At 40.4% G+C, this 144,179-nt stretch overlaps 1 long non-coding RNA gene across 1 annotated transcript; it reads left to right on the top strand.

Annotated features, from left to right (window-relative positions):
- The first annotated feature begins 36,803 nt into the window (after positions 1-36,803).
- On the top strand, positions 36,804-128,330 carry LOC138818280 (uncharacterized). The gene is made up of 6 exons (XR_011369034.1): positions 36,804-36,975; positions 105,236-105,375; positions 107,110-107,290; positions 126,832-127,038; positions 127,462-127,568; positions 128,309-128,330. It is a non-coding gene; the product is annotated as an uncharacterized lncRNA (long non-coding RNA).
- Positions 128,331-144,179: the final 15,849 nt, after the last annotated feature.

Below are 144,179 nucleotides of genomic sequence, written 5' to 3'. Positions count from 1 at the left end.
CATGGATTTCCTGTGCAGGCTGCTTTGAAACATGGTCCTCAGATTTCAGCCACCTGATTCAGCTGTAAGTTGAGCTTTGGCTTAAGTGGCAGAACTGGGCAAATATTTTCTGGGATTGCACCTAAACCCTTAGTTCAAGCCTCAGGACATGCACAGAAGAAAGAAAGAAGAGTAGAAGTAACCAAGGAAGAGTGAGTGACAAAGTCTTAAATAAATCAAGCATTTGTGGCTGATACATGTTTTACTAGTTATTCAAGTGGCTTATAGCTGAGGATGATGGTTCATGGTCAGCTCTGGCAGAAGAGTCCACGAAAATCTTGTCTGTAATTAATCTTCCCCCCACCAAAAAGGGCCCAAAAGTTATGGTATGTCTCATGTAATAGAGGATAACCTTGAATAAAAACTTCTGAGACAGAATATGAGCCCCAATTTGTAGGCCCAGGAACAGCACACACATGTAAAAAATGAAAAGTAAACAACAGTAGGTAGAGGTAAGCATATATTAAAGTTTTAAAATGACACAAGGGTTGTTGGTCCTGTGTATAATCCTAACTACATAAGAAACTGACATCTGAGGATTGTGGTATCAAGTCAACATGGGCAGGAATGTGCTTGAGATGCTTATCCCAGCTAACTAGCACAAAGCCCTGAACTGCAACTGAGGTGGTAAAGCAGCAGCTTTTAGTTAAAAAGCTAAGAAATAATTCCCAGAGCCAGAGGTCAAGCTGCATGACCCCTAAAAATTACAAAAAAACAATAAATAAAAAGGACAGTGGAAGAAGAGAAACTGAAATATGAGGATCACAGTTTAAAGTTAACACAAGCAAGAAAATCCATGAGATTTTCTCTGTGTGTTTGCATCTGTGTGCCATCTTGCGGCTTGTGTGTGCCATCCTTGAACTTGTGCTGCTTTGTTCAAGGATAGAGCTCTACCATTCCCAGCTAATCAGTGGTTAATTGGAGGTCATTGTCTCATGGACTTTCCTTCCCAGGCTGGCTTGATTTATGCTAGGCTTTTTCTCAGACTCTTATCTCCAATTAATTGTCAAAAAAAAAGAAAAGAAACTGGGAATGGAGTTATGGCACAAGTGGCAGAACTGGGCAATCAGTTTCTGGGACAGCAACCAGGCCCTGAGTTCAATCCCCAGGACAATCACAGAAGAATTAAAGAAAAGAGGGGAGAAGTGCAGAAGGAAGATCCAATGACAGAGGTTTAAATAAATCAAGCATTGGTTGCTCACTGATGATCTATCAGCTACTCAGATGGATGAAATCTTAGGATCACAGTTGAAGGCAAGCCCAGGTAGGAGAATCTATGAGACTCTCATGTCTCATTTGTCTCCAAAAATATGCCACTAGCTGTGCTCTGGCACATATGGTAGAGTTCTAGCCTTAAACAGAAAGCTCTGGGACAGCACACATGCCCTGGTGCTTATGGCCTAGCACAGACACTTACAAAAATAAAGAAAAAAGTGCACAAATTATAAAAGATGGGAGAAAGTGAAAGTATTGGTTTCAAAGTGAGCCATGGGTTGTTGGTTTATGTGTATATTCATAGCTACTCAGAAAGATGAAATATGTGGATCACAGCTCAAAGCCAACCTGGACAGAAAAGTCATTGAAATTCTTTTCCCCCACTACCCAGCAAAAGGTGGAAATGAAGGTGTGAGAGTAGTTATAAACTACTGAAATTTGGTGAAAAACCTGGGAAACAGTTCCCTGGTCCATAATTCAGCCCAAAGTCGACCAAAGACAAAACTGAGAGAAGAAATGACCATTTGAGATTTAAAAATAAGCCTGGGGCTAGTGGTTCCTGCTTATTATTTTAACTATTCAGAAAGCTGAAGTCTGAAGATACATTTTAAGTCCAGTCCAAACAGGAAAGTCCATGGAGCTTTTATACTGTGAATGCCAAACTGTGGCTTTAATTTGTGTAGCAGCTCTATCACTCCTAGAGGCTTTGTAGTTAGTTGATGAGAAGAGTCTCATGCACTTTCCTGTCCAGGATGGCTTCAACTTCAATCCTCAGATTTCAGCCTCCTGTGTCTTGCTGGGCTTTACATGAGATTCTTATTTCCAATTAATCACCAAAAGGATGAAAAATAAAACCTGGTGATTGAGCTGTGGCTCCAATGGCAGAAATGAGAAAATAATTTCTGGGACAGCATTCAGACCTTGATATTAACTTCAGGACCAACACACAAAAAGGAATAAAATAAATAAATGTAGAGAAGTTAGAAGAGCCAATTTCAGAGTTTAAAATGATCCAAGCATAGGTGGCACACACCTATGATGGTAGCCACTCAGGAGGCTAAAATGTGAGGATCACAGTAGAAAACCAGCCCAGGTAGGAGAATTCATTGACTCAACTCTAAGTAGCTACTTAAAACAAAACAAAAACTAATAGCCACAAGTTGTGCGGTGGCTCATGCCTTGGTGTGCTAATCTTGAATAAAATCTTCTGGAACTGTACATGGGCTGATTTTTAGACCTAGGACCAGCATACACAAGGAAATAAAAATTACAAATAAAAAAGTGAAAGAATGGCTGGAGTGCTTGCCTATCATGTTTGAATCCCTGGGTTTGTTTCCTCAGTACCTCATAAATAAAAAAGGCTGGAAGTGGCATTGTGGTCAAGTAGTAGAGTTCTCACCTAGAGTATCAGAAGTTCAGGGGCAGTGTCCAATGCCTGAGTTCAAGCCCCAGGATTAGTAAAAAGAAGAAAAATTGAGAAAATCCAATTACAATTTCAAAATGAGCCATGAGTGAATTTTTGGTCAATATGTGTAATCCTATGACTCAGAACGCTGAAATCTGAAAGTTGTTCATAGCCAGCGTGGACAGCGAAGTACATAAGTCTGCAACTAACCAGCAAAAAACGCCAGAAATCAAGCTGTGGTTGTAGTTGTAAAGCACCAGCCTTAAACAAAAAACCTATTGAAACAATGCCCTGGCTCAGAGATCCAGCCTCAGGATCACAATAATAAAATTAAATGGTTGGAAGTAAAGAACCCAAGACTGTTGGCTCAGGTCTGTAATTCTAGAAATGCAGGAGGCTGAAATATAAGATCCTGTGTAAAGGCAAACCCAATGAAAAAATTCCAGGAGACTGTTTTGTGTGTGGTGGCCACAGTAGGGATAGGTTTTTGTTGATTGATTAGAGATAAGAATTTCATGGATTTTCTTGCTGAGGCTGCTTTCAAACCATGATGGACAGATTTCAGCCTCCTGAATAAGGCCAGGCCTTGCATGAGTTCAAGCTCCAGGAACAACACACACAAAAACAACGAAATAAATGAAAAGAAGGGTAGAAGAGATGAAGTAACAGAGGTTTCGCTGAGCCAATCATTGGTGGCTCATATTTGTAATTCTAGATACTAAGGCTGAAATTTGAGGATACTGTTTAAAGCTCAGCTCAGGTGTTCATAAGATGTGTGTGTGTGTGTGTGTGTGTGTGTGTGTGTGTGTGTGTGTGTGTGTGTGTGTGTGTGTGTGTGTGTGTGTGTGTGTGTGCCAGTCCTGGTGCTTGAACTCGCACTATTTTGCTCAATGATTGACTACTCTCAGATTTTAGTGGTTAATTGGAGAAAAGAGTGTCATGGACTTTCCTCAATTTTCAGCCTCCTGATTCTGGCCTAACTCTACATGATTCTTACATTTACATGATTCTTACATTTAATTCTACAATTAACCTCCCCCTAAAAGCCAAATATTATGTTTGGTCCCATATATGCTGTGAGACAACATCTGACCTTCAATTTCTACTCCCAGGACAAGCAAAAATGAAAAAAAAAAGAAAAAAAGGTAGTAGCAAGCACATATTAAAGTTTTAAAATGACCCAAATGTTGCTGGTCATATGTGTAATCCTTACTACACAAGAGGCTGACAACTGAGGATTGCAGAGACAAGTCAACCTAGGAAGGAACGTGCTTGAGATTCTTATCCCTAGCTAAACAGCACAAATCCTTGAGCTGTAAAAATCCTTGAGTGTAAAAGCTACGATATAGGCCCCAGAGTCAGAGGTCAACCCACAGGACCAATAAAATTTTCAAAGGAGAGAGGATGGTAAGAGGCTGAAATCTGAGAATCATGGTTCAAAGCTAGCCCACGCAAGAAATTCCATGACACTTTCTCTGTGTGTGCATCTGTGTGCTATCTTGTGTCTTGAACTTATGCTGTTTTGTTCAAGAATAGAACTCTACACCTCCCAGGTTCCAGTGATTAATTGGAGCTAAGATTCTCATGGGCTTTCCTGCCCTGGTTGGCTTTGAATCATGATCCTCAGATTTCAGCCAATTGATACATGATGGGCTTTGCATAAGTTTCATCTCCTATTAACTACCAACAATTAAAACAAAAACCAAAAACTAGAGTTGAGCTGTGACCCAAGATGCAAACTGGGCAATCACTTTCTAGTACAGCACCCACTTTCTAGTTCAAGCACCAAGACAAAACCATTATAACCACAGGCTATACTTTGGCTCATGTGATAAGCCACTAGTCGAAGAAAAAGCTCTGGCATTGTATCCAGGCCCTGATTTGTAGCCCCAGGACTAGAACATACTCAAAAATAAAAAGCAAGGAAATTTTTAAAAAGTGGAAAAAACATATTAATATTTTTAAATGACCAATGGGTTTGTGGTTCATGTGTATAATTGGAGCACCTCAGGAAGCTGAAATCTGAGGATAATGGTTTGAAGCCAGACTGCCCAGAAAAGTACATTAGAAACTTATGTCCAATAAACAAAAAAAGCTACAAGTGGAGCTGTGGTTGAAGTTGTAAAACATGATACTTGAGTCAAAAAGCTAGGAAACAGAAGGGCATTGCTGGCTCTATCCTGTAATCTTAGCTACTCAGGAGGCTGAGATATGAAGATCATGGTTCAAAGCCAGCCTGGTCAGGAAAGTTCATGAGACTCTTAGCTCCAATTAACCACCAGCCATAAAACCTGAAGTTGCTCTGTGGGTGAACTGGTATAGCATTTGCCTTAAGCTGAAGTGTACAAAGACAGCACCCATGCCGAGAGTTCAACCCCTACCCCCCTTCAAAACTACTAAGAAACAGCAATGTGTCCCAAAGATCAGGTCTACTGGACAAAATAAAATTATTGAATTTGAAAGCAAGAAATAGCTGGTTAAAAATATTAAAATAAGCCAGGCACCAGTGGCTCATGCCTGTAATCCTAGCTACTCAGGAGGCTGAGGTCTGAGCATCACAGTTCCAAGCCAGCCTGGGCAGGAAAGTCTGTGAGACTCTTATCTCTAATAAACCACCAGAAAACTGAAAGTGGTTCTATGGCTCAAGCTGTAGAGTTCTTGCCTTGAGGGGAAGAGCACGAGGACAGCACCTAAGCCCAGAGTTTAAGCCCCATGAAAAACAACAACAAAAAATTAAAATAAGTCAGCAGTTGTTTGCTCATGCCTGTGAGTCCCAACTACCCAGGAGGCTGAAATCTAAGGGCTGCAGTTCAAAGCCAGCCCAAGCAAGAAAGTCCATGAGACTTGTTTGTGTAATTACCAGTACTATGGCTTGAACTTTCCCTGTTTTACTCAAGGCTAAAGTTCAGACTGACTGGCTTCAAACCAAGATCCTCAGGTTTCAGCCTCCTTAGTTGTGCTGGGCTTTACCTGATAATTTTCAAAAGAATGAAGCTGGAAGTTGAGCTGTGGCTCAATTGGCAGTCCCTACATGCAGAAAAAAACATAAAAACTGTGAAAAATAAATAGTTGCAATATAGAAAAAATCAAAAACAATGTTTAATATGATACAAAGGAAAACTATGTTTCTTTTTAAATGTAGCAAACAAGAACATAGTACAAAGCTTCAAAATGACATACTAAGAGTAAGGTAAAATGGAAATTTTTTTTAAATTCATGTAAATATTAAATACAAGCTGACATGACCAAAATATAATGTGATCAGAAACTTATCTCTCACTTGTAATTGCTTACAAATAATTGTCCCTCCAGTTTCAGCAGCTACAGTGGGGATTTAGACATGACCTCTCTATGCAGACTAGACTGTGTAAGGGTCTTCTTGTTTTAGCCTCTTGAATTAGAACTGCAGGCATTGCGATCATTTTAATATAGGAGGTTTCCTTTAAAACTCAGAAATAATGTTCAAATAATGGATTATCTGTAAAGCATGACTAAACATCAGAGAGCCACCAGAGATCCTCTGAGGAATACAATCAAAAGTAGAAAAGCATCTACCACTCAAGGTAGGAAACAGAAGGAAGATTTAGCATTTTGGATGTGCTGGGGGTTGAACGCTTGGCCTCATGCTTGCTAGGCAAGTATAAAATTCAGTGACATTAATTATATCCACACTGCTTTGTAACCATTACCTCTTTTGTGAACTATGTTTTCAATGCTGATGCAATCCACACAATCACTGAGTAACAATCACCCCAATGACCTGTCCCAGAAATTTTAATCTTCCATTTTCTCTTATGAAATGGTTTAGCCAATATGTTTCACATAAATAGTTGATTCTTTTTTGTGTCCATCCGTGACAGACATATATTAATTGCAGCCTTTTTGTGGATAAGTCATAATCCATTTATGCATACCTCATATTTTATAAACCTGTTCATCTGATAGACACTCCAGGTATTTCCAACTTCTATTGTGAAATTTGCTGTTATCATTGGCATATGAGCTATTAGTTTTTTCTCTTCAGTTGTTTTGGTTATGCAATGAGCAAGGGAATTGCTCGGTAATGAGGTAATGCTCTGTTATGTTAGAAGACTGTGTCAAATTCTACCATAATTGATATATCACTTTTCATCAGCACAAAAATGTACAAAAGGTCAATAAAATATACAAGAATATTTCAAATCTTCCACAGCTGTGCCCTAAAGTATCATTTATTTTACTTTTTACTTGTTTTTATTTAGGCCATTCAGGCCAGGAACTATGTAGCATTGTCTAGAGCTGACACAGTGTGCCACTGACACACCCTCCAAAAACATGTAATCTGGTAGTCATTTTTATTCTACAGATAAATTTTAATGATTATATGCATTTTTATTCTTTTAAAATAAGGTTTTGAATTTTAAAATGACATATAGTGTAACACCTCTGTGCATTTTCTATTTATTTATTTATTTATTTTGGTCGGTCGTGGGGCTTGAATTCTGGACTTGGGTGCTGTCCCTGCACTCTTCATCTCAAGGCGAGCGCTCTCCTGCTTGAGCCACAGCCACTTCCGGTTTTCTGAGTGGTTTATTGGAGATAGGAGTCTCACGGACTTTCCTGCTGGGCTGGCTATGAACCGTGATCCTCAGAGCACAGCCTCCTGAGTAGCTAAGATTACAGGCATGAGCCACCTGTTCCTGGCCACCTTCTTTTTAATAAGAAAAATTATATTTACAAATCATATACAAAGACAAAAAAGGCTTCTGATCAGGAAAACACATTACAATCACAGTCTAATTCTGACCCAAGAAAATAAACACAATACAAAAAATAATACTTTAAGAGCTCATCTAAAGTAAAATGAAGAGCAATGGCTGGGGACAGGAGTCAAGGGGTAGAGTACTTGCTTGCCCAGCACCAGCCTCTTAATCAAAACCACAGTACTGCCAAGGGATAAAATAAAGTATTAAAACTTAAGGAAACATGCAGATAATAGTATGATGGATAACATAGAGGTACACACCTGTAATCCCAACATTTGGGAGACTAGGCAATAGAATTATGAAGTTAAGATCAGACTTGGCTACATGAGACTGCATCTTAAAGAATAACATAGAATAAAAAAAAACTATATTTGTAATAACTAGGGTGTAGCTCAAGTGTAAGTCAAGTAGTTTTGTACGTGCAAAGAACTGATACAATGCCCAAGAATTACATGCTTTGATAACTACAACGTTCAGTTTTCACTGCAAGATGCCCCTTGGCTGGAATCTCTCCTGAGGAAACCTACGGCAGTTGATTCACCTGTCTTCTTGGCTGGACTAAGGGTGTTGCTGGGCAAACAGTGTTTTGATCTTAATTCTAGGATCCCACTTACAACTTTTTTTTAGTAGATTACCTAGAAATATCTCCCATCTCAGTAAGAGGGCCTTCTGGCTTTCAAGTGAAGTTATCTTTGATATCAATTAGGGCTCTCCTCCCCTTTGTCTGGAACTGCTCTGGTCCTGGGTGACATTGAGCAGCTTGTTCTGAGAAGAGTGGTAACTATTTTGCTAGTCACCTCTATCAACTGCCATCTGCTCCTCAAATTAGTCTTTAGTATGAGCCTGCTCGAGGGTAGAACCAGCCTGGGCTGGATTTGAACCATGATCCTCATATCTCAGCCACCTGAATAGCTAGGATTAAAGATGTGAGCCACTTACACCCAGCCATCATTTCTTTCTTCCAGGAAAATTTAGGGGGGTGGAAAAGCACAGCAGCACATACATTCAATAGCAAATGCCCCAGGGTGAACTAGATGCTCAGAACAAACCACTGACCTTCATATTGCCTTCGGTATCCAACAGGATGTTGTTGGACTTAAGGTCTCAGTGTGTGATTCTGTTCTGGTGTGGGTAGTGAACAGCACTTACAATTTGTGTGAAAAGCTTCTTGGTTTCATCCTCATATAGGCAGCAGGATATTCAGATCCACCCCAGGAGGTATCCCCTACCAGCAAGTTCCATGATGAGATACACATACTCTTCCTTCTCCATCCCCTGGTACAAACTGATGATGTGCTGTGCCAAACCGTATTAAAAATGTCCATCTCATTCTTTATCTGATGACTGGAGAACTCTCCCTTCAGGAGTATTTTAACTGCCACTTCCATGTGTGTGAGGCAAGGATGGGCCAGCTTCACTTGCCATTGGTACCATGGTCGATGAGCTCTTTCATCTGGTATTGTTTGATTATCTCCTCCTTCCAGGATCTGGAGGATTATTCTTTGTATTCGCTGTATTCTTCCATCCTTCTGAAATGATGGCAGGTAGCAAGTCTACCTAAAATTAACTAAATAAAATAATTAAAACCCCAGAAAAAGTAAAACGAAATACCAAAATCCAAATGACAACCCGCCCCCCCCCAGCCAAAAAAAATCATGAATTTAGCTTTGAGTCAATCCAGTGGGTCACCAATCAAGAGTTCCTAGAGATGTTAACATAGGTTGGAGCACATTGGCTTCCTATAAACTCTGCATGACCTCTCAAATGGAGCTATCACAGCCCGGCATTGTGACATCATAGAGGAAATGGACCAATCAGAGTCTGGACCAGTGAGGTCAGAGAAAAAGTGGACCAATCATAGCTTGCCAGCATTGATACTTTATCCCATAGGTTTCAAAGACTGCTGCTAAGGACTCCATGTGGGCTCTAGGTTGCTCTGTTCATTATTATGCCTTTCCTGAAACTACTAGGAGAGTGGTAAAAGTCCTCTGACTTCTAGAGGACCTCTGAGTCTCATAAATTGCTTCTATGGAGACACTATCCAAAAGCCTTCATTCTTGATGGACACATTATCCAATATCTTGTTCCAGCAATGACATGGCAAAAAGGCCTCCGTTCTTCTCAAGGACAGCTGTCATACAACTTGCTCCTGAGGGGACAAGTTTCAGGCTGGCTTTGAGCCACAATCTTCACAATTCACCTTCCTGAGTAGTTAGGATTATATACCTGATGCATCGTTAGATACTTAGCTCATCTCTCAAAGTTGAAGGAAGTATATATATATTTGTTAGAAAGGTTGGCATTAGATATGTCCTTTTAGCACCCTAAATTTGTTGCCTTTGCTATCCAATAGTTAATCTAGTGTCTGATAAGAAATTTGTCATAATATCACTGAAGATCACTTGTGTGTGATGAGTTCTGTTTCTGTGCTTTGGGTGGTTTTCTGTCTTTGACTGTTTAATTAGAATGTGTGTTAGTGTGGACCTGTGTAATTATGTTAATTGACTTCTTTAAGCTGCTAGAATCCTGCATAGAAGGGTTCATGCTTTCAATCAAATTTGGGAAGGTTTTGGTCATTATTCCTTCAAATATTATGTATTTCTTTTTTTCTCCCTGTATATATATACGTTGTATATATGTATACATTGTGCATTATACATTATACATACATTACATATTCACATTGTATATTTGAATATCCATATATATACCTATATATTTATATTACCAATACATTTATATACATATATTTTTTTCATATAACACTTTTGTGATTGTTTATGGTAGGAAATCTAGATTGATTCCAGCTACTCCATCAGAGTTAGAGTTAGAAGTTTTCCTTTTTATTTCTTGGTGAAAATATGCATTTCTTGGCAAGGATATTGAAACCAGTACAAATCAGAGCTAGCCTAGAGTTCTCTCTCTGTCTCTCTGTCTCTGTGTCTCTCTGTCTCTCTCACTGTCTCTCTCTCTGTCTCTCTGTCTCTCTCTCTCTGATTTGCTGCCTCCGTCAGGTCTCTGTGCACAGGGCCATTGTTTACCAAGTTTTTCTAGTGTGTCCTGGGCTCTTCTAGTTTGTGCACTGTCATGTTCTGCTTTAAAGGCCACCATGCCTGCACCTGGAAGAGGAGCTGCTCCAAATAAGTCTGCAGGATGTGTATATCTCTTTCTTGAGCCCCCATAGATACTGGGGTGGCCTTAGTAGGTGCCCATATGCTGACTGTGGGCGACTCAAGCACAGCCTCTTTTTTTACCCAAGGCAGAGGTCTGCGTTGGATCCTGGGGGCACTGCCTTGTTGGTGACTGTGCTAGGAGCAAGGCAGAGGGCTGCAGAAGCCTCACTGTGGCCTGACTTCTGGGGCCCAATAGATGCCAAAGTCTTCTCTCGGTTCTTTTCAGAATATGTAGGCAAGTTCAGAAAGCAGAAGCTGAGCTCAGGGGGCCCCTAAACACAGGGTGGGCAATGGAGCTGGAAGAAGCAGGGCTGTCCAGGTTGGCAGGGGACAGGTGATGAGCCTATATTAGTAATCTGCCAGCTTCCAAATGAAAAGTTAGTCTTGCTTGCTACCCAGAAATATCCCCCAGAGAGTCCCATGATGGTGACTGGTAAAATCCCAAAGACCAAAGTAGATATACCAGGAGCACTTGGTGCTCTTCGTGGGCAATTCAATGCTGGCACTGGCAGGGGGAGCTGCAGGTTCCCTAATACTGCAGGTCCAGGGAAGCCAGAGCCCAAGCAGACACCAGGATTGGCCACTAGACAGGCTGGAAGGTGAAACCTTGTTGGATGGCTTTGCAGTCTTCAACGTGGGACACCTGAAGGCACAAGAAGCATCTTAGCATCTACTCAAACAGCAGCTTTCCCAACTTGGACATGAGTGTTCAGCTTACCAGAGGATGCTGTGGTCAGTTTGGGTCTGGAAGGAGTGGCAGGCCTGCTGCTGGAGGGAGCAGATACCCCTTTCAAGGCTTCTGGGTGAAGGGGAGCCCCTGGAAATGGGCACATGGGAAGGCTGGTCTGTCTTCCCCAAAGAGAACACTTCCAGCTTGTTTGACTGTTTGCTTGGGTAGGGGGTCATCACTTGGGATAGTGATATTAGGAGACATTGTTCATGAGATTATACCCAAATTAATCAAACCCCTGAGGGAGCAAAAGGGTAAGCATTGCTGAACTGCCCGTAGCAGCTGGGGTTGAGGTCTTGACTGCTTCTGTCTTGAATGACCCTGAGGTTTTGTCACCAGAGGACAAGTGACTGGATGCTTGCATGCAGCCCAATAATTTTAGGAAATTTATCAGAGATCCCTACTTGGCTTGCATGTCACTCAGCAGGACTAATACTGGGTGGGGAGTTTGGGCTGTAAAGCTGGCCATCACAGCTTGATCTTTTTGAAGGACTGAGGACACCTTCTGGCAGCTGTTGGAAATTTATGAGGTCTGGGTACATTATGTGAGTAGATGTGGTACTCTGAGCTTCAACCTTGGGTTGTTATGGGGCTGAGCCCTCCCTCCCTACTGTCCTGGTGCTCTCAGGAAGTGGGTTGGTGTCTAACAGGTAGTAAAGGGCAGTGTTTTTACCCTCTGAGACTCACTGTGAAGGACTACTGTTGGCAGGGAGGATTGTGTCATGTGGAGGTCTATGTGTTCTTTGAGTAAGGAAATCTATACACCTCAGAGCACATCTTGGCTTTCTCTCTGAACATTTGGTTTCTTTGGAATACTAGTTTCTGAAAGGCCTAAGAGTTCGAAGGCTTCAGAGGCTTTCTTGATTTCCAGGTATGTCCAGGGCTTGTCCTTTTTCATCTTATACAGCTCTACCTTCCTCTCTTCGTCATGGTCTACTGAGCCTTTGGCTCTGGCATAAATGAGAAAAGACAGGCAGGACTGTCTTGTTGCTAAGCAAAAGCAGACAAGGCTGTCTTGTTGCATACTTTCATTTTATTCTCCAGTGTTGTAAATAAAACCATCAGATTGGACTTCAGGTGCTGCCCAGGATCAGTGCTCCATCCCTTTTCCCTACTCTTACCTCACAGCTTTTCCATTTAAATTTATTTTCATTTTCAATTTTTGTATTGGTGATTGAATCTAAGGCTTCAATTAGCTGAGCACTGTGATGTGAACCTATAAACTTTGTTTTTGGGGGAGGATGAGACTGCAAAAATTGTGTTTTCATGTCAACCCAGGCAGAATTCTGTGAGACCTCATCTGAACAGAAGAAGCTGTGCATAGTAGTGTTCACCTCTCATCCCAGCAGTGATGGGAGAGGAAAGTAGGAGGACTGAAATCCAGTTGCACACCTGAGCAGGAAATGAGACCCTGTCTCAAAAACAGAGCAAAAAATATAGAGCTGTGGCTCAATATTAGAGTGTGTATCTAGAAAACATGAGGCCCTGAGTTCAAACCTCAGTACCATAAAAAAGAAGAGAACCAGTTATTTCTGAAAAGCTTATTAAAAGCAGTCTTTTTTAAAAAATGTGTTTTGATATTCAGGCTTGAACTCTGGGCATTGACATTTTCCCTTTGCAAAATTTTCACATAAGACTAAACTTCGTTTTTTTGTGATACAGGTCGAAACAGTGTAACAATAAGTTGTACAAAACACTAAGTTGAAAATGAACTTTACAACTTTGGTGGGGGTGGAGGTTGGGGAGGGTAGTTGTGGATGTGAGAGCAAAGTAATGGTAGGGGGAAAACAAAGGAGGAAGCAACAATGATCTATAGGAAATGCACTCAGTACCTTGCTCATATAACTGTAACTCCTATGTCAAGCATTTTTACAGTAAAAAGCATATTTAAAAAAACTTAACTTTCTGATGGAGGCATAGAATTCCATTGTGTATATATACCACATTTTCTTGATCCATTCATCTACTGAGGGGCTTCTGGGTTGGTTCCATATCTTAGCTATGGTAAATAATGCTGCAATAAACATAGTTGTGCTGGTAGCTTTAGTGTGGTCTTGTTTGTAGACATTTGGGTAAATGCCCAAAAGTGGGATTGCTGGATCATAGCGGAGATCTATGTGAAGTCTTTTGAGGAACCTCCATACTGCTTTCCAAAGTGGTTGAACAAGTTTACATTCCCACCAACAATGAAGTAAGGTTCCTTTCTGTCCACATCCCCTCCAGCATCTGTTGTTGTTAGAGTTCTTGATTTTTGCTGTTCTAACTATATGTTTCTAACGCATTTATAAGATTATTTCTTTGTTGCTTTGTATGTCCCTCCCCCACAGTGTAACTCCCGCTTTCACTATATTTGATGTCAGTATAACATGTGGAGGAGATGGGGACAAACAAGTAGTTTAAGGATTCAGGTGGACCTGTTGCAACAATGAGAAGTACAAAATGTCATGTCAAAACCAGCTTTACAATGTCGATGGGGGGGAGGGGGGTATAATTGGGTGGGGGGAGGGGGGAGGCTGGGAAGGGAGGTGAAGGGTAAACAAAGGAGGAGGCTGCAATGCTTGGTAAGAAATGTATGCATTATCCTGCCCATGTAATTGTAGCCCCTCTGTACAGTATGTTCTCAAATAAAATAAAATAATATTAAAAAAAACTTAACTTATACTATTGAGCCACAGCTCCACTTCTAGCTTTGTGTGTGTGTTTGTGTGTGTGTGTGTGTGTGTGTGTGTGTGTGTGTGTGTGTGTGTGTGTGTGTGTGCCAGTATTAGACTTGAACTCCAAGATTGGGCACTGTCCTTGAGCTCTTTTGTTCAAGGATAGTATTGTACCGCTTGGCTCACCACTCTCCTACTGGCTTTTTGTGGTGAATGAGATAAAAGTTTTGTGGACTCTTCTTGCCCCAGAAGGGTTTGAACCGAGATTCTCTGCTCTCTAATTCCTAAATGACTAGGGTTATGGGTGTGAATCATCAGTATATGGTAGGAGAAGGGTTCTTAAGCAGAAATAATGTGGATTGCTGGCCTTCTGCAATTTGGTGGCATGCTTTCTTTTTTAGAAAGGAACTCCTTTACTGGGAGGGCAGCAATTACTCTAGAAGCTAGGAAGGCAGAGGAAATGCAATCCCCTATCTCCAGAGACAGGACCTTTGGCATGATGGTTGTAAGAACATCATGTTCTTTATCAGAGTAGATATCTATACTAGCCTGAAGTTAACACTGTTTTCTTCATCAGCTTTGTCTTGGTTGCATTAAATAAGAAAATTACTTGATAACTCTCACCAAAATTTATCAGATAGAGGGGGAAATGAAGCTTTAAAGTGAGGCATTAGACACTACACGACTATACCGGAAGGGGCAAGGAGAAATGAGAGTTCATAAATACTGATTTTTATTTAAATAAAATAGGGAGAAAACATGAATATATGTCAGTACTGGACAAGTGTGCTCAAAGCTTTCTAATAAACTAGCATTAAGGAAGTATTTTTATGATGCAGGACTGCTCATACTACCTGTGTAGTTTCTCTAATTCCTTCACTGTCCTCCCAAGCGAAGACACTGGCCCTCCAGCTCAGAGCAGAGGATCTAAGACAATATCTATCTACTACTGGGCAGTGGAAGACCAGTCAAACAGCTGGTGAAGTGGGACAAGATGCTCTGCTCCTGTTTCCATCAAATTCTAGACTTTGCTGTATAGAATTCATAGATCAGGGGGAATGCTTGAGAATACCGCTGGACCTACGTGTGTGTGTGTGTGTGTGTGTGTGTGTGTGTGTGTGTGTGTGTGTGTGTGTGTGTGTGTGTGTGGTGTGTGTGTGTATGATAGTACTCATATGCCAGCATGGGGCTTCTTTTTGGGTCTCACAGGTAGAGTTAACTCCTTCTCCAAGTCTGTTGAAAAGATTTGTCTGTCACTGACTGATATGCAGCAGAGGAGGAAATGATCCCTGAATTCTCCACTGGTAGAACAGATGGGTCCTTCTATGTGGTCTGATTTATACTAATGCTAGTGCTAATACTAACCCATGACTGGGAATATCAGCTGGCACTTTTTGTGCATTTTGGCACTAGTTTTTTTTCACATGGGTTAAGCAAAAATTCTCATCAGAATATCGTGACATAGTGTTAAGTATAACATGCTGTATACACACCCCCATATTTGGCAGCAGTCTTCATTATGTAAAGTGTACCATGAACTGTAGAGAAGTTCAATGAATGCTTCTCATGAACAAGATCCTTGGAGCACCTTGGAGCCAGCACCTTGGAGGAGGGACTCACAGGAGCTTGGCTAACAAGTTGGAGACACGATGATGTAGATCCTGTGCCATTGTTGGCTACCTGCCTGATCTGGAGGGACCAGGGATTTGCTACCCTAGCACTGTCCCCCATGGCCTGGCCTGGCCTGGCCTGGCCCCACCCCAACCCCACCTAATCTTTGGCACAGGAAGAACAGTTTTGTCCTTTTGGCCACACATTCATCTGACACATAAGGTTGCTCCATAGAATTTCCAGAGGACACCAGGAAGATATTTAGAAGATACATTAACTGGGGTCAAAAGGGCAAAGACTTACTGTAGGTCTCACATTCGGTTAATAGTGGGGTTTATTGACTACCTGATCTATCCCCGAGGCAGTGGAGCCTCTGATCTAGGATTCTCACAATGCTCACTTAGAAAAATAATCTAGTAGATTCAAAAACACAGAAACAATTTTAAAAATCTATATGTAATATTATTTTTTATTCTTGAATTACTAAAACGCATGCAGAATCTGTCAATTCAAGAAGCACAAAATGGCAGATGGTGTGAGCTTGGCCCCTGACCCTCTACTGTGGCTCTCTTGCTCCAACCTGGTGTGACCACTGCTACTAGTTAGTTATGAATTCCTGCATCTAAACTAAATGTTCACAAAAGGAGACATTGTCCACAGCTACCAAAGGTCCACCAAACTGCAAGCTTAGAACAAGGCCAAATTTCCTTTCACACTATAGAGATTCAAACTTCTACACTCAGGTTCACAGCTCTGAGCTAAGTCTGTGCTGGAACCACATGACTGAAAGTGATAGCTTATAATTCACCAAGGAAGAAGTCTTCAATAGCTGGAAGTCTGCCCTCTGCCTTTCCCAATAGGTCACAGTATTAGATATAAGAACTAAGCAGTTACACAAGCCTTTCAGAGATTACTAGACATTAGGGTTTTACTTTTGTAATGCCAAGTTTTGCTTCAGATCAAATATTGGGCCTGCACAACAGCAGCAGCTCAAGTGGAAGTGATGTCCAGAACTTGTGTAAATGTCTCAGACCATTTGAATTTTTTTTTACTGAATTGTCTTTTTTCCTACAATCCACACCTGTGGCCTAATGGGGGCTTTCTTACAGCTAGCTGACAGAAGACACAACACTGGATCTAGTTTACACCTAGTTCTGCAGACTTGTTCTGGAATATGGATGGCTGCTGCAGTCTTAGATTTACAAGTCCCCTTTCTATTCCCCTCTTTTTCCCCACACTCTTTGTCCTTCAGTGAACAATTCAAATGTAATTTGTTGAAAAAGAATCTTGGAAAATTGTCTTAACATTAAACAGTAGTGTCCACCTTTCAAGTCTGCCAATATTGTTAACACAGCTGGAGAATAAGCAAGATAAAAAGTAAATGCACATACAAATGCATACACCGACACCAAAACCTACAACACATAGACACACACATACACAGAGACACACAAAAAAACCACAGGACATATAAGCCTTGTTCTGTTAATAATTTAAACAGACAAAAATATGTGATGCAGTTAGGTAATCCCTAGGGTGGGTGCACATATGTGAGCGTGCATTTGCGCGTGCGCGCGCGAACACACACACACACACACACACACACACACACACACACACACACACACACACACACACACACTGCCAATCCTGGAGCTTGAACACAGGACATGTGTGATGTCCCTGAGATTTTGTAATGAAAGCTATCACTTTACACATTTGTACCACAGCTCTACTTTGGCTTTTTGGTGGCCAATTGGAGATAAGAAACACATGGACTTTTCTGTCCAAGTTGACTTCAAACCACAATACTCACATGTCAGCCTCCAGACTGGTTGAACAATTTATATTCTTACTAACAGTGATAGAATTCCCTTTTGGCCACATCCATGACATCATTTGTTGCTAATCATTTAAAAAAATTTATTAGCCTTCCTTACTGGGGTGAGGTGGAATTACAGTATTGTTTTGGTTTGCTTTACCTTTATGTTCAGATTTTTTGAACATTTCTTCATGTATTTTTGGCCTTTCTTACTTCTTCTGAGAAGTTTTATTTTAGGTCATTACTCCATTTAGTAATTGGGGTGTTATTTGAGGGTTTCTTTGGAGCCAATTTTTTGTGCTCTATGTATATTTTTTCTATTAGGCCCTTGTCTGATGCAAGCTCATAAAATTCTTCTCCCATTCTATGGGTTTTCTATTTAGCTTGTTATGTCCTTTACCAGGTAGACAAGTTTAAGTTTCATGCAATCCTATTTATCTAGTCTTTCTTTGATTTGTCGTAATTCTGGATCTTTACTTAGAAAGTTTGGACCTGTGTTCTAGGAGCCATGGTGTTTCGCCTGCCACTTCTTGTAATCATTTCATGGTGTCTGGCCTTATATTGATGGCTTGGGATATGTGGACAGCATTAATTTGATCTGCCTACTCTTCCTTGGTTCAAAGAGACTGCAAAGTGGTACCCTTTCTTAGTAAGTTGAGGTGGTTCCTGGTGGTTTGGAAGGAGGATGGCTTCCCAGAAGCGTGAATATGGAAATCATAAGTGGTAAGCTAAGGCATTATTATTTTAATTACATATTTATTTGTAAGTACATTGAATCCTGATCAATGACACTTTTCTCATTATCTCCCCCATCCCTGAAACTCAATTTCTTCCCCTCAATTTTCCTGGTTTCATTGGATGTGCATTGACAAATATGACTTCTTTCACTTACTCCTACTTTTGAATTTTCAGTTTCTTCATATTAATTTTCTTGTACTATTAGTTTTTTCCAAAGAATTACACAATTTAAAGTCTTTCTTACATATGCTGTACTTTGTGCAATATGTTTATGTATATATGCACAAAACCTTGTATGTGTTTACTTGTATATTTAAAAAGTAGACCTATCTTCCACATGTGAGAGAAAACATGCATCCTGATTTCACAAAAATTTTTCCAGGTCTATTCACTACTTTACAAATGATGTAAAAATCTAATTGAAGAGCAAAAGTCCTCTGTGTATATATACCAAATTTTCTTAATCTATTCATTTGTTGAAGGCATTTGTGCTATATCTATACCTTGACAATGAACTGTTATATGGGTGGCCTTCCTTTACCCTGATTTGTAGTCTTTTGGGTAAATGCCCAACACTGGTAGTTTTAGACCACAAGGTAGTCCTAGTTTGTTTGTTTTTTTAGTGTGGTTCAACAAGTTCACATTCCCACCAGCCCTGTTTGATGTTCCTTTGCCTGCACATCTGTGACAGCATCTATTGTATTTTTCTTGTGTGTATTGTTGGTAATGATCATTCTAAATTGAGATGGAATCTCAAGTGTTTTGATTTGCATTTCCTTTATGGCCAGAGAGTTTAAAGATTTCTTTATATGATTACTGGCCAATTTTATGTTTTCTGAGAAGTCTCTACTTATCTTGTTTGCCCATTTGTTAATTGGGTTGTTAATTCTTTGCTAGTATAATTTATTGAGCTCTTTGTATATCCTGATGTATAGCTGGTAAAGATCTCTCCTTCCTTGGGCTTTTATTAGCTTGCTAATGGTGTCCTTTGCCATGCAGAAACTTCTTAGTTTGGCACAATCCCATTTGTTAATTCTCTCTTTGAGTCCAGGCATTATTGATAGGGAACTCTATATTCCTGTTCAGCAGGAGCCTAGGATAGCAAGGCTTATACTCTTGGAACACTCCTTTTTAGATTTCAATCCTAGTGATGGACAGGTATGGTTGCCCTCATTTTACAGGGAGCAAGTTCAAAACCTAACATTTCCCTGATTCTTTAAGCCACATATCTAGTCAAATGACAGTATAGAAAATAGATTATTGTATAGTCTCAAGATAGGTTATCCAAGTGGCCTTCTTTTTTCACATTTCTTCCTTACCTCTGTACGTCTGGTGTACAATATGATGGTTACTGACCACATGGAGTTCCTAAGCACTGTAACTTGCAGTTTGTTGTATTGGTTTTGCTGTAAAGACAATGAGAACCCTGGAGTTGGAACACTACATAAAAAGCAATTGGAGGAGCTACTTTTATGTTTGCTTTTCCAGTCCTGGGGCTTAAACTCAGGGCTTGGACACTGTACCTGGGGGTCTTTTGCTCAAGGCTAACCAGCACTCTACCACTTAAGCCACAGCATTACTTCCAGTTTTCTGTTTAAGTGGCACTGAGGAATCAAACTCAGGCCTTCATAAATGTTAGGCAAGCACACTACCTCTAAGCCACATTCCAATCCCTTGGGTTATCTTTTAAATGCCAATTTTATCATGAGTTTCCTACTGTCTTGCTCATTCTGGCTTTGTACTGTGATCCTCAGATCTCAGCTTCCTGAATACCTAGGATTACAAGCATGAGTTACTGGGGGCAAAAGGTGATTTTTAACCTACTTTTAATTTTACTCATTGATGGAAGAGCTGATTAGGTAACACGAAGTAAGGAGAAAGGCAGAGGCAAAAGCAAAAGTAGTGGATACTAGAAAAGGAAAGAAAAGTAGTACAAAAATTGGCAAAATGAAGTAAAAGTTGCAATTTAGTTAACAGCAGAAGACCAATGTTCCTTTTTTATTTTACAAACATACATTGGTTACATACTGGTACATTCTATTAACAGTAGTAGAATGGGGGACACACTTAAGCTCTCAGCATCCTTATTTACATTTTATTATGAGGCCAACGCAGGAACAGTCTCATTTCAGGGAGGGAAAGAGAAAGTCAGGGTTCATAGAAATAACAAGTATTCAGAAAATTAAACTTCGGGACATAAGATGGTAGCATACTTAAATAAAAACTATCATTAAGAAAAAGATAAGGAGGCTGGGAATGTGGATTAGTGAGTGTTTGCCTATCATGCAAGAAGCCCTGGGTTCGATTCCTCAGTAGCACATACACAGAAAAAGCCAGAATTGATGCACTTTCTCAAGTAGAAGAGTGCTCGAGACAGTGCCCAGGCCTTGAGTTCAACCCCAGAACTGGCAAAGAGATAGCTAGCTTGCTACATTGGTAGGTAGGTAGGTAGATAGATAGATAGATAGATAGATAGATAGATAGATAGATAGATAGATAGATAGATAGATAGATAGATAGATAGATAGATAGATAGATAGATAGATAGATAGATAGATAGATAGATAGATGATAGATAGATAGATAGATAGAGATAGATAGATAGATAGATAGATAGATAGATAGATAGATAGATAGATAGATAGATAGATAGATAGATAGATAGATAGATAGATAGATAGATAGATAGATAGATAGATAGATAGATAGATAGATAGATAGATAGATAGATAGATAGATAGATAGATAGATAGATAGATAGATAGATAGATAGAAAGATGATAGATGAATCTGGTCTTGTATGTCAGGAGGAAATAAGTCATGAGTCCTTCTGCAGTGTGCCAGGCCACCAGCATCACCTTCACACAACCACAGAGCAGGAAGACTGTCTCTGTCCCACTTCTCAAGCAGCTGAAGGCCCTAGAGCCAAGAGGGCCAAGACAGGTTCTAACTCAGGTGATTGGAGACAGTAGAGAAAGGGCCCTGCCTCTTCTTGGACTGGAGATTTGCATTAATGATGTGGAAAATGAAGGAAGGAGAATGGACTGGCAGAGGTAGAAGGGCCTTCAGATGGAGAGTCAAAAACCCACCCCCTAAGAACAGAGAGCAGGGTTTTTCTACTCTTTTTCTCCCTGCTCCCTCACTGAACTGGCTCTCTATTGTTAACCTAAAGATAGCCTGAGACTCCCTTCACCTGAGGGAGGAAGGTTAATTAGTCATTGTTTGTAGAAGCTGAGAAAAGCCTGACCCTAACAAATGTTTGAGGTTTCCCCCCATTGCTGGCTTTGCCTAGAATGAATGAAGTGGATTTGCAGCTCACTTCCCTGTTGAGTGTGTACATTTTGCCTCCTAATTCTGCAGGCCTTGGTCTCTTCACCTAGCCTGGCTTTTGCAACTATTTGCTGTCCTTCAAATACAGTGTTAAAATGGGAAACACAGGAAGCTCTTGAACATCTGACCTTTCAGAAGTGGAAATCAGAGTGTCATAGACTTTCCAGCTCTGGCTGGATTCACCCTGTGAGCCTCAGACCTCAGCCTCCTGAGCTAGGGTGGCGGGCGTGAGCTACTGGTGCTCTGCTAGGTTCACAATTGTAATGATACTGACAATACAAGTCAACTCCTTATCACAAAGGGCTTAGGGAGCATTTAAGCCTTTCAACATTGGACCTTTCAGAACCCTGTAGGACACAAGGTTATAATGGTAGACTCTGAGAGGCTGGGCATATGGATCTGCTACACTTGAACCTTGAGCTCTGACTCCAATTCTGGTGTACATTAGCATTCATTTTCCAGAAAATGTTCTTATAATTAGCAAATAGGAAAAATACTTTGATTAACCCTCACTCTTTTTCCAGTTGAGTGTCTCAAACTGAAGCCTGGGCACTGTTCCTGAGCCCTTCAGCTGAAGGTAAACACTCTACCACTTGAGCCACAGGACCACATGGAGTCTTTTGGTCATTCAGTGGAGGTAAGAGTTTGACAGGCTTTCCTTCCCTAGGCTGTCTTTGAACTGTGGTCTTCAGATCTCAGCCTCCTGAGAAGCTCGGGTTCTAGGTGTCAGCCAATGGCATCTGGCCTATTGTTTTTTGCCAGTCCTGGGGCTTGAATTAGGGCCTTGGTACTGTCTCTGAGCTTCTTTTTCTCAAGCCTTAATGCTCTACCACTTGAGCCACTCCACAGTTCCTGTCTTTTACTGAGTATGTGGCACTGAGGATTCAAACCCTGGCATTCATGCATGCTGAGGAAGCTTTCTACCACTAAGCCACATTCTCAGCCCCACCCTTACAATTTTATCCCTCAACTTGCCTATCCTCAAGAAAAGGCTTCTGAGTATAAATCATCTAAAGAAATCCCTATAGAAAGTTGTCCAAAGATAAATAAGACAAAGCTCATACTTGGGAGAGACTAAACATGTGAAGACTGTGACAAATGCCTCCATTTAATTATGTATCATGTTTCAACAGTTAATAAAATATTAATGAAAAATGAATCAATGTCCTAAATTATTGCTTATGATTTTAAAATATATGTACAATGCATAATAAATATTATGTGTATAATAATACTAAATACAATATACAATAAAATGAATAAAATAAAAATAAAATAAATACAAAATTAGTAATAATCATAATGTATAAAAAACATGCATATGTACATATATATCATATATTACACATGTATATAAATATTTTTTCCATTGCAGGGCCTTAATACAGGCCCTGGTAACTCTAGCTTGAATTTCTTTTCCTCAGGTACGGTGAGCTTCCCCTTCACAAATGGTGTAAAAGAGACACCCGGACGGTGAGCTCAAATCCCATCAATGGCAGAAATACAGGCCTCAGTTCCAAGACAGTGACTTAAATTTTGTAATGGAAGCAGTTATGTTTATTCAGTTCCACGCTGAATATTAAAAAATGTCAGTATAGAATTTTGTACAACTATTCAGACATCCGTCCCTTACCCCAAAAGCGCTTCTTTGAGCACTACATTACTTTTGTAAGTTTTTTTTGTAGAAATGTTGTACAGAGGGGTTACATTTACATGAGCAAAGTAATGAGTACATTTCCTATTGAGCATTGTTGCCTTCCCCTTTGCTCTCCCCCTACCATCCCTCCCTTTCCATCTCCACATCTACCTCTCCCTGCTGAGCTCATTGACTTAATTAATTTTTCGCTTGTCATGGGGTTTGAACTCAAGTAGTGGCAACTCTGCACCTTCCCTCACATTGTTTCGGATTTATCAAGACCCTGAGTTCAAATCCCAGGCTCGGCGGGGCTGGGGAGGTGGGTCAGTGGTAGAGCGCTTGCCTTGCATGCATGAGGCCCTGGGTTCGATTCCCCAGCACCACATAAGCAAAAAGAAAAAAGCCGGAAGTGGTGCTGTGGCTCAAGTGGTAGAGCGCTAGAGTTCAGGCCCCACGACCGGACCCCCCCAAAAAAAATCCCAGGCTCGGAAGAAAAACTGGCAGAAACTCCAAACCCAGGATCTTTATTTTTTTTAATTTAGTAAATTAATTAATTAATTTTGCCAACCATAGGGCCTGAGCTCAGGTCGTAGCAACTCTGCCTCAGCTGCGATCTCCGTAGACTGGGGTGCAGCCTCTGGACCCATAGCAGATCCTGGGATCCTAAGCCCAGAGGGCTTGGAGGAAGAAAAAAAAGCGGGACAGCACAAAAAATGGTGAGCTTTAGAGGGCTGGGGAGTTTTACGATTTTTTTCTTTGCACGGTGACCATCCTGGGTCTGTATGACACGGTTGCAAAGTGGACCTGACCTCCCATTGCTGATGGCTGGCAGACTATCAGGGAAGCCATAAGCCAACAATGTCAACATAGGCCCTGGGTTCAAATTCTGGTCCTGACAACTACCAATGGCAGGAGATCACAAGAGACTCATACCTATGCATAAGAATACTGATTGAAAGAGTAGTTCGTGCATTTGTCTAGTCTAAAAGTAGATGCAATAATCCTAGGATGCTGATTGACCTTAATTAATAGTTTATTAAGCATGAAAAGAATAATATTTCAATGGCGATATAATCAATACCGAAGAGTTGGTAGGAAGGTAGTAGATGTCATTCAATCATAGACATTTCTGGCACTTTTTACCAACATATATTTATTTGTATACCACCGTCTGCCTATCTCAGCACATAGGAACCAACTGACAGCTTCATTGGCTAGAGGCTGCTGTGCTCACACTCACCCATTCATGAATTGGGCCTTCTAGGCCCTGAGTTCAGATCCCAGCACTGCCAAAAATTTAATCTTGGATTAAGAGACCGAGTGTGACACATGATTTCCTTTTGTGGGAGAGTCCTGGGTGTCAGGCATGATGGAGAACACATCTACAAATCTAGTTGCTATGTGACAGGATGTAAACAAAGTAATAAATGGTATAGGTGCCATCAAGTCAATAAAATAAACAATTTATAAATGAATAAAACAAGAAATAAAATGAATAACCACACCAAACACGATATGGACTGAACATCTGTATGGAAGTATAAATCGTACCACACCAAACATGATATGTACTGAATATCAGTATAGAAGTATAAATCCTACCTTTAAAATGTATATAAGAAGTAGGTTTTCCACGCCTGAGGCTTGAATTCAGCCCCTCTATGTGTAGGCAATGGCGGGAAATCCTGAGAAATTGTTTCTGGACCAGAAAGAGTCATGGAATACGATTGAGCTCATCCTTGAATGAGTATTTCATGCAGGATGTGAGTAGAAAATGATAGGCAGAACTCATGTGGTATTGATTATTTGTAAAGAAGTGTCGATTAAGCATGACAATAATCATCACATTCACGAAATGGAAGCATCTGGAAAGATCCAAGAATCAGTAGACACATGGTAGATTTTCCATCAGAGGTCACCGTCTCCCCTGCTCGATACAAATATGTACTTATTTGCATACTACCTTCAGCTTATGAATGGATGATGGCTGTGTGCTGACCCCTCACCCCCACACCTGGGGGCTCCATCTCAGGTCCTGGGAATGGCTTTGCTCCTTAGTGATTCACAGGCTGGTGTGCTCACATGGACCCATTTGCCAATTGGGCCTGCTAAGCCCCAAGTTCAGATCCCAGCACTGCCAAAAGATTCATCCTGATGTCAGAAGCCAATTGTTGCACCTGTTTTCCTTTCCTGTGCAAGTCCTGGTTCTCAGCTGGGATGGAGAATGCATGGGACACCCTGTGGCCATGAGAATAGATTGTCATCCATGTCAGCCCAGTTATATCTGTCATCATATACTCAAGAAAATATGCAATACATCAATGAATAGCCTTCAAAATAGAATAACTACATGAAATGCACAATGCAGTGTCGCTACCACCTCGACCAGCAAGGAAGACGCGACACCGGACTCTTCTCTCTGCAGTTTATTCAGAACCTTTGAGTAATCTTCTGACCCCAACCCGGGGGAGAATTCCCCATAGCCTTAAGTACCCACTGGGTAGCCAACCCTGATACGCCACGTGGGAACCACCAATAGGTTCAGGTGCGCAGAAACAAGCCAGATTCTTTGCCTTAGCCATATAAGGTGTTGTTTACCACGAGAGCACTCGCCATCGGGAAGGCGGAGGGCGGAAGCCGGCGCCATCTTCCAGGTGCAGCCTCTGGCAGCTCTCTACAGTTCCCCCTTTTTTGTTTAAAGAACACAGATGAGAACAGAGGTCTGATCCCGGTTGTACAATGCAAGGATTGCATACAAGCCTTCTCCCAGAGGGTACCTTCTCTAGGGATGACTCAGCCTGTCCATTGATTCGTTTTTCACAAGGACGGGAAAAGGCGAATCGAACCCGTGTGCAATCAAACATGCTCTCCTCAAGGGCAAAACTCATGCCTCTCGACTGCAGTACTTTGGCTTTGCAATCTGTGTTCATTGTTTTAGGGTGGCAAGCCACGCTTGGGGGGACTGACCTGCTCCACTGACTGTAAAGGCTTGGGTAATCATGGCTGCACTGCGATGCTGAGAACCTCTAATTTGGCAAATGCACCACAGTCATACCAAGGAGGCTAACACCAGAAGGCCTGTCAGGGCTCCTAAACCCTCCCATTCCTTAAGATGATTCATAGCAGTGGAGATCCATGAAGATAACCCTTCCGCCATTCCGGCATCCACTCAGGTCGAGTTCACCATGACGATGGCAACCCTGAGCTGTTCCATCAGGCTGTCGAACTCCCCAGTTCAATTACCTAAAAGATAACTAGACAACTGTTTAGACAAATTTGCAGCGTTTTTTAAATAGGTTTTTTCCTGGGCCTGAACTCTGGGCCTGGGCGTTGTCCCTCAGCTCTTCAGCTCAAGGCCAGCGCTCTACCACTTGAGCTACAGCGCCACTTCTGGCTTTTTTCTCTTCTTTTTGCTTATATGGTACTGGGGAATCGAACCCAGGGCCTCATGAATGCAGAGGAAGTGCTCTACCACTGAGCCACCTTCCCAGCCCCTCTCCTTAAGATGATTGGGTCATAGCATTAGGAGCATCCTCAGGCACAGGCACCCAACGAGGCATGCGGGTAACTAAAGCATATTTAAACTTTGAGGCATTCCAGCATTGGTTTACTGCACGAGGTAAGTTCTTCCATACTCACAATGAACAAAAATGGGGGATACACGCACACAGAGGTAGGCCTGTGAGTAATAGATGATTTAGGTTTAACACTTTGGCCGCCGCAACCCGTAGCAGTTGCCACAACACCAGTCACGGTACCAGAACCCGAAGAGGCTGTAATCAAGGAAACAGTTATGTATCATGTCGTATGGGCATCGGTCTCGGGAACACAGACAGGGTTCCCCATCTCGGTACTGGTCTTCCCGGTTGCACCATCGCAAGGATGAGCAGGAGGACCATCACCCCCCGCATCTCGTGCCTCTTCACACTGGGCTTTTCTAGTGAGGCGTTCAGGCACCCACACCGGATCTTGTTGGTCCTGAGGAAAAACACAAACAGAGCCTCGTGCCCATGTCAGTACGGGATCGGGCCCACGCCAGAGCCCTGTCAAGACATCCTTCCATTTTACCATACCTTTTGCTGGGCCATAAGGTTCATTATGTCTATCTGCTGCGGATTGACTCTGAGCATCCAAATTTAAAAAATTAATAGTAAATAAAGCAAGAGAAAGTCTTTCCTTTGGGGTACGGCCATGGCCAATTCCCCCCTTTTGTTTTTGTAGGCACTCTTTTATCGTGCGGTGAGCACATTCCACAATGCCTTGGCCTTGGGGATTGTAGGGCAAACCATGTATAAGTTGCACCTCCATTTGATGACAAAAGGAGGCAAACTGTTGTCCTGTGTACACAGGTCCATTGTCAGTCTTAAGTTGATAAGGTTTTCCCCAGGCTGCCCAGGCCTCCAAACAATGGGCAATAACATTGCGTGCCTTTTCTCCAGCTTAGGGCGTGGCATGTATAACACCTGAACAGGTGTCCACAGACACATGTACATATTTTTGGTGTCCAAACTCAGAGATGTGAGTTACATCCATCTGCCAAACTTTTAGCGGGAGCAAACCCCGGGGATTAACCCCAACACTAGGCGGATGCTGATAAATTACACATCAAGGACAGTCTAATATCACCTGTCTCACATCGGCTCGAGAAATTTGAAATTTTTGTTGTAGTGCTTTTGCATTAACATGAAATGTTTTATGAAAGGTTTTGGCTCTGTCTAAGACAGAGCTAATAAATACCCATTCTTGTCTGGTCCATTGATCCACTACATCATTTCCTTTGCCCAGGGGTCCTGGCAGGCCCGTATGAGCCCGAATATGCAAGGGATAAAAGCATGATTTTCTCTGCCAAATCAACTGTTGTAATTGTTGAAACAATGGACCAACCGGACTGGAACTCTTAATAGGTCCGGCAACCTCTAAAACCTTGAGAGCATTAATAACATAAGCAGAATCAGATATTAAATTAAAAGAAAACGGGCATGCTTCAAAAACTTTTTGTTTTTTTTTTTTTTTTTTTGTCGGTCATGGGGCTTGAACTCTGGGCCTGGGCGCTGTCCCTCAGCTCTCCAGCTCAAGGCGAGCGCTCTACCACTTGAGCTACAGCGCCACTTCCGGTTTTCTGGTGGTTTATTGGAGATAGGAGTCTCACGGTCTTTCCTGCCCGGGCTGGCTTTGAACCGCGATCCTCAGATCTCAGCCTCCTGAGTAGCTAGGATTACAGGCGTGAGCCACCAGCGCCCGGCTTCAAAAACTTTTATAACAATTTTCAACTCTACCATCTGAGGAGCACCGGGCTGAAACTGGTGTTGTACCGGTCGTTGTGCCTCAACCATGTATACACCACATCCCGTTCTTGAGCCATCAGTAAATACATTAGGGGCACTTACAATAGGTTGAGAAGTCGTTACCTTAGGAAAGATAATTGGGTGTTCCTTGAAAAACCCCAAAAGGGGATGTTTTGGAAAGTGGTTGTCTATTTGTCCAGTAAAGCTACATTGTAAAATAGCCCAATCATCTATAGTAGCACACAAAGTTTGAACTTGATGGCTGGTGTAAGGAACTATAATGGTAGACGGGGCAATTCCAAAATACTGTAAGCATTGTTGAATTCCAGAGAGTGCAACACCAGCCACAGCAGTAGGGTAATATTCAATGGACTTGGCCAGTGATATTTTCGGGTGAATCCAAAACAACGGGCCTTCTTGCCACAACAACCCAGTAGGTTGAGACAAGGTAGGGAGTATGCACAGGGTAATACTCTTGTCTTCCTGTATTCTCTGTAAGCAGGCATTTTGTAATCTCTCTTCTATCTTATGTAAAGTCTCTCTTGCCTCTTTGGTTAACTGTCTAGGAGAATCCAAAGCAGAGTCTCCTTGTAATATAGCATAAAGGGGTCTCAACTCATAATTTGGTAGCTTTAAATAGCTTCTAACCCAATTAATATCTCCTAACAATTTTTGAAAATCATTTAAGGTTTTTAGATTATCTTTTCTCAACTCTACCTTTTGTGGAGTAACGCAATTTTTACATATTTTCGCTCCTAAGTAATCTATAACCTGGTCCTGCTGTACCTTTTCAGGAGCTATAAACAGTCCTCTGTACTTTAGCATCTCAATCAAATCCACATACGCCTTTTCCAGCATATGTTTACTCTTTGCTGTTAGTAAAATATCATCCATATAATGAATGCATCTTAATTTGGGATATTTTTGTCTAAGAGGGGCAAGAGTTTCATCCACATAAAGTTGGCACATAGTAGGACTATTGGCCATCCCCTGAGGCAAAACTACCCACTCATATCTTTTATCTGGCTCCTCATGATTGCAGGAGGGAATAGTAAAAACAAACCTCACACTGTCTTGATCATGTAGGGGAATGGAAAAAAAACAATCCTTTATATCAATCACAATAATGGGCCAAAAGGCCGGCAGGGAAGAAAGCAAAGGTAGGCCTCGTTGTACGGGGCCCATAATTTGCATCTGGTTATTGATGGCTCATAAATCGTGTAACAAACGCCATTTTCCAGACTTCTTTTTAATAACAAAAATGGGTGTATTCCACGGGGATACTGATGGTTTAATGTGTCCTTGGGTTAACTGTTCCTGTACTAATGTCCTGGCAGCAGTTAATTTTTCAGAGGAAAGTGGCCACTGAGGCACCCACACCGGCTCCTCCATTTTCCAGGATATGGGGATCCCTCCCCCAGTGGCCCCTAGGAAAAACCCAAGCCCTGCCTGTGGTTTCTCTGGTACACTTTAATAGGCTCCTTGTTCCCTCGTAGAAATTTACCTAGTCCAAAACTGGGGTGATAACCCATACGCACCATCATGTCCTGTGATGCAGGGGAATAGTCATTACTTAATTTAAATCCCATTTCTTTCATAAGGTCTCTGCCCCATAAGGAAACCAGGAGCTCTAACACATAAGGCTGTATTATACCGGAATGTCCTTCTTCATCACTCCAGTGCAGCTGTCTCGCACTCATGTCAGGGGCCTTAGCATATCCCAGACCTTGTAAGGTTTGGGAGGACGCTTGTACAGGCCATCCTGATGGCCAATCTTTTCTGGCAATAATGCTCCTGTATGCCCCAGTATCCAAAAGGCCCAAAACTTTCTTATTATCAACATTGAGTTCAAGAACTGGTCTTTGGTCCAAATCAAGAGACAGGAATGTTAAGTCTGTTCCCGTGGATCCAAAACCCCCTTTTCCTCTTAGCTTGGGCTGAGCCGCAAAATGGTCATGTAAACTGGGTAAAATCAAAAGCTGAGCAATTCTATCTCCTGGGGAGATGGCTAAAATTCCTTTAGGAGATTCAACCATAATCTTTACAATTCCAGTATAGTTTGGGTCAATCACACCAGGATGCACCTTAAGGCCCCGCAGAATTGTGGATGACATGACCTCCCTATCAACAATCCCACCGTGCCAGGCTCAAGGGGTCCTTGGAAGTCTGTGTCAACTAACTGGACCCCCATTCGGGGAGTTAATACGAGTCTGGTGGTGGCACGGAGGTCCAGTCCTGCTGAGCCCGCAGTGGCTCTCCGCGGTCCTTGGGGTGGCAGAGGGTCGGCCACTGTTCTGGGTAGTAGCTCCTGTCCTGGTTCTTGACTGCCCCATATATTTGCGGGCCCTGAGGGCGGGGGCCCTGCTGCCCGTTTTTTGAATGGGCCTGCGTTAAGGTTCGACCGTTGATGTCTTTCACAGATCGGCATTCAACTGCCCAGTGCTTCCCCCTTTTACATCTAGGGTACAGCCCAGGCTGCTTAGGCTGTTGTCCCTTTCCTGTTTCTATCACACTTCCTCTTTCAGGGCAATTAGGCTTTATGTGTCCCATCTTGCCACATCTAAAGCACGCACCTGAGCCTCCCCCTTTCTTCTGGGTTAATTGCACCACAGCAGCAGCTAATCCAGCATTAGTTAGTGGTCTGCCCAGCTCTCTGCAAACTTTCATCCATGCTTCTAGTCCCCTATTCTTATATGGGGTTATGGCGGCTCTGCATTCCTTAGTGCACTGCTTGTAAACAAGCTGTTTAATTAATGGCATGGCTGCGTCTGGGTCACCAAAAATTCTGCCAGCGGCCTCGACCATATGGGCAACAAAGTCCGAAAACGGCTCCATAGAGCCCTGCAGGATTTTGGTGAGATTGCCACTCACCTCGCCTTTATTTGGTAAGGCCTTCCATGCCTTTATGCCAATTTTATTGATTTGTTCATAAACTTGAACCGGGTAGCCTATCTGCTGATTGGCGAATCTCCCCTGTCCAAGCAGCATATCTCTGTCCCAAGCTGGGTTTCCCCCAGCCTGATTGGCCGCAACCTCTTCACTAGCAAATTCAATCAAAAAGGCCTTCCAATCTAAATACTGACCTGGGCTCAAACAAGCTCGTGCGAGCCCACTCCAATCACCGGGTGTCATGCAATGTCTGTTTAGGGCCTCCACCTGGGCTACAGTAAAGGAGGCTGTGATTCCGTATGTCCGCACAGACTCAGCTAAAGATTTATAACCTTAAAATCTAAGGGTTCATGATACCGCTGTCCCTGTGGATCCTGAAATATTGGGCAGGCTAGATGTAACTCGGTTCTGACCGCTTTCCACACGCCTGGGCTGAAAGAACAGCCGGGGCTGCCACTTCCGGGGTCCTCCGCATAGAGCGGAGGGGCCAAAGGTGTGGGGCGGTGCACGGAGGGCGTGCATTCGTCTTTATCTGGGTCCTCTCTCTCCTTCCCTTTCCTCCTCTTTCTTATCTTTGTTTTTTCTATTTGTTCTATGAGTGATTGTAGTTCCTCTGAGTCTGTAGACTCAGAGGTCTCTAGTTCGGCAAAATCGGGGTATAACCCCCCCCCATCTCCTCCTTTTCGCTGTCTGCCCTTTCCGATCTTTCTTCCTGCAGCATTTCTAGGGCGGCCTGACCATTCTCTACCGCCTCACTGCAACGCTAGTCCTCGAGACAGCCTCTTATCAGTTTCCATATTGGTCTCACTCCGCTCTTAAGCATTCCTTCTTCAGAGGCAAAATCTAGGTCCCTCCCTAGTTTCTCCCAAGAGGCCACCGTGAGGCTTCCGGAGACAGCGAACCACGGGGCAACGATGTCACATTCATTCAAAAATCTCTCTAAAGTATTCTTTTTTATTTTTAACTTTTTTGAGTGCAGTAGCTCATTGAGAGCCAAAAGAATTGGGTGCGAAGAAGAAGCGCCCATGTTTTAAACATTTAAAGCTGGTAAACAAACTTTTACTTTCACTTTTGGCTACTCTATTGACTAGCCCCGGGTTCTCGCTCTTTCCCTATCTTACAGAGAAGAGCAAAAATCCCCCCCGCTCCTGTCGCGGATTCCCCTTTTACCTGGGAACTTACCAGTGCACCACCCTGACGGCAGAGAGTTCTGAGTCCTCGTTGGGGTTATGGCTGAGTCCCTGTACGGGCCACCACGTGTCGCTACCGCCTCGACCAGCAAGGAAGACGCGACACCGGACTCTTCTCTCTGCAGTTTATTCAGAACCTTTGAGTAATCTTCTGACCCCAACCCCTGGGAGAATTCCCCACAGCCTTAAGTACCCGCTGGGTAGCCAACCCTGATACGCCACGTGGGAACCACCAATAGGTTCAGGTGCGCGGAAGCAAGCCAGATTCTTTGCCTTAGCCATATAAGGAGTTGTTTACCAAGAGAGCACTCGCCATCGGGAAGGCGGAGGGCGGAAGCCGGCGCCATCTTCCAGGTGCGGCCTCTAGCAGCTCTCTACAATGCAGTCCACACACGGATGTGAAAAGGCATCCCATGTTTCAATGATGCATTGAGGACTATTGTGGCCACCCTGGGGATCAATCTCTGTTCCTCGGAATGGCCCAGCTCCTTAGTGGCTCACAGGCTGATGTACTCACGTGGACCCATTGGGCAGTTGGGGCTCCTAAGTCCTGAGTTCTTATTCCAGCACTGCCAACAATTCACCCTGATGTGAGAAGCCAGTAGTTGCACCTGTTTTACTGTGCTGTGCAAGCCTAGGTCTCAGCTAGGATGACGAATGCATAGGCAACTCTAAACTCAGGGGAATAGGCTATCATCTAGGTCACCACAGTTATATCTGTCATCCTATACTCAACAAAATACACAATACATTAATGAATAAGACACAAAATAAAGAGAATGACTATACTTTACTCAAGTTGCTGCCCACCCATATATGGAAATATAGATCCTCTGTTTAAAATTTGAATTTATGACTATATTGGCCGCCACCAGGGCTTGATCTCAGGTCCTGGGAACAGCCTAGCTCCTTAGTGGCTCACAGGCTGGTGCGTTCACCATGACCCATTCAACAATTGGGCCTGCTAGGCCTTGAGTTCAAATCCCAGCACTGCCAAAAGAATCACCTTGATGTGAGAAGCCAATCGACCCACCTGTTTTACTGTCCTGTGAAAGTCCTGGTCTCAGCAAAGATGGAGAATGCTATATAGGCAACTCTATAGCCATGGAAATAGGTTGTCATTCATGCCAGTACAGTTATATTGGTCACCATGCTCAATAAAATACACAATATATCCATGAATAAGACACCAAATAAAAAGAATAACTACACTGAATGCAAGATGCATACCATATCTGTAGGTAAAGAGCGATCCTATGTTTAAAAAAGGTGGGCTTGTTATTTTGTCCAGTGCTAAGGATTCAAATTAGGCCCTGGACCAGGCCTGACATTGTAGTCTTCAAAGATGGTGAGCTTCCTCTTCCCTCACAGTACAACAGAGCTACCCAGACCTCAGTTCAAATCCCAGCACTGACAAAAGTTTCATTCTGTTGTCAGAAGCCAGTCGTTGCACATGTTTTCCTGTCCTGTGAAGGTCCCGGGTCTCAACTAGGATGGAGAATGCATAGGCAACCCTATAACCATGGGAACAGATTTTCATCCATGTCAGCAGTTGTACCTGTCACCATACTCTGTAAAACACAAAATACCTCCATGAATTAAACACAAAATAAGGAGAAGTGCACCGAATGCAAGATGCTGTGCACACATGTGTGTAAATATAAATCCTATGTTTAAATAATGAATTTATGACTATCATGGCCCACCCTGGGGACCAATGTCAGATCCTGGGAATGGCCTAACTGCTTAGTTGCTCACAGGCTGGTGTGTTCACCTTGAACTGTTTGCCAATTGCTCCTGCTATGCCCTGAGTTCAGATCCCAGCACTACCAACAATTGGATCATGCAGTAAGAAGCCGAATGTGAAACTTTGTTCCCTTTTCTCTGGGAGTCCTGGGTGTCAGGCATGACAGAGAACATGTCTACAAATCTAGATGCCATGTGATAAGATGTCATCAATGTAATAAATGGAATGGGTGTCATAATAGTAAAAATCAATGGTAAATAAATGAATAAAACAAATACAAGGAACAACCACACCAAACGTGTATGGACTGAACATCCATAGGTAAGTACAAATACAGTCTTTACAATGTATATAAATAGTATGTTTTCCAGGGCTGGGGCTTGAATTCAAGTCTAGAGTTCAGGCCTGACTTTCTTATCTTCAAGTACTGGGAGCTTCCCCTTCTTCCACAATGCTGTAAATTTACCCAGAACCTGAGTTCAAATCCAAAGCCTGACCGAATAAATGAGGTGAATTTGCTCTGCAGGGGGCTTGAACTCAGGTTGTGACAACTCTGCCTCAGCTTTGATCATCCTATGCTGGAGTGTAGCCACTGGACCCACAGTTGATCCTGGGATCCTAGACCCCCAGGCCTTGTGTGAAAAAAAATTCACAGAAAAAATGCGGCAAGATGGTCTTTTTACATTTTCTTCCTTTGCACGGTGACCCTCCTGGGTCTGAATGACACTGCTGCAAAGGGTACTTCACCTTGCATTGCTGAAGATTGGTGGACTATTGGGGAAGCCATAGGCCCACGCAGCAATGTAGGCCCTGATTTCGAAACCCCGTCCTGAAACCAACCAGTGGCAGGAGATACTGAGACTCGTTCCCATCCATAGGAATAACAATGGAATGCTATCAATGTCACCGTTGAATGAGTTGATCGTGAATGATGCGCAGGAGACTGAGCATGATTTCAGGAGACTGATTTTATTTAGTATTTATGAAGCCTTAAAAGAATAGTATTACTTACAGGAATGCGATAATTTCAGGACACTGATTGATTTACTTATTAGTTTGTTAAGGATGAAAACAATCACATTAATTACATGGAGGCATAATAAATACCTAAGAATTGGTAGGAATGTAGTCTATATAACAGTATAATAGATAGACATCTCTAGCACTCTATAAAGATATATATTTATTAGCATACTACCATCTGCGTGTCAATCTGTTCTTGTTTTGTCAACACCTGGGGCTCGATCTCAGGTGCTGGGAACTGTGTGTCAGCTCATTTTGCCCCAGAATGGCATGCAGACACTCACCCATCCCTGAACTTGGCCTTGCAGGCTGTGAATTCAGATGCCAGCACTCCCAAAAATGAATTGTGGAGTAAGAAGCTGATGGTGACACAGGTTTTCCTTTTCTGTGAAAGTCCTGGATGTCAGGTATGAAGTGAAAAACATATGCAGACCTATATCCTATGTAATCAATGTAATCACTCTTCTATGTCTCATAATAGGCAATAAAATAAACAGTCAAGACATGAATAAAACAAAAAGTAAGGTGAATAACTACACTGAACGCAATATGTAGTCAACATATGTATATAAAGATAAATCATATATTTAACATATACACAAATTTCAGGCCTAAGGAACAGACTTGAATTTCTTGACTTCAAGGAGGCAAGTTTCCCCTTTCCACACTGTGCAACAGTGTTACCCAGACCATGAGTTCAAATCCCAGGCCTGGCAGAAAAAATGGCACCTTTATGCTATGTGACGCCCAGTTCTTAGGTATTCCATTATGCCTCCATTTAATGAATGTAATAGTTTAAATGCATCATAAAGTATTAATTAAAATTGATCAGTGTTCTATAATATAATTGTGTGTAATTTTACCCTAGAATCATTCAAGAACTGCCCATTTAATCATGACATACATCACATTCCATTGGTAATCATATGAATAGGAATGAGTTTCTTAGGATCTCCTGCCATTTGGAAGTTGGATTCAAACTGTGGGCTACAGCTCCCACCTCTTCAACCCGACGGTAGGGAACTCAACGGTCTGTCCAAGAACATCAGAAAGACCAATGATTAGTCAGGCTCCAGTGGCTCTCAGCAGTACTCCTTGATACTTACAAGGCTGTGATAGGAGGATCATGGTCAAAGTCATCCTAGGCAGGAAAGTCGTTGAGACCCCTGTCCAATTACAAGTGCCAACAAAGCCAGAAGTAGAGCCGTATGGCTCCAGTGGTAGAGGGCTAGCCTTGAGCAAAAGCAGCTCATGGACTGTGTCCAGATCCTGAGTTCAAGGACCGGGACTGGCAACATACAGACATACACAACAATCTGTGCAGCCATCTGGCTAAAGCAGATCATCCTCTTTTCCCCAACTGGATTGGACAGAGTTTCCTGGGAAAGGAGCTGCTGTTATCTTGACTCCATCCATTTGCCTGCATCACAGGATTCCGGCCACACCCCTATTCCGGAATGGTTCTTTTTGACCAACGGGATACAAGAATGGTGGGCACGCCCACATTCCATGTTGCCTGGTAGCACCTGGATACTCTCTGCTGGTTGACACCACTAGCAACAGTTGAAGAAGGTAGAGGTGGCTGAGTGGTGATCAAGAGACTCGAGGCCTAGGAGGAGAGGCCTTGCTCAGCCCCACCACATGCTTGGCCGGGCCCCAGCCCCCTCCCCTCTTTCCCTCTGGAGCAGCGTTTCAAACCTGGTGCTGCTGGCTCGGACATGAGGTGCCTCTTGGAGTCCTCAGGTAATGGTGCATCACCACCCGGTTTGCAGCCCTGACCTGGTCCTGACCCCCCTCTTCTCTGCTCCAGGCCTGAGTGTCCACCAAGGCTCTGCCATCATTGCTCGCCCCACCTGGGGCAGCCACCAACAGCTTCTCCTAGCAGCACATGTGAGTGGCTGCCTCACAGGACCTCACCCTGCGACCCCATTCCCCCCCCACAGACCTATACCTGCGCCTCCCCCATGTCCAACAGTCCAGCCAGGACTCTGCCACAAATGCACCCCAGGGGTGAAGGTGTGTGTTGGCCCGACGATCCCACCCCCATCGCTAGTGGCCAGTGTCCCAGGAAACAGGGAGATACAGGGTTGAATGAGGAGTGGGCACTACAGAGCTCCTGGCCTGGAGCTGTGGGAGCCACACAGCAGCACATCTGCACCCTTTCTCTCCCCGGTGGGAACCTGGTGGGCTTTAGTCTGAGTTGGGGAGAAGCATGTCCACACCTGCCTTCTGGAGTCTTTTCCTATTTTCTGGGGGTGGGGGTGTTGAATGCAGAAGATAGGCCCCGCTTGCTGTGTGAGCCCTTGTCTTCTGTGCTCAGTCACCCTTTCACCTGAAGAGGGTCTCAGAAAAGCCCGGTAGGGAGGTGAGGTTGCTGGGGGGTCATAGCAAAAGGTGAATATCTGGGAGCAGTACCCTCCCCCCACACATACACCCAGCCTGTCTTCCCCTCCTCCAGCTGGCAACAGTTCTTATGGAGTGATCACATTTCCCAGCTCTGCCATCTTCTGCTGGTACTCCTGGTCCATCTGGTCTCCAACAAACTCAGGAGAGGCACTGCTCTGAGTCTGTGTGTGTGTGTGTGTGTGTGTGTGTGTGTGTGTGTGTGTGTGTGTGTGTGTGTGTGTGTGTGTTTGTGTGTGTGTGACAGAAAGAAAGAAAAAACAGAGACACAGAGACAGAGACAGAGAGAGAAGGAGAGACAGAGAGACACAGAGACACAGAGAGAAAGACACAGAGAAAGACAGAGAGAGATCATCTTTCTCCTTGTATAGACTGACTGTGCTCAGGTGAGTGATCAGTTGGTAAATTGCAGGTGCTGCATGGACGAGTCTTCTGTCATCGGTCTGGATGGATGTGTGTGTGTGTGTGTGTGTGTGTGTATGTGTGTAGAAGTGGGGTGTAACAAGGAGGCTGGATGCTTTGTTAACTTCTACCTGCTATTTTTGGGGAGTGCATGGGCTTTGCAGGTGAGTTCTGGGTGCCTGGAAGGGTGAGACGCTTGAAGGGGACTCAGCACTGTTTAATTACAAGAACAAGGGATCTCTGTGGCCTGGAGCTGTGTACTCCCTTGGGCCTGGTTGGTGGCTTGCCAGGGGGACAAAGATCATGGCCAGTACTTAGTAAGGATATGAGCCCTGCTAGTATGTAGAGCAACAGAGTAGGTCAGACTCTAGGTCTTCTCATCAGGATGTCTGATGGGAGAGGCCAACCCTATTTTAAGTCTTCAGCTGTGATCTTCAGATCTAAGCCTCCTGATTAGTAGGATTATAGGCATGAGCTCTGGCACTGGGCCTCTGGTTCTTTCTGGTATATTAGAGTTTGACCTCAAGGCCTTAGGCTTGCCAGTCATGTCTTCTACCATGAGAGCCAAGCTTTTCTGTCTTGGGCATTTCCGAGATGGAGACTTAATATGTGCTCAGGCTGGGCTGGATGGAGGTCCTCCTATCTGTGGCAGGCATGCGCCACCAGGCCTGGTCCCCTGTAGTTGGGATGGTAGACATGTGGAGCCATGCTCAGTCATTGGTTTATATGGATTGTCCCTAACTCAGTCCATGGCAGCCAATTCATGACCACAGGTGAAGCTCTGGGTTGGGCCTCGAACATAGGCCCTCAATCTCCTCATGGGACAGTTGTCAGGAAACAAGGGATTAATACAGAGGGCTCTCTGGAGCAGGGCCAGGCACAGAGGGAGCTGCTGTCAGATACGGTTCTCAGGAATTCTGTGAGCATATGACAGAAAGTTACCTGGAAAGGGCTATGATGGGGTCTGTTATTTATCGTGCAACAGGTGTGGGATTATGAAACAAAACATGGCTGTCTTTCTTCATTACCCTACCCACCTGAGGAAGGGGATCCTTTACTGTATTCAATTTTGCCCCTGGGGAAAACGAGGCATGGAGAATACGGGTGACCTACTCATGACATCCTGCTAACAGGAAGCTCAGCCTAACTTCTCTGCCATGCTCCCTAGGACAGTGGGTGCTATTCAGTCCACGTCTTGTGGTGCGAAGTCCACTTCTTGTCAGTCGTGGGGCTTGAACTCTGGGCCTGGGCGCTGTCCCAGAGCTCCTCAGCTCAAGGCTAGCATTCTACCACTTGAGTCACAACACCACTTTTGGTTTTCTGGTGGTTCTTTGGAGATAAGAGTTTCACAGATGTTCCTGTCCGGGCTGGCTATGAACCATGATCCTCATATCTCAGCCTCCTGTGTAGTTAGGGTTATAGTCCTGAGCCATCGGCACCTGGCTTAAGTGTAATTCTGACCCTCTCTCTCTCTCTCTCTCTCTCTCTCTCTCTCTCTCTCTCTCTCTCTCTCTCTCTCTCTCTCTCTCTCTCTCTCTCTCTCTCTCTCTCTCTCTCTCTCTTTCTCTCTCTGTGTGTCTTTGTTTCTGTATTTCTCTGTCTCTCTCTCTGTCTCTCTCTCTGTCTCTCTCTCTGTCTCTGTCTCTGTCTCTCTCTCTCTCTCTCTCTCTCTCTCTCTCTCTCTCTCACACACACACACACACACACACACACACACACACAGAGGAACTTATTGAATGGGTGCTGGAGGAGGTGGTCCAGCGTCCCCATGTTGCTGGAACCAAGGTGGCCTTCTCATTCTGGAGGTGGGCTGTGGGTTAGGAGCTCTCTCGCTCAGTCTGTTATATCAGCTTCATGAGGTAAGCCCCTCTGTGCACTGGCTAGACCATAAGGTTATTTATTTTCCATCTAGCCTTATTGGAATTAGTATTGTGTTCTACGTCCTTTTCTGGCAAAAATTTCTGGCCAAAATTATGATACAAATTTATGGAATGAAAATGTAATACCATCTTAAGAAAGTAATTTAGGGCTCTGGGAATGTGGCTTCATGGTACACTGATTGCCTAGCATGCATGAAACCCTGGGTTCAATTCCTCAGTACCACATAAACAGAAAAAGAAACACTGTAAGTGATGCCGTGCCTCAAGTGGTACAGTGTTAGCCTTGAGAGAAAAAAAACCTGAGGAATAATTCCCTATCCCTGAGTTTAAGCCCCAGTCCTAGCAAAACAACAATAACAACAACAACAACATTTAGTTAATAAATGCAAAATAAAGAGCCCATACTTGGAATATATAATTGCTCTTTCCATACTGATTCCTGACAATAGTCCCTAATTCATGTATTTTACCTATATTAGGATACTGTGTTATAAAAAAAGAAGTTTTGTTCATTAGGTAATGGAAATTAATACCAGGAATGTGCTTAGATGTCAGGTGAAGATTAATTCTGGAAATTCAAGGATTCCAGACTTTTGAGTGGTCACTGCTAATCACAATGAGAAGGGTAGTCTAAGTGAGATTTGGAAAACTTTTTGGCCGGTCATGGCACCAAAAAGCAAAGGCTAATTAAGAGTTGTGACAGAAGAGAAAGAGGAACTCCAGATGGAAGGAATAAATGATAGTAACTAAGGTATAGCAGAAACCATTCCAGGAAACCATTTTTGGTTATTGAAGAACTAGTTATCAACTAGGCTTATTCTTCATTGTCTTTAGCAATCTCAATCTCTTAGGCTAGTTCTTAATCTCTGTGTGATAAATGTATCTCCTTCTATGCTGTTCTTTCATACCTGATTTCCCTTGCTCTCTAAAAATCTGTCTTTCTCTATTTCCCTATGAACACTTCCTGATACTAAATACACCTACACAGATGGAAGAGGATGCTAATGTAAGGATCCCATAGCTCATGAGTCATTAATGTAACAAAATGGAAAATGAGGACATATTTATTTTTTTTAATTTTATTTTATTTTATTTGAGAACATACTGTACAGAGGGGTTACAATTACATTTGCATACATTTCTTACCAAGCATTGCAGCCTCCTCCTTTGTTTACCCTTCACCTCCCTTCTCAGCCTCCCCCCTCCCCCCCACCCAATCATACATCCCGCCCCCCCAACACCGACATTGTAAAGCTTGCTTTGACATGACATTTTGTAATTCTCCTTGTTGCAACAGGTCCACCTGAATCCTTAAACGACTTGTTTGTCCCCATCTCCTCCACATGTTATACTGACATCAAATAAAGTGAAAGCGGGGGTTACACTGTGGGGGAGGGACATACAAAGCAACAAAGAAATAATCTTATAAATGCGATAGAAACACATGCATGAAAGAAACGGAAACATTAAAATACATATTTAAGGGTTCGTTTTCCTAACATCACATTATCTGACCTTTTCCGCTTGACTCATACCTATACTAGATATTGCAAATAAGGGAAACCATGGGACCTATGTTTCTTCGGGCCTGGCTTACTTCACTTAATATAATTTTTTCCAAGCCTTTCCATTTCCTAACAAATGGGGAAATGCCATTCTTTCTGATGGAGGCATAGAATTCCATTGTGTATATATACCACATTTTCTTGATCCATTCATCTACTGAGGGGCTTCTGGGTTGGTTCCATATCTTAGCTATGGTAAATAATGCTGCAATAAACATAGTTGTGCTGGTAGCTTTAGTGTGGTCTTGTTTGTATACATTTGGGTAAATGCCCAAAAGTACGATTGTTGGATCATAGGGGAGATCTATGTGAAGTCTTTTGAGGAACCTCCATACTGCTTTCCAAAGTGGTTGAAAAAGTTTACATTCCCACCAACAATGAAGTAAGGTTCCTTTCTGTCCACAGCCCCTCCAGCATCTGTTGTTGTTAGAGTTCTTGATTTTTGCCGTTCTAACTGGAGTGAGGTGATATCTCAATGTTGTTTTGATTTGCATTTCTTTTATGGCTAGGGATGTTGAACATTTCTTCATGTGTCTATTGGCCATCCTTCTTTCTTCTTCAGAGAAGCTTCTCTTTAAGTCTTTCGCCCACTTATTTATTGGGCAGTTGATTCTTTGAGGATTTGTTGTTGGGGGGTTTAATTTTTTGAGTTCCAAGTATATTTTATTTTATTTTTTTTTTAATTTTTTTTTTAAATTGTATTTTATTTTATTTGAGAACATACTGTACAAAGGGGCTACAATTACATGGGCAGGATAATGGATACATTTCTTACCAAGCATTGCAGCCTCCTCCTTTGTTTACCCTTCACTTCCCTTCCCCGCCTCCCCCCTCCCCCCACCCAATTTTACCCCCCTCCCCCCACCCAATTATACCCCCCTCCCCCCCCCCACACCGGCATTGTAAAGCTGGTTTTGACATGACATTTTGTACTTCTCATTGTTGCAATAGGTCCACCTGAATCCTTAAACGACTTGTTTGTCCCCATCTACTCCACATGTTATACTGACATCAAATATAGTGAAAACGGGGGTTACACTGTGGGGGAGGGACATACAAAGCAACAAAGAAATAATCTTATAAATGCATTAGAAATACATGCATGAAAGAAACGAAAACATTAAAATACATATTTAAGGGTTCATTTTCCTAGCATCACATTATCTGACCTTTTCGGCTTGACTCATACCTATACTAGATATTGCAAATAAGGGAAACCATGGGACCTATGCTTCTTTGGGCCTGGCTTACTTCACTTAATATAATTTTTTCCAAACCTTTCCATTTCCTAACAAATGGGGAAATGTCATTCTTTCTGATGGAGGCATAGAATTCCATTGTGTATATATACCACATTTTCTTGATCCATTCATCTACTGAGGGGCATCTGGGTTGGTTCCATATCTTAGCTATGGTAAATAATGCTGCAATAAACATAGTTGTGCTGGTAGCTTTAGTGTGGTCTTGTTTGTAAACATTTGGGTAAATGCCCAAAAGTGGGATTGCTGGATCATAGGGGAGATCTATGTGAAGTCTTTTGAGGAACCTCCATACTGCTTTCCAAAGTGGTTGAACAAGTTTACATTCCCACCAACAATGAAGTAGGGTTCCTTTCTGTCCACATCCCCTCCAGCATCTGTTGTTATTGGAGTTCTTGATTTTTGCTGTTCTAACTGGAGTGAGGTGATATCTCAATGTTGTTTTGATTTGCATTTCTTTTATGGCTATGGATGTTGAACATTTCTTCATGTGTCTATTGGCCATCCTTCTTTCTTCTTCAGAGAAACTTCTCTTTAAGTCTTTCGCCCACTTATTTATTGGGCAGTTGTTTCTTTGAGGATTTGTTGTTGGGTGGTTTAATTTTTTGAGTTCCAAGTATATTTTAGATATGAGACCCTTGTCCGTTGTATGGCTAGTAAAGATCTTCTCCCAATCGGTGGGTTTTCTATTGATCTTGCCAGCTATGTCATTTGCCCTGCAGAAGCTCTGCAATCTTATGCAATCCCATTTGTCCAACCTTTCTTTGATTTGTTGTGCTTCCGGGTCTCTATTCAGAAAATTTCGACCTGAGCCAAGGAGACCTAGGGTTTCTCCTATTCCATCCTGTAATGTTTTCAGAGTGTCTGCTTTGAGTTCAAGGTCTTTGATCCATTTGGAGTTGATTCTGGTGCAGGGTGATATATAAGGATCTAGCTTTAGTTTTCTACATGTAGTTAACCAATTTTGCCAGCACCATTTACTGAAGAGGCTGTCTTTCTTCCATTCTATTGTTTTAGCTTCCTTATCGAAGATTAGGTGGCTATAGGTCTGTAGGTTCATTTCTGGGTTTTCAATTCTATTCCATTGGTCCTGAGGTCTGTTCTTATGCCAATACCAAGCTGTTTTGATTACTATGGCTTTATAGTAGAGTTTGAAATTTGGTATTGATATTCCTCCAGCAGTGTTCTTTCCGTTGAGGAGCGTTTTTGCTATTCGGGGTCTTTTATTGTTCCATATGAATTTTTGGATTGCCTCCTCTATTTCCTTGAAGAATGAGGGTGGAATTTTGATAGGTATCGCGTTGAATTTGTAGATAGCCTTGGGAAGTATTGCCATTTTCACGATGTTAATCTTGCCAATCCAGGAGCATGGGAGGTTTTGCCATTTTTTAAGTTCTGTGTTGATTTCCTTTTTCAAGATTTTAAAGTTTTCATCATAGAGGTCCTTCACTTCTTTGGTTAAGTTAATTCCTAGGTATTTTATTTTTTGTGGGGCTATTACAAATGGAGTTGCTTTCCTAATTTCAGCCACACTTTTCTCATTGTTGGCATATAGAAAAGCCATTGATTTTTGGGGGTTAATTTTATAACCTGCTACTTTGCCAAAGTTTTGAATCAGCTTGAGTAATTTGGGAGTGGAGTCTATGGGATTCTTTAAATACAAGATCATGTCATCTGCAAAGAGGGAGAGTTTTATTTCTTCTTTCCCTATTTGGATCCCCTTTATGTCTGCATCTTGTCTTATTGCTGTAGCTAGGCATTCTAATACTAGATTGAAGAGAAGTGGAGAGAGTGGGCATCCTTGTCTTGTTCCTGAGTTAAGAGGAAATGGCTTTAGTTTTTCACCATTGAGTATAATGCTGGCTGTAGGTTTGTCATATACAGCCTTTATTATATTGAGGAATGTTCCATGGATTCCTAATTTTTCCAGAACCTTCATCATAAAGGGGTGTTGGATCTTGTCAAATGCTTTTTCTGCATCTATTGAGATAACCATGTGGTTCTTATTCTTGCTCCTGTTGATGTGATGAATAATATTAATTGATTTGCGTATATTGAACCAGCTTTGCATCCCTGAAATGAATCCTGTTTGATCATGGTGTATGATTTTTTGGATGAATTGTTGAAGTCGATTGGCCAAAATTTTGTTGAGAAGTTTTGCATCAATGTTCATCAAAGAAATGGGTCTATAGTTCTCTTTCTTTGATGAGTCCCTGCCTGGTTTTGGGATGAGGGTTATGATGGCTTCATAGAATGTGTTCGGTAGTGAGCTTTCTCTTTCAATTTCATTGAAGAGTTGGAGGAGTATTGGTGTGAGCTCTGCTTTGAAGGCCTTGTAAAATTCCGCTGTAAAACCATCTGGTCCTGGACTTTTCTTAGCTGGGAGGTCTCTTATTGCTGTTTCTATTTCGATGCTTGATATGGGCCTGTTAAGCTGGTTTAACTCATCTTGGTTTAGTTTTGGCATGTCAATATTTGCTAGGAAAAGGTCCATTTCTGTCAAGTTCTCAAACTTATTAGCATAAAGTTTTGAGAAGTATTCCCTTATAATGTTCTGAATCTTGGTTGTTTCCGTGGTGATGTTTCCATTCTCATCTCTGAGTTTATTAATTTGGGTGTGTTCTCTCCTTTTTCTGATAAGGTTTGCTAAGGGTCTGTCAATTTTGTTAAGTTTTTCGAAGAACCAACTCTTTGTTTTGTTGATTCTTTCTATAGTTTTTTTGGATTCTAATTCATTTAATTCTGATTTAATTTTGATTATTTCTTTCCGTCTACTGGATTGGGGTTTATCTTGCTGCTCTTTTTCAAGGAGGTTTAGATGTGTCAGTAAATTATTAGTTTCCGATCTCTCCAATTTGTTGATGTAGGAGCTCAGAGCTATAAACTTGCCTCTGAGTACTGCCTTTGCTGTGTCCCAGAGGAGCTGGTAATTTGTGTGTTCATTTTTGTTGAATAGCATGAACATTTGAATTTCCTTTCTAATCTCTTCCATGACCCACTCATGATTCAGCAGTGTGTTGTTCAGCCTCCATGTGATACCGGACTTTCTTTGGTGGCTTTTGGTGTTGAGTTCTAATTTTATTCCCTTGTGGTCAGAGAGAATGCAAGGTATAACTTCAATGTTTCTGAATTTAGACAAGTTTGCTTTGTGGCCTAAAATGTGGTCTATTTTAGAAAACGTCCCATGTGCTGCTGAGAAGAACGTGTATTCTGATGCTGCTGGGTGAAATGTTCGGTAAATGTCTGTTAAGTCTAGTTGATCTATGCAGCTGTTTAGATCTGCGGTTTCTCTGTTGAGTTTTTGCCGAGTTGATCTATCTAGTGGGGAGAGTGGTGTGTTAAAATCCCCAACGATTAATGTCTTTGGATCTATCTGGGATTTGAGGGAAAGTAGTGTTTCTTTGATAAATTTGGGTGCTCCATTGTTTGGCGGATAGATATTTAGAATTGTAATATCCTCCTGAAGGAGAGATCCTTTAATTAGTATGTAGCGACCTTCTTTATCTCTTCTCACGAATTTTAATTTGAAGTCTATTTTATCTGATATTAGGATTGCAACTCCCGCCTGTTTATGAGGGCCGTTTGCTTGGTAGATTTTGTTCCAGCCTTTAACCTTGAAAATATGTTTGTTTTTACGGGCAAGATGTGACTCCTGCAGGCAGCAGATAGAAGGGTCTTGTTTTTTAATCCAACTAGACAGTCTATGTCGCTTAATTGGAGAGTTCAGTCCGTTAACATTAAGAGATAGGACTGAGAGGTATTTGGGAGTTCCTGCCATGTTATCCACCTTCTTGGGGGCTGTGAAAACTGGGTTCTTCCTAAGGCTCTTGGATTCTCAGTTTGGGTGCAGTTTCTTGGCCTTTGTTGCGTTCTTGTTGGTTTTCTATGTGTAGGACATCTTTAAGAATCTTTTGCAGGGCTGGTTTGGTGGAGATGTATTGTTTCAATTTTTCTTTGCTATGGAAGGTTTTTATTTGGCCTTCAGTTATGAAGGAGAGTTTAGCTGGGTACAGTATTCTTGGTTGATAGTTGTTTGTTTTTAGGGCATGGCATACATCATTCCAGGCTCTTCTTGCTTTGATTGTCTCTGGTGAGAAATCTGAGGTAATTCTAATTGGTTTCCCTTTATAGGTGATTAACCTTTTCTCCTTGACAGCTTTAAGGATCTTTTCCTTGGTCTGGGTTGATCCTGTGTGGATTATAATGTGACGGTGGGATGTCCTATTCTGGTCTGGTCTATTTGGAGTTCTAAAAGCTTCTTGTATCTGAATAGGCCTATCTTTTTGTATGTTTGGGAAGTTCTCTGCTAGGATCCTGTTAAACAAATTTCCTAGACCATTAACTTCTGTTTCTAGGTGCTCCTCTACACCCATTATCCTTAGATTGGGCCTTCTGATGGTGTCTTCCAGGTGTTGGATAGATCTATCATATTTCTTGGACTTGTCTTGGATGGTTGTATGTTCTTTCTCTATAATATCTAGGCTGTCTTCAATCCCTGAGATTCGATCTTCTGCATGGTCTAACCTGCTGTCAAGACTCTCTACTTTGTTTTTTATCTCTTTTCCTTCTAATTGGTCAGCTTTGATGGCTTCAAGTTCTTTGTTGAAGCTCCGTTTTAGGTCTTGTATGAATTTCTTTACTTCCTTAATTTGGTGTTCAGTGTTTGTTCTCAAATCACTTAGTTGATTGGTTATGGTTTCTTTGGACTCCCATTCCTTCTGTTGGGTTCCATTCAGCATTCCCTTTGTGGTCTCCCTGACTTCCTTCAGCTCTTTGTTAATGGATTCCATGAATGTCTTTAGTGATCTTTGTGTATTCTCTACCTGGTCTCTTAATTCGTGAATTACTCTTTGATTAGTTTCCTCCCTTCTGTGGGATTCCTGCAGTTCTCTTTGAGTGTTCTCTGCCTGTTCACGCCATTCCTCCCTTTCTCTTTGAGTATTCTCAAGTTGTTCACGCAAATCCTGTATCAGTTTTTGAGAAGCTTCCTCACGCTTATGATGTTCCTGTATAAACTTCTGGGATGCCTCCTCTCTCTCCCTATCACGCTCATACAGAGTCCTTTGTACATTGTTAAACTTCTCATTTATCATGTTTGCTATTAGTGTTTGTAGAGCTATTTGGGAACTCTCCTCTGGATTATTCTTTATCTGTTCTAATCCCTGATTATCAAGGTTGGGAATTGAGATACCCGAATTTGCCATTTTTCTTGTGTTTTTCCGGCTTACTCGGCCCATTTGAGATACAGATTGCACCAGTTTTGTGCTAGAACACTATCTTAAGGCAACCATCAACCAAAGTTTGCATTTGTACAGTCAATAGTCTACAGATACAATCTAGTTCAACAGATACATCTATTCAACATCAAATGACTATATGTTAAAGGACTTCGAACCGCAGAAAAGAATTTGGAAAACCAGAAATTATTAGGATTAGGGAGAGATGTGGGTAAAAAATAGGAATAGATTGGTGTGGGGAGGCACAGGGAGAGTTAACTATGTCCTAATCACAGTGCAGGAAATGGGTTGGGTAGGATGCAAGTAGAGAGAGAGAGAAAAAGAAGAGACGGAAAGGGGAATAAAGAGAGACCAGAAAAAGAATAGAAACGTAAAAATTAATGTTATTATAGAGGTTAAAAGACCGTCTATTTAGAGAGGAATGTGAATATGTTCAGAGAAGGGGAGGGACATAGAGGAGATGTGGAAAGCTTTAAGGATGGGAAAGGGAGAAGAAAAGATCAGAAGTTCAGTAGAGCTAGATAAAAAACAAAAAGATAATTAAGAATGAAAGAAAAAGAGAAAGAAGACAAGAAAAGAAAGGAAAACTCTCATTCACGTATTCCTAAAATAAAAATTATAAGATGAGAAAAAAAATTACTGGAAAACAATTATTTTTTCAGAAGAGGCAAAAATTAAAGATTAATAAAAGTTTTAGAAGGGAAAAAATTTATATATATATATATATATATATATATATATATATATATATATATATATAAGGTAACAAAAAACAAAAAACAAGCAAAAAAAGAAAAGAAGAAGAAGAAAAAAAAAAAAAAAAAAAAAGAAAAAAAGAAAAAAAAGTCTTTTGATTTTTTTTTTTTTGGGGGGGGAGGAGTGGGAGGAATCCTGTATCTCCCTTTTGTCTGCGACCAGTCTCTTGTTGTAGTCTCTGGTCAGCTTGAGGTCCTGTGGCTTGATTGGTTTCTTAAGTCGGTTGGTTGGAAGAGGCAGAAAAATGCTCTGCTTTACCCAAGATTTTGAGATCCCCCTCCCAGGTTAGTTTTCTGGGAGGGTGGTCTGCTTTGAGAGTCACAAAAGAGGGGGATGTGGTTATGAGGCTAGGTTCTGGTTAGGGTTGAGGCCTTTCAACAAACAGTAGCTTTTCCCTGGGGCTATTTTGTGATAGAGCTCACAGCGCCCAGCCTAGAGCCATTCTCAGGGTTTCTGTTTTTCAATTGATTGTGGTGGCTGCTAGAGGGAGGGGCAGCCTCTGGCTCTGGTTACCCAGTGACGCTAGGCACTCCGATGGCTGGCGCCTGAGCTGGGTGACTTTTCCCTGGATGGAGCTGAGTCTGGCAGGTCACTTCGGCGTTAAGTTCTTGTGACCTGCTAAATGACTCGTTTTATTCCAAGGCCTGAGCTGGAGCTAGCAGCAACTCCGAGCTGTGTCGGTATCCAAGATGGAGATCACCGGTGCTGGGGGGGGAGGGGTGGCCTTCCCTCCTCTGCTCCCTGAGGAGTGAGGATGTCGGGCTTGTACTCACGCCGAGTCTTGGATCCTGGGTCGTCTCTGGTCTGCAAACAGCAGGATGAAGATGTTCGCTCCTTGTCGGTTCTTGTTGGTGTTGAGTAGAATCCGCTCGTCCGCTGCGTCTGGCTCCTTCGTCCCCGACTCTCTGTGTCTCAGGTATGACTCCCGCGGCGGTGGTCGCCGCGGCGACCCCGCCGCCGGAGCGGCAGCTGGTGCGTTTCCTTGGCTTCCCCTCTCTTGTCTAACTCTCTGTCCTGTGATGGTACACTTGGTGTGATTCTCTGGCTTAGGACTGTTCACTGGAACTCTAAACCTACTTTCTATGCGAGAGCTTGTTCAGATTCCAGCTTCTCCTCCGCCATCTTCCCGGAACCCCCCCAAGTATATTTTAGATATGAGACCCTTGTCCGTTGTATGGCTAGTAAAGATCTTCTCCCAATCGGTGGGCTTTCTATTGATCTTGCTAGCTATGTCATTTGCCCTGCAGAAGCTCTGCAACCTTATGCAATCCCATTTGTTCAACCTTTCTTTGATTTGTTGTGTTTCCGGGTCTCTATTCAGAAAATTTCGGGCTGAGCCAAGGAGACCTAGGGTTTCTCCTATTCCATCCTGTAATGTTTTCAGAGTGTCTGCTTTGAGTTCAAGGTCTTTGATCCATTTGGAGTTGATTCTGGTGCAGGGTGATATATAAGGATCTAGCTTTAGTTTTCTACATGTAGTTAACCAATTTTGCCAGCACCATTTACTGAAGAAGCTGTCTTTCTTCCATTCTATGGTTTTAGCTCCCTTATCGAAGATTAGGTGGCTATAGGTCTGTAGGTTCATTTCTGGGTTTTCAATTCTATTCCATTGGTCCTGAGGTCTGTTCTTATGCCAATACCAAGCTGTTTTGATTACTATGGCTTTATAGTAGAGTTTGAAATTTGGTATTGATATTCCTCCAGCAGTGTTCTTTCCGTTGAGAAGTGTTTTTGCTATTCGGGGTCTTTTTTTGTTCCATATGAATTTTTGGATTGCCTCTTCTATTTCCTTGAAGAATGAGGGTGGAATTTTGATAGGTATCGCGTTGAATTTGTAGATAGCCTTGGGAAGTATTGCCATTTTCACGATGTTAATCTTGCCAATCCAGGAGCATGGGAGGTTTTGCCATTTTTTAAGTTCTGTGTTGATTTCCTTTTTCAAGATTTTAAAGTTTTCATCGTAGAGGTCCTTCACTACTTTAGTTAAGTTAATTCCTAGGTATTTTATTTTTTGTGGGGCTATTACAAATGGAGTTGCTTTCCTAATTTCAGCCACACTTTTCTCATTGTTGGCATACAGAAAAGCCATTGATTTTTGGGGGTTAATTTTATAACCTGCTACTTTGCCAAAGTTTTGAATCAGCTTGAGTAATTTGGGAGTGGAGTCTATGGGATTCTTTAAATACAAGATCATGTCATCTGCAAAGAGGGAGAGTTTTATTTCTTCTTTCCCTATTTGGATCCCCTTTATGTCTGCATCTTGTCTTATTGCTGTAGCCAGGCATTCTAATACTAGATTGAAGAGAAGTGGAGAGAGTGGGCATCCTTGTCTTGTTCCTGAGTTAAGAGGAAATGGCTTTAGTTTTTCACCATTGAGTATAATGCTGGCTGTAGGTTTGTCATATACAGCCTTTATTGTATTGAGGAATGTTCCATGGATTCCTAATTTTTCCAGAACCTTCATCATAAAGGGGTGTCGGATATTGTCGAATGCTTTTTCTGCGTCTATTGAGATAACCATGTGGTTCTTGTTCTTGCTCCTGTTGATGTGATGAATAATATTAATTGATTTGCATATATTGAACCAGCTTTGCATCCCTGAAATGAATCCTGTTTGATCGTGGTGTATGATTTTTTGGATGAATTGTTGAAGTCGATTGGCCAAAATTTTGTTGAGAAGTTTTGCATCAATGTTCATCAAAGAAATGGGTCTATAGTTCTCTTTCTTTGATGAGTCCCTGCCTGGTTTTGGGATGAGGGTTATGATGGCTTCATAGAATGTATTCGGTAGTGAGCTTTCTCTTTCAATTTCATTGAAGAGTTGGAGGAGTATTGGTGTGAGCTCTGCTTTGAAGACCTTGTAAAATTCCACTGTAAAACCATCTGGTCCTGGACTTTTCTTAGCTGGGAGGTCTCTTATTGCTGTTTCTATTTCAATGCTTGATATGGGCCTGGTAAGATAGTTTAACTCATCTTGGTTTAGTTTTGGCATGTCAATATTTGCTAGGAAAAGGTCCATTTCTGTCAAGTTGTCGAACTTATTAGCATAAAGTTTTGAGAAGTATTCCCTTATAATGTTCTGAATCTTGATTGTTTCCGTGGTGATGTTTCCATTCTCATCTCTGAGTTTATTAATTTGGGTGTGTTCTCTTCTTTTTCTGATAAGATTTGCTAAGGGTCTGTCAATTTTGTTAAGTTTTTCAAAGAACCAACTCTTTGTTTTGTTGATTCTTTCTATAGTTTTTTTAAATTCTAGTTCATTTAATTCTGATTTAATTTTGATTATTTCTTTCCCTCTACTGGATTGGGGTTTATCTTGCTGCTCTTTTTCAAGGAGGTTTAGATTTGTCATTAAATTGCTAGTTTCAGATCTCTCCAATTTGTTGATGTAGGAGCTCAGAGCTATAAACTTGCCTCTGAGTACTGCCTTTGCTGTGTCCCAGAGGATATGGTAATTTGTGTGTTCATTTTTGTTGAATAGCATGAACATTTGAATTTCCTTTCTAATCTCTTCCATGACCCACTCATGATTCAGCAGTGTGTTGTTCAGCCTCCATGTGATACCGGACTTTCTTTGGTGGTTTTTGGTGTTGAGTTCTAATTTTATTCCCTTGTGGTCAGAGAGAATGCAGGGTATAACTTCAAGGTTTCTGAATTTAGACAAGTTTGCTTTGTGGCCTAGAATGTGGTCTATTTTAGAAAATGTTCCATGTGCTGCTGAGAAGAACGTGTATTCTGATGCTGCTGGGTGAAATGTTCGGTAAATGTCTGTTAAGTCTAGTTGATCTATGCAGCTGTTTAGATCTGCGGTTTCTCTGTTGAGTTTTTGCCCAGTTGATCTGTCTAGTGGGGAGAGTGGTGTGTTAAAATCCCCAACAATTAATGTCTTTGGATCTATCTGGGATTTGAGGGAAAGTAGTGTTTCTTTGATAAATTTGGGTGCTCCATTGTTTGGCGAATAGATATTTAGAATTGTAATATCCTCCTGAAGGAGAGATCCTTTAATTAGTATGTAGCGACCTTCTTTATCTCTTCTCACGATTTTTAATTTGAAGCCTATTTTATCTGATATTAGGATTGCAACTCCCGCCTGTTTATGAGGGCTGTTTGCTTGGTAGGTTTTGTTCCAGCCTTTAACATTGAAAATATGTTTGGTTTTACGGGCAAGATGTGACTCCTGCAGGCAGCAGATAGAAGGGTCTTGTTTTTTAATCCAACTAGACAGTCTATGTCGTTTAATTGGAGAGTTCAGTCCGTTAACGTTAAGAGATAGGACTGAGAGGTATTTGGGAGTTCCTGCCATGTTATCTACCTTCTTGGGGGCTGCAAAAACTGGGTTCTTCCTATGGTTCTTGGATTCTCAGTTTGGGTGCAGTTTGTTGGCTTTTATTGTGGTCTTGTTGGTTTTCTATGTGTAGGACATCTTTAAGAATCTTTTGTAGGGCTGGTTTGGTGGAGATGTATTGTTTCAATTTCCTTCAGTTATGAAGGAGAGTTTAGCTGGGTACAGTATTCTTGGTTGATAGTTGTTTTTTTTTAGGCATGGCATACGTCATTCCAGGCTCTTCTTGATTTGATTGTCTCTGCTGAGAAATCTGAGGTGATTCTAATTGGTTTCCCTTTATAGGTGATTACCCTTTTCTCCCTGACAGCTTTAAAGATCTTTTCCTTGTTCTGAGTTGATCCTGTGTGGATTATAATGTGACGGTGGGATGTCCTATTCTGGTCTGGTCTATTAGGGGTTCTAAAGGCTTCTTGTATCTGAATAGGCCTATATTTTTGCATGTTTGGGAAGTTCTCTGCTAGGATCCTGTTAAACAAATTTCCTAGACCATTAACTTCTGTTTCTAGGTGCTCCTCTACACCCATTATCCTTAGATTAGGCCTTCTGATGGTGTCTTCCAGGTGTTGGATAGATCTATCATATTTCTTGGACTTGTCTTGGATGGTTGTATGTTCTTTCTCTATAATATCTAGGCTGTCTTCAATCCCTGAGATTCGATCTTCTGCATGGTCTAACCTGCTGTCAAGACTCTTTACTTTGTTTTTAATCTCTTTTCCTTCTAATTGTTCAGCTTTGATGGCTTCAAGTTTTTTGTTGAAGCTCTGTTTTAGGTCTTGTATGAATCTTTTTACTTCCTTAATTTGGTGTTCAGTGTTTGTCCTCAAATCACTTAGTTGATTGGATATGGTTTCTTTGGACTCCCATTCCTTCTGTTGGGTTCCATTCAGCATTCCCTTTGTGGTCTCCCTGACTTCCTTCAGCTCTTTGTTAATGGATTCTATGGATGCCTTTAGTGATCTTTGTGTGTTCTCTACCTGGTCTCTCAATTCCTGTATTACTCTTTGTTTAGCTTCCTCTCGTTTGTGGGATTCCTGCAGTTCTCTTTGAGTGTTCTCAGCCTGCTCACGCCATCCCTCCCTTTCTATTTGCGTATTCTCAAGTTGTTCACGCAAATCCTGTATCAGTTTTTGAGTAGCTTCCTCACGCTTATGATATTCCTGTATAAACTTCTGGGATGCCTCCTCTCTCTCCCTATCACGCTCATACAGAGTCCTTTGTAAGTTGTCAAACTTCTCATTTATCATGTTTGCCACCAGTGTTTGTAGAGCTATTTGGCAACTCTCCTCTGGATTGTTCATTATCTGATCTGACCCCTGATTATCAAGATTGGAAATTGAGATACCCGAATTTGCCATTTTTCTTTTGTTTTTCCGGCTTACTCTGCCCATTTGAGATGAAGATAGCACCAGTTTTTTGCTACAACACTATCTTAAGGCAACCATCAACCAAAGTTTGCATTTGTACAGTCAATAATCTACAGATACAATCTAGTTCAACAGATACATCTATTCAACATCAAACAACTATATTTTGAAGGACTTCGAACCGCAGAAAAGAATTTGGAAAACCAGAAATTATTAGGATTAGGGAGAGATGTGGGTGAAAAATAGGAATAGATTGGTGTGGGGAGGCACAGGGAGAGTTAACTATGTCCTAATCACAATGCAGGAAATGGGTTGGGTAGGATGCAAGTAGAGAGAGAGAGAAAAAGAAGAGAGGGATAGGGGAATGAAAAGAGACCAGAAAAAAAATAGAAACGTAAAAATTAATGTTATTGTAGAGATTAAAAGACCATCTATTTATAGAGGAATGTGAATATGTTTAGAGAAAGGGAGGGAAATAGAGGAGATGTGAAAAACTTTAAGGATGGGAAAGGGAGAAGAAAATATCAGAAGTTCAGTAGAGCTAGACAAAAAACAAAAAGATAATTATGAAAGAAAGGAAAAGAGAAAGAAGATAAGAAAAGAAAGGAAAACGCTCATTTACATATTCCTAAAATAAAAATTATAAGAGGAGAAAAAAAAGTTACTGGAAATCAATTATTTTTTCAGAAGAGGCAAAAATTAAAGATTAATAAAAGTTTTAAAAGAGAAAAAAATTTATATATATATCAGGTAACAAAAAACAAAAAACAAACAAAAAAAGAAAAAAAAGGAAAAAAAAAGAAAAAAAAAGTCCTTTGATTTTTTTTGGGGGGGAGGGGTGGGAAGAATCCTGTATCTCCCTTTTGTCTGTAACCAGCCTTTTGTTGGAGTCTCTGGTCAGCTTGATGTCCTGTGGCTTGATTGGTTTCTTAAGTCGGTTTGTTGGAAGAGGCAGAAAAATGCTCTGCTTTACCCAAGATTTTGAGATCCCCCTCCCAGGTTAGTTTTCTAGGAGGGTGATCTGCTTTGAGAATCACAAAAGAGGGGGATGCAGTGATGAGGCTAGGTTCTGGGTAGTGTTGAGGCCTTTCAACAATCAGTAGCTTTTTCCTGGGGCTGTTTTGTGCAAAAAAAAAATCTCCCAGAGCCCAGCCTGGAGCCGTTCTCAGGGATTCTGTTTTTCAATTGATTGTTGAGGCTGCTAGAGGGAGGGGCAGCCTCTGGCTCTGGTTACCCAGTGAGGGAAGCCACTCCAATGGCTGGCGCCTGAGCTAGGTGACTTTTCCCTGGATGGAGCCGAGTCTGGCAGGTCACTTTGCCGTTAAGTTCTTGTGACCTGCTAAATGACTCGTTTTATTCCAAGGCCTGGGTTGGAGCTGGCAGCTCCTCCGAGCTTTGTTGGTATCCAAGATGGAGATCACCGGTGCTGGGGGGGGAGGGGTGGCCTTCCCTCCTCTGCTCCCTGAGAAGGAGTGAGGACGTCGGGCTTCTACTCACACCGAGTCTTGGATCCTGGGTCGTCTCTGGTCTGCAAGCTGCAGGATGAAGATGTCCGCTCTTTGTTGGTTCTTGCTGGTGTTGAGTAGAATCCGCTCGCCTGCTGCGTCTGGCTCCTTCGTCCCGGACTCTCTGTGTGAGCGCTCAGGTATGGCCCCCGGCTGGGGTCTCCGCGCTTTCGACCCTGCCGCCGCCGCCGCCGCGGCTGCTGGCGAGCACTCAGGTGTTTCTTTTTGCCTTGTCTTCCCTCTCTTGTCTAAGTCTCTGTCCTGTGATGGCACACTTGGTGTGATTCTCTGGCTTAGGACTGTTCACTGGAACTCTAAAACTGCTTTCTATGCGAGAGCTTGTTCAGATTACAGCTTCTCCTCCGCCATCTTCCCGGAACTCTGGAGGACATATTTATTGCTCCCTCAATTATTCTGAAAAGCTGCAATGTCACATCATTTGATTCAGATTTCCATTGTTTGTCTACTTAGTGTCATTTACTGCACTAAATGCAAATATGAGCCGGGTGCTGGTGGCTCATGCTTGCTACTTAGGAGGTTGAGACCAGAAGATTGTGGTTCAAGCCAACCTGTTAAGGAAAGTACATGAGACCCTTATATTCAATTAACCACCAGAAACCCAGAAGTGGTGCTGTAGCTAAAGTGGCAGAGTGCTCAACTTGAGCTGAAGAGCTGAAGGACAGCGTCCAGGATCCAAGTTCAAGTCCCACAACCAACAAAAAAGTGCAAATATGACTTTAACTTTCCCCCAAAGTATTGATGAAGTCAATAGTAATCCTCCAAATAGAGAAAAGTATTACAAAATGATTCAGTGCACCTACTTTTGCTGAGTTATTTAAGTTATGGCTTACTTGCTGGACATAATCTCTTCTTTTAAAATTGTCAAATATTATCTTTATAATAAACTTCATCTAATATTTCTTGGTTCAAAAGAGAAGTCCATAGATTAGATGTCACTTGACTTTCTTACTGTCTTAGTTCGAAGCCAACCCAGGAAGAAGGAGACTCTTTCAAACTTTTATCTGTAATTAAACACCAAATAAGTGGAGTTTTCGCTAAAGCAGTAGAGTACTAGCTTTGTGGGCAGGTGGCAGGAAAGACAATTATACAGGGGCAGGGTCCAGCCCCTGAGTTCAAGCCCCAGAACCAGCACCAACTAAACAAACAAGTAAACAAAATAAAATCCAAGTATTTCTTTGGGACCCTCCTTACAGGAATACTGGTCTGAGAAGAGGCTGCTTTTGCTGATCATACTCAATGGATCCTCCTGTTTTGGAATCCTTATTGCTATGGAAAACTCAGGACCAGACTAAAGGAATTGATAACTGACTCCTGCAACAAGAGAATCATTTCAGGAGTGAAACATGCATAAGACGCTTTAAGACCTCCATATCTTAGTTTCTTTGCAGTAGAACACTTTTAAAACAAAGTTATTTCCTTTAGTTCTATGCTGGCCTTCAAATGACACATTGTTTCCTTTTTAAATACTCTCAACTATAAGTTTACAGACAAGTTTTATATGAGTAAAGAACACTCAAAAAAGTCAGGGACAGAGTTTCCTTCAAGCCTTGTATTCTTTTCTTGTACAGTATAAAGGAAAGCACAAGTTAACTTGAACTTTGTCATTCCTTAATGTTCAATTCCTCTCCTGGGATCAGTTTCCACATCCAGTATCAGTAACTTCCACTTACTTCCAGTAACAATCTATGGTGCTGCTCTATGGCTTCATTGAAATAGCACAAGGACACCTTTGAACATGAGGTAACACGTGTTTCAGAGACAACTTAATAAAGAGAAAATATTAAATTTATGTTGCTTATGAATACATTATCCATGAGTACATTGAGTTCAAACTTCTTTAGTCTTCTGTAAATTAAGGTGAATTTTAAATGGGAAGGGGGTTCTCAGATCATTTTTTCTGAATGTATGTGCTGTGCATTAATTTATGATTTAACAGTATGATTTAACATATGATTTAACAGTAAGAAACAATAGCAATAATAGAGAAATTCTGTGTTTAAGTATAAGCGTTCAATACAATATAGAAGACTCTACAAATAAGGCAACATTGAAACAATAAAGCCACGTACAGTATGTAGATTTATGGGAGTGATATAGAGAAAGCATTACTCCTAAGTGGAATATGAAGCATGAGGCCACTCCCTTTCTAAATCATGCTTGCTAATCACGTAAATTGGTAAAAAAGTAGAATGGAAGAATGATTCTGTTGCCAATGTAAGTCAGATATAAGAGTATGGACTTAACTGGAAAAAGAGTCCATCTTGAGAGAACAGGGATAATACTAGCAATGAACCTAAGATCACATTTCTTTTCTTTCCTTTTCTTATATTCTTTTTTTGTGTTGTTTTTCGTGGTGCTTGAACTCTGGGACTGGGCGCTGTCCCTCTGATACTCAATTCAAGGCTAATGCTCTACCACTTGAGCTACAGTGGCACTTCCAGTTTTCTAGTAGTTATTTGAGAAAAGAGTTTCCAGGACTTTCCTACCCAGGTTGGCTTTAATCCCCAATCCTCAGATCTTATTATCAATCAGCTTGTGATCACATTTCTAACAGTGTACACTCAGGATATATAATGTGTACATTCATCTATCTTTTTTTTTTTTAATTTTTTTTGGGTCCAGTCGTGGGGCCTGAACTCAGGGCCTGGGCGCTGTCCCTCAGCTCTTCAGCTCAAGGCTAGCACTCTACCACTTGAGCCACAGCGCCACTTCTGGCTTTTTTCTTTTTGCTTATGTGGTGCTGAGGAATTGAACCCAGGGCCTCATGCATGCAAGGCAAGCGCTCTACCACTGAGCCACCTTCCCAGCCCCATCATCTATCTTTATATGAATTCTTGAGTTAAAAATATGAGCTACAGCTTAGTCTTTATAATCGCAAAAATGTTTCTAGTTTAAAAGTTGATACTCCTGGAAAGATAATACCTAAGAATGTAAAGCAGTCTGGGAAGTTCAGTTTGCATCCAGCCTGGGCAGACCAGGCTTTGAGACACTACCTATAATTAACCAGCCAAAAGGTGGAATACCAATCATGAGCAAGATTACTGATTAAGAGCTTGAGGCTTTTGTGTACATAGATACAAACATGCACATACACACAGAGGCACTTATATGTGCACACATGAATACACAAATGAGACAACTCTCAGAATATGTAGAAAAGTTAGAAAACAATGGAAAATATATCCTGAGTAAGACTAGAATCAAGTGATAATTTTTAATATTAGAAAACCCTCCAGTGAACTTTGTTCAAGAAAGTTGAGACTATTACAAAGGGAGGGACCAGAGATAGTAAGAGAGTCAAGTATTCATTATTAACGGGATGAGATCCATGGAGGAAGGAATCAGAGACCCCTGCAGGTGCATCTGAAAATTTTCATATCCTGTGTCAAATATTAGAACATCTTTGAAAATAGTATATAAACAGTCTGAGCAGTCAGTCTAGTGGATAAGATTATAAGAGAAGTTCAGATTTGCTAGTCTGTTTCTAGATTAAATAAACCAACAAACTATGACAGGACAATGTGATACAAGTCTGGAATTCTAGCACTTAGACTAAGACAGGAGATTAGAGAGTGGAATTACATAGCCATACCTTCCATGGACCAGGTAGTATAATTTTGTCTCAATAAAACAAGCCAAACAACAAGAAAGGAATACACAGTTCAATTTTGGGCTAATTTCGTCATTATGTTTCAAAAGGTCAAGTTTCCTATTGAAATGCAACTCATATATAGTCCTCAGTTGTGTTTTAAATGCTCTCTTCATTACAGAACATTCCTAGATGCAAATTGGTTCATGATTCCCATCCAAAAATTTGCAAAAGTAAGTAAGCATCATTATGTTGGATTCCAAAAAAAATGATGAAGGATTACAAAAGCTTAAACCTGGAGAAATAGCAAAGTTCATCTAATGTAGGACTTTGTAGACCTTGCTAAATTATAATTTAGATTTAAAATACATATTTTGATTTTGTTTGTAATTTGATATTCTATAGGATACTACAAAATTCTTTTTAAGGAGAAGGTTTAATTGACATTCACAAATGATTCTGACATTCTATTTTCCTAGAATATACTTTCAAGAGAGTTATAATTAGAACTTAGTTAATAGATAATTCGAACATTCATGTATAATATGATAATGTGAATAATTTAGACAGAGTTGCCAGCAAATGGATGATATTAATTTATAAATTTAGAAAAACTGCAATTTTTGAGGGTTTGGAATAATATGGTATGAAGAGAGTAATTGTGTGACATCTTCTTTCTTCTACCTATATGTAACACAGGAAGCGATTTCCTTAGTTACGTGCCTCTGTATACATTGAGAAAAATGCTAGGTTTGGGGTTTGTTTTCATTTTTGTTTTTGTTTCATTGGTTTGTCCTAGAGCTTGAACTCTGGGCTTGGACACTATCTGAGCCTGGTTATGCTCAAGGCTCGTGCCCTACCACATCAACCTCAGTGGCACTTGTGTCTGGCTTTTTCTGAGAAGTTTATTGGAGATAAGATTCCAAGAAACGTTCCTGCCTGGGTGGGCTTTAACCATAAATTTCTTATCTTAGCATCCTGAATATCTATGATAGTTTAAAAAGTATAAATATAAATAATATTTGCAAGTGTTCTGATCTCAAGAATACCACTGGGTAAAAATGATGCAGCTCAGTTTATTGAGTTGTTCTTTCCATAACAAAGAGAGCATCACATTAGCAGAGGTGTAGTATTTTTTCACAATAGAAATAAGCTATTCATGATGTGAAAGAAGGAATTTTAAGGTGCAGCTTACAAGTTGGAAACTGTTGGGGTAGGATGACATTACGGTATAAATCTTGGGATTGATGGTCATAGAAATAATAGCTTACTCTGATAAACAATTGCTTACTCTTGAAGAATTAATTATTACAGATGCTTCATAGTTGTATCCTCTACCAGAATGTGACTATTTTTCTGTTGATTTCTCAATCTGTAACACCCCATTGGAAACTGCATCTGTTGCAGAATTTCATACATGCAAACGTACTGTTTTGAATCTCTCAGGTATGGAAGTTGAGAATTCAAAAATGAGAAGTTATTAGTCGTAGGAATTTTGAAGAACACATATATTCTGTCTTCTTAACAACTTATTTACTTTTTAAAGTTATGGGTTTCGATAGAATTAAACTGTTTTCAGTTTTAGTATAAGAAAGTACTAAATTTATTCTTTTTTCAAAATATTGGGAAGTATATTGTGAAAATTTTGTTTAGTTGGGTTACATTCAAGTTGATGACCCTCTGATAAAGAAGGGGTAATTAATTCAAATTAGATGCCAAATAGTATTGGTTTTTAAGAAGTTACTACATAAAGAATAATATTTATTATACCAAGACAGTGAAATTATAATTTATGCAGCTTATTTTTAAATTTTTATTATCAAAGTGATGTACAGTGGGGTTACAGTAATTGTAAGGTAGTGAATACATAACTTTTCAAACTTGTTACTCCTCCCTCATTTTTCTCACAGTTTTCCTTTACCCCTTCACCTCTCACAAGTTGTAATGTACATTTCCAACATATTGTCTTGTGAGTATTGCTATTACATTGGTTTTCCCCTTGTCCTTTGTATCACCATTTTGTTGTTCCTCTTCCCTTCCCTAATTAAGGTAAATGTATACACAATACAAAATCAAATATAGCAGGGATAAACCATATGGGAAAACTCAATGAAAACAGAAATCACATAGTACATCAAAAACAACAACCACAAATGAAAAAATCTGTTTCCATATTTTGGAGTTCATTTTGCTCAGCATATGCTTATATGGTCATATACGCATAACAAAGTGACTAGAAAATAATAGTTGCATGAATACTATATCATGACAACAACATGTTAACTTTTTGATGGTTAAGGTAGAATGAGGATAGGTGAATTTGCAGTTCTGATAAAGGAATTTCAAAGGAGTTTTAAAGTTATGACAGGTAAATTTTAATCTTTCATAATTTTTAACAACCCAGCCAAATAAGAAAATTTAAAATTGCCTGGGAGAATCGGCTTTCATGCAAAGAAATCCATGGAGACTTAGTAAAGAGGGTGCAATGTGGGTGAAGATGGCTCTTTTTCACACTAAACAAACAAACCTCTGAAACCCTGCTGTAAATCCTGAAGGTTCCCTTGAGAATTGAACTAACACAGGAAATATACTCCCACTGTGTGAGACAAGGTTGTAGTGGAATTTGAATTCAAAGTTCTTTAAAAAAAAGAAATAAAATATGTGAATTAACCTTTAATTACCACACAGTAATTCTCTGAAAAACATAATTTGGGCCAAAATATTTAGGAAGAAATTGTCCTCCACAATGAAAGAAGGTATTGGGTTTACACTTTTCTGTTTGTAACACTTTCTACAATGTCTTTGCACGTGAAGCAGTGAAACACAGAAAAAAAATCTGATTGGATACTTCAAATAAATTATTTCACATTTCTAAGTAGCTCACAAAAAATAATATCCTTATTAACATGAGATAGTGAAGATTTCTCTTATTACATAAGCAAAAAGTTTTGGGTTCAGAAAAGAATTGAACAGGGCTGGGAAGGTGGCTCAGTGGTACAGCCCTTGCCTTGCATGCATGAGGCTCTGGGTTCGATTCCCCAGCACCGCATATGCAAAAAGAAAAATAAGCCAGAAGTTGCGCTGTGGTTCAAGTGTTAGAGCACTAGTCTTGAGCTGAAGAGCTGAGGGACAGCACACAGGTCCAAAGGTCAGGCCCCACGACTGGACCCCCGCCCCTAAAAATGCAACACAACAACAACAAAGAAAAGAATTGAGTAAATGGAAAAGGTAAGAAAACAGTGTTCTTAGAAGCCGTAGGTGAGCATACTGCTTTCAGCAGTTGAGTGAGGCCAAAACTTTTGATATACATTGTGTTAATATTTTTGCTACCTAAAGTGATTTTACAGAGCTGAATTAGCTCATTACAATGCACAACAGACTGAATGAAGCCATGAAAATAAATTCCAGGCAGTTCCGGGAAGATGGCGGAGGATAAGCTGGAGGCTAAACAAGCTCTCACATAGAAAGCAGTATTAGAGTTCCAGTGAACAGTCCTAAGCCAGAGAATCACACCAAGTGTGCCTTCACAGGACAGAGAGATAGGCCAGAGAGAGAAAATACAGGCAAGGAGACAGCCCTGAGCAATTGCCAGCAGCCGGAGAAGGCGGTGGCAGAGGTGGGGGTGGCCACTGCAGCCACCATACCTGATTCACAGAGAGTCTGGGACGAAGGAGCCAGACGCGGCGGGCAAGCAGATTCTGCTCAACACCAGCAAGAACCGACAAGAAGCAGACATCTTCATCATACACTTCACAGACCAGAGACGACCCAGGAACCAAGACTTGGTGGGAGTAGAAGCATGATGTCCTCACTCCTTCTCAGGAACCAAAGGGGGTAAGGCCACCCCTCACCCCCCCCAGTACCAGAGATCTCCATCTTGGATACTGACAAAGCTCGGAGAAGCTGCTAGTTCCAACTCAGGCCTTGGAAGAAATCTAGAGTCATCTAGCAGGTCACAAGAGCCTAACCTGACCTGCCAGACTCAGCTACACCCAGGGAAAAGTCACCCAGGTCAAGGTGCCAGCCCCAGGAGTGGCTTTCTTCACCCAGTAATAAGAGCCAGAGGCTGTCCCTCCCTTTAGCATCCTCGACAATCAATTGAAATTCAGTAAACATAAATCATGAGAGTGGCTCCAGGCTGGGCTCTGTGAGTTTCTCACAAACCAGCCCCCGAGAAAAGCTACTGTTTGCTGAAAGGCCTCAACTCTACCCAGAACCTAGCCTCATCACAGCATCTCCAAACATGAGGAAAAAGCCATCTCCCTCTTTTGTGGGTACTCAAAGTAGATCTCCCTCCCACTGAACTAACCTGGGAGGAGGATCGCAATACACTGGAGAAAGCAGAGCATTTTTCTGCCTGTTCAAAGAAACTGACTTAAGTAAACAACCAAGCCACAGGAACACGAGCAGACCAGAGACTCCAACAAGAGGCTGGTTATGGACACAAGGGACATACAGGATTTTTCCCACCCCTCCCAAAAAAATCAAACAACTTTGTGTTGTTGTACCTTTTATAAAAATTTTTTTTCTAAAAATTTTTTAATCTTTAATTTTTACCTTTTTTGAAAAAAAATATTTTCTAGTAATTTTTTTTCCTCTTAGAATTTTATTTCAGGGGTATAAGTGTGTGTGCGTTTTTCTTTTTTTTCCTTGTTTTTTTTAATTTTGTTTTTGTTTAGCTCTACTGAACTTCTGATCTTTTTTCTTTCTTTCTTATCCTTTTCACCTTTTCTTCTCTTTCATTCTTCTTTATGTGACTTAATTGCTATTCTGCACATCCTCAGATAAACCCTTAGTCCATTATTAGACCTTATACCCCATTGTGTACACACTTAATCCACAAATTTATTACTCAATTCAAAACCTCTTAGACTTAAATTCCTTAATAGCAGTACTACCCCTTTATATCTATATAATAATTTAAGTATTTTTATTTTTAAGTTTTTCACATCTCCTTTATATCCCTCCCCTTGTCTCATTATATTCATGTTCTTCTCTGAATAGTTTATTTTAGAATCTCTATAATATTTTAAATTTTTACGTTTCCATTTTTTCTGGTCTCTTTTTTTCCCTTTCTCTTTCTTCTTTTTTTCTCTCTCTCTACTTTCATCCTATCCAACCTATTTCCTGCTTTGAGATTAAGATTTAGTTAACACTCCCTGTACCTTCCCACATCACTCTATTTCTATTTTTTACCCATGTCTCTTCCTAAACCGAATAATTTCTGGTTTACCAAATTCTTCTTTGCGGTTCATAGCCCATTAATATATAGTTGTTTGATGTTGAATAGAGGTATCTGTTGAAGTAGATTGTATCTGCAGACTATTGACTGTGCAAATACAGACTTTGGTTGATGCTTGCCTTAAGATAGTGTTCTAGCACAAAACTGGTGATAATTTCATCCCAAATGGGCAGAGTAAGCCGGAAAAACACAAAAAAATGGCAAATCCGGGTATATCAACTCCCACTCATGATAATTAGGGAAGAGAACAGATAATGAATAATCCAGAGAAGAGTTCCCAAATAGCTCTACAAACACTGCTGGCAAACATGATAAATGAAAAGATTGAAAACATACAAAGGCCTCTGTATGAGCATGATAGGGAGAGAGAGGAGGCAATCCAAAGGTTTATACAGGAATATCATGAGCGTGAGGAACCTACTCAAAAACTGATACAGGATTTGCGTAAGCAGCTTCAGAATACTCAAAGAGAAAGGCAGGAATGGCGTGAGCAGGCTGAGAACACTCTACAGGAATGGCATGAGCGGGAGGAAGCTAAGCAAAGAGTAATACAGGAATTAAGAGAGCAAAAAGAGAATACACAAAGATCACTAAGGGTATTCATGGAATCCATTAACAAAGAGCTGAAGGAAGTCAGGGAGACCACAAAGGGAATGCTGAATGGAACCCAACAGAAGGAATGGGAGTCCAAGGAAACCATAACCAATCAACTAAGTGATTTGAGAATAAACAATGAACACCAAATTAAGGAAGTAAAGAAGTTCATACAAGATCTAAAACAAAGCTTCAACAAAGAATTTGAAGCCACCAACGCTGACCAACTAGAAGGAAAAGAAATAAAAAACAAAGTAGAAAGTCTCGACAGCAGGTTAGACCATGCAAAGATCGAATCTCAGGAATTGAAGACAGCCTTACATATTATAGAGAAAGAACATACAACGATCCAAGACAAGTCCAAGAAATATGAGAGATATATCCAAAACCTGGAAGGCATGATCAGAAGGCCTAATCTAAGGATAATGGGTGTAGAGGAGCTCCTAGAAACAGAAGTTAATGGACTAGGAAATTTGTTTAACAGGATTCTAGCAGAGAACTTCCCAAACATGCAAAAAGATAGGCCTATTCATGAGGGGGGACCAAGATGGCGACGAGGCAGTAGGGAAACGCCACAGCTCTCTCCAACCAAAAAGAGAGTTGGAGTTCCAACGCTTAATCTCCCCAAGAGACCGACAACAACAAAAAGACGAACACTCAGAGAAAAACCAGAGGCGGAGAATAACAAAAAAAGAAAGAGAGGAAAAGAATTTCAAAACAGAGAAAAGCGAAGACCCCTCCCCCAACTTTTACTGGCCGCGCGGCAGTGCGCCAAGCCGCCGGCCAGCCAGCCCGGCGGGGGCTGTGGGAGCCCCAGAGAAACAGCAGAGACACAGGGGGCCACTTTCAGAACATCAGGTACTGGTTTGCAGAACAGCAGATCGCCAGGAACAGAGAAACCTACCAGCCGGGAGTCTCCACGAGGATCCCACCCCCACCCCTCACTCTCCACCCGAGCAGAGAGGCTCCATCCCGCCAAAGGCGCTCGGCATCAGCAGAGTGACAAAAGGACCTGCGGCAGACCACCTAGCCAGCCTGATCGCGATCGCAACGATCCAGCACTCTCCACCCGAGCAGAGAGGTTCCATCCCGCCAAAGCTGCTCGGCGCGACAAAGGGTCCTGTCTGCAGACCACCCGCCCGCCCGATCACGATCGCAACAACCCGGCGGGGTCACTTGGGCCCCAGAGGTACCGAGAAGAAGCTGCCTGAGCGTGGACACTCTTGACCCAACAGCTTCGACAGAGGCAGAGAAAGAAAAGAATCACACAGAGCCACCACCGCCCAACCCAGCGCGGATTGCAACAACAACTGACGACCTACACCACACAGAAACAACCAGCTCCAGGGTGAGTACCCCACAGGGGAAGTGTATCCCTCAAGGGAGACCAGAGCTGGAGGGAATCCCCAGACCCTGACCTAGACTCCCTACCCCAGCACCCCAACCACAGGACCTACTAAAACTGGGAACTGTTTGAGAGCTCCACCAGCCCATGGAGCACACTCAGCTGGCCAGGCTAGAGCAAGAGCACCCCTGGAAGGGAGCTTAAATGCCCAAGCCAGGAACAGCGCCCCTGGGTCAAGACTACCAACAGTAGAAGAAATTTGAACTGTGTCCCCCAGGCTGTATAACCTAAGTGGTATACACATCAGCACAGGCCTAACGAGTGCGCTCCAGGCTGCATAAACCTAGGTGTTATACACATCAGCACAGGCCTAACAAGCGCGCTCCAGGCTGGGGCCGGAACCAGGCCCGGGGATCCGGCGCCTGAACAACACAACCAACTCCTCCCAATTGAAGTAAAAAGCTGAGCATACGCCTCAACAGAGGGGAGAAAACCAGGAAACAACAATCCCCGGGAAGCACGCCTGTGACAACAAAAGACCTGGAGGCCCAGGACAAGAGAAGCCCAAACCCCACCAAAACTCCACCCATATACCCTAGACTGGGAATTGGGCAACACAGGCTGCCAGCACCTGATAGTAAGCAGGAGCTCAGACTGTTAAGGCAGCTCAGCAATAGAGTGATAGTCTTGGATGTATGAGGCCCTGCATCTGATTCCTCAGCATCACAAAAGCAAAAAGGGTCAGAAGTGGTGCTGTGGCTCAAACGGTAGGGTGCCAGCCTTGAGCTGAAAAGCTGAGGGACAGCACCCAAACCTAGAGTTCAAGCCCACAACCAGCCCAAAACAAAAAACAAAAACACATCAGGAGCCCATAGCAGACTCCAGCATTTGGGAGAGTGCATGCAGAGCATCTGTTCTTCACAAGAGCACCCGCAGGAGCAAACACAAGCAGTCTAGGCTGCTCAACCCTTCCAAAGGTGGGAACTGCCAGCAATCTACAGCAGAGAGCTGAGAATCCTAAGTCAGAATAGCAGCTGGAAATAGGCTCCCAACAGAACCCAGATCAGGCACAGACTCTCTCTACCAATACAGAATCAGCAACCAAGCAAAGACAGACACACCAAAACAAAATTGAAGAGCAGTCTCCTGAACCTCCATGCGAAAATCACAGAGAAAAATCACAAGGTTTACTACCACCCAGGACAGCAAGCTCACCTCAAAAGCCAGCAGCCACACAGGGGAGAGCCCCAGTGGGAGCAAAGCAGGAATGGAAGACAAAGGCTACTTCCAAGGGTTGCTGGAGGCAATGACTCAAGAAATAAAGCGAGAAATTGATCAGAAACTGAAAGAGCACAAGGATGAACTATCCAAAGAGATACAGGGTATCAAACAAGAGATGCATGCAAAAATAGAAGCTGCACAAACCTCAATAAGAAGTGAGATAAACGCCAAATTAGAGGTAATGCATACCTCATTGAGAGGTGAGATCAGTACTCTGAGAACCAACATTGAATCCATAAAGGGATCCATTTCCTCAATGCAAACCACAATAGAAGCCACTGTCAACAGAGTGAATGAAATGGAAGGTCGAGTGTCAGATACAGAAGACAGAATACACCAACTGGACCAAAAAGTGACAGATATGGAAAAATTACTCAAATTAAACCAAAGGGATATTCAAGAGCCAGCAGATAATGCTAAAAAATTTAACCTTCGCATAATTGGAGTGGACGAAGGTGAGGAATTCCAGAGCAAGGGAATGCAACACCTATTTAACAAGATAATCAATGAAAATTTTCCCCACCTCAAAAACGACCATCTTAACTACATCACAAAAGCTTATCGAACACCCAACAAGCAAGACCCCAGGAGAAACACTTCTAGACACATTCTAGTAAAAATGATAGATCTGAATAATAAGGAAACAATCCTGCATGCCGCAAAAATGAAGAAGGAGCTATACTACAATGGGAAAAAAATAAGAATTACTGCAGATCTCTCCACACAAACAATGAATGCAAGAAAAGCCTGGGAAAGCACCATACGAGCCCTGAGAGCCAATAACTGCCAACCCAGACTGATCTACCCGGCAAAGCTAGCATTCACATTTGATGGAGAACTGAAAACTTTTAATAGCAAAGAAAAACTAAATGAATTCATAAACATTAAGCCAGCATTACAAAGAATTCTAAGAGGGGGGACACAACCTGAAGAAAGCAGCCAGGAACTGGGGCCTGCCCCAAACAGGCGTTACTCAAAGTCTAACTGAGCAAGCACAGGAGGAAAGGAAAAAAGAAAAACTTAGGAAAACGGAATGGCAGGGACAACAATGCATCTCTCTATACTTTCTCTTAATATAAATGGGCTGAATTCGCCAATTCAAAGAAAACGAACTGAGGACTGGATCAGAAAACAAGACCCATCCATCTGTTGCCTTCAGGAGACCCACCTCTCAGCCAAACATACAAACAAACTCAGAGTGAAGGGGTGGAAAAGGATCTACCAATCAAACGCCCCCAGTAAGAAAGCAGGTGTAGCTATCCTGATATCTGACAAAATAAACTTTTCATTAAAATCAGTACAGAAAGACAAGGACGGACACTACATATTAATAAAGGGAACAATCCAAGAGGAGGATATAACCATCATCAACTTATATGCCCCAAATATTGGTGCACCAAGATATGTCAAACAAATGCTCTCAAACTTACAGAATAAAATAGATCCCAATACGATAATACTAGGAGACTTTAACACACCACTCTCACCAAAGGACAGGTCTACCAACCAGAGGATTGGCAAAGAAGCTACCGAATTAAGAGAGGCCATACTGCAAGCGGAATTAACTGACATCTACCGAGTATTTCACCCTAAAACAACACAGTACACATTCTTCTCAGCAGCTCATGGAACTTTCTCCAAAATAGACCATATCATAGTTCATGCAAGGAACTTAAGCAAATACAAAGGGATCGACATAATCCCCTGTATCCTATCTGACCACAGTGGAATCAAGCTAGCTCTCAATAACAAAGCATACCGCAGAAATTTCTCCAATACATGGAAATTGAACAGCACACTCCTTAACAATGCCTGGATAACAGAAGAGATCAGAGAAGAAATAAAGCATTTCCTACAACTCAATGAAAATGAAAACACCTCACAAAGAAACTTGTGGGACACAGCAAAAGCAGTCCTGAGGGGCAAATTTATTGCCCTCAGTGCCCACATCAAGAGAATGGAGACAGACCAAGTAAATAATCTCACGTTGCAATTAAAACAGCTAGAAAAACAGGAAAAAATGGAACCTAAAGCTACTAGAAGAAGCCAGATAACCAAATTAAAAGCAGAGATTAACCAATTAGAAAATCAGAAAACCATAACCAAAATAAACCAAACAAAAAGCTGGTTCTTTGAAAAAATAAACAAAATTGATGGCCCATTGGCTAGATTAATTAAAAAAAGAAGAGAGGAAACCCATATTAATAGGATTAGGGATGCCACGGGAAACATCACCACACGTACCCAAGATATCCAAACAATTCTAACAGACTACTTTCAAAAGCTATACTCTCTAAAGGAAGAAAATCGGGCAGAAATGGATGCATTTTTAGAGAAATACAAGTTGCCCAAACTGAGCAAAGAAGAAGTTAACCAATTAAATAAGCCAATATCCTATAATGAGATACAGGAAGCTATCAAAAGTCTTCCAACAAAAAAAAGCCCAGGACCAGATGGATTCACAGCAGAATTCTATAAGACCTTTAAACAAGAACTAATACCCATACTCCTCAAGCTCTTCAGAGAAACAGAGAAGGAAGGAGCTATCCCAAACTCATTCTACGAAGCCAATATCACACTCATCCCCAAACCAGGCAAAGACCCAACCAAAAAGGAGAATTACAGGCCAATCTCCTTGATGAACAAAGATGCAAAGATCCTTAACAAGATTCTAGGTAACAGAATCCAGAAACACATAAAAAACATAATTCACTATGACCAGGTAGGCTTCATCCCTGAGACACAGGGATGGTTTAACATACGTAAGTCAATAAATGTAATCCAACATATCAACAGAGCCAAGGTCAAGAATCACATGATTATCGCTACAGATGCAGAAAAGGCCTTTGACAAAATTCAACATTCATTCATGCTAAAAGCTCTGGAGAAAATAGGAATAGAAGGAACATTTCTAAAAACAATAAAAGCCATTTATGACAGACCAATAGCCAATATTATACTTAATGGGGAAAAGCTACAACCAATTCTCCTAAAATCAGGAACAAGGCAAGGATGCCCACTGTCTCCACTCCTCTTCAATATAGTCCTAGAACCCTTAGCCAGGGCAATAAGGCAAGAAAAAGACATTAAAGGGATCCTCATAGGAAAAGAAGAAGTTAAACTATCCCTTTTTGCAGACGACATGATACTATACCTCCACGATCCCAAAAACTCCATCCCCAAACTCTTAGAAATCATAAATCACTTTGGCAAAATAGCAGGATACAAAATAAACCCACAAAAATCAGTTGCCTTCCTATACACTGATAATGTACAGGAAGAGAGGGAAATAAAGGGAGCAACCCCATTCACAATAACCTCCCGAAAAATAAAATATTTAGGAATTAACCTAACCAAAGATGTAAAAGAACTATTTAATGAGAACTATAAAAAGTTAAAGAAAGAAATTGCAGAAGACACTAGGAAATGGAAAGACCTCCCATGCTCCTGGATAGGCCGACTTAATATAGTAAAGATGGTAATACTTCCAAAACTAATATACAAATTCAACGCAATTCCTATTAAAATCCCAATGACGTACATCACTGAAATACAGAAAACAGTCCAAAAATTCATATGGAACAACAAAAGACCTAGAATAGCCAAAACAATTCTAGGGGATAAAGACAATATGGGAGGGCTATCCATGCCGAACTTCAAACTCTACTACAGAGCTATAATAACAAAGACAGCATGGTACTGGCACAAAAACAGACCCGAAGACCAATGGAACAGAATAGAAGATCCAGAAATAAATCCACAGGCCTACAGCCAGCTGATATTCGACAAAGGAGCCAAAGACATACAATGGAAGAAACACAGCCTCTTCAACCGCTGGTGCTGGGAAAACTGGGCAGCCACATGCAGAAAACTAAAAGTGGACCCCAGCCTATCACCATGCACCAACATCAACTCAAAATGGATTAAAGACCTTAACATTAAACCTGAATCTCTGAAACTACTGCAGGACAGAGTAGGAGAGACACTTGAACTAATAGGCACAGGAAGGAACTTCCTGAACAGAGTCCCAGGGTCACAACAAATTGGAGAGAGACTCGACAAATGGGACTACCTTAAAATAAAAAGCTTCTGCACAGATAAAGCTATCGCAACCAAGCTAGAAAGACAACCAACTAATTGGGAAAAAATATTTACCAGCAATATATCAGACAAGGGGTTAACATCCTGTATATACAGGGAACTCAAGAAACTAATCCCTCCCAAACCCAACACACCAATTACTAAATGGGCAAGGGAACTAAAGAGGGACTTCTCAAATGAAGAAATAAAAATGGCAAAGAAACACATGAGGAAATGTTCATCATCCCTGGTGGTGAAGGAAATGCAAATAAAGACAACCCTGAGATACCACCTTACCCCAGTCAGAATGTCCCACATCCACAAATCAGCCAACGACAAATGCTGGAGGGGATGTGGAGAACGAGGAACGCTATTACACTGCTGGTGGGAATGTACACTCATACAACCACTTTGGAAAGCAGTCTGGAGGGTCCTTAGAAAGCTAAAGATTGACCTCCCTTACGACCCAGTCATACCACTTCTAGGCATCTACCCTGAACAACAGGAACCAATATACAAGGACACATGCACCTCCATGTTTATTGCAGCACTGTTCGCAATAGCTAGGATATGGAAACAACCTAGATGCCCCACCACAGATGAATGGATCCAAAAATTGTGGTATCTATACACAATGGAATATTATGCAGCCATTAGAAATGACAAAATAATGGCATTTGCAGGGAAATGGATGGAGCTAGAAGGAATCATGTTGAGCGAGGTAAGCCAAGAACGAAGAGACAAACAGTACATGGTCTCCCTGATAAGTGGATGATGAATCCAAAATGTTAGGTGATATGACAAAACTAACAGGACTTAAGAAACAAAGAACTCCCACTCATCTGGTTGAACCACTACTAAATATCCCCATGCTGCTGATCACATATATGGTATATAACATATGAGCACCGTTATATATTATAGACTGTGATAGACAATTTGCTCCAGGAAAGTTAGAATGAACTTGTGACTTTAAATGAGCATCATTATTCCACAATACTGTGAATTTCCGGAAATTAAGTAATCACTTAATCACGATCAAAAAAAAAAAAAAAAAAAAAGAACCTTGGGGAAGGGAGGAAGGGAGGGGATGGTAGGGGGAAAACAATGGAGGGGTTAACAATGTTCAAGAGGAAGTGGAAGTGTACTCATTACCTCACTCATGTAACTGTAACCCTCTGTATAGTATCTCTACAATAAAAAAAATTTAAAAAAAAAAAAAAAGTTAAAAAATTAATTGCAGAAGACACTAGGAAATGGAAAGACCTCCCATGCTCCTGGATAGGCCGACTTAATATAGTAAAGATGGTAATACTTCCAAAACTAATATACAAATTCAACGCAATTCCTATTAAAATCCCAATGACGAACATCTCTGAAATACAGAAAACAGTCCAAAAATTCATATGGAACAACAAAAGACCTAGAATAGCCAAAACAATTCTAGGGGATAAAGACAATATGGGAGGGCTATCCATGCCGAACTTCAAACTCTACTACAGAGCTATAATAACAAAGACAGCATGGTACTGGCACAAAAACAGACCCGAAGACCAATGGAACAGAATAGAAGATCCAGAAATAAATCCACAGGCCTACAGCCAGCTGATATTCGACAAAGGAGCCAAAGACATACAATGGAAGAAACACAGCCTCTTCAACCGCTGGTGCTGGGAAAACTGGGCAGCCACATGCAGAAAACTAAAAGTGGACCCCAGCCTATCACCATGCACCAACATCAACTCAAAATGGATTAAAGACCTTAACATTAAACCTGAATCTCTGAAACTACTGCAGGACAGAGTAGGAGAGACACTTGAACTAATAGGCACAGGAAGGAACTTCCTGAACAGAGTCCCAGGGTCACAACAAGTTGGAGAGAGACTCGACAAATGGGACTACCTTAAAATAAAAAGCTTCTGCACAGATAAAGCTATCGCAACCAAGCTAGAAAGACAACCAACTAATTGGGAAAAAATATTTACCAGCAATATATCAGAAAAGGGGTTAACATCCTGTATATACAGGGAACTCAAGAAACTAATCCCTCCCAAACCTAACAAACCAATTACTAAATGGGCAAGGGAACTAAAGAGGGACTTCTCAAATGAAGAAATAAAAATGGCAAAGAAACACATGAGGAAATGTTCATCATCCCTGGTGGTGAAGGAAATGCAAATAAAGACAACCCTGAGATACCACCTTACCCCAGTCAGAATGTCCCACATCCACAAATCAGCCAACGACAAATGCTGGAGGGGATGTGGAGAACGAGGAACGCTATTACACTGCTGGTGGGAATGTACACTCATACAACCACTTTGGAAAGCAGTCTGGAGGGTCCTTAGAAAGCTAAAGATTGACCTCCCTTACGACCCAGTCATACCACTTCTAGGCATCTACCCTGAACAACAGGAACCAATATACAAGGACACGTGCACCTCCATGTTTATTGCAGCACTGTTCGCAATAGCTAGGATATGGAAACAACCTAGATGCCCCACCACAGATGAATGGATCCAACAATTGTGGTATCTATACACAATGGAATATTATGCAGCCATTAGAAATGACAAAATAATGGCATTTGCAGGGAAATGGATGGAGCTAGAAGGAATCATGTTGAGCGAGGTAAGCCAAGAACGAAGAGACAAACAGTACATGGTCTCCCTGATAAGCGGATGATAAATCCAAAATGTTAGGTGATATGACAAAACTAACAGGACTTAAGAAACAAAGAACTCCCACTCATCTGGTTGAACCACTACTAAATATCCCCATGCTGCTGATCACATGTATGGTATATAACATATGAACACCGTTATATATTACAGACTGTGATAGACAATTTGCTCCAGGAAAGTTAGAATGAACGTGTGACTTTAAATGAGCATCATTATTCCACAATACTGTGAATTTCCGGAAATTAAGTAATCACTTAATCACAATCAAAAAAAAAAAAAAAAAGAACCTTGGGGAAGGGAGGAAGGGAGGGGATGGTAGGGAGAAAACAATGGAGGGGGTAACAATGTTCAAGAGGAAGTGTATTCTTTACCCCACTCATGTAACTGTAACCCTCTGTATAGAATCTTTACAATAAAAAAATTTAAAAAAAAAAAAAAAAAAGAAGGAGGCTGAAGCCGGTCCCTGCCGGTGGCTTATAACTGTCATCCTTGCTACTCAGGAGGCTGAGATCTGAGGATTGCGGTTCAAAGCCAGCTTGCACAAGAAAATCTGTGAGACTTTATCTCCAGTGAACCACCCGAAAGCCAGAAGTGGTGCTGTACCTCCAGTGGTAGAGCGCCCACCTTCAGCTGAAGAGCTGAGGGACTGCGTGCAGGCCTAGAGTTCAAACCCCATGACCTACAACCAATAATAAGGTAGCTGAGTTTTCTGCATAGTGGTTTGTACAGTTAGGAAATGCCAAGATGTGTTATGAGCCATTCCAGATGTGTGAGATGTCCTGAGATTTGTCTACACTTGGTCTCAGGATGGTAGTGACATCTTGGGGGTGGGATGTTCAGGGTGCTCAGAGACTGTTAAGACCTTGGGTTAACATTTTGCTATCGTGGTCTCAGCACTGATGAGGCTTATCTGCAAGAGTATAGTTGTACATAAATTCCTCAGCCTAAATTTAGCCACTGTTCAAAAATGTTTATATCTTTATCTGTCACCCATCAGAGCTTAAACATGAGTATAAAGTCTAAGGAAAATGATAAGGTAAGAATTTAGCTTTTTTGTATATAATGTAAATAAAAATACAGCATAGAGTAACTCATTGGTCTAAAGTCAACCTATTTCTGTAAAACATTTAAAGCATTTCCTTACAATGTGTATTATTCTCAAGAAGGGAATGGGGAATGTGAGAAGAGGACTAAACAGGTATTGTCTTCAAATATACATACTTTGGATTTACCTCTTTATTTTGTTATAGGCATTTTTGATAAAAAACTGTTTGAATAATTGATTTCCTGGTCAGGTATTATATATCTTAGTTGCATAAACCAAACTACATTCAGAAAATGGTCTATACTAATTAAGTAAAGGAACCATATTCAATAAATAGCAAAAAGTATATACCTATAGGGTAATATTTTGAAGAGTACATTGGAAATATTCTAATATAATAATTAAGTTGAACAATTTCACATTGACAGTAGTTAACTGGAATAATTTAAATGAACAAAACCTATTTCTCCTTTTACTTTATCAGGGAAATATCTGGGCAAAAAATGGAAATTAACATATGAATCTATAAAAACTGGAATTAATTTTTGCCTTTTTATTAGCAAATATTAATTTCACAAGGTATTTTATTGTGTTATACACATATGTTCATATAATGTAGCTTGCTAAATTTTATTCCTTTTATTAATTTCATTAGCCTATTTTTATAGTTATGTTTTATTATGTCATCATACTAACTTATGAAATATTTGAACATATTTACTCCACAGCATTTCTCTTTATCTCCTCTCTTACTTTTTTCCAAATTTAATCAGTTCTATCTATTACACCTGGGTCATTCATTTTATTTTCTGGGTCTAGAGTCTGCATATGAGAAATCTAGTATTTGTTTTTCACAGAATGGCTTATTGCTTTAATATGAATGTTTCCAGTTCTATTTTCTTGAAGATAATATGATTTCATAATTATGTGTGGCTAAATAGTACATCATTGTGTGTATATACATATATATATATATATATATATATATATATATATTACAATTTCTTTCTTCAATGAGTGATTAAGGAACATGTAGGTTAATTCTGTAGTTATTTATTTTTTATGTGGGAGGAGGAAGGATGTAAATAATGATGCTTGGAATGAGAAACATGCTCTTTAGGCAGGCACTCTAATATTTGAAACATTCTCTCAGCTGCTCTTTCATCAGTATTTCAATAGTGTATTAAATTTAAAAAATAAAATTTAATTACTTTTGCGAAGGTGTTTTTTCAGTATCATATTATTTTTTATTACAGTGTTATGTTTACTATGTCATGTGAGGATGAAAATCTAGGCATGTTTGTATATGTAGCTGACCCCAAGGAAACAATGTATACGAGATACAGGATTCAAATAAATGTTTGAGACCTGTAAGTTGCTAAATTGATGTAGATGTCCAGTTTGTGGTGTGTGATTTCAAGATCATATTTTGGTAGGTTTCATACCAAGTAAGTAGGTGTTTCTAATCCAAAATTGTAAGGAATAAAATAATCATTGTCTTGGTACTCCAGACATTGTAATAAGTGGAAAAAATGATTGAAAGTATGATGGATCAGTAATAAGCCTTTAGACACACTACATTTTCCCCAAAATCTTCAGATGTACTCTTTGGACATTAATTACAAATATATTTATAAACATATAGATATAATATGATCTTATATATAAATATATGTATATATTATAAATATATCATATATATATTTTAAATGTATATCATAAATATTGATTTATATTTAAATGTAATTAATCTCATCATTTATACATATATATACATACATATATATATACATACTTTTTTTTTGGTCAGTCTTGGGACTTGAACTCTGGGCTTGGGTGCTGTCTCTGTGCTCTTCAGCTCAAGGCAAGAGCTCTACCACTTGAGACATAGCTCCACTTCCAGTTTTCTGGTGGTTTATTGGAGATAAGAATCTTATGGAATTTCCTGCCTGGGCTGGCATTGAACTGTGACCCTCAGATCTCAGCCTCCTGAGTAGCTAGGATTATAGGCATGAGCCACGGGCTATAGGCTATATTTACATCTGAGATTTGTTAGTGGGACAAAGGGTACAGTAACTATTGTTCTTATTGTGAAATGACTTCATACTGACAGGTATAATTATAAGAAAAACGATAAATATTCACAGTGGCACAAAAATCCCTTAGCTGCCTAGCAAGACAGCATGTTTTTCCAGACACTGCATGTGGTGTGAGCGGTTTGCAGCCCAAGCGACTGTAGAAGATATTGGACTCTAAACAAAACTGACAATTGCATGAACCCAGTCCTCTACGACAGATTTAGCCAGGCCTATCTTTGAGATTCTTGTTAGGGACATGATGAAAAATTTATAGTTTAGTTGTAATTACAGAACTCTTTTACACATGTCACTCAGCCATTAACTATATTTAACATATTTCCTTTTGCTCTAACTTATATTTTCATGGCTAAGGAAACTGCTTTTTGTTTGTGAAAACTTGGATGTTCACAACATAGACATGGGTTTTTAATCCTTTTGAAATTACTGTCTGCATAGAGTTCTATGAGATGAGCTTCTCTTTGCCATATCATCGGAATAAACTTACTCTGATTCAAACTTGGACCACAGCTACCTTGTTCTCTCTCCTAGAAATCCATCTGTATAGACTTCTTTATGTGTAAACAGACCCTCATTTACTTACAAAAGTCTGTCAGTGAGTCAAACCTAACTCACACAAGTGAGGTGAATTCCTCTCTCATGCTTCCTTTACATTAAAAATGGTAAGAACTGTCAGCAATGCACATACTTTTTAATGTGAAGTGTGACTACTATTTTCCATAATGTGAATCAAGCAGAGGAATCAGTTTAAGATGTGAAAGAGACTTACAAAGAGTCTTGGACCTTGAACATTTCCCTGGGTATGAATTTTTGGAGAAATATCCCTTTTCAAAGACAAAGGACTCAGTTTTTTTTATATTGTGCTGGTACTGGGATTTGAACTCATGGCCTTGAGCTCTATCTGGGCCTTAATTCTCAATGTTTGCTCTATACCACCTGAGCCACACCTTCACTTCTTCCTTTTACCACAAGTGCAGAAAAGAATGTCTTAGGTTTATCTACTTAAAATAGCTTGGAATTGCAATTGTCAAATTTGAACCTACTGTGTATCTAGGTGTAAGCCACTGGTGCTGTGCTAGAACTCACTTCTTAAGAATAAATAATCACAAAAAGAGGAGAAATAAATATTTGTTCAATTATTTATGTGTTGTCTGATAAACCAAATCACTTGCTACTGGAAAAGAAAAAGAGAGAAGATAGAGATTAATATGGAGGAAAGAGAGACAAAGAAAGAAGGGATGGAAGGGTAAATGAGTGGAGGGGAATTAAGAGGAGGATATGAGAGAAGAGGGCAGCTGAGTAGAATTGTCTACTGCTCACTAAGGTATTGTTGGACAATCAGCACCTTTGCATTTATGTAGCCAAAGCTTTATATTTTTGGTAGTAAGCTGAGATATAAGATACCAATTTACAGGTAGTAACCTGTTAGTGTGCTTCCTCCTGCACCAAGGAAGCCACAGTTCGGTTACTGTTACAGAGAAGGCAAGAGTAAGCAGTTTAAGTTATACTGAGAAACAATAATTGACATGCCAGGAATGCTCCCTTGTATGGTGAAGTCAAGCATCACTCTTGTTCCCTGCTCCAGTCTTCCTCTCAACAAGAATAGCAGAAACAGAAGAGGAAGGAGATATCTGAATAATGATCATCTCTCTGTTTACCCTCATCCCTTGGCCTCTCAAACAATAAAGCCAAAGGAGACTTAACCTGAACTAGTGGGGAAAATGGGGGGGAAAGTTCAGTCTAACATATTGTGAAACTTTTAAAATAATTGGGGCAGCATTTCAAATACTGAAATAAAACTTTTTAAATTATTAATAAAAAGTTACTCGAAATTTATTGAAAATTTAGGGCTCACTACATAGTGGAATCTGCATAATTAAAACTGACTCATGCTCCTATCATCAGAAATTGAAGATCTTCCTTAAACATAGACTGCTGAAGTGATAAGCATGGAAATTCATGATGGATAGCATAATGCTAAGAGCATGGAAATTATTACCTTTCCATCTTCAGTGTGTAGAGAAGAAAAAACTCTATAGGATGGCCCTGAAGGTGCAATTCTAAATTTAGGACAGAAGGTGAATAGTAAAAGAGACCTATCTCAGCCATTCAGAGATTAGAAATGTGGAGAAATATACTCATTTATGTGGTCAAACATGGAAGAGAGGATGTGACAAGCCCATAGCCAAATGCCAATGGTAGAGATATTTAACAAAATACCATGAAGTTGAAACAAGTCTTAAAAGGGGATCTTGGCTTAAAGGGAGTAGAGAAGAAGGCTGGAGAATGAAATGGTGGACTAATACAGTCATAACACTCAATGTACATATGTGAGACTATAAGTAGGAAATTTGAAGGGATAGGTGGGTTTGGGGTAAGGGAAGGAAGAAAAATGGAAAATTTGACAATGATCCAGATGCACTGAACATTGAAATGCACATACACTCTATTCAACACTGACATGAGGAAGTGAAACCCCTTTGCACAACTTGCTACAGATAAAATTTTTTGAAGTTTTAATATTAAGAGACCAGAAGCATAAACCTTTAGAGATAAATAAGAGGATAGTATTGACATATTGTTGAGGCTTGTATTCCTTTCAATATACAAAATTTAATAAGTATCAAGTCTGCTGCAAATTGCTTAAACAGTAGAGAATCAAATTCCAATATTCCTTCACTTCCAATAAAAATAAATCTTATAGACCTTTAGGTTTCTCAGTTGTTTCTAAATATCTTAATGTTATGCATTGGAACTAATTTCATTCTATATTTAAGTTTAAATTTTAAATACTAAATGCTTTTAAAATCTTCTTACTTGTGCACAGGTATGGATAGATAACTGATGTGGGCAGAATCAGAATTATTCAGAAGGTTGCAAATGGATGCTTACCTAGTTTTCTCTCTGCTGGGTCATAGAATACAGACTGTCCTAATTGGAAAAAGTTAGCCTTCCCAGATTTTCTACATATAAACACTCCATCAACATTTTGTTATTAGAGGATTATTCAAGATTAGCTATATGTTGATTGATAATGACAGAGCATGACAGAAAGGAGAGGGAAAACCATCTACACTTCAGTGAGGTTCTGACTTGTGCTTCACAAAGTGTTATGAAAGCTCTCCATGAGAAATCTAGCAGCTGAATTTCTAAAAAGTCCTTATTCATATTAAGGTTTATTTTATATTTTTGACATTGTTTCTACAGTTGGATTTAATTTTTCATAAGGGGTTAAGTGTATTATATTGGATATATGAAAGTAAATGGAATCTTTATTCTATTAATCCTTTGCCACTTGTCTAATCCCAATATAAATTATCCATGTGTTTAAAGTAATGAAAATAACAATAGATTTTTTGTTAAAATAACAATAGATATAAGCACAATAAATCATTCTGTAGTAGACAAGTATTTTCACCTTTATTTTGATAGTTGGTCCTCTTTTACACTACAGAATATTCTTGGGAAAAAGTGCTCCAGGCTGACCACAACTGCAGAATATTATGGTTTGATCTATAATAAGATAAGGAAGGAAGGGGAACCTTTCTTCCAAAAGTCTGCTCCCAGGAATGTGATCAGTTGTATGGTGGTGACTTGGAGATGAACATTTCCAATGAACAGTCATCTTAACAAGCCATCTTGATATAACATTTCTGTAATTGGTTATAGAGGATTTTTTATGGCTTTGCAAGGATGCCAGATTGCCTCATTTTGAGACAATTTAAACAGGAATTTAGTCACCTGTTCTTTGTATCTTTAGGAGAAAAACCCATTGACTCTAAGCCAGGGGATCACAAAGGCTCAGAAAAGCTACTACCTTCAATAGTGATCCTAGACTTCTAAAAACAAAACAAAACAAAACAAAACAAACAAAAAACACTCCAGTAAGCACAGCCAGTCAGGGCTGCTATCACAGACTACATGCAGTCAGGCCAGAAACAGAAGTTGAGAGTCATTTAGTTGATAATATATTTTTTATGAGACAGACTCAAATGAGACTCCAGAGAGAGGGTCAGAAAGACTGAGGAGAGGGACTAAAATTGATCACAGGAAGATTGGAAAGTAGAATTGCTTGTAGAACAAATAAATCATAGAAAGCCTGTGCATGTAAGAACAAGACAGCAGACCAAATTCCAGAAATGCACATTATCTTAGAGGTCAACTTAATGAATTATCAATGGAAATCTTTGAAATCTTAAATATTTGACCACATGTGGGAGAAGGACAATTGCTGAAGAGAAAGAAAATATCATCAGTCTGTTAGGAGGTCGAGTATCACATTAGGAATTAATAAAGCACAGATTTGTAATAAAAAGAGAAAACAATTATTCCAACTGAGGGGTTCATTTGTTTTGATGTAACAGTTCTTGATTTAGGTGCTAGAAATTAACATACAATTGATCCAGTCCCACAGCTGAGTTGATATTGACTGCAGTATTCCTACATAAAGGGAAAGAGAAACTTTACAAATATCTGATGAAATGAGTTGAGGATGGAGTGTTCTAATAGTGATATCTGAGGTTTAGACACAGGTGAAGAGGTGGATTTTCTTTTCTAAAATTCCCCCATTTTTATCCTGGTGCCAGTGGCTCACAACTGTAATCCTAGCTACTCAGGAAGCTGAGGACTGTGGTTCAAAGCCCCCTGGGCAGGAAAGTCCCTGAGACTCATATCTCCATTTAACCACAGGAAAACCAGAAGTTGCACTGTGGCTCAAGAGGTAGAGAACTCACCTTGAGTTGAAGAGCTCAGGGACAGTGCCCAAGCCCAGACTTCAAGCCCTTCAGACTAACAACAAAAAAAATCTCCCTTTTCTTGGACTGCCTACCTCTTTTCCTAACATTCAACAAAGAAGCCTTTTTATCACCCACAACATTTAAGTCCTATCCTAGCTACTGCAAATAGAATGACTTGGTTTCTCATGTCAAAAGTTCATATTTGAAGAAACAAATAACAGCAGTGGTAACGTTTTGCAAGTCCTTGAACTCTGGGCCTGTGTTATGCAGGTAGCTTTCATGTGAGATTGTTTGTTATTTATTGAATTACTGCCGATGAGGGGAATTACTGGGTCTTAAGGGAGATCTATATTTAGTCTTTTCAGGAAACTCTGTATTGCATTCCACAGTGGATGAACAAGTGTAATTTCCCACCAACAGTGTAATAGAGTTCCCAATTGGCTACATCCATGTCAACATTTGCTATTGTTAGCTTTCTTGATAATGGCCATTCTAACTGGGACGAGATAGAATCAGTCTTGTTTATTTGTAGATTTGTAGGCACCTTCTAGCTACCATAAATGAATGAATCCATGAAACTTATATTGCTCTGAGTCTGCATTCCGTTCTTTTTGCTCTTAGTATAATTTTACCAAGCCTTTCATTTTCCTTAAGACTGGTGAAAAGTCATCCTTTCTGATGGGTGAATAGAATGCCTCTCTCTCTCTCTCTCTCTCTCTCTCTCTCTCTCTCTCTCTCTCTCTCTCTCTCTCTCTCTCTCTCTCTCTCTCTCTCTCTCTCTCTCTCTCTCTCTCTCTCTCTCTCTCTCTCTCTCTCTCTGTGTGTGTGTGTGTGTGTGTGTAAGACCACTATAGGCCCATGAGTTCATTTCTAAGCCTTCTGTTTCATCTGTAATTTTGTAATTCCGTATTAAATTTGGATTGCTTTCTTTATTGTATTGAAGTATATAGTTGGGATTTTGATGAGTATTGCATTGTCAATTGTTTGGGGGTAGTATTGCAGTTTCTTCATGTAAATTCTTCCAACCAGGAGCATTAAAAGATTTTCCATTTCCTTGAGTCTCCTTCAATTTCCCTTTTTAGATTTTTAAAGTTTTCACAGTAGAGGTCCTTCACATTTTTAATTAAATTAATTAATTCCTGTTGTTGTTTTGTTTAGTTTAGATTTGATTTGATTTTGAAACTAATACATATGAGGTTGTTTTTTGGATTTCAGCCTGGATCTTCCCATTGTTGGTAACACAGAAAAACTACTGACTCTTGTGGTTTTATACCCTGATGCTTTGCTGAAGGCTAGTGTCACCTTTAGTAACTTGGAGGAAGAAGCTATAGAGTCCTTTAAATACAGGAATATTTCATCTGTAAAAAAGGGATAGTTTTACTTCTGCCCTATTTGGATCCCCTTTATGTTTTTCTCTTGCCTATTGCTCTTGCTAGAAAGTCCACTACCATATTGAAGAGTAGTGCAGAGAGTGGACATCCTTGTCTCATTCCTGATGTTAATGTCTCCGTGCTTCCACGGTTAGGTAAATGCTAATTATCTCTGTCATATGTGTGTGTGTGTGTGTGTGTGTGTGTGTGTGTGTGTGTGTGTGTGTGTGTGATATGTGTTTCATATATATATATGTGTGTGTGTGTGTCATATGTGTGTGTGTGTGAGTGTGTGTGTGTATTATATTGAGGAATGTTCCATGCATTCCTAGCTTCTCAGACCTTTTAATCATAAAGGGGTATTGGAGCTTGTTAAAAGCTATTACTACATCCCTATAGACGATCATGTGTTTCTTGTCCCTGCTTCTGCTGATGGTTTGTATTATGATTATTGACAAGAATATTCAATCCAATTGTATCCTAGGGTGAATCCTATTTGATCATACAATATTATTTTTTGTTAGTTGCTGAAATTAGTTGGTGAGAATTTTATTAAGAAGTTCTGCATAATTGCTTATCAAAGAGTTGGGTTCATAGTTCTCTTTCTTTGGTGAGTCCCTATGTGATTTGAGGAAGAGTCTAATTCTAGCTTCATAGAATGTGTTTGATAATTCCATTTCCCTTTCTATCCATTGAAGAGTTACATCTGTGTATTGTAAGTTCTTTGCAGGCCTTAATTTCATGGTAAATTCATTGAGGCCTAGATTTTTCTGGAATGGGAAGTGGTTTACTGACATTTCATTTTCATTTCTTCTTATGTGTTACTTCTTGCTTCAGATCCAGTATAGGAAAGCATCAATTTCTCCAAGATTCTCCAGGTGATTGACGTAAGATTTTCAAAGTACTCTCTTATAACTTCTCAATTTTGCTTATATCTGTTGTGTTGTCTCATTTTTGTCTCTGATTTTCTGTATTTGGATGAATTCTCTTTTTGTTTTGTTTTTTTATTATGAAGGTGATATACAGAGAGATGGGTTACAGTTACATAAGTAATGAGTACATTTTTAACAGTGTTACCCCTTCCTTATTTTTTCGTGCTTCCCCCAACCCTGACATCCCACTCCCACAAAATTGTAAAGCTTATTTCTAACATAGCGTCTAGTGCATATCACTGTTGCTTTGGTTAATCTTTGTCGACCATTTCTGTGATTTCCCTTCCCTTCCCCAAATCAGATTAACTTATGTATAAGACAAAGGGTACAGAAATCAAAAACAGTAACTACAGGGAATAAACCAAAGGGTAAAAACTAAATAGAAATAACTAAAAACAGTTCACTATACAATCATCTTGTATCCATTTCTTGGAGCTCATTTCGATAAGCATCATTTTATGGTGATATGCATATTGCTATTGAGCTATTGGGAATATCCTAGACATATACTAGTTTTTCCAAATGAGTCAAAATATGTAGCCTATGATTCTTTGGGTCTGGCTTGTTTGAATTATTATGTTTCCAAATGATTTCATTTCCTTACAAATGGGGCAATTTCATTCATTCTGATGAAAGCATAGAATTTTCTTGTGAATATATATGACATTTTCTTGATCCATCATTGCTGGGTCATCGGGGAGCTCTAGTGAGGAACCTTTATACTTTTTTTTACAGAGTATTTGAACAAGTTTACATTTCCACCAATAGTGAGTATAGTAATGTTCCTTTTTGGCCATATCCCCACCAGCCCAGCATCTGATATTATTAGTTTTCTTCGTAATGGTCAATCAAACTGGGGTGAGGTGGAATCTCAAATTTGCTTTGATTTGCATTTCTTTTATGGCCAGAAATGTTGCATATTTTTCATGTATCTATTGGCCATTCATATTTCTTCTTCAGAGAGGTCTCTCCTTAAATCTTAAGCCCACTTATATTATGAGGGTTGTTGTTTCTATGAGGATTTGTTTTTTTGGGGGGTTAACTTTTGGAGCTCTAAGAATATTTGAGATTGAGGTCATTGTATGTTGCAGAGCAACTAAAGACCTTCTCCCAATCTGTGTGTTTTTACTTATCTTTCTATCTATATAAGGTCTCTTTTAAGTCAGATTTGGTAAGGGTCTGTCAAGTCTGTTAATTTATTGAAAGGACCAGCTCTGTTTTGTTGATCTTTCTATGTTTTATTTTGTCTTTATTTAGTTATTTCTGACTTAATTTTTTCATTTGTTTCCGCCCACTTAGGTTTGGACATGTTCCTCTCTTCAAAGAGCTTTAGGTACATAACAAAAATACTGATTTGAGATTTCCCCAATTGCTTGATGTAGGCATTCAAAGCTATAAATTTTTCTGTAAGTACTGCATTTAATATGTCCCAGAGGAGCTGGTATTTTGTGTGTTCATTTTTGTTAAATTCCAGAAACTTTCAGATTTCTATGCTAATCTCTTCAGTGTCCTACTGGTCATTCAGCAATATGTTGTTCAGTCTTCATGGGTTTGACAATTATTTTTACTTTAGCTGTTTAATTGTAAGTTTATTCTGCTGTGGTCTGACAAGGTATGGGAATTCAATTAATTTTTCTTTCAATTTGGACAGAATTTCTGTGTGACATAGGATAGGTTGTATTTTGGAGAATCTTCCATGACCTGCTGCAAAGAATGTATATACTGACACTGAGTGTATATTCTGTAGATGTCTCTTAGGGCTAGGTGGTCAATGCAATTATTTAGGTCTTCAGTTTCTTGGTTGAGTTTCTCTTGAATAACCAATCCATGCATGACAATGATGGGTTGAGATGTGTTTAAAGGTTATGTAGTATTTGGTTGATGATGTGGGCTGCTCCAGGATTCAGGGCAATGATATTAAACTTGATATATCCTCCTAATGGACAGCTGCCTTTATCAATATGTAATGTCTCTTCCTGCTAATTTTAATTTGAATTCTATATTATTTTATGTTAGTAATTCTACTGTGGCCTGTTTATGCTGTCCATTTGCTTGAAAATTTTCCTTCCAGCCTTTCAGTTTGAGTATGTGTTTGTTTTTGTCAATGAAATGTATCTCTAGTGGAAACTGGATGGATGTGTCTTGTTTTTTGAAACTACTATCTAATCTGTGTTTTCTTTTTTTTTGGGGGGGGGAGTCCAGTTGTGGGGCCTGAACTCTGGGCCTGGGCGCTGTCCCTCAGCTCTTCAGTTCAAGGCTAGTGCTCTACCACTTGAGCCACAGCACCACTTCTGACTTTTTTTCTTCTGCTTATGTGGTGTTGGGGAATCGAACCCAGGGCCTCAGGCATGCAAGGCAAGCACTCTACCATTGAGCCACCTTCCCAGCCCCTAATCTGTGTTTTCTAATTGGAAATTTATGTCCATTGATATTGAGAGTTGAGGCTGGGAAATATCTAATAATTCCTGCTATTTCATACACCTGCTGTTAGGAGCTGTGCCTCATCTATTCTTATTATATTTACTTTTTTCTCTGGTAGGGAGCATTTTATATAACCAGTTGCTGTTCTTCTTGACCTTCTCTATGTAGGATATATTTGATTAATTTCAATCTTGCCGATTTGGTGGAGATAAATTGTTTCAAGTTCTCTTTGTCATGAAATATTTTTTATATATCCTTTAAATGTAAAGGAGAGATTTGCTTGGGACAATATTCACGGTTGGTAGTTGTTTGCCTTTAACGTTTGCCATATATCATGCCAGGCTCTCCTTTTTATCATATCGGCTAAGAAATCATTATTTATTCTGAATGTATATCCTTTATAAATAATCAGTCTTTTCTCCTGGCAGCTTTAAGAATCCTTTCCTTGATCTCTTATGATCCTCTAATGGATTATGATGTGGTGGTGGGTTGTTCTGTTCTGGTATTCTCTGGTTTTCTAAAGGCTTCTCTTCTCTGAATGAGCCTATCTCTTTGGATGTTTGGCATGTTCTCTGCTTGAATTCTGTAATATGTTTCCCATCCATTTTGTTTCCTGCTCTTCTCCTTCTTGATACCTATCTCCCCCAAGTTTGATCTTCTAACTGAATCTGGAACTTCCAGCAAGACCGTTTCTTGTTTCTTGGATTTGTTCTAAATGATTATCTCCTCTTTTCTATTAGACCTAGTCTGTCTTTGACGCCCAACATTATCTTCTATGTCATCTTTTCGCTGTAGAGACTTTCTATTTTGTTTTGGATTTCTCTGTCTCCTAATTGGTCATTTTTAGGGCTTCTATCTTTATTAAAGCTTTGTTTTAGGTCTTGTGTGGACTTTGTTTACATCTTTTCTTTGGGTAGGGGCACTGTATCTTCTCTCATACCTTTTAACTAGGTATGTATTTTTTTCCTTGGACTCCTTTGCCTTCTCAGAATTTATTTATCTTTCTGTTTGTAGTCTACATGAATTATTTTGCTAATCTTTGGTTGGTCTCATCTTGTTCACAAATTTCCTTGTGGAGGTTTTGTATCTTTTCGTTAATCACATTTTTCAGCATTACTTTTAATGTATTTTGAATACTATCTTCTAGGTCCTTAACTGTCTGTTCTAATGTCTGGTCATTTCCTGTGTGAAGTATACTACCTTGGCATCAGTTTTCTTGTATTTTTCTGATTTATTTTGTCCATTTGGAGGATTTATTGGCTTTCATTTGGGGGATCTATGATCTTAACAGGTGACTCTCTATGTTCTTGGTTGATTTGCCAGGTGTTGGTTTGGTCTTCTGTTGTGATTTGTTTTTCTAGACTTAGGTTTTTGTCTAGACCGTTAAGTATAGGATTAGAGATCATTTGTGGTGAAATGTTGTCATGTTAATACTTGTGGTTCCAAAGACAGTTCGAACTGTCCAGTGGTAAGGTGAATTGTGTCTGTGTTTGGATGTGGCTGTCTCTGTTCCTGCTTTTTTCCCATGTGGCCCTTTTATTTCCACAGTGCAGCTGTGCTTTTTTTTCACAGCAGTCACCTGCCTGGCTAGGTAACTTATCATAGATTTCTGTTTCCTTGTGAAAACAGTATAAAAATCTTCTTTTGAATTATATATCTATATATAATTATACCTGACTTGGTTTGACCTGCTAGAAGTGGAGTACCTGCTAGGACTCTAAATCTCTGTTTCATTAGCTAGAGCTAGGGTAATTTTCTGTTGTTATTCTGCCATTGTTTTTCCACTTCCTCGGGTTTATTTTTGATATTGTGGCTTTTTTCACATAATTTAGGATTTGTGATGGTTGTATCCGGTTATTTTTGTGTTTCTGTTTGTATTACTTTGAAATAGTGATTTCAGGCTTCTATGAAGAGACAGTAATATTATGAAATGTATGTTATTACATTGAAAGAAAGAGAGCAGACATTTTAACCTTTTGCTACAAGTAAATTAATATTAAGCAAAACTAAGGAAAATAATTACTTATTTACTCTTTAGAGGATGAGTATAGTACTCTTGGATATCTTGGAGGAAAAGATTTTAGACTCATTACAACTGATTCCTTACATTGAAATTATAGGCTAACCATTCTTTTTCAGAAGACAAAAGCTTCAGTTATTTCATATTAGTATTATAAAATCATAATACCTGCATATTGGTTTGTTTTCATCTGCAATTTTCAATTCCATTCTTAATCGATTAGGTATCTAGGGCTTTCAATGACCAATTCCTTAAAATACATATATTTCTTATATTGTGATGTAAATCTCAGTAATATAAATATGAATTCATCTCTCCGTCGCATCTTGAGCAACATTCATATGTAATTTACGCAGTCTCAAGCATGAAACATATTTTACTCTTTTCTTTTTTTTTTTCATTTAATTTTATTTTATTTGAGAACATACTGTACAGAGGGGCTACAATTACACGGGCAGGATAATGTATACATTTCTTACCAAGCATTGCAGGCTCCTCCTTTGTTTACCCTTCACCTCAATTCCCCGCCTCCCCCCTCCCCCCACCCAATTATACCTCCCTCCCCCCCACACCGACATTGTAAAGCTGGTTTTGACATGACATTTTGTACTTCTCATTGTTGCAACAGGTCCACCTGAATCCTTAAACGACTTGTTTGTCCCCATCTCCTCCACATGTTATAATGACATCAAATATAGTGAAAGCGGGTGTTACACTGTGGGGGAGGGACATACAAAGCAACAAAGAAATAATCTTATAAATGCGTTAGAAACACATGCATGAAAGAAACGAAAACATTAAAATACATATTTAAGGGTTCATTTTCCTAACATCACATTATCTGACCTTTTCCGCTTGACTCATACCTATACTAGATATTGCAAATAAGGGAAACCATGGGACCTATGCTTCTTTGGGCCTGGCTTACTTCACTTAATATAATTTTTGCCAAACCTTTCCATTTCCTAACAAATGGGGCAATGTCATTCTTTGTGATGGAGGCATAGAATTCCATTGTGTATATATACCACATTTTCTTGATCCATTCATCTACTGAGGGGCATCTGGGTTGGTTCCATATCTTAGCTATGGTAAATAATGCTGCAATAAACATAGTTGTGCTGGTAGCTTTAGTGTGGTCTTGTTTGTAAACATTTGGGTAAATGCCCAAAAGTGGGATTGCTGGATCATAGGGGAGATCTATGTGAAGTCTTTTGAGGAACCTCCATACTGCTTTCCAAAGTGGTTGAACAAGTTACATTCCCACCAACAATGAAGTAAGGTTCCTTTCTGTCCACATCCCCTCCAGCATCTGTTGTTGTTAGAGTTCTTGATTTTTGCTGTTCTAACTGGAGTGAGGTGATATCTCAATTTTGTTTTGATTTGCATTTCTTTTATGGCTAGGGATGTTGAACATTTCTTCATGTGTCTATTGGCCATCCTTCTTTCTTCTTCAGAGAAGCTTCTCTTTAAGTCTTTCGCCCACTTATTTATTGGGCAGTTGTTTCTTTGAGGATTTGTTGTTGGGGGGTTTAATTTTTTGAGTTCCAAGTATATTTTATTTTTTTTCCAAGTATATTTTAGATATGAGACCCTTGTCCGTTGTATGGCTAGTAAAGATCTTCTCCCAGTCTGTGGGCTTTCTATTGATCTTGACAGCTATGTCCTTTGCCCTGCAGAAGCTCTGCAATCTTATGCAATCCCATTTGTCCAACCTTTCTTTGATTTGTTGTGCTTCCGGGTCTCTATTCAGAAAATTTCGGCCTGAGCCAAGGACACCTAGGGTTTCTCCTATTCCATCCTGTAATGTTTTCAGAGTGTCTGCTTTGAGTTCAAGGTCTTTGATCCATTTGGAGTTGATTCTGGTGCAGGGTGATATATAAGGATCTAGCTTTAGTTTTCTACATGTAGTTAACCAATTTTGCCAGCACCATTTACTGAAGAGGCTGTCTTTCTTCCATTTTATTGTTTTGGCTTCCTTATCGAAGATTAGATGGCTATAGGTCTGTAGGTTCATTTCTGGGTTTTCAATTTTATTCCATTGGTCCTGAGGTCTGTTCTTATGCCAATACCAAGCTGTTTTGATTACTATGGCTTTATAGTAGAGTTTGAAATTTGGTATTGATATTCCTCCAGCAGTGTTCTTTCCGTTGAGGAGCGTTTTTGCTATTCGGGGTCTTTTATTGTTCCATATGAATTTTTGGATTGCCTCTTCTATTTCCTTGAAGAATGAGGGTGGAATTTTGATAGGTATCGCGTTGAATTTGTAGATAGCCTTGGGAAGTATTGCCATTTTCACGATGTTAATCTTGCCAATCCAGGAGCATGGGAGGTTTTGCCATTTTTTAAGTTCTGTGTTGATTTCCTTTTTCAAGATTTTAAAGTTTTCATCATAGAGGTCCTTCACTTCTTTGGTTAAGTTAATTCCTAGGTATTTTATTTTTTGTGGGGCTATTACAAATGGAGTTGCTTTCCTAATTTCAGCCATACTTTTCTCATTGTTGGCATATAGAAAAGCCATTGATTTTTGGGGGTTAATTTTATAACCTGCTACTTTGCCAAAGTTTTGAATCAGCTTGAGTAATTTGGGAGTGGAGTCTATGGGATTCTTTAAATACAAGATCATGTCATCTGCAAAGAGGGAGAGTTTTATTTCTTCTTTCCCTATTTGGATCCCCTTTATGTCTGCATCTTGTCTTATTGCTGTAGCTAGGCATTCTAATACTAGATTGAAGAGAAGTGGAGAGAGTGGGCATCCTTGTCTTGTTCCTGAGTTAAGAGGAAATGGCTTTAGTTTTTCACCATTGAGTATAATGCTGGCTGTAGGTTTGTCATATACAGCCTTTATTGTATTGAGGAATGTTCCATGGATTCCTAATTTTTCCAGAACCTTCATCATAAAGGGGTGTTGGATCTTGTCAAATGCTTTTTCTGCATCTATTGAGATAACCATGTGGTTCTTATTCTTGCTCCTGTTGATGTGATGAATAATATTAATTGATTTGCGTATATTGAACCAGCTTTGCATCCCTGAAATGAATCCTGTTTGATCATGGTGTATGATTTTTTGGATGAATTGTTGAAGTCGATTGGCCAAAATTTTGTTGAGAAGTTTTGCATCAATGTTCATCAAAGAAATGGGTCTATAGTTCTCTTTCTTTGATGAGTCCCTGCCTGGTTTTGGGATGAGGGTTATGATGGCTTCATAGAATGTATTCGGTAGTGAGCTTTCTCTTTCAATTTCATTGAAGAGTTGGAGGAGTATTGGTGTGAGCTCTGCTTTGAAGGCCTTGTAAAATTCCGCTGTAAAACCATCTGGTCCTGGACTTTTCTTAGCTGGGAGGTCTCTTATTGCTGTTTCTATTTCAATGCTTGATATAGGCCTATTAAGCTGGTTTAACTCATCTTGGTTTAGTTTTGGCATGTCAATATTTGCTAGGAAAAGGTCCATTTCTGTCAAGTTCTCAAACTTATTAGCATAAAGTTTTGAGAAGTATTCCCTTATAATGTTCTGAATCTTGGTTGTTTCCGTGGTGATGTTTCCATTCTCATCTCTGAGTTTATTAATTTGGGTGTGTTCTCTCCTTTTTCTGATAAGGTTTGCTAAGAGTCTGTAAATTTTGTTAAATTTTTCGAAGAACCAACTCTTTGTTTTGTTGATTCTTTCTATAGTTTTTTTGGATTCTAATTCATTTAATTCTGATTTAATTTTGATTAATCTTTCCGTCTACTGGATTGGGGTTTATCTTGCTGCTCTTTTTCAAGGAGGTTTAGATGTGTCATTAAATTGTTAGTTTCAGATCTCTCCGATTTGTTGATGTAGGAGCTCAGAGCCATAAACTTGCCTCTGAGTACTGCCTTTGCTCTGTCCCAGAGGAGCTGGTAATTTGTGTGTTCATTTTTGTTGAATAGCATGAACATTTGAGTTTCCTTTCTAATCTCTTCCATGACCCACTCATGATTCAGTAGTGTGTTGTTCAGCCTCCTTGTGATACCAGACTTTCTTTGGTGGCTTTTGGTGTTGAGTTCTAATTTTATTCCCTTGTGGTCAGAGAGAATGCAAGGTATAACTTCAATGTTTCTGAATTTAGACAAGTTTGCTTTGTGGCCTAAAATGTGGTCTATTTTAGAAAATGTTCCATGTGCTGCTGAGAATAATGTGTATTCTGATGCTGCTGGGTGAAATGTTCGGTAAATGTCTGTTAAGTCTAGTTGATCTATGCAGCTGTTTAGATCTGCGGTTTCTCTGTTGAGTTTTTGCCGAGTTGATCTATCTAGTGGGGAGAGTGGTGTGTTAAAATCCCCAACAATTAATGTCTTTGGATCTATATGGGATTTGAGGGAAAGTAGTGTTTCTTTGATAAATTTGGGTGCTCCATTGTTTGGCGAATAGATATTTAGAATTGTAATATCCTCCTGAAGGAGAGATCCTTTAATTGGTATGTAGCGACCATCTTTATCTCTTCTCACGAATTTTAATTTGAAGTCTATTTTATCTGCTATTAGGATTGCAACTCCCGCCTGTTTATGAGGGCCGTTTGCTTGGTAGATTTTGTTCCAGCCTTTAACCTTGAAAATGTGTTTCTTTTTAAGGGCAAGATGTGACTCCTGCAGGCAGCAGATAGAAGGGTCTTGTTTTTTAATCCAACTAGCCAGTCTATGTCGCTTAATTGGAGAGTTCAGTTCGTTAACGTTAAGAGATAGGACTGAGAGGTATTTGGGAGTTCCTGCCATGTTATCCACCTTCTTGGGGGCTGCGAAAACTGGGTGCTTCCTATGGTTCTTGGATTCTCAGTTTGGGTGCAGTTTCTTGGCCTTTGTTGCGGTCTTGTTGGTTTTCTATGTGTAGGACATCTTTAAGAACCTTTTGTAGGGCTGGTTTGGTGGAGATGTATTGTTTCCATTTTTCTTTGCTATGGAAGGTTTTTATTTGGCCTTCAGTTATGAAGGAGAGTTTAGCTGGGTACAGTATTCTTGGTTGATAGTTGTTTGTTTTTAGGGCATGGCATACATCATTCCAGGCTCTTCTTGCTTTGATTATCTCTGCTGAGAAATCTGAGGTGATTCTAATTGGTTTCCCTTTATAGGTGATTAACCTTTTCTCCTTGACAGCTTTAAGGATCTTTTCCTTGGTCTGGGTTGATCCTGTGTGGATTATAATGTGACGGTGGGATGTCCTATTCTGGTCTGGTCTATTTGGGGTTCTAAAAGCTTCTTGTATCTGAATAGGCCTATCTTTTTGTATGTTTGGGAAGTTCTCTGCTAGGATCCTGTTAAACAAATTTCCTAGACCATTAACTTCTGTTTCTAGGTGCTCCTCTACACCCATTATCCTTAGATTGGGCCTTCTGATGGTGTCTTCCAGGTGTTGGATAGGCCTATCATATTTCTTGGATTTGTCTTGGATGGTTGTATGTTCTTTCTCTATGATATCTAGGCTGTCTTCAATCCCTGAGATTCGATCTTCTGCATGGTCTAACCTGCTGTCAAGACTCTCTACTTTGTTTTTAATCTCTTTTCCTTCTAATTGGTCAGCTTTGATGGCTTCAAGTTCTTTGTTGAAGCTCTGTTTTAGGTCTTGTATGAATTTCTTTACTTCCTTAATTTGGTGTTCAGTGTTTGTTCTCAAATCACTTAGTTGATTGGTTATGGTTTCTTTGGACTCCCATTCCTTCTGTTGGGTTCCATTCAGCATTCCCTTTGTGGTCTCCCTGACTTCCTTCAGCTCTTTGTTAATGGATTCCATGAATGCCTTTAGTGATCTTTGTGTATTCTCTACCTGGTCTCTCAATTCCTGAATTACTCTTTGATTAGCTTCCTCCCGTCTGTGGGATTCCTGCAGTTCTCTTTCTTCCCGTTCGTGGGATTCCTGCAGTTCTCTTTGAGTGTTCTCTGCCTGCTCACGCCATTCCTCCCTTTCTCTTTGAATATTCTCAAGTTGTTCACGCAAATCCTGTATCAGTTTTTGAGTAGCTTCCTCACGCTTATGATATTCCTGTATAAACTTCTGGGATGCCTCCTCTCTCTCCCTATCAAGCTCATACAGAGTCCTTTGTACATCGTCAAACTTCTCATTTATCATGTTTGCTATTAGTGTTTGTAGAGCTATTTGGGAACTCTCCTCTGGATTATTCTTTATCTGTTCTAATCCCTGATTATCAAGATTGGGAATTGAGATACCCGAATTTGCCATCTTTCTTGTGTTTTTCCGGCTTACTCGGCCCATTTGAGATGAAGATTGCACCAGTTTTGTGCTAGATCACTATCTTAAAGCAACCATCAACCAAAGTTTGCATTTGTACAGTCAATAGTCTACAGATACAATCTAGTTCAACAGATACATCTATTCAACATCAAACAACTATATGTTAAAGGATTTCGAACCGCAGAAAAAAATTTGGAAAACCAGAAATTATTAGGATTAGGGAGAGATGTGGGTAAAAAATAGGAATAGATTGGTGTGGGGAGGCACAGGGAGAGTTAACTATGTCCTAATCACAATGCAGGAAATGGGTTGGGTAGGATGCAAGTAGAGAGAGAGAGAAAAAAAAGAGACGGAAAGGGGAATAAAGAGAGACCAGAAAAAAATAGAAACGTAAAAATTAATGTTATTATAGAGGTTAAAAGACCGTCTATTTAGAGAAGAATGTGAATATGTTCAGAGAAGGGGAGGGACATAGAGGAGATGTGAAAAACTTTAAGGATGGGAAAGGGAGAAGAAAAACTCAGAAGTTCAGTAGAGCTAGATAAAAAACAAAAAGATAATTAAGAAAGAAAGAAAAAGAGAAAGAAGACAAGAAAAGAAAGGAAAACTCTCATTCACTTATTCCTAAAATAAAAATTATAAGATGAGGAAAAAAAAAAGTTACTGGAAAACGATTATTTTTTCAGAAGAGGAAAAAATTAAAGATTAATAAAAGTTTTAGAAGGGAAAAATTTACATATATATATATATATATATATATATATATATATATATATATATATATATATATATATGGTAACAAAAAACAAAAAACAAGCAAAAAAAAGAAAAGAAGAAGAAAGAAAAAAGAAAAAAAAGTCTTTTGATTTTTTTTGGGGGGGGGGAGGAGTGGGAAGAATCCTGTATCTCCCTTTTGTCTGTAACCAGTCTCTTGTTGGAGTCTCTGGTCAGCTTGAGGTCCTGTGGCTTGATTGGTTTCTTAAGTGGGTTGGTTGGAAGAGGCAGAAAAATGCTCTGCTTTACCCAAGATTTTGAGATCCCCCTCCCAGGTTAGTTTTCTGGGAGGGTGATCTGCTTTGAGAATCACAAAAGAGGGGGATGTGGTGGTGAGGCTAGGTTCTGGGTAGAGTTGAGGCCTTTCAACAAACAGTAGCTTTTCCCTGGGTCTGTTTTGTGATAAAGCTCACAGAGCCCAGCCTGGAGCCATTCTCAGGGTTTCTGTTTTTCAATTGATTGTGGTGGCTGCTAGAGGGAGGGGCAGCCTCTGGCTCTGGTTACCCAGTGAGGCAAGGCACTCCAATGGCTGGCGCCTGAGCTGGGTGACTTTTCCCTGGATGGAGCTGATTCTGGCAGGTCACTTCGCTGTTAAGTTCTTGTGACCTGCTAAATGACTCGTTTTATTCCAAGGCCTGAGCTGGAGCTCGCAGCTCCTCCGAGCTTTGTCGGTATCCAAGATGGAGATCACCTGTGCTGGGGGGGGAGGGGTGGCCTTCCCTCCTCTGCTCCCTGAGGAGTGAGGACATCGGGCTTGTACTCACGCCGAGTCTTGGATCCTGGGTCGTCTGGTCTGCAAACTGCAGGATGAAGATGTCTGCTCCTTGTCGGTTCTTGTTGGTGTTGAGTAGAATCTGCTCGTCCGCTGCGTCTGGCTCCTTCGTCCCCGACTCTCTGTGTCTCAGGTATGACCCCGCGGCGGTGGTCGCCGCCGCGACCCTGCCGCCGCAGCGGCAGCTGGTGCGTTTCCTTGGCTTCCCCTCTCTTGTCTAACTCTCTGTCCTGTGATGGCACACTTGGTGTGATTCTCTGGCTTAGGACTGTTCACTGGAAGTCTAAAACTGCTTTCTATGCGAGAGCTTGTTCAGATTCCAGCTTCTCCTCCGCCATCTTCCCGGAACTCCTCCTATTTTACTCTTTTCTATGTTTTAATCAATATATCCCTTCTCTTTAGAAATATGTTCTCATATTTTTCTAGAAATATGTCTCTCATCTTTCTCATGTTTCTCATCATATTGCTCCAGTGAACATCATGTGTTTTCAGTACTTTAATTGAAATAAATATAAAGTTTTGAACATGAAGACACCCTCCCATTATCACTTTAAAGTAAAACTTTGGGGACTATTATATATATAAAAATTAAAAAGTACAATGCAAATGTTTGCACATGAATGATCCAATGATTAAGTCAATTAGAACCAAGAGGTACCAGAACATCGTCTCAATTTATTTAAAGGCACCAAAATATTAGTGCTCATAAATATCACTCATTGTTAGAAAATGGCTAGTCATAACAAAGTTTATATTATATTTGAAATTTAAAAAATGAAAATTACACCCAGATTTGCTGTCAGTATCCTGTTTCCAGGGATACATTTTTTTCAGCAAACAGGGAAGCAAAAAATAAGGAAAGATATAAAATCAGACTGTCTTTCCTTAAGATGATAAGTACACGCAAATTGTGTGATTTATTCAAAGATATGATAAACATTCATAAGAGGATATGTGATCAGAAGTGATATGTAAGCAAAATAACTGGAAAATTGTATATGTAAATTTTGCTTCCAATATAAGATTACAAGTTTTCAATTCATGAGCCTATTGAACAAGATTTTGTATCTGTAATACAGATCCTGTATTCTACATTTTAGACATAGTCCAATTTCTCTTACCTCAGGTCCTGATCAATATTCTTCTACTTGCATGATGTCAATTGCTACTAAAGTAACAAGTTATGTCTTTTTTTCATTTCTAGATCCAATAAATTTTAGTATTTTGGAATAGTAGTATAAATTCATGGAGTTTGCTTTGATGTCAAGTTTGAGGATCCTGTATTCAGGGTATTGTGATTTGGCCTGAAGCAGCCAGGAACATATTATGAATATACAGACAGAGTATACTAAGATCTAGGTACTTGATCTCAGAGAAAGATAAAGGTCCAGGCAAGATTTTGAAGCCAAGATAAAGCAATGGAGCAAACATCAATCAACTATTATTACAAATGAATGGAACTGATCTCTGATGTGTCTGGTGGCAGCTCTGTGTGTGTGTGTGTGTTTGTGTGTGTGTGTGTGTGTGTAGAGAGAGAGAGAATTTTAGTGTATCTTCCATATTTACAGTCCATAGAGCATTACTTGCTATGGAGAAGGTGCTCATATCAGGCTCTGATACCACTGTCATCACTTTTAACTGCTAAAAGCACTTGCTTAATCTCTAATTAAAAAGAAAAAATAAACTAACATCTTACAGGATTGTTTTGGTAATTAATTGGTATATTGAAGGCCAAAGGGAGGTATTGGAGATTATTATAATCTTTTTCCTCTCTTCTGATTATTACACAGCAATAGTTGTGATTTTCAGGACTCTCTTTCAATGTACTCACAGCTGAATTACTAATATGCTTAATAATATGAAAGATATGATACAGAAATAGATCAGCCAGCAAGCACAAAGAACTAGTGAAAAGATCAAACTTTTGAGCAGGGTTGCCACATCATTTAGGAATGCAATTCCTTCATATGAACTTCAAATTTTGTGGCTTTCCTTATGTGATTAAAAGGTAAGAAAGTAGAAGCAAGAATTCCTTTTCAGCCAAGTAGAAAATGCTCATGATTCTATTCTCATGTTGCAAATTTCCGTTCCATAAAGACTCTTCATTAGAGTGCTTTCATTTAATATACTTCAGCACATCATCCTTCCCTGTTGGAAACAGGCAAAAAGATAATTTTGTTTGAATATTATCTTATGTAAAATAGTGTGTATAGGCATGATTTGTATAATTACAGATGTTTGTAATAAATGTAAGTAGGAATCATGTCACAACTAAAAATATACATAAAATCACATAACAAGACTAGAAGTCACAGCATTTTGTGCATAAATACATACATTAGATTAGTGCAAAATTTCTATTTTGAGAAAAACTTCATATTAAAGTATAATGCACTTTACTAAGGGTTGAAACATTTTATTGAAAAATATATTTCTTAGAGATATTTTTGCTTCATAATTTTAAGAAGAAAAATGATCCCAAAGTAATTATTTTTTTACTGTTTTCCTGTTTCCATGTGTTTAAACTTCAAATTAGAAATCCAGATATATGATTTAATTTAACCAAAAATATTTATTGAGTATAAAGTCCTTCTACTCTCTTCATTTTTCACACTAAGATCACCAAATATGATGAGTCTGAAATAATTAGTGTATTTTTACCTATGTTAATATTATTTACAATGTGAGTGAAATGTTTGAAAAGTAGTATTTATTTTAGCTTAATTGCTCTGAAGAGACAATAAATGATATAATCAAAGGCTTAAAATGATTAGATTTAAAATTTAGAATTCAGGAAATGGTTTTGACCACTCTGGTTACTGGAGCCTTCACTACAACCTCATGAAACAATTTATATTGATGAAGCAAAAATCTGAGTTTAGCCATTTATGAATAAAAAGTCATGTAGTTCTGAATATGTAGAGTTACATATCAAACATAGAAAATTTAGCTTTTAAATACTTGAATATGCTAGTACATTTAATTGCAGGGTAAGTACTTGTTCTGAAAGGAGATAAAATTGCATTTATTTTGAAATGTAAACCTAAGTATTCATTTGAATAAAAGACAATGTTTAAAATATCACCCATTCAAGAAAGAAGATGTACAGTTAGTTGTTTTTCATGCCAATTATGTTCTCTAAATTTACTATAAATACTAGATTAGTAAACCTAATTCATTACTTTCTGGGAAATAGAAATTCAATTTCCTAAAACTCATGACTATAACTTTTTCTCAAACAATTGCTAAGTAATTGTTTTATATTTTTTGTCATGGGATATTATTTGATATATTTTTATTCATTAAGTTAAATAATTGGCCAATAACAATATAAATTATGCATGAACAAAGTTTATCTAACACAAGTATTTCTTTCACAAGACATATCATGGCTCTCTTAAGGAACACGAGAAAGCAGTGTGCTCTTTATTAATTTTTAGTTATTTTCTTAATAGTTATTAATTGTCAGAAGTGGCAATTCTATAATATATTTAAAGCATTTGATTATACTCCTTCTATTTCCTTTTCATTGCTCCTTTCTCCAAAGATCTTCTGCTTTTCACATAAAATTACATCTTCATATACGTGCATATAAACTAATTTGGAATATTTAAGCTAAACTGCAACTTAATTCAAGATCTACAGTGGATTAATAGGATGAATAAAAACTTCAATATTTTTTGTTAACTTCTGACTTGAGTTATCAATATTATTATGGTTAGGGTTAGGATCCCAGACAGAATTAGAATTAGAATTAGAGAAATAGAAAATTTAGGTTCAACACAGGATGACCCATTGCAACAATGATATGCACAAGACACTATGTTGAAAATGAACTTTACACCCTGGGGAGGGAGGAGTAAGGGAAGTGGGGAGGGATGGGATAGTGGGAGAACAAGACAGAAGGGGGTAACAATGCTCAACAAGAAATGTACTCCTTATGTTACAAGTGTACTTAATCCCTCTTTAAAGCATCTTTACAACAAAATAATTTTTTTAAAAGAATAATGAAAAATAAAACCTGCCAGTACATAGGAAAACACTTAAAAATTTTAGGTTCAAAATGCAATTAAAATTTAGACCTACATGCTGAGCAAGAGTTAGAATAAATGTGAAAAGGCTTCTTCTTAACATGATGATTCAGATATATGTAGGCTTAGAATTAGGCAAGGTGTTCCAGTTAGAGTTGGGTTAGGATGAGAAAAAAGATATAAGATATTGTGTAAAACTGCCACATATTTTAAGAAGAATGAAGGGCATCAAAGTTAGAATGAATGAAAACCAGTGTTACTTTAAACATTCAGATATAATTTGGTTTAAAGTGTGAGATACTTTGTTTGTTCTAGCTAGGGATAGGGAAGGATAAGCTTTACTGTCAATTTTACTTTTACACTAAGAAGTAGAAGCAAAAAATGTGTGATTAAATAGAATCTAGACAATTTTCCTTACATTAACCATTTGGTGTTAAATCAGACGGTGATTAAGATTAGGTTTCTGGTTAACCGGGGTTGAGGATAGAGTAAAGAAATGGGGTAAATTAGTGGCTTGCACCTATTATCCTAGCTACTCAGGAAGCTGATTTCTGAGGATCACAGTTCAAAGCTAGCCCGGGCAGGAAAGTACGTGTACTTATCTCCAATTAACCACCAGAAAACCCAAAAGTGGTGCTGTGGCTCAAGTGGTAAAGCACACACCTTGAGCTAAACAACTCAGGGATTGTGCCCCGGCCCAGAGTTCAAGCCCTACGACCGACAAAAAAAAAAAAAAAAGAAATGTGTTAAATGATGAGTAAAGCTGAACTTATTTTAGGTTCTAGGAATTCAGGAAATACTGGGATAATGGAAGTACAATTTATTTCATAATATCAGGAATTGAGATCAATGGGTATAATGATTCCTGTTATGGAACAAGATATATTCCGAATTAAGAGTGAGAAAATCTGTAGGGTTTACAGAAAACCTGAAATTTATTTCAAGAATTATAAGTGGAATTTCAGTTAGGATTGCAGAAAACGAGCATTTTTCATAAATTTTAGAATTGGGATACTATTAGTATCAAGGTTATGGTTAGGATTCGAGCCATGGTTAGCGTTAGAGTGAAGGAGAAGAAAATGAGGCTCAAACTGAAGGTAAATTTTAGAATAAGCCTGGTAATTAGAATGAATGTGAACTAGAGTATTGCTATTAATATTAGAATCTACTTACAATTAGGCTTATGGTTATTGTCAATGTTCCAGTTAAGATTAAGTTAGGGTTAGAAAATGACTAAGATATTCGAAAAAATGAAATCCATTTTTGGAAGGCTTATTTGAATCAAGTTAGGATGAGTGAAAACTAGTGTACTTGTGTTAGTGTTAGTATTGTCATACAATTAGGATTAAGATTAAGGTCAGTATTTTGGTCTGATTATGATGACTGTTATGAATAAGAAAGTTTTTAGTATAAAATTCAGTCCTCACTAACAAGTAGAAGCAAAAATATGAGACTGAATAGTAACTAGAGCATTATCATTATATTTATTTCTCAGTGATCATTCTTGTAATGATTAATGAGAGTTTTCCAGCCAGGTTTAGGTTGAGAGTTAGCATTAAGTAATGGACTAGAGGGTAAGTAAATCTGAAACTGTTTTAGGGTACAGGGTTTGTGGAAAAGGTAGGATGAATGGAAACTACAAAATTTTTCCTGATAAGACCTGTTGCAACAATGAGAAGTACAAAATGTCATGTCAAAACCAGCTTTACAATGTCGGTGTGGGGGGGGTGGGGGGTATAATTGGGTGGGGGGAGGGGGGAGGCTGGGAAGGGAGGTGAAGGGTAAACAAAGGAGGAGGCTGCAATGCTTGGTAAGAAATGTATGCATTATCCTGCCCATGTAATTGTAGCCCCTCTGTACAGTATGTTCTCAAATAAAATAAAATAAAATTTTAAAAAAAAGCCTGGGACTTAACTGTCCAACGTGAAATAGTTATTGTGGAACAATCTAAGTTAAGAGTATCAAGATTTAAACTAGGTACAGTGGCTCAAATCTGACAGGAAAATTTTCAACTGGTTTTGCAATGAAATAAAAAAGTTTAAGAATAGGTTTAACCCTAAACTTCACATTTGGATTTTGACTCAATAATCTCTGAATTACCATCATCTATGAAGAAGACACAAAACGCTGATTTTTACCAAAATGTTTATAATTTTGATATCATACTTTATAGTAATGTGAAAAATAAGATCTTATGTTTTCTTTAAAGATATTTATATAGTTTTTGTTTCTGAAGCAAAACTTTATGACCAGGGCAATAAATATTAAATATTCTAACATAAAAAATTTTTCCTGATAAGAGAATTTGAGGACAAGTAATATAATCGTTCATGATAGAGAACAAGATAACTTCAGAGGTAGAGTCAGAAAATTTGTAGGAATTAGGGCATACTGAAACTAATTTCCAGAGTGCAAACTGGAGTATTCATTAGTATGATTAAAAACTAGTCTTTTTCTTAAACATTAGAATTCGACTATCATTAGGGTGAAAGTTAGGTTTCAGTTCCAGCTGGCTTAGTGTAAGCATTAGGGAAATGGAAAGTTAGGGTACAACTGTAAGTAAATCTTCGAATAAGTCGAGTTATAATTAGGATGAATGTGAAATAGGAAACGGCTAATAATATTAAGATTAGGGTATGATTAGTGTGAGGGTTAACCTGAATATTCCAGTTAGAGTTAGGGTTACAATAATGGAAAGATAATGAGCAAAACTACAAACTATTTTAAGAAAGATAAGTTGAATCAAAGTTAGGATGAATAAAAACTAATGTATTTGTGTGGCTTTTAAAATCCAAAGCACATTAGTTCCAGTGTTAGGGTTACTTTTCTAATTCAGGTTAGGCTTAGGGTTAGGGAAGGGTAAGCTTTAAATAAAATTGAATTTTTTGTTAACATTTTCAAGTAAAATATGTTTGAAATTTAACAAAAACTACAGAGTTTCTCTAAGTTTCCTATGCAGGGTTCAATGGGGTTAAATTTAGAGTTAGGTTTCTAGTAAGGTTTAGATATATAGTAAGGGTTAGGAACTAGAGTAGATTTTATGCAAACCTGCGACTTCTTTTTGGAGATATAGGAGTTCTGTACAAGTTAAGATTAGTGGAAACTATGGTATTTTTCATGATATGAGGATTTGAGGTTAATGATTCGTAATAGGGAACAAGATAGATATCAGAGTCCAAGTCTAGGAATCTGTAGTCTTTGGAGCAAACTGCAAATCATTTCAAAGACAGTGCGTATCTGTAAGGATGTATCTAAACTCGAGTATTTTCCATTAATTTTAGGATTGGGTTACTATTATCATGAAGATTACTCTTAGGGTTCTGACCAGGATTACAGTTAGGATTAGGGAAATTGAAGGTTGAGAACTTGAGTGACTTACTTCCCTTGTGTATGTATATGCACTATTCTAAGGCTTGAACTCAAGGCTTGGGTTCTGTTCCTGAGCTTTTTGCTGTAGGCTACGAGCCACGAATACACTTCCAGCTTTCTTTGGCAGTAAATTGGAGATGAGAATCTCACAGACTTTCCTATCTGAGCTGACACTGAAGTGAGATGTCCAGATCCCTGCCTTCTCATTGAAGTTAGGATCAAAACCATAGGTCCCGTCTGTAGTTTCCCTTACTTGCAGTAACTAGTACATGGTATCATATGACCATATAAGATGATGTTAAGTAAAATGAACCCTAAGATATGGACACAAATGAGTTTTTATTCCATGAGATTCTTATCTCTATATAATCCCCCAAATAAAGTTGGAAGGGGAGCTGTGGTTCAAGTATAGAACACCATCCTTTAGGGAAAAAGCTTAAGTGAGAAGGTAAGGTCCTGAGTTTAAACCAAAATATTAGCACTCAAAAAAGTTGATTTCTTTTCCTTGAAGTTTTTATTAAATTGCTCAGAAAATAATAAACATTGAATTTATGTTTAGCATTACTATGAAAATCATGTTATATTTATTGATGCTATTCTTTATTTTCCTAAATTTTATTTACACATTAATATCCAGTAATGGAAAGAGACAATTAGTGCTTCACAATTTTTTATGGCAGTTGAACATATGGATGAGAGATGCTTACAAGGAATTTGGACTGAAATAGATATGTGCAAGCTCTTCATATAAATAAATGATAGTTGAAGAACCTGTGGCCCTGTATGAAATAAAATAAAGAAATCAGCAAGGAAAGATAAGGTATGATTCTGGAAACCACACAATTTTGGAAGATAAAAAAACAAGGAAAATATGTAGCTTTTTGTAAGTTCTTTGTAACCCACAGACACAATTTATTCCTTATTTCTACTGTAAGGCATTTCAGTTAACTTTATTTTACAAAGTTAAACATGACTGGCATTGAATACTAACTGGCGTCTGTCAAAGGTGAGCAATTATTCTAGCCAGGTGCTAGGGATTCATGCCTATAATCCTAGCTACTCTGAGGGCTGAGATGTCTAGAGCCTAGTTCAAAGCCAGGTTGGAGAGGAAAGTTGGTGAGACTTTTCTGTTCAATTAACCACAAAAAAAACTGGAAGTGGCACTGTGGCTCAAAGTGGCAGCACTAGCCTCGAGTAATAAATTTCAGATACAGAACCCAAGTCCAGAGTTCAAGTTCTCTGAAATAATTATTAAAATACTTGTTCTCACGATTTCTTTAACTTGTCTAGAAAAATGTTTTAAACTTAAGGATTTTTTATTTCATGTGTCAGCATTGATTTTTAAGATGTGCAGAGAAAAATAATTTAAAGTCAGAACTGGTTTGTATTACTTTGTATTACACATTGCCTCTACACCCAGAGATCAGCTGGAAAGCAGATGGCCAAATCCTGGCTGTTAGCAATGAATATGGATATATGTTTCTTTGAGCAGATACACAAACTTTTGTAATGGTAGCCTTTATATATAACACCTTAATTGTAATAATAAAATTAATATTATTACTATTATTATTTTTTGTCTGTTGTGGGGCTTGAATTCTGGGTCTAGGCATTGTCCTTCAGCTCTTCAGCTCAAGGCTAGCAATCTACCACTTGAGCAACAGTGCCACTTCACATTTTCTGAACCTTTAGTTGGAGATAAGGGTCTCACAGACTTTCCTGCTTGTGCTGGCTTTGAACAGAGACCCTCAGTTTTCAGCCTCCTTAGTAGCAAGAATTACAGGTGTGAGCCACTGGCAGCCAGCAGTAAAATTATTTTGAAAAAGAAAAACCCATTATTCTATCTTTAAAAATTTACAATCTGGCAAGTGTATCTGTAACATTAGTTGTATCATGTAACCATAGGCAGCAATCATTTTTAGATCTCACTATGTCCTGTCCAATGCCAGACAATATATCATTAATTTACTTTTTCCTAACCAAGTTCATGATGAATTCTCAGCACCACAATTTTCTAGTGAGTAAAAAGAATTCTTCAACATATTTATTTCAACAAACAGCATTTTGCACTTGGTTTTTTTTTAAATTTTGTCAGCCCTGGGGTTTGAAATCAAGGCCTGGGCACTCTCCCTGAGTTTCTTTTGCTCAAGGTTAGCACATTACCAATTGAGCCACAGCACCACTTCCAATTTTTCTGCTTATGTCATACTGAGGAATCAAATCAAGTGCGTCATGCATGCGAGGCCAGCACTCTACCACTAATCACATTCCCAGTCATTGGGTCTTTTGTTGTTGTTGTTGTTGTTTTAAAATAGCATTTTACTATGTGTCCTTCTGTTGGCCTAAAACTTGGGCTGGTCTCAAGCTAACTTCTAAATCAGCCTCCCAAGTTCAGAGATTACAAACATTGACCACCATAGTCGGCACAAGATTCTTTGTGAGAGAATACTCTTTTCAGATATAGAAAGAGTTATTCTGTCTTCCTTGGACTGGATGTTTTTTGCATTCTGCACTGTTAATCACATTCCTTGTCCTGTTATGTTTCCCCTTCTAGATTAATTGAAATATTTCAGGTTCTGAACTTGAAGCTGCTCCTGCCATCCAACACCACCACATTCTTGTGGATAGCACTAGCTGGCCTCATGAGCATAGCAGCCAGCTGGAGCTCAGCTATCTGATGGCCTTGAACTTCAACAATGCAATCATTTCTGGGCACAGACTGAAAACTGTCATAGGTAAGTTTGATTTATTCCAGCCTATTCTCAGCTACTTGCCATTCTCAGCTTTGTATGCTTTAAATTCTGTTAAACATTCATTACTATTTCCCAGCATTCTCAAATGTAACATATATGTCTTACTTTAAAATTTATCCAAACATGCAAAAAATGTTAACGTAGTTACTGTCCGCCAGTGGCTCATGTTTGAAAACCTAGCTACTTTAGAGGTCAAAAACTGAGCATCTTGGGTTAAAGCAGCCCAAAATCCAGAAGTGGAGATGTGGCTCAAGTGGTAGAGTGTCAGCTTTGAGCAAAAAGACTAACCAAGTATAATTAGTCTACTTTGGACTCACTCATGGAAAACACACACACACACACACACACACACACACACACACACACATACACACAATGTACATTCCCCTAGACTCCCTTTCTTGAGCAGTATTCAATGTCAATAACTTAATGCACGTTTTCCAAATTATTATGGTAGGGATTAAACTACATTTGTATTTATGACAATGCATTTTTTGTACTTTTTCTTTTTCATTTTTTGGTACTTATGTGAGAAAACAGTGTTTTGTGAAGACTAAACAGAAATCAATGTGTCAGTAAATAGATAGGTGACAGACTGAAAGATGCAGATAATACCACTTGAAATTTTATTTCTCCAAATTAAAATATATATACATATGTATGTATTTAAAATTTCTGCCAAGATTTTATTTCCATTAACAAAGATCTATTTGTTCCATTATATAAATTTAACATATTGTATGTTTCATAGTAGATTTATATTTATAGAATTTCTTAACTTTGGAAACAAGGTTCTGCAGTGTAGACCAGGCTTTCTTCAACTCGTAATTCTCCTGTGTCAGGTTCCTGAGTATTGGCTGGCATTACCATGTGGTAGCATAGTACCATGTCCAGCTATATTATTTATATTTTGTACAGTAGAATACTAATGTGAACAGCTTTAAGCCACATATCTTCATGAGCATGAATGAATTTCTTGCAGAAAATGTTATAAATAGAGTTACTGAGTAAAGCCAATAATGGTAGACATGCCTGTAATCCCAGCACCAAGGAGGATTGTAAGCTTTAGAGCAGCCTAAGCTACACAGTAAGTCCCTACCATAGCTAAGATATGGAACCAATGCAAATGTCCCTCAGTAGATGAATGGATCAAGAAAATGTGGTATATATACACAATGGAATTCTAGGCCTCCATCAGAAAGAATGACATTGCCCCATTTGTTAGGAAATGGAAAGACTTGGAAAAAATTATATGAAGTGAAGTAAGCCAGGCCCAAAGAAACATAGGTCCCATGGTTTCCCTTATTTGTAATATCTAGTATATGTATGAGTCAAGCAGAAAAGGTCAGATAATGTCATGTCAGGAAAATGAACCCTTAGATGTGTAATGTTTTTTTTCTTTCATGCATGTGTTTCTAACGCATTTATAAGATTATCTCTTTGTTGCTTTGTATGTCCCTCCCCCACAGTATAACCCCTGCTTTCACTATATTTGATGTCAGTATAACTTGTGGAGGAGATGGGGAAAAACCAGTTGTTTAAGGATACAGGTGGACCTGTTGCAACAATGAGAAGTACAAGTTGTCATGTCCAAAACGAGCTTTACAACGGCGGTGCGGGGGGGGGGAGGGAAGGGAGGGAAGGAGAAGGATTAGGATTGGGGGGAGGGGGGAGACTGGGAAGGGATGTGAAGGGTAAACAAAGGAGGAGGCTGCAATGCTTGGTAAGAAATGTACGCATTATCCTGCTCAGGTAATTGTAACTCCTCTGTACAGTATGTTCACAAATTAAATTAAATTAAATTAAAAAAAAACAACACTAGTGCACATGGAAAGCTGTGCAAACTGCCTCAGTTTAGTTATGAAGAATAACTCATGAGACAAAGAGTATGGTCATTTAATGTTATTTAAATAATAGTTATAATATTAAAGATGAACTATTGGTAAGTCTTCATATTTCCTGTTTGTATCCTTCTTTTTTCATGCATATATTTTTCTTTTTCTTTTTGTTATTGTGAAAATAACATACAGAGGGGTTACAATTACATGAGCAAGGTAATGAGTACATTTCTTTTTTTTCTTTTTCTTTTTTATACAATGAGCAAAGAGTGGAAGTTTCTAGGTATTGTGAGCAAAGCATGATTGAGTAGGGATCTTTCTTTATTCCTTTCTGATCCAGGAATATGTGTTTCATGTGTAAGCAATAGTTCTGACTTAATATAATAAGGAATTAAACATTTCATTCTTTTTTTTTTTTTGGTTGGTCATGGGGCCTGAACTGTGGGCCTGGGTGCTGTCGCTCAGCTATTCAGCTCAAGGCTAGTACCCTACGACTTGAGCCACAGTGCAACTTCCGTCTTTTATTTCTTCTTATGTGGTGCTGAGGAACCCAACCCAGGGCCTCATGCATGCAAGGCAAGCGAACTAACACTGAGTCACCTTTCCAGCCCCTAAAAATTTAATTCTTTCTTTTAATTTTAATTTTAATTTTTATTTTTTGTGAACATACAGAGGGGTTACAATTATATGGGCAAGATAATGAGTACATTACTTATCAAGAATTGCAGCCTCCTCCTTTGTTTACCCTTCACATCTCGTCCAAGCCTCCCCCGGCTCCCCAACTCAATCCTCCCCTCCCCCTCGCACCAAAGTTGTAAAGTTCGTTTTCGACATGACAACATGTACTTCTCATTGTTGCAACGGGTCCACCTGTATCCTTAAACGACTTGTTTTTCCCCATCTCCTCCACAAATTATACCGACATCAAATATAGTGAAAGCAGGGGTTATACTGTGGGAGAGGGACAAATAAAGCAACAAAAAAATAATCTTATAAATGCGTTAGAAACAAATGCATGAAAGAAAAAACACATTTAAAAACACAAGTCATTTAAGGATTCAGGTGGACCTGTTGCAACAATGACAAGTACAAAATGTCATGTCAAAACCAGCTTTACAATGTCGGTGTGGGGGGGTGGGGGGTATAATTGGGTGGGGGGAGGGGGGAGGCTGGGAAGGGAGGTGAAGGATAAACAAAGGAGGAGGCTGCAATGCTTGGTAAGAAATGTATGCATTATCCTGCCCATGTAATTGTAGCCCCTCTGTACAGTATGTTCTCAAATAAAATTAAATTAAATTAAAAAAAATGTCATGTCAAAACCAGCTTTACAATGTTGGTGTGGGGGAGGAGAGGGGTATGATTGGGTGGGGGGGGGGAGGGAGGCTGGGAAGGGAGGTGAAAGGTAAACAAAGGAGGAGGCTGCAATGCTTGGTAAGAAATATATGCATTATCCTGCCCATGTAATTGTAACCCCTCTGTACAGTATGTTCTCAAATAAAATAAAATAAAATAAACAAAAAAAATACATAATGAAGGGCTCATTTTCCTAACATCATGTTATCTGACCTTTTCCGCTTGACTTATACATATACTAGATATTGCAAATAAGGAAAACCATGGGACCAATGTTTCTTTGGGCCTGGCTTACTTCACTTAATATAATTTTGTCCAAGCCTTTCCATTTCCTAACAAATTGGGCAAACTCACCCTTTCTGATGGAGGCATAGAATTCCATTGTGTATATATACCACATTTCCTTGATCCATTCATCTACTGAGGGGCATCTGGGTCGTTTCCATATCTTAGCTATGGTAAATAGTGCTGCAATAAACATAGTTGTGCTGGTAGCTTTAGTGTGGTCTTGTTTGTAAACATTTGGGTAAATGCCCAAAAGTGGGATTGCTGGGTCATACGGAAGATCTGTGTGAAGTCTTTTGAGGAACCTCCATACTGCTTTCCAAAGTGGTTGAACAAGTTCAACACTCCTACCAACAATGAAGCAAGGTTCCCTTCTGTCCACGTTCCCTCCAGCATCTGTTGTTGTTAGAGTTCTTGATTTTTGCCATTCTAACTGGAGTGGGGTGGTGCCTTAATGTTGTTTTGATTTGCATTTATTTTATGGCTAGGGAGGTTGAACATTTCTTCATGTGTCTATTGACCATCCTTCTTTCCTCTTCAGAGAAGTTTCTCTTTAAGTCTTTAGCCCACTTATTTATTGGGCAGTTATTTCTTTGAGGATTTGTTGTTGGCGGATTTAATTTTTTGAGTTCCAAGTATATTTTACATATGAGACCCTTGTGCGTTGTATGGCTAGTGAAGATCTTCTCCCAATCCGTGGGTTTTCTATTCATCTTGCAAGCTATGTCCTTTGCCATGCAGAAGCTCTGCAACTTCATGCCATCCCATTTGTCCAACCTTTCTTAATTTCTTGTATTTCCGAGTCTCTATTAAGAAAATATTGGCTTGAGGCAAGAAACCTAGGGTTTCTCCAATTCCATCCTGTAATGTTTTCAGAGTGTCTGTTTTGACTCTGACGTCTTTGATCCATTTGGAGTTCATTCTGGTGCAGGGTGATATATAAAGATCTAGATTTGGTTTTCTACAAGTAGTTAATCAATTTTGCCAGCAACGTTTACTGAAGAGGCTGTCTTTATTCCATTCTATTATTTTAACTCCCTTATCAAAGATTAGTTGGCTATAGGTCTGTAGGTTCATTTCTGGGTTTTCAATTCTATTCCATTGGTCCTGAAGTCTGTTCTTATGTCAGTACCAAGCTGTTTTTATTCCTATGGCTTTATACTAGAGTTTGAAATTTGGTATTGATATTCCTCCAGCAGTGTTCTTTCCGTTGAGGAGCGTTTTTGCTATTCGGGGTCTTTTATTGTTCCATATGAATTTTTGGATTGGAATTTTGATAGGTATCACGTTGAATTTGTAGATAGCCATGGGAAGTATTGCCATTTTCACAAAGTTGATCATTCCAATCCAGGAGCATGGAAGGTTTTGACATTTGCTATTTTCTGCTTTGATTTCCTTTTTCAAGATTTTTAAGTTTTCATCATAAAGGTCCTTCACTTCTTGGGTTCAGTTAATTCCTAGGTATTTTATTTTTTGAGGGGCTATTACAAATGGAGTTGTTTTCCTAATTTCAGCCACCCTGTTCTGATTGTTGGCATACAGAAAAGCCATTGATTTTGGGGGGTTAATTTTATACCCTGCTACTTTGCCAAAGTTTTGAATCAGCTTGAATAATTAGGGAGTGGAGTCTATGGGATTCTTTAAATACAAGATCATGTCATCTGCAAAGAGGGAGAGTTTTATTTCTTCTTTCCCTATTTGAATCCCCTTCATGTCTGCATCTTGTCTTATTGCTGTAGCTAGGCATTCTAATACTAGATTGAAGAGAAGTGGAGAGAGTGGGCATCCTTGTCTTGTTCCTGAGTTAAGAGGAAATGGCTTTAGTTTTTCACCATTGAGTATAATGCTGGCTGTAGGTTTGTCATATACAGCCTTTATTGTATTGAGGAATGTTCCCTGGATTCCTAATTTTTCCAAAATCTTCATCACAAAAGGATGTTGAATCTTGTCGCATGCTTTTTTTGCATCTATTGAGATAACCATGTGGTTCTTGTTCTTGCTGCTGTTGATGTGATGAATATTATTAATTGATTTGCGTATATTGAACCAGCTTTCCATCCCTGAAATGAATCCTGTTTGCTCGTGGTGTATGATTTTTTGGATGAATTATTGAAGTTGATTGGACAAAATTTGTTGAGAAATTTTGCATCAATGTTCATCAAAGAAATGGGTCTATAGTTCTCTTTCTTTGATGAGTCCCTGCCTGGTTTGGGGATCTTTTGAAATCTTTTTCAATTTCATTGACGAGTTGAAGGAGTATTCGTGTGAGCTCTGCTTTGAAAGCCTTGTTGAATTCCGTTGTAAAACCATCTGGTCCTGGACTTTTCTTAGCTGGAAGGTCTCTTATTGCTGTTTCTATTTCAATGCTTCATATGGGCCTGTTAAGCTGGTTTAACTCATGTTGGTTTAGTTTTGGCATGTCAATATTTGCTAGAGAAAAGGTCCATTTCTGTCAAGTTCTCAAACTTATTAGCATAAAGTTTTGAGAAGTATTCCCTTATAATGTTCTGAATCTTGGTTGTTCTCATGGTGATGTTTCCATACTCATCTCTGAGTTTATTTATTTGGGTGTGTGCTCTTCTTTTTCTTATAAGATTTGCTAAGGGTCTGTCAATTTTGTTAAGTTTTTCGAAGAACCAACTCTTTGTTTTGTTGATACTTTCTATAGTTTTTGTGGATTCTAATTCATTTAATTCTGATTTAATTTTAATTATTTCTTTCTGTCTACTGGATTTGAGTTTACCTTGCTGCTCTTTTTCAAGGAGGTTTAGATGTGTCATTAAATTGTTGGTTTCAGATCTCTCCAATTTTTGATGTAGGAGCTCAGAGCTATGAACTTGCCTATGAGTACTGCCTTTGCTGTGTCCCAGAGGAGCTGGTAGTTTGTATGTTCATTTTTGTTGAATAGCATGAACATTTGAATTTCCTTTCTAATCTCTTCCATGACCCACTCGTGGTTCAGCATTGTGTTGTTCAGCCTCCATGTGATACCGGACTTTCTTTGGTGGCTTTTGGTGTTGAGTTCTAATTTTATTCCCTTGTGGTCAGAGAGAATGCAAGGTATAACTTCAATGTTTCTGAATTTAGACAGGTTTGCTTTGTGGCCTAAAATGTGGTCTATTTTGGAAAATATTCCATGTGCTGCTGAGAAAAACGTGTATTCTGATGCTGCTGGGTGAAATGTTCGGTAAATGTCTGTTAAGTCTAGTTGATCTATGCAGCTGTTTAGATCTGCGGTTTCTCTGTTGAGTTTTTGCCCAGTTGATCTGTCTAGTGGGGAGAGTGGTGTGTTAAAATCCCCAACAATTAATGTCTTTGGATCTATATGGCATTTGAGGGAAAGTAGTGTTTCTTTGGTAAATTTGGGTGCTCCATTGTTTGTCGAATAGATATTAGAATTGTAATATCCTCCTGAAGGAGAGATCCTTTAATTTGTATGTAGCGACCTTCTTTATCTCTTCTCACGAATTTTAATTTGAAGTCTATTTTATCTGATATTAGGATTGCAACTCCGGCCTGTTTATGGGGTCCATTTGCTTGGTAGATTTTATTCCAGCCTTTAACATTGAAAATGTGTTTGTTTTTATGGGCAAGATGTGACTCCGGAAGGTAGCAGATAGAAGGGTCTTGTTTTTTAATCCAATTAGTTGGTCTATGTCGTTTAATTGGAGAGTTCAGTCCGTTAATGATGATAGAAAGGACTGAGAGGTATTTGGGGGTTCCTGCCATGTTATCCACCTTCTTGGCGCCTGCAAAAACTAGGTTCTTCCTATCGTTCTTGGATTCTCAGTTTGGGTGCAGTTTCTTGGCCTTTATTGTGGTCTTGTTGGTTTTCTATGTATAGGACATCTTTAAGAATCTTTTGTAGGGCTGGTTTGGTGGAGATGTATTGTTTCCATTTTTCTTTGCTATGGAAGGTTTTTATTTGGCCTTCAGTTATGAAGGAGAGTTTAGCTGGGTACAGTATTCTTGGTTGATAGTTGTTTGTTTTTAGGGCATGGCATACATCATTCCAGGCTCTTCTTGCTTTGATTGTCTCTGCTGAGAAATCTGAGGTGATTCTAATTGGTTTCCCTTTATAGGTGATTAATGTTTTCTCCTTGACAGCTTTAAGGATCTTTTCCATGGTCTGAGTTGTTCCTGTGTGGATTATAATGTGATGGTGGGATGTCCTATTCTATTTGGAGTTCAAAAAGCTTCTTGTATCTGAATAGGCCTATCTTTTTGCATGTTTGGGAAGTTCTCTGCTAGGATCCTGTTAAACAAATTTCCTAGACCATTAACTTCTGTTTCTAGGTGCTCCTCTACACCCATTATCCTTAGATTAGGCCTTCTGATGGTGTCTTCCAAGTGTTGGATAGATCTGTCATATTTATTGGACTTGTCTTGGATGGTTGTATGTTCTTTCTCTATAATATCTAGGCTGTTTTCAATCCCCGAGATTCGATCTTCTGCATGGTCTAACCTGCTGTCAAAGCTTTCTACTTTGTTTTTTATCTCTTTTCCTTCTAATTGGTCAGCTTTGATGGCTTCAAATTCTTTGTTGAAGCTTTGTTTTAGATCTTGTATGAAGTTCTTTACTTCCTTAATTTGGTGTTCAGTGTTTATTCTCAAATCACTTAGTTGATTGCTTATGATTTCCTTGTACTCCCATTCCTTCTGTTGGGCTCCATTCAGCATTCCCTTTGTGGTCTCCCTGACTTCCTTCAGCTCTTTGTTAATGGATTCCATGAATGCCTTTAGTGATCTTTGTGTATTCTCTTCCTGCTCTCTCAATTCCTGCATTACACTTTGATTAGCTTCCTCCCGTTCGTGGGAGTCCTGTAGTTCTCTTTGAGTGTTCTCAGCCTGCTCACACCATTCCTGCCTTTCTCTTTGAGTATTCTCAAGCTGCTCACGCAAATCCTTTATCAATTTTTGAGTAGCTTCCTCATGCTTGTGATATTCCTGTATAAACTTTTGGATTGCCTCCTCTGTCTCCCTATCACGCTCATACAGAGTCCTTTTTATGTTTTCAATCTTTTCCTTTATTATGTTTTCAATCTTTTCCTTTATCATGTTTGCCAGCAGTGTTTGTAGAGCTATTTAGAAATTGTCCTCTGGATTATTCATTATCTGTTCTGTCCCCTGATTATCAAGATTGGGAATTGAGATACCCGGATTTGCCATTTTTTTGTGTTTTTCCGGCTTACTCTGCCCATTTGAGATGAAAATAGCACCAGTTTTGTGCTAGAACACTATCTTAAGGCAAGCATCAACCAAAGTCTGAATTTGTACACTCAATAGTCTACAGATACAATCTAGTTCAACAGATACATCTATTCAACATCAAACAACTATACATTAATGGGCTACGAACTGCAAAGAAGAATTTGGAAGACCAGAAATTATTAGGGTTAGGGAGAGATATGGATAAAAATTAGGAATAGATTGATGTGGGGAGGCTCAGAGAGAGTTTACTAAGTCCTAATCTCAAAGCAGGAAATAGGTAGGGTAGGATGAAAATAGAGAGGGAGAAAAAAAGAAGAAAGGGAAAGAGAAAAGAAAAGAGACCAGAAGAAATAGAAAAGTAAAAATTAATAAAATTATGTAGACCCGATAACTATCTATTTAGAGAAGAAGGTGAATATATTGAGAGAAGGGGAGGGACATAAAGGAGATGTGAAAAACCTAAAAATAAAAATGCTTAAAATATTATATAGGTATAAAGAGGTAGTACTGCTATTAAGGAATTTAAGTCTTAGAGGTTTTGAATTGAGTGATAAATTTCTGGATTAAGTGTGTACACAATGGGGGATAGGGTCTAATAGTCAACTAAGGGTTTATCTGAGGATGTGCAGGACAAGAATTAAGTCACATAAAGAAGAACGAAAGAGAAGAGAACGTGAAAAGGATAAGAAAAGAAGAAAAAAGATGAGAAGTTCAGTGGAGGTAAACAAAAAAGAAAGAGATAATTAAAATAGAAAAAAGAGAGAAAGAAAACAAAAAAAGAAAGAAAAACGCACACTCACGTATCCCTAAAATAAAAATTATAAGAGGAAAAAAAATTTCTGGAAAACAATTTTTTTTCAAAAAAGGCAAAAATTAAGGATTAAAAAAAGTTTTGGAAAAGAAAAAAAAATTTTATATAAGGTACCAAAAAAAATTTTTTTAAAGAAGAAGAAGAAGAAGAAGAAGAAGAAGAAGAAGAAGAAGAAGAAGAAGAAGAAGAAGAAGAAGAAGAAGAAGAAGAAGAAGAAGAAGAAGAAGAAGAAGAAGAAGAAGAAGAAAAGTTCTTTGATTTTTTTTGGGAGGGGTGGGAAAAATCCTGTATCTCCCTTGTGTCTGTAGCCAGCCTTTTGTTGGAGTCTCTGGTCTGCTTGTGGTCCTGTGGCTTGGTTGGTTTCTTAAGTCAGTTTGTTCGAACAGGCAGACAAATGCTCTGCTTTACCCAGGATTTGGCGATCCTCCTCCCAGGTTAGTTCATTTGGAGGCAGATCTACTTCGAGTATCACAAAAGAGGGGGATGCAGTGATGAGGCTAGGTTCTGGGTAGAGTTGAGGCCTTTCAACAGACAGTAGCTTTTCCCGGGGGCTAGTTTTTGAAAAACTCACAGAGCCCAGCCTGGAGCCATTCTCAGGGTTTCTGTTTACTGAATTTCAATTGATTGTTGAGGCTGCTAGAGGAAGGGGCAGCCTCTGGCTCTGATTACCCAGTGAAGAAAGTCACTCCTAGGGCTGGTGCCCGAGCTGTGTGACTTTTCCCTGGGTGGAGCTGAGTCTGGCAGTTCAAGTTAGGTTCTTGTGACCTGCTAAATGACTCTAGATTTCTTCCAATGCCTGACTTGGAGCTAGCAGCTCCACTGAGCTTTGTCGGTATCCAAGATGGAGATCTCTGGTGCTGGGGGTAGGGGTGGCCTTCCCTCCTCTGCTCCCTGAGAAGGAGTGAAGATGTCAGGCTTCTACTCATGCCGAGTCTTGGTTCCTGGGTTGTCTCTGGTCTGCAAACTGCAGGATGAAGATGTCCACTCCTTGTCAGTTCTTGCTGGTGTTGAGTAGAATCCGCTCGCCTGCTGCTTCTGGCTTCTTCATCCCAGACTCTCTGTGGCTCAGGTATGGCTCCTGTGCTCACCCGCCGCCACCTCCACAGCTGCCGCTGCCGCGGCAGCTGCTGGCAAGAGCTCAGAAGTGTCTCCTTGCCTGGGTTTCCCCTCTCTGGCCTAACTCTCTGTCCTGTGATGGCACACTTGGTGTAATTCTCTGGCTTAAGACTGTTCACTGGAACTCTAAAACTGCTTTCTATGGGAGAGCTTGCTTAGATTCCAGCTTCTCCTCCGCCATCTTCCTGGAACACCCCCCCCCCCAAGTTAGGGTGTTTCTAATGAGTGGCTGCTTCCAAGTTCTTTCAAAAGGAGAACAGATATTATCTAAAGAATATCCATAAAAGGATATTTTGCCAAGCTAGGGTGTACTAAAGGCTCTTGACCAATCATGCACATCTCTAGAGACACAGGTTCCATTCCTACTCACCAGCTCTAAGGCATGTAAACAAGGACTTCTCCCTCTTTTTCTTGGTCTCATGGGTCATGCATTCCTCCATCTGAATTTGTAAGCTCCAGAAGAATATATAAGCAGAAGAGCAAGTCTGAAGAGGGCATGTTTAGCTTGACATACTGTGTAAGTTCTTTCAGGGTTTCTTGGTTCTTGTGGTCATAGAAATCATCAGGGCAGAAGAGCATCCTCATAGGGAAGATGGAACAAATCATGCTGTGGGCATATTGGTGATAAGGAAAATGAGAGCCCGCCCTCCCCATCCTGAGCCTTGTACTAAAGCATTTTTCTGGCAGGACGTGCATTTTGGGAAGTGGGAAGAGACTCCTGCAAGCAGGATGTTCCTCACAACCCACTTCTAGGAATTTCTCAAATACAATCCTCTATAATTCTGCATGTGCTAGGAAGAGAAAGTTGTTTCCCCACTGAATCTGACTTGTTATACACAGTCCTCCTTGTCATCCATGAGAGTCCAAAGCCACAAACACATCCACAACTGTGTAATCTGCTATCCACTGAAGTGGCAAGCCTCAACCCCCTGGTAAAAATCACAACTGGTGTGCAAAGAAGAAAGTTGACTTTGATTCAGAAACCTCAAAGATACCCAGTTTTCAAGGACTGAACTTATCTTTGTGCCAACATCCACTTACTTCTTCATCTTTTTCATCTTCCTCCCAGTTACAGTAGAAGGATCTATACCAATGGAAGGGGAGGAGGATGCTAACTCTATGCTTCTCCTTTTCTGAACTAACAGGACACACATGGGACTGGCTAAGTCCCAAATGGCAATGTAAACATGACAGACAAAAAGTGGAGGTATGTCTATACAATTTCAAGGAAATTCTGTGAGGATGTTTATATGCATCTGTCCAAATAAGTGCACAATGGCTCATGCCTCTAATCCTACTAATCAGGAGGGTGAGATCTGAGGATCACAGTTTGAACCCAGTCTAGTTTGTAAAATTCTAAAGACACTTATCTTCAAGTAACCAGTCCAAGGCCAGACCTGGAACTGGGGCTCAAATGGTAGAGTGCTAGGAATGGGACAGCACTCAGGCCCCAAATTCAAGTTGCATCCTTGCTTCTTTCTATATTCCCTCAAAGGCCTACAAGATAGTGATTTCCTAGGTGAGGGTGGACTTTGGGTGGGGCTGACTCATTTCTTTAATCCTAGTCTCTCAGCAAGCAAACTGCTAAGGCTCCACTAGCTCCTGAGGCAAATGAAATATTCTGGCAGCCCAGTCCTAAAGAATTAACTTGGAGTGCACTTCTTTGTCTCAAGCCAATTTCCTGTGATAAGACCTCAGTGAAACAGTTTCAGAGAAGTATCAAGTATTCCAATAATCTGCCGGGGGGGGGGGTATCATCAGCCCTGGGTTTGAAAGAAGAACACTCATTTTTTAAACAGAATATCCAGCAACTGCTCCATTGTTCCCAATTCTCTATAGTGGTGGAGGAAGTTTCCAACACAGAAGAAATCACCTTTCTGGTAGGCAGGGAACAGGTCCATTGCCAACATTTACAACAAGCCTGAATCCAAGCTGCATATATTATAAGGCACATTCAGGTTTTGGGCTGACTCATTGTCACACTGAGGTGGTAAAAAGAGTGGATCTTTGAAACATGGAAAATGGAGTACACTTCAAAGTGAGTAACAGAGTGGATTGAAAAGTGCATAGTAAATTTTTCTCAGTATACACATATAAAAGCACACAAGAAGAAGGTTGTACTGTAGGCTAGGATGAGATTAAATAGGTTTCCTGTCATACTTACACCTGGCCTGAGTTGCCTTGTGATTCCCTTGGTTTATTTTATAAAAAGGCCTGAGACATTGGATTCATGGTTTGGCACTGATCCAATGTCTGTATCATCGAGTGCAGCACTCATACCACTCATGCCTGAGACCTGAGTCTCTTGAACTTTGAAAACAACACAGGAACATCTTTCTTGTTCCCGAGCTACAGGCCACGTGAGCTGGCTTGAGCTGACTGTCGGTTACAGTTGCCTGTCTCTCAGAGTTCCATATTCTATTCCATTGTAAGGGAGGCAGTGTCATCTCTCAGAGCCCAATGATCAGAGTTGCTTGCTCACATAAGAACATTCCAAAGACAACCTGGAGGCTGAAATCTCCCCTCCAACATCACTCTGTACACATGTGGACATGATCAAATCCAAACATCCTCAGCTAGGCCTACAAGCCAGCATGATCTCAGCCACAAGGAACCCTTCCTAGGTCAGACCCATGCCTTATTTGTCACTATTCCTTTCATCCTTCACAAATCATTTTGCCTCTCAGGGCCTTCTCAGCCTGCCATTTGATTCTTGGATGTATTTTTGACATCTACTTCTTAGGACATTGTTAGGTTTTTATTTCCTAATCTTCTGTTTGCTCTTGAAGCCCGTGTGTGCTGTCATGTGGAAAATCGTACAAGTATTGAAAAACAAACCTTACACCTATAGTCAGACATTTTTATGGGTGTTCATTCTTGTAAGATAAAAGACTATTCTTGATAATTTTCTCAGATCTTATGACAGAGGTGAGGGGGAGAAGGGAAGAGGTGCTGCATTGTCTTCTCATAATTCAAAATACAATAGTTGAAGGAATGTAAGATTTAAAGATAAAAGCTATTTTCCTGTCCTTTTTATAAGCTAGTCGTTTATAAAGTATTCCTCACTAAAGTCTTGTCATCTGTGTCCCACGAACTATCCTCCTCATTCAAAATAATCAGGAAAAACTTTCACAAATAAGTGGGCTGTTGTCTAATCTCCGGATAAGAATTTAAGATATAACATTGCCTGCGAATCTGTGTGTGTACATGTGTGTGGGAGGGTGTGTGAATGTATGTGAATGTGTGTTTGTGCATATGTGTGTTTTAGGACTTGAACTCAAGGGCTATATGACATTCCCGAGCATCATTCCCTTGAGTGTAGTGCTCTAACAATTGTGCCACAGTTCCACTGCAAGTTTTCTGTAGTGAACTGGAGAGGAGAGACTCATAAAATTTCCTGCTCAGGCTGTCTGAACTAAATCTCAGGTCTCAACCTCCTGATTAGCTAGAGTTCTAATTATGAGCCTCCAGAACCTGGTGATAAAACTGTTACTGGCGGCAGTGGGGTTGCAAGTTTCAGTCCAGCTTCATAACATTCTATATCATAAAACAGCAACAGTAAAAACCTATATCAAAATACAATAATAAGATATACTTAGAATACAATTTAGTGATATAGTCTGCTAGCATAACTTTCAGGAATCTGTGTTCTTAATGATTTAGCATCACAAAACCAGACAAAATGAGATAATTTCAGTAGACTCTCCAAATTTTTTAATCCATCATATAATAATTTCAAAACATTATAATAAACTGGAAAACATTCATACTTATTAGGAGAATGTAAAAAAGATAAACGATGGCAGATTATGAAATGGAACATTCTACACTGCAGGAAAATTATTGTCATGATGGATATGTGGTGGTATTGTCATCGTGAATATATGATAATGTTCTTCAGAGCAGCAATAGATAAATATATATTTACTAAATATAGTCTAATTTGTCTCGATCTCTATCAACTTCCAATCTTCTACTGCACATTATCAGTTTATTCATGTTTATGGTATATTCCAAAATAACTAGCAGAGTCAGGTTACCAAATTCATTAGCTTCAATGTTTTAGGAGATAAACCTGCTAATTATATTGACTATTTAATATATTAAACATGTAGTGTGCTATCATTGTACTCTCTAAGTATGTACCTACAATTCTTCAAAGTGAAACGGAATACAAGGTTTTGCCTGTAAAGCTAGCTATTTGGGACATCAGTTTCAGACCAGTGTAGTTTTACCTTCAATGCTCCCAAAACCTAGCTATGCGTAATGGAATACATCTATCATCTCATGTCCATGGGGAGCTGAGAGCAGGAGGACTTCAATTTCATGCCATACTAGGCAAGAACTTCCATATGGCTCCATCTCAACCAAAGAAGGTTCAACACTGGCAGCACCTATAACCCCCACCTAGGTGAAAATAAAAATAAGAGCAATGTAGTATAAGAAACAAACAGTATTAAAACATGCTAATACAAACCATCATAAACAACACACGTAGTTCTTGTTTCTTATACCTGTAATCCTACCTATAGCTAGGATTATATATGTGAGCCAGAGGCACCAAGCAGTTCATCATTTTAAAAATGACTATTTGAAGCCAGGAGCCAGTGTCTCATGCCTGTAATCCCAGCTACTCATGATTCTGAGATATGAGGATCACAGTTTAAAGACAGCCCAGGAAGAAAAGTCCCCATAAGACTCTAATCTCCAATTAATTACTGAAAAAGCAAATGTGGCTTTGTGGCTCAATTGATAGAGTGCTAACTAACTTGAGCTCAGAATCTCAGAGACAGTGTCCAGGTCCTGAGTTCAAGCCCCACAACTGACAAAAAAAAGCATTTTAATGTCTGAATTTTTTTATTGTGAAAATACAGTACAGAGGGGTTACAACTACATGGGCAAGATAATGAGAACATTTCGTATCAAGCATTGTAGCCTCCTCTGTTTCCCCTTACCATCCCTTCCCATCCTCCCTCAATCCTCCCACCTAATCCTCCCCCCAACCAAAGTTATAAAGTTCATTTTCGACATAACAACTTGTATATATCATTGTTGCAATGGGTCCACCTGTATCCCTATTTAAACGATTTGTTTTTGCCCTTCCCCTATACAAATTTTACCAACATCAAATACAGTGAAAGCAGGGGTAAAGCCGTGGGGGAGGGACATGCAAAGCAACAAAGAAATAATCTTATAAATAAATGTGTTAGAAAAAAATCGCATGAAAGAAAAAAAACATTTGAATACATATCTTAGGGTTCATTTCCCTAACATCAAATTATCTGACCTTTTCTGCTTGACTCAAACATATACTAGTTACTGCAAAAAAGGGAAAACATGGGACCTATATTTCTTTGGGCCTGGCTTACTTCACTTAATATAATTTTTTTCTAAGTCTTTCCATTTCCTAACAAATGGGGCAATGTCATTCTTTCTGATGGAGGCAAAGAATTCCATTGTGTATATATACCACACTTTCTTGATCCATTCATCTATTGAGGGGCATCTGGGTTGGTTCCATATCTTAACCATGGTAAATAATGCTGCAATAAATTGTCGTACTGGTAGCTTTAGTGTGATCTTGTTTGTAAACATTTGGGTAAATGCCCAAAAGTGGGATTGCTGGGTCATAGGGGAGCTCTATGTGGAGTCTTTTGAGGAACCTCCATACTACTTTCCAAAGTGGTTGAACAAGTTTACACTCCCACCAACAATGCAGTAAGGTTCCCTTCTCTCCACATTCCCTCCAGCATCTGTTGTTATTTAGAGTTCTTGATTTTTGCCATTCTAACTGGGGTGAGGTGGTGTCTCAATGTTGTTTGAATTTGCATTTCTTTTTTGGCTAGGGAGGTTGAGCATTTCTTCATGTGTCTATTGGCCATGCTTCTTTCCTCTTCAGAGAAGTTTCTCTTTAAGTCTTTAGCCCACTTATTTATGAGGCAGTTGTTTCTTTGAGGATCTGTTGTTGGGGGATTTAATTTTTTGAGTTCCAGGTATATTTTAGATATGAGACCCTTGTTTGTTGTATGGCTAGTGAAGATCTCCCAACCCGTGGGCTTTCTATTGATCTTACTAGCTAAATCCTTTGCCATGCAGAAGCTCTCCAATTTCATGCAATCCCAATTGTCCAACCTTTCTTTGATTTGTTGTGTTTCCAGGTCTCTATTAAGAAAATTTTGGCCTGTGCCAAGGAGACCTAGAGTTTCTCCTATTCCATCCTGTAATGTTTTCAGAGTGTTTGCTTTGACTCTGACGTCTTTGATCCATTTGGAATTGATTCTGGTGCAGGGTGATATATAAGGATCTAGCTTTAGTTTTCTACAAGTAGTTAATCAATTTTGCCAGCATCTAATGTCTGAATTTCTTGTGAACTAAAATGAAAGCTGTGGTATACAATTCTACAGACTACTGCAGATTTAATTATATTTGTAGTTAGAAAAAGTAGCAGCACTTGAACAAAAGACATTTTTTTCATAAACTAGGGCAGACTGGTCTCTAATTGGAGGACATTGCTACACTCATACGTAGTACTTTTTGGTTGTTTTTTGTTTTGTTTTTAGAACAGGACGAGTGAACTTCTTTCTGCCAGTGGCCATTTGGGTATGTCTGACTTCATTCACAGGCCATGCAGAATTAACAGTAAAGACAGGACAAAGTCAACTGGCAGTAAACTTACTTGTCTTTATGCCATGTTCCAAATAATTTGATTAGCGTATATGTCCCTATAGCCTATAGTTTCCTATTCCTGCCTTCCTCAAAATACAAGCATTTCCACCAGTTCAGATTTGAGCCAGGCAATATTCAGTATTAGTGCAAGAGTCGAGGAAAATTGTAACACAACCAGGGAAGCATGCAACCAACACTTCAGTAGCTGGACACTGGGAATTCAGGCCTATAATCCGAGCTACTCAGGAGGCTGATGATCACAGTTCAAAGCCAGCTCCAGTGAGAAAATCTGTAAGACCCTTCTCTCCAATTAACAATCAAAAATCCATAAAGGGAACCGGGGCTCCAGAGGTAGAGTAGCCTTGATTACAAAACCTCAAGGGCAGCACCCAATTCTGAGTTCAAGCTGCAAGTCAGGCACAAAAACAAAAACAATCAAAAACAACAACAACAAAAAAACAGAAACTGGGAGAAAGCTAAGGAAAGGATAGCATTGCCTACAAGAAAAATGTACACATTACATGTTTTGTGAAATGGTAAACTCACTGTACACACCTGAGTAACAATTACATTTAAAAAAGAATGTGGGAAATTCCAAAGCCATAGGGCCTTATGATGTGCATCTGCTTTCCAGAATTTCAAATCCCATCATCTGAGCAGGTATCACATAGCCCAGGGTGATTAGAAAGTATGAAGGCAGAGATCTTTTCAGATTGGCCCAGCAAATCTTTGATTACTTTAAGCAAAAAAAGAAAAGAAAGCAAACCAAACAAAATAAACTTTAAGGTTAATTATGCTGCTATTAAAGATTCAGATGTTGGTACACTTTGTAGAGGGAAAGGGAAAATACAAATTCTTCATATAAGGATACAGGTGGACTCATTGCAACAATGAGATGTACAACACATTATGTCAAAAAACGAACTTTACAATTTTGGCGTGGGAGGTGGGAGATGGGAAGGGATGGGAAGGGGAAACAAAGGAGGAGGCAACAATGTTTCATAAGAAATGTACTCATTATCTTGCTCATGTAATTGTAACTTCTCTGTACGTTATTTTCACAATTTAAAAAATTGAAAAAAAAAGATTTCAGGCAGATTTATACTGGTAAATGATGAGTTAGTACATATGTTTTGTAGATACTGAACTCAAATGTGTCAGAAAAATATCCTTGGATTCATAACTAGAAACTGTGAAGTGTAAGGTATATTAATTAGGTAAGTTTCATTAGGTAGCCAATGAAGAAAACAACACATGGTATTCAGTCAGGTAAATTAGTTTATTTTTATGTATTGATTTATTTTTGGTCCAGTTGTGGGGCCTGAACTCTGGGCCTGGGCGCTGTCCCTCAGCTCTTCAGCTCAAGGTTAGCTCTACCACTTGAGCCACAGTGCCACTTCCAGCTTTTTTCTTTTTGCTTATTTGGTGCTGAGGAATCGAACCCAGGGCCCCATGCATGCAAGGCAAGTGCTCTACCACTGAGCCACTTTCCCAGCCCCTAAAGTAGTTTATTTACTGAACTGCTGCCCATGCCATACATGGTGGAGAGGCATGTAGAAAAGGGGGGGGGGTGTTGGTGACCCAACCTAGGGCCAAGTCGTATCTAAGCCAAAGACCAGATGAGGTATGCCCAGGTTGGGGAAAAGTCTGACCACATTGGATCTGGATGTGACCTCGGGGCCTGGGACTCTCCTCTGGTCAGATGGAAAGTGTGACCAGTAGCTGACCAGGTTGTGACTTAATGGGGGGGAGGGGTGAGGTGGCTGCCTTCAGGAGTCCCAGATAACTAGGTAACACATAAAGGGTGGAAACTTAGCAAAGAAGTGGGGAGGTGTCTGCATAGGGTCTGCATGGCCTGGGGCAGACCTAATACCAAATACAAGTAGTACCTCTGCCATGTAATTCTTGACTCCAAACCATTCATTCTCAATCATTTCTTCCTTCCTTCCTTTCTTCCTTCCTTCCTTCCTTCCTTCCTTCCTTCTTTCTTTCTTTCCTTCCTTCTTTGTTCCTTTGTTCGTTTGTTCATTCCTTCCTTCCTTTCTTTTCTCTCCCCATCTCTCCTCTCTCCCTCTCTCTACCAATCTCTCCTCTCCTTCACTAAACCTCCCTCTCTCCCCTACCCCAGTATTCTCAACTCTCAAATAATGAACACTTGCTGAATTGAACTCACAAGCTGGGAAGAGTAGCTCAATGGGCAAATATGAAATTTAGTTTAATGTTTCCTTACATCTCTACCACAGATCACTGGAATCAAATAATGTACACTCAGCAGCATGCCATCTCAAGCTATTTGGAGGAGGAAAGCAAGCATGTTTTCACTGCATTCTGTGAGGTCCACTCTGGGAAGGTGGGGCAGACTCCTCCCTCCTTTTGGCTAAATCTTAGCCCAGTTTCTGCATCAGAAGAGGTGACTGCCTCGAAGTGAACCAGTTACCTAAGTGACTCAGGTACTGGGCAGAAACCTAGCCTCTTGTGATACTGAGATTAATGGCATGATTCAACATGATTCACTAGTTTGTTGAGGCTGGGACTTCCTAAATTTTTGGTTAGGCTATGTTCAAATTGTGATCTATTTATATCTGATTGCTAACCATGATTATAGATGTGAGCCAGTACATCAGATCATTCAAAGTCCTTTATCATGCATGGAAGACATGAGGTTTCCCAAATGACATACCAGTTGACAGACAGCAAAATAAGTCATTAATTCTGGTTAAGATGTGTTTTTAATGTGAAACAAAATTTACTTAGCAAAATATGACTACTGTGATTATACTTTTAAACTTACCCTACATTTTAATATCAAATCACCTATATTAGCCAATGATTAACTCAAATTACCGGTAATCATTTATTTCTGTCTTCTACAGATAGGCAGAACTGGATCACACACTATTAACTAAAGTGGTAGAATTTGAGAAGATCACACTTCTGAGACATTCTAGGAAGGAAAGTATCACCCATATCCACCTACTAGGTAGGGATATTGGAATGCAATTATGATCCCTGCTTTTTAGGCTAGGTGCAAAAATTGCTAATCTATGAGTAAAGTAACTTAAACAAAAAGGATTGGTGTAGTGACTCCAGTGGTGGAGTACCTGTCTGGCAAACACAACATCAAAACTCAAATCAACTTCCTAAAATTAAAATATGAAAAAGAAAGAACGAACAACTCATGTTGAACATGTGTTCAATGTAAAGATTTACAATAAATTATTGTAGTTATAATACCATCATTTATTTCTAGGGACAAACACATTTTGTGTCAAGCCTAAATGAAAAAATAACACACTATATACGCTTTGTATATGCTTTGGTAAAACACAGGTCTGGCTTACAATGGTGAACCCTTAAGTTTGCATGTGCAGTGGTGTTGCAGGGTTGTTAAAGTTTATGGAAGTCCATCTTTTTGATGAACTTAACATGAAATTACCTAACCAAACAGTTCACTGGACGGATACTGCTGATACACACACACACACACACACACACACACACACACACACACACACACACACACACACAAACACACATGCATGTGTTTATATATTAAGTGATACATGAATAAAATTAATGATGAATAAACTCAGTGAACAGATACCTTTCCCAAATAATTATTTTACCTGAATAAATTCATGTCTTAAACTCTCCAATTACACTTACATAGCTGCTGATTCCCATCAGCTTTTTTATGATACTTTTTTCTTTGTTTTTCAGATGAAAAAACCTGCCAATAAATATACCTGTATGACATTCCTTTCTTTAAAAAATGAAAATGATGTTGTGTAATCTGGTTGGTTATGTGTCATCAAAATAATTTTTTATAATTTCAAGTACATATTGTCTTAGACTTGGATCTCACTCATTTTCTTCCAATAATACCTATAGGAAGGGGAAAATGAAGGATCATTCTGTTACTTTGTGAGCTTCTGTTATTAATCATTGCAATAAGTATTATGAAAATGAAACTCTGAAATTATTTGGAGATTATTTGTAAGTTACCTTTCTACACACTCATGCTACTCCCTCAACTAAATCACAGAACTTAAAATAAGTAACATTTTAGCTGGGAGCCAGTAGCTGATGTCTGTAATCCTAGCTACTCAGGAGCTAAGATCTGAGTATGGTAGTTCAAAGCTAGCCTTAGCAGGAAATCTGTGACACTCTTACCTCCAATTAACAGCCAGAAAAACTGAAGTGGCCCTGTGGCTCAAGTGGTAAAGTGCTAGCCTTGATCTTAAGAGCTTAGGGACAGTGCCCAGGCCCATGACCATGAAAAAGAAAAACAAAAAAGGAAAAACAGGGGGGAAGCAACATTTTAAAGCTTATGTATAAGGGGGGACCAAGATGGCGACGGGCAGTAGGGAAACGCCACAGCTCTCTCCAACCAAAAAGAGAGTTCGAGTTCCAACGCTTAATCTCCCCAAGAGACAGAAAACAACAAAAAGATGAACACTCAGAGAAAAACCAGAGGTGGAAAATAACAAAAAAGAAAGAGAGGAAAAGAAGAATTTCAGAACAGAAAAAAGCGAAGACCCCTCCCCCAACCTTTACTGGCCGCGCTCCAGGCTGGGGCCGGAACCAGGCCCGGGGATCCGGCGCCTGAACAACACGACCAACTCCTCCCAACTGAAGTAAAAAGCTGAGCATACGCCTCAACAGAGGGGAGAAAACCAGGAAACAACACTCCCCGGGAAGCACGCCTGTGACAACAAAAGACCTGGAGGCCCAGGACAAGAGAAGCACAAACACCACCAAAACTCCACCCATATACACTAGACTGGGAATTGGGCAACACAGGCTGCCAGCACCTGATAGTAAGCAGGAGCTCAGACTGTTAAGGTGGCTCAGAAATAGAGTGATAGTCTTGGAGTATGAGGCTCTGGATCTGATTCCTCAGCATCACAAAAGCAAAAAGGGTCAGAAGTGGTGCTGTGGCTCAAATGGTAGGGTGCCAGCCTTGAGCTGAAGAGCTGAGGGACAGCACCCAAACCTAGAGTTCAAGCCCACAACCAGCCCAAAACAAACAAACAAAAACGCATCAGGAGTCCATAGCAGACTCCAGTATTTGGGAGAGTGCATCCAGAGCATCTGTTCTTCAAAAGAGCACCCGTAGGAGCAAACACAAGCGGTCTAGACTGCTCAACCCTTCCAAAGGTGGGAACTGCCAGCAATCTACAGCAGAGAGCTGAGAATCCTAAGTAGGTCAGAATAGCAGCTGGAAATAGGCTCCCAACAGAACCCAGATCAGGCACAGACTCTCTCTACCAATATAGAATCAGCAACCAAGCAAAGACAGACACACCAAAACAAAATTGAAGAGCAGTCTCCTGAACCCCCATGCGAAAATCACAGAGAAAAATCACAAGGTTTACCACCATGTAGGACAGCAAGCTCACCTCAAAAGCCAGCAGCCACGGAGGGGAGAGCCCCAGTGGGAGCAAAGCAGGAATGGAAGACAAAAGCTACATCCAAGGGTTGCTGGAGGCAATGACTTAAAAAATAAAGCGAGAAATTGATCAGAAATTGAAAGAGCACAAGGATGATCTATCAAAAGAGATACAGGGTATCAAACAAGAGATGCATGCAAAAATAGAAGCTGCACAAACCTCAGTAAGAAGTGAGATAAACCCCAAATTAGAGGTAATGCATACCTCATTGAGAGGGGAGATCAGTACTCTGAGAACCAACATTGAATCCATAAAGGGATCCATTTCCTCCATGCAAACCACAATATAAGCCACGATGAACAGAGTGAATGAAAGGGAAGGTAGAGTGTCAGATACAGAAGACAGAATACACCAACTGGACCAAAAAGTGACAGATATGGAAAAATCACTCAAATTAAACCAAAGGGAAATTCAAGAGCCAGCAGATAATGCTAAAAAATTTAACCTTCGCATAATCGGAGTGGACGAAGGTGAGGAATTCCAGAACAAGGGAATGCAACACCTATTTAACAAGATAATCAATGAAAATTTTCCCCACCTCAAAAACGACCATCTTAACTACATCAAAAAAGCTTATCGAACACCCAACAAGCAAGACACCAGGAGAAACACTTCTAGACACATTATAGTAAAAATGATAGATCTGAATAATAAGGAAACAATCCTTCATGCAGCAGAAATGAAGAAGGACCTGTACTACAATGGGAAAAAAAAGTAGAATCACTGCAGATCTCTCCACACAAACAATGAATGCAAGAAAAGCCTGGGAAAGCACCATACGAGCCCTGAGAGCCAATAACTGCCAACCCAGACTAATATACCCGGCAAAGCTAGCATTCACATTTGATGGAGAACTGAAAACTTTTAACAGCAAAGAAAAACTAAATGAATACATAAACATTAAGCCAGCATTACAAAGAATTCTAAGAGGGGGGACACAACCTGAAGAAAGCAACCAGGAACTGGGGCCTGCCCCAAACAGGCGTTACTCAAAGTCTAACTGAGCAAGCACAGGAGGAAAGGAAAGAAGAAAAACTTAGGAAAACGGAATGGCAGGGACAACAATGCATCTCTCTATACTTTCTCTTAATATAAATGGGCTGAATTCGCCAATTAAAAGAAAACGAACTGAGGACTGGATCAGAAAACAAGACCCATCCATCTGTTGCCTTCAGGAGACCCACCTCTCAGCCAAACATACAAACAAACACAGAGTGAAGGGGTGGAAAAGGATCTACCAATCAAACGCCCCCAGTAAGAAAGCAGGTGTAGCTATCCTGATATCTGACAAAATAAACTTTTCATTAAAATCAGTACAGAAAGACAAGGACGGACACTACATATTAATAAAGGGAACAATCCAAGAGGAGGATATAACCATCATCAACTTATATGCCACAAATATTGGTGCACCCAGAGATGTTAAACAAATGCTCTCAAACTTACAGAATAAAATAGATCCCAATACGATAATACTAGGAGACTTTAACACACCACTCTCACCAAAGGACAGGTCTACCAACCAGAGGATTGGCAAAGAAGCTACCGAATTAAGAGAGGCCATACTTCAAGCGGAATTAACTGACATCTACCGAGTATTTCACCCTAAAACAACACAGTACACATTCTTCTCAGCAGCTCACGGAACTTTCTCCAAAATAGACCATATCATAGTTCATGCAAGGAACTTAAGTAAATACAAAGGGATCGACATAATCCCCTGTATCCTATTTGACCACAATGGAATCAAGCTAGGTCTCAATAACAAAGCATACCACAGAAATTTCTCTAATACATGGAAATTGAACAGCACACTCCTTAACAATGCCTGGATAACAGAAGAGATCAGAGAAGAAATAAAGCATTTCCTACAACTCAATGAAAATGAAAACACCTCACAAAGAAACTTGTGGGACACAGCAAAAGCAGTCCTGAGGGGCAAATTTATTGCCCTCAGTGCCCACATCAAGAGAATGGAGACAGACCAAGTAAATAATCTCATGTTGCAATTAAAACAGCTAGAAAAACAAGAAAAAATGGGACCTAAAGCTACTAGACGAAGCCAGATAACCAAATTAAAAGCAGAGATTAGCCAATTAGAAAATCAGAAAACCATAACCAAAATAAACCACACAAAAAGGTGATTCTTTAAAAAATTTACTAAATTGATTGCCCATTGGCTAGATTAATTAAAAAAAGAAGAGAGGAAACCCATATTAATAGGATTAGGGATGCCACGGGAAACATCACCACACGTACCCAAGATATCCAAACAATTCTAACAGACTACTTTCAAAAGCTATACTCTCTAAAGGAAGAAAATCGGGCAGAAATGGATGCATTTTTAGAGAAATACAAGTTGCCCAAACTGAGCAAAGAAGAAGTTAACCAATTAAATAAGCCAATATCCTACAATGAGATACAGGAAGCTATCAAAAGTCTTCCAACAAAAAAAAGCCCAGGACCAGATGGATTCACAGCAGAATTCTATAAGACCTTTAAACAAGAACTAATACCCATACTCCTCAAGCTCTTCAGAGAAACAGAGAAGGAGGGAGCTATCCCAAACTCATTCTATGAAGCCAATATCACACTCATTCCCAAACCAGGCAAAGACCCAACCAAAAAGGAGAATTACAGGCCAATCTCCTTAATGAACACAGATGCAAAGATCCTTAACAAGATTCTAGGTAACAGAATCCAGAAACACATAAAAAACATAATTCACTATGACCAGGTAGGCTTCATCCCAGAGACACAGGGATGGTTTAACATACGTAAGTCAATAAATGTAATCCAACATATCAACAGAGCCAAGGTCAAGAATCACATGATTATTGCTACAGATGCAGAAAAGGCCTTTGACAAAATTCAACATTCATTCATGCTAAAAGCTCTGGAGAAAATAGGAATAGAAGGAACATTTCTAAAAACAATAAAAGCCATTTATGACAGACCAATAGCCAATATTATACTTAATGGGGAAAAGCTACAACCAATTCTCATAAAATCAGGAACAAGGCAAGGATGCCCACTGTCTCCACTCCTCTTCAATATAGTCCTAGAACCCTTAGCCCGGACAATAAGGCAAGAAAAAGACATTAAAGGGATCCGCATAGGGAAAGAATAAGTTAAACTATCCCTTTTTGCATACGACATGATACTATACCTCCACGATCCCTAAAAGTCCTTCCCGAATCTCTTAGAAATCATAACTCTCTTCGTCAAAATAGCAGGATACAAAATAAACCCACAAAAATCAGTTGCCTTCCTATACACTGATAATGTACAGGAAGAGAGGGAAATAAAGGGAGCAACCCCATTCACAATAACCTCCCGAAAAATAAAATATTTAGGAATTAACCTAACCAAAGATGTAAAAGAACTATTTATTGAGAACTATAAACAGTTAAAGAAAGAAATTGCAGAAGACACTAGGAAATGGAAAGACCTCCCATGCTCCTGGATAGGCCAACTTAATATAGTAAAGATGGTAATACTTCCAAAACTAATATACAAATTCAATGCAATTCCTATTAAAATCCCAATGACGTACATCACTGAAATACAGAAAACAGTCCAAAATTTCATATGGAACAACAAAAGACCTAGAATAGCCAAAACAAAGAAACACATGAGGAAATGTTCATCATCTCTGGTGGTGAAAGAAATGCAAATAAAGACAACCCTGAGACACCACCTTACCCCAGTCAGAATATCCCACATCCACAAATCAGCCAACCACAAATGCTGGAGGGGATGTGGAGAACGAGGAACGCTATTACACTGCTGGTGGGAATGTACACTTATACAACCACTTTGGAAAGCAGTCTGGAGGGTCCTTAGAAAGCTAAAGATTGACCTCCCTTACGACCCAGTCATACCACTTCTAGGCATCTACCCTGAACAACAGGAACCAATATACAAGGACACGTGCACCTCCATGTTTATTGCAGCACTGTTCGCAATAGCTAGGATATGGAAACAACCTAGATGCCCCACCACAGATGAATGGATCCAAAAATTGTGGTATCTATACACAATGGAATATTATGCAGCCATTAGAAATGACAGAATAATGGCATTTGCAGGGAAATGGATGGAGCTAGAAGGAATCATGTTGAGCGAGGTAAGCCAAGAATGAAGAGACAAACAGTACATGGTCTCCCTGATAAGTGGATGCTAAATCCAAAATGTTAGGTGATATGACAAAACTAATAGGACTTAAGAAACAAAGAACTCCCACTCATCTGGTTGAACCACTACCAAATATCCCCATGCTGCTGATCACATATATGGTATATAACATGTGAGCACCGTTATATATTACAGACTGTGATAGACAATTTGCTCCAGGAAAATTAGAATGAACTTGTGACTTTAAATGAGCATCATTATTCCACAATACTGTGAATTTCCGGAAATTATGTAATCACTTAATCACAATCAAAAAAAAAAAAAGAACCTCAGGGAAGGGAGGGAGGGAGGGGATGGTAGGGGGAAAACAATGGAGGGGGTAACAATGTTCAAGAGGAAGTGTACTCATTACCTCACTCATGTAACTGTAACCCTCTGTATAGTATCTTTACAATAAAAAAATTTTAAAAAACATCTCATACTGACCATGACCTCATCAAGGACTCAAGATCTCTTCCTGTCCTGCCTCAACACTGGGCAGTCAGTTGAGGTCTAGTTATCCAACCAAGGATATGGGAATGAATAGATTTCTCAGCCATGGGATGCAGACTGGAGGGCTCTAGGTCCCTCTCTCTCGAGAAGGAGAAATGGGCTGATCCATCCCAGGAATGATCTTGGGTTGTGAGTATCCTCAAAGAAACAACCCTGCTCAGAACCCAGTGCCTCTGGTTTTCCAACCAGCCTCGACCTTCAGTCGGCCCTCTCTGAATCCTACATCTGTCTTCTAGAATAAAGGCTGAGCCAGCAAAGAGACCCACCTCTACCTCAGAGAGTGGCAGTCACGGGGCCCTAGAGTTCCCTAGAGGAAGTCTCAGAGCAACACGGGTCTGACTCCCGCCCTCATTTCCTGGCTGTCCTGTGCCAGTGGCATGTCTACCTCTGTCTCTTGTCCAGGAATGAACACTGCAGGTGTCATTTTCAGATTGAGCCAGCAAAATTCCCATTCCCCAAGGATGTACTGCACAGGCATCCTGTAGCCAACGACAACCAGGTCGTCAATGGTGAACCCAGAGTGCCAGGATTTTAAGTGCCATGTGGCTGTGTCGAAGGCTCTATCACTGATGGTCTAGGTTGTCATTTGAGGTCATGGCTACAATGGCCTGACATGCCTGATCTGGGATCGTCCTCCCTCTTCATCTTCATGCTTTGCCATGCCACATACACTTGGTTGAAACTTTTGGAATGAAAGGTTCTGGACAGAAGTGGAGCTTGGCATAGACTCAAGCCCCAGGCATCCCCCAGGAGATGGTGGAGAACTGGATTCCCTAAAAAAGACAATCTGGTCAGACTTAACCCGTTGTTGTCTGAGAAAGAGACATTCCAGTGTGACTGCTGCTCACCACAGTGTCCCAGGGCCCAGTGGCAGGATGCCTGCCCTGTGCCCTGACAAGTCCCACCTGGGAGAGCGTCTGTCCTGCCTCCAGGCCAATTCAGACCTGCCATTGTATACAACAACTCTTGTTTCCTCCTCTAACAAGCAGCTCAGTATCCAACCACCATGGGAACCCAGTCCGAGAGGCACAATGGAAAGAAAGCTGCCGAAGCAAGCGTTTGGAAAGGAGCAGAGATCACAGCAGGCAAAGCAGCCATGAAGATGTGTCTGCAATGAGTCCTTAGCTGGATTCAGCAAAGAGAGGCCGGCGCAGGTGGGCAGAGCACTTCCATAAAGCTGCCTGTGGTGGATAAATGGCTTCTGATTTGACATGGACAACAGAATAAGGGACTGCAAGTTCAATGAATAATCTCTGGCCAGAGAAACAAGGTCAAACGCTTAAGTTTCTTCACTTCCAGTGGTTCCTGGTATTTCCAGCTGAGTGGACATCTTTCTGTGACCAGTGGGTGCCACCCCACCTTCTGCGGAGTCTGCGTGAGAGATTGTGTTGGACAAAGAGCTTCAAGGAAGCATGCCCCCAGGAAAGGAGTGTTGGTTCAAGGCTTCCCATACACTTGGCTGCACCTTTATAGCCTCTACCCTTATTCTTACTATATTCTTCTTGGCTGTACATTCGTTGCCTTTATTCTCATTTTGGCTATTTTTCTATTGATCCGTGAACAGAGCATGTTGTATTTTTCCAGTCCAATAGAGATGGCTTCTCTAAGTAATAAAGACTAAGGCCAAAGATTAAATGTGGGCAATCCCCCAATCAATCTATCATCTGATGTGACGTTGCCTCCAGAAACTCCTACAACTTCACAAGCGGTTTTGCAGCTCACAAATAGTAAATATAGAGACTTAAAATTTCTAGATATGTCCAACAGACAAAATCAATAAACTAAACTAAGTTAGAAAGAGTTATCCCAGTAGTTTAGAGAGTTCTAAAAAAGAAGGGACCTCTGATTATATAAGAAAAAGAAAGATTCTCCCAACAGTTATGATTAAGTTTAGTCCAACTTACGTTATAGGGAATAGATGGTGTTTTCACACAAAATATAAAGTTAGTGACATATTTCCTGAACCAACCAAGAACCATTTCCTTATACAGGAGCTTATAAAGATGAAATTAATTGGATAAAATTAAAAAGAGTATAATGTAAGTACAGCCCTGTCTTAGGTTTGTTAATTATTAAACATAAAAAAGGCTGAATAGATGACGTATTCTATTAAACAATATGCTAGACTTGTTTCGCACCACTTAGCTTAAACAGTTGGTGGAATAGTCATTAATTTTCATGTAATTCATCAATGCTTTGCCTTTAAAAATTTGATTACGTGCTTAAATAAACAAAAAATCTATGTCACGATCACACACTGTATAAAAATGTTAATTCTCCTCAATAAAGATACACTCAGATGCAACTCTTTTGAGTCTATGTCTGTTTGTCACTTCGCCAACTCCTTTGCCCACCTATCCCGAGATCCCTGTCCCATCGGTCCCAGTGCTCCGGCCGAGCTGGTCCGTTGCAATGCTTATCCCTTGACAACCCCTCTTGACACTCTTTCACTCTATACCTCTCTAGCCATTGGACACTTTCTTATCTGACAAGAAAATAAACTCGGTGAGACAGGGGAGATTGAAACTCTGTGACCCACCCTGAACCCTATGGTCTACCCGAGACTGTTTCCCTCTGCAGTCAGAGACCATACAGATTCTAGATGTCATGAAGTGACTGAGGGGTCTGTGGCTTGGTCCTACATACTGGATTTTGGCTCTTAAACTGACCCCACAGAGATTGTGAATGGTTGGCTCCCTTGATCCAGGGACTCCAAACCAAAGCTTGCATGCTCCCTTCTTCCTTCCTTTCCTCCTTTTCTCCCTCCATTGTTTCCTCCTCTCTTTCTCTTTCCTCTCTTTGTGTCACTCCTAAGCCTTGAACTCAGAGCATGGGTGTTGTCCCTGAGCCTTTTTACTCAAAGCCAACAGTCTATGGCTTGAGCCACTCATCCACTTCTGGCGTTTTCTTTTTGGTAGTTACTAGGCGATAAGAGTCTTACAAGCTTTCCTGCCTGGGCCTTAAGCCTCAATCCTCCCATCTCAGCCTCCTAAGTAGCTAGGATGACAGGTGTGAAGCACCGGCATCCAACTCAAACCAAGATTTCTTCATGTGCTGTGGAACCAGCACTGGAACCTTTCATTGTCTATGCCACCCCCTTCCCTTCCGGCCCTGGCACACACTGTAACCGTTTGTTGTATAAATAAATGAGCATTTGCCTACAACAATACTACAGAAAAGTCCCATTCAATTCAGGTAAGCATCCTTGGTGGGGGCAAAGCCTGATGTAGCTTTCTCACTGTTCTCTCTCCTTTCCTACCCTCCTGGTGCCACCCACTTAACTGTTTTGTTTCCAAGGATGTGAGCCATGATGTACTCACTGGATTCCGGGGTCTCTGGGATGCCTATCTTCTCAAAGATCTCTATCCAGCCACTGACCTGCTCTGTGGAACTCAATTCCCTACTCTGGTGTGAACAAGGTTGCTGGGAAGTGAATGCCCGGCTCAAGAGCCCTCTTCTCCACTCCCTGGGGCCAGAAAGGATGGTTCACCATATCCGGCCCCCAAATTTCATGTTGCAGAGAAAGGATCCTTGAGGCATCCCGGGTCTCTGAATCTCCCAGAGTCCAGTACAGGTTTGGGGAATTGTCTCTGTTCACAGCTGGCAGGTTGCTGCGGATGGTGAGGTCACAGTCTGTGCTCCCCATGACATCCTCAACTGTAGTGGTCACCCTAGAGAGAGCCGGAGGAGAATCAGCAGCTGCCGGAGAAAGGCAGTCAAGGCATGACCTTCATAGCAGGAGACCATCTGGCTTGGGAACTCTGCTTGTGCCACTTTGAACGTCATTGTTTGGTGGCTGAAATGGTACATCTAATTTGACCAATCCAGAATCCCAGGCATTAGTAGAAATTGCCAGCTTCAAGAAAAAAAAAACCCTGGAAAATCTGGTATTTCACTTGTCCCAATCAAACTTAAAGGGTTCCAAAGTCAGTGGTCCCCTTTTCCTTGCAGACAGCCTACAGCAGGTTACAGAAAATGGCATTCAGAGAGCCCTAGCTAACTGCCATGTCCTGATCCCAAGCAGGCTCCAGCATGGGGAACACGCTTATCATTGCCCAGCTGGAAACAGCCCAGGAGGGCACAGATTGGAGTCTGCAGAACTCCAGGGAGGACTGCCCACCAGTGCACTGCCCCGGGAGGGTATCCACACCACCATTGGGTGCCCGGAGCCCCCTTCCCTGATGCCCACAGACACTGCCAATGCCTGGGTAAGATTCCCCTCTCATTCTCGGTCACGGTGAACCATCTGCCATGTCACACCGTTTGACACTTCCCAACCCTCCTAGCTTCACAGCCACTGCCCTACTCCCCCCCATCTCATTCCCTATTTATGTTTGGCAGACACATTCCCAACTTTGAATTAGCTCCAATTATACACACCAGAGCATATTGTCTGGCTGGAAGAGTGCAGCTGTTGTCACAGTAGCCTCATGAGCCTTCTGGCTGAAGACAGAAGGGCAGGTGTCCACTCTGGTCTGCAGTTCACACAGGCCTCCTAAGGGAGACCAACACAGGTCCAGCAGCTACTGTGGGCTGCAGGAAAGGGGAAGAAAGAGGTGGAAAGGAACATCTACTGAAACCTTCCCTAAAGGAGCCATGAAACGGTGAAAGAGAATACAAAAATTGTGGCTGGGCTCATACTGGACATTAGTGATTAAAGAACAACAAATAAAATGCTCTTGCTCTTTTTAGACACAGTGACAAATATATTTTCATTGTTCTCATCTCCCTGCTATCCCAACACACACAGAGAGAGAGAGAGAGAGAGAGAGAGAGAGAGAGAGAGAGAGAGAGAAACACAAACACACAAAAATCCAAACCAGTGACAGAAGACTTATCCATGAATTTGACAACTGATTATTCACCTGAGCACAGACAGGCTGTACCTTGAGAAAGATGATCTCTCTCTCTCTCTCTCTCTCTCTCTCTCTCTCTCTCTCTCTCTCTCTCTCTCTCTCTCTCTCTCTCTCTCTCTCTCTCTCTCTCTCTCTCTCTCTCTCTCTCTCTCTCTCTCTCTCTCTCTCTCTGTGTCTTTCTCTGTCTCTGTCTCTTTCTCTCTGTCTCTCTGTCTTTCTCTCTTTCACTCACACACATAAGCATACAGACTCAGAGCAGTGCCTCTCCTGAGTTTGTTGGTTTCTCATCTGGGCATGTACCAGCTCGAGCACGGGGGTTCCCTTGTCAGAACCAGGGGCTCCCACCCAAGGGGAACAATGCTCTAATAATGCAGAACCACCCTGCCTCCCCCTTTTTCTAGGGCCAGACCCTTCCCCTTGGCAACAACCAGCCTTGAATCCCCATTCACCAAAACCCTAGGACGCTGGGTGAAGGAGTCTGGAGACAGGTGGCTCCTCAGAGCCTGGACAGAAAACAAAGTAGGAGGTCATGGTGCCTCCAGAGACGTGTCTGACCTGGGGTGGGGTCGTTGTTGGGGACTTTGTTGGGGTCCTAAAGGCTATATATATGGATGGACTCCCTACTTCCAGCCTAGATACTTCTGGGTGACTTGGCAGATTCTTGGGTAGGACAAGGAGACCAGATGGCCTGGGAACACTAGCAGAGGTTGGCAGAGCTGGGAAATGTGATCACCCAGTCAGAACTGTTGAAAACTGGGGTTGTCAGCCCCCCCCAGGTTTGGGGGTACAAGCCAGGTGTATGTTTGTCAGAGGGGGTGTGTTTCTCTGCCAAATACCCACCTTCTATCTGACCCCAGTGCCCTCACCTCTCTAGTGAGCTCTTCTGGGAATGTCCTCAGGTGAAAGGGTGACTGAGCACAGAAGACAAAGGTTCACACATCAAGGGGGCCTATGTTCTGCATCTAACACCCCCTCCCAGTGAAAAGGAAAAGACCTTAGAAGGCAGGTGTGGAGGTGCTGCTTCCCACCTCTGACTAAAGCCACCAGGTTCCCAGCAGGGAAGGGTGCAGATGCGTGGCTATGTGGCTCCCACTGCTCCAGGCCAGGGGTTCTGTGGTGCCCCCTCCCCACCCATCCCTGCAGCTCCCCTTTTCCTGGAACACTGGCCACTAAGGATGAGGGTGGGATCCCTGGGTAGACACCCACATCCACCCCCCACCCCTGGAGTGCATTTGTGGCAGAGCCAGGGTGGACTGTGGGGCGCAGGGGATGTCCAGGGGGGGATGGAGAGGGGAGGTGAGAGGAACGGTTCCTGGTCCTCACGGGTAGGGGAAGGGTAGAGTAGGGGGGTTGCAGGGTGCAGGGGTCGTGGGATGCAGGCATGCAGGGCGGCCATTCACATGTGCTGCTGGGAGAAGCTGCAACTCCGGGTGTGTGCCCCGAGTCTGAGGACCACAGGCCTGGACCAAGTCAAGGCCACAAGCCATCCAGGGGCACACCATCTCCCCTAGGTGCCTGCAAGAGGCTCCGAGTTTTGGTGCTGTCAGCTCCATGTTTGAAACACGGTGCTGCTGGGTGGAGGAGGAGGCATCTGCAGGCACGTGGTGGGGCTGTGTGCAGCCTCTGCTCCTTCTCCTCAGCCACCACCGCCGCCTCAGTGGCCTCCTGCCCTGTGAAGGCGGCTTCCGCCACCGTCTATGCCTCCATCTCAGTAGCCTCTGCTCTGCTGTGCTCCCTGCCGCCATGGCTGCCGCGACTCTGAGGGGCTGCGTCCAGCGAAGTGCCTGCCATGCAGGCTCAGCATCCCACGCTATGATCTGGGCGGCCACCACCACTGAAGCCGTTTCCACTGGTGCTTGTGTTCATGCTAACTCTTTTTTCTGCTCTCTCTTGGCCCCACAGTCCTCTCCTGGGCCACCCCATCCCTGTTGCACACATGACCCTGAACCCTTGGGTCCCTGGCCATTGCTGCCACCAAAGTGGGCACCTGGGCTCGGCCCCCTCCTCCCCTGGGCCCAGTCCCCCACCCACAGTCACAGCCCTGACTGGGCCCTGAGGCTTCCTCCTCCACTCCACTCACCAAGCAGTTGCATGGTGACACTCATGCATGTATGTGTGTTTGTGTTTGTGTGTGTGTGATTGTTGGGGATAACTACGTCTCAAGGACTCAGAACATAGCACCCTCTGGGATGACTCAGCACACAACGCACTTCCAAAAACAGCTCAAAGCACCCTGTGTAAAGGACTCAGCACACAGCTCCCTTTGAAGGACTCAACATGCAGTACGCTGGGTAGAGTACTCAGCACACAGCACCTTTTGAAGGAGGGAGTCCATAGCCCGCAGTGTAAAGGACTCAGTGCATGGCATACTTTGAAAAACTCAGCACGTAGCACTGTTTCCCAGGGACATCATGTTAAGACTCCACACATCACACCATGTTAATACTCCACACAGCAACCTTTGAAGGGCTGAGTATGAAGCACCCTGTGTAAAACACCCAGTGCACAGCACCCTTCAAAAACTCAGCACATGGACTGGGAAGGTGGATCAGTGGTAGAGCACTTGCCTTGCATGCAGGTGGCACTGGGTTCGGTTCCCCAGCACCACATAAGCAAAAAGGAAAAAAGCCAGAAGTGGCACTGTGGCTCAAGTGGTAGAGTGCTAGCCTTGAGCTGAAGAGCTGAGGGAGAGCGCCCAGGCCCAGAGTTCAGGCCCAATGACCGGACCCCAAAAAGACAAACAAACAAAAAAACAAAAAAAAACTCAGCACATAGAACAATTTTGAGGGCCTCAACACATACCACACTGTGGAAGAACTCAGCACACAGCAACATTTGAAAGACAGTACAGAGTACCCTGTGTAAAGGACTCAGCACACTGCACTCAAAAAGCTCAACTCATCCCTCTCTTCTCAAGGGCTCAGCACATAGCACGACCCTTTGGAATGAATTAGCATACCACACATTTTGAAGGACTCAGCTTACAGTATGTTGTGTGATGGACTCAGCACACAGCACCCTTTGAAAAACCCAGGACAGCCCACTCTTCTCAGGGACTCAGCACATAGCACCCTTTGGGATGATTCAGCAAACAGCACCATTTTGGGGACTCAGCACAAAACCCCCATGCAGGAAGGACCCAGAAATTGTGCCTTTTGAAGGACTCACCACAAAGCTGTATGTCCCAAGTTCAGCTGTCATTAGAATTAGGGTGCTTTCTTCAGTATCACCATTCTTAAACACTTCACAAATCCTACTAGTTCACATTTAGCTAACCTGTGTTTTATGGGGAAAGTTCAGCTGGGAGGCTTGAACTCAAAGCTTGGGGGCCCTGTCCCTGAGCTCTCTGGTTCAATGCTAGAGCTCTACCACTTGGAGGCACAGCTCCCATTTTGTTTTGTGGGGTTGTTCTTTGACAGGTCGTATGGTGATAAGTAAGGCCAAGTTGGGGTATCCGTAGGCAAAGGTTCTTAGCTCAGCCTGGAGCTGACCTCTCCCTTCCTTGTGTCCCTGGTAAGCAGGGCCTCCTGGAGCTCTCTTGGCCTAGGGTGGAACAGACCTGCTCTGGCATCAACAATCAGGGTGAGCAAAAGTCAGCTTGGCCCTGGTCACTTCCCCAAATTGAACTCTTGAGGATGATGGCATGGGGCCGCATGTTCTGCGTCTGGCCACCAGGGAGCAGGAGTCGCCCACCATAGAGATTGTACCTGCGAGTTGTGTTTACTCTTGCTTCCCTGGGGCCCCCATCATGCTTCAACCACCCTGGACAGGAAAGTCCTTGAGACTCTTACCTACAGTTAACCATCGAAAAGCAAATGGGGCTGTGGCTCAAGGGGCTGAGCACTAGCCTTGAGCAAGAAAACTCAGGGATAGAGCCTAGGCCCTGAGTTCACACACACACACACACACTCACACACACACACACACACACACACACACACACACACACACACACACACACACACACACACACACCCCACATGCATACAAAATCAGAAATTCCTACACTACAATCTTTGGGTATTCTCTACTTTTTCCCCACTAAGCCTGGTGGCTGCTGGCCTAGGTCTTTGATGCATATACCACCTGACATCTTTAATTTTTGGGAAACAGAATTGCTAGGAGGTCAGCCTTCCCCCATCCCAGCTCCTTGAGTGGGTCATGTTCTATCCAGGCCCTTTGGGGCTCATTTACAGACTTGCCAAGATGCCTCAAAAGGCATCATATACTGGGCACTGGTGGCTCATGCCTGGCATCATTGCTATTCAGGAAGCTGAGATCTGGTGGATCATGGTGCCAAGCGAGTCTGGGCAGGACAATGTATGAGACTCTTATCCTTGATGAACAGTCAGAAAACAAAAGTGGTCCTGTGGCTCAAGTGGTAGAGTGCCAGCCTTGAGAAAAAGAGCTCAGGGACAGCGCTCACGGCCAACAACAACAAGGAAAGGCATTGCATGTTGGCTTTGGGATTGGCATGGGCCAAATATAATTGGAATTTTCAAGTGCTCCAAGACAAAACAGTACCTGCTTTAGTCCCGTGCTCCTCCATCTCGTCTCACCCCTTGGCCTTGTCCATGCTTTGTGTCAGCATGG

Source organism: Dipodomys merriami, unplaced genomic scaffold, assembly GCF_024711535.1.
Source record: "Dipodomys merriami isolate MVZ:Mamm:240054 unplaced genomic scaffold, mDipMer1.0.p SCAF_729, whole genome shotgun sequence".
Classification (NCBI taxonomy): domain Eukaryota; kingdom Metazoa; phylum Chordata; class Mammalia; order Rodentia; family Heteromyidae; genus Dipodomys; species Dipodomys merriami.
The sequence above is the reverse complement of the archived record's forward strand: the minus strand, read 5'-3'. Positions and strand labels throughout refer to the sequence as shown.